We start from the raw sequence: 134,641 nt of genomic DNA on the forward strand, positions 1-134,641 counted from the left end.
TGTAGCCTAAGTTTACAACCTTACTCAATATTTTTTCATTGGATGTGAATTTTGAGAATTCCACCATTGGATTACGTCTTCTTCTTATATCCTCTGTACTTGCAAAATTTCAAAAAAAAAAAAAAAAATTAAAGATCAATAACTATACTATCAATAAATTGTTTTAATTGTTAGTTTTTGTAGTTAAAAATTATCCTTAAAATATAAGCTTATAGATCATATAATAAATAATATCCGATTGGCAGAAAATTTGATATGTGTATTAAGAATGTAAACAATAAAATGAAGAAGTTTCTGCGACTCATTTATAGTGCAATCATTGTAGCATTTGAGAGAGAGAGAGAGATTGGAAACTAGTGAGATATAAAAACAAATGTGTATATTTTTTTTGTTGAGTAATTTTGTGCATGATTAATCACAATTTGAGTAACAAAAATGATATAAAGAATGGGATGGAATGCTCATGGATTATTTATTTGTGTATATATATAGAGTACATGATTTAATTTAGGATAAAGTTTAGTTACAAAATTGGTTGTAGCCTAAGTTTACAACCTTACTCAATATTTTTTCATTGGATGTAAATTTTGAGAATTCCACCATTGGATTACGTCTTCTTCTTATATCCTCTGTGCTTGCAAAATTTCAAAAAAAAAAAAAAATTAAAGATCAATAACTATACTATCAATAAATTGTTTTAATTGTTAGTTTTTGTAGTTAAAAATTATCCTTAAAATATAAGCTTATAGATCATATAATAAATAATATCCGATTGACAGAAAATTTGATATGTGTATTAAGAATGTAAAGAATATACAATTTAACGGTTAGATTTTTAAAATATGTAGTAATGTTTATTTTATTGAGTAAGGTTGTAACTTTAGACTACAACTAATTTTGTAACTAAATTTTGTCTTTTAAGTTTTATATATATATATATATATATAATTGATTTTAAAGGTCATTTAATGGGTGTTTTTAGAATATTTGTTAATACATCATTTTAAGAAAGTTTTAATAACACTATCTTGGAAAATATAAAATGCTTAAATTTTTTTTTTTCTTCTTATAAAAAGTTTCTAAAATAGTTATTTTAAGAAATCCGTTAATTTTTCCCTTATTTTAAAATTGATTCCACCAACGGAGGAACTTCATATTCGAATTTTTCTACTTTTTGAAAAGGTTTTTTTTCTACATTCACCTATCAAAAAGTTATATGTTACATATGTTACTTGTATGATTATTACTTATTTTAAAACTGATTCCACCAACGGAAGAACTATCATATTCGAATTTTTCTACTTTTTGAAAAAGGTTTTTATTCTACATTCACCTATCAAAAAGTTATATGTTACATATATTACTTGTATGATTATTACTTATATTAGAAGAATGAACCTTATTTTAGTTTTTTCAGAGCGGAGTTTATGGTCTTTTTTTCCTGCAAACTTCATTCTTTCTCCATTATTTTTGTGTGTGTGTTTATTTTTTATTTTTTATTTGTTTTAAGAAAAACAAATATAGAAAGAAAAAGAATGTCTCCTACAGCTACAAGGTTCGCATGTTCTGGGGGGAAATTCCCTCCTATTGTAGACCATTATTCACCATCTATCACCATTCTGGGGGGAAATTCCCTCCTATTACACGTACAATACAAATCGCGTTTTTTGCTCCCGCCATACACGCCTCCTTCTTCACTCTCCCACACAATCAAAAACAAAAGAAACAAAGAAGTAGAAAAACATTACACAAAACCCAGACCCAATCAAGACCTCAATAAATAACAGGTTTCCCTTCTCTCTTCTCTTCTCTTCTCTTCCCTTCCCTTTCTTTCTAAACAAACTATGCTTCGGCTCTGCTTCAGAACCCGACGCTCTCTCCGTTTCCCTCTCTCTAATCACCCTCGCCTTCAATTTTCCTCTTCACAAAACCCAATCGAACCCTCAAACAATCTCAAAATTTCCCAAAAAGCCCCTCCGCCGCCACCGCCACCGCCACCGCCGCCGCCGCCTTCTTCCATTCATCACACTCTCACTACTACCACCGCCACCGCCACCGCCACCTCTGCTACAGCCTCTCTCTCTCGCAATTCCCTGCTCGCTCTCTCCGCTACACTCCTCTCCGCTTCAATCGCCTCCTACTACGCTATCCTCTCCACCTCAGACGAACACAACTCCTCCTCCTCCTCCACTTCTACTAATCCCTTGTACACCGGAATCGAACGCACGGTCAAGAAATCCTCCGATTCCGTCAACAGAATCTTCCACCACGCCAAGCAAACCGGCGTCGCCGCCTCCGTTCTCTGGCAGTCTCTCAGCTCCGTCTTGTCCTCCGCCAATCATGAGGTCCGCTCCGGCTTCGAACTTAGGGTCGCGGCGCTCCTCGCCGACATTTCCGCTGCCAATGCCAGTCGCAGGGCCGCGATCGTTGGTGCTGGAGGTGGCGCCGTCGTCGATTGGTTGCTTGAGTCCGTGGCGGTCCCCAGGGACGGGTTTGGGACTCAGGCTGAGTCGGCGAGGGCGCTCGCGTACTTGATCGCCGATCCTAATGTCTCCGCCTCCGTGCTTGGGAGGCCTCATGCTATTCCCAAGCTTCTCAGGTTCATTTTCTCATGTCACCCTCAGCGGTCGAAGAAGGTGAATTTCCATCAATTTTTTTTGATATTAATTAGATATATAAATGTTAGATTTTCATGAATTGAAGTATTGGAAAGTAGCTTTGGATTAGTTTGAACAATTGAAGAATCAATGCCATTAGCTTAATCTATAGGTTTTCTAATTTTTATTATTTATTATATAGAAATGTTAGATTTTGATGTATTCAAGTATTGGAAAGTAGCTTTGGATTAGTTTGAACAGTTGACGAATCAATGCCATTTGTGTGTGATAGTTGATTTAGTTAAATAGCTTGAAATGTTGGATTTTTCAATTATCTAAGTCTCGGAAAGTAGCTTTGTATTGGTTTGATCAATAAAGTTGATTCATTTAAATAGCTTAATCTATAGGAGTTTGGACTTTGGTTTGAAGGTCTTTCCTGTTCTTATTGTTGAGTTTAATCTACAATGATTGCATTCACTTGTAACCACATCCAATGAATTCTGAATTGTGTTCTAGGAATTCGATATATGGTTGATCATGCTTTATTATAGGGTAGTATGGACTGGTAAATATAGCATTCGCTTTATAGATTACTGTTAGAAGTACCAGCATCAAACGTAAAATCAAACAGGACAACGCCAATACTAATAAGCATTATCTTTTTTCTTGAGTAGAATAAGGCTAGTTAGTTGATGGCCCTAGATCCTTGTTTATGACTTGGAACTCATAACTTTTGACAGATTTTGTTTTAATTTTCATTTTGGACTCCATTAAAAAAAAAAAAAAAAAAAAAAAAAAAAAAAAAAAAAACCATTTTGGAGTCCACATCAAATACTAATTTGTTCGGAATTTGCAACCACCCAAAAATTTGAATGCTGAATTTCTTCCATTCGCATAAACAAGTTAAAAGTAAGATGTCGGGTTTGTGTACGTAAAACTAGAAGAGGAAAAAACCTAATTTGGTTGTTAAATTCAGGTGTAAATCTCAAAGGTGGACAGGCAATGTCTTTAAGAAACAGTTAATATAATGTGAATTGGCATATGAAAGGAACCTGAGACTGACCTGTTCGTATTGGACAATATCAATAAATAGCAAATCATCTAATTTTATTTTTGTTTTTTGTTTAATAAGTAATATGGAATATCAATATCAAATAGAACAAAACTTAGGTATAGTACTTTAGGTGCTATTCCTTAGGTTCCCCTTTTTAAGATTCAGCCATGTGAATACTTAATTAAAAAATATACCTCCATCCCATGAGAAAAAATGCACATGTCAAAATCCTAAGAGAAGAACCTAATGAACAGCATTTAAGTACTATATCTAAGTCTTGCCCTAACAAATACAAGAAATAGCTTGATCATTGTTACAGTTCTTTGATTTTTCACTAATTATTAAAACTGTCACAGACCCTCATCTTTTGATGCTTTTAGTTTTTGTTTTGCCATTGATATATTGCATTTTTGTGGGAGCAGCAATCAAGACGTAGTTCATTCGATGTTTCTGATTCTTTGAAAGGTAGGAGCATGCTTGTGGCTGCCATTATGGATATTGTTACTTCCAGCTGTGATAGTTCAGACAAGGTATCATTTCAGCCATCCCTACCAGGGCATGCTGAAACTGGAGATATTGCTGCTGCCATTCAAGTTCTTGAGGAAGGTGGCATTCACTTGGATGAATCAAATGCCAATCAAGATGATGAAGATGGTGGGAACGGAATAAAAGGGATTGGAATGAAAATTTTTGGAGGAACTACAGTATTGGGGCTTTCAAGAACAAGTGAGCTTATGGAATTAGGGATTGGTGAAACCAATCATGTACAATCAGCTAGGCATGCACCTAAAGCTTTCTTCCTACAAAATAAGCACAATGGTTCACTAATGCAAGCTAATAATTTGTCTTCTGCTGTTGTTCCTGGTCTTTGGGATGATTTGCATTGTGAACATGTTTCTGTACCTTTTGCTGCATGGGCATTAGCAAATTGGGCAACGGCATCAGAGGTGAATAGGTCTCATATTCAAGAACTGGATCAAGATGGCCATGCTGTCATGACTGCTTTAGTGGCACCAGAGAGATCTGTGAAATGGCATGGGAGTTTGGTGGCACGGTTGCTACTAGAGGACCGTAATCTGCCCTTAAATGATTCTGTTTCTGATTGGAGTTCTAGTCTTCTTTCTACTATTTCGCAGGCAAGTAAAAATGAGGACATTTCTTTGGCTCTGGTGGCATTGTCTGCCTTTCAGGTTTCTGTTGAGAGAAGCCCTGAGGCCAAAAAGATAGTGATGGAGAAGGGCCTACATCTAATGAGGGACACTGCTAAACGGTTGACAAAGCATAAGCATGTGCAAGATGCACTAGCAAAAGCACTAGAATTAATTTGTACTGGGAACATGCACTTATCCCTTGAAGAGAGTCAAAAGTGGTCTGGTATATTGCTTCCTTGGATTTTTGGGAAAAATTCCTCAGACACCGTACGATCTTCGGCCAAAAAGATACTTTCTCACATTCTTGAAGATTATGGACCATCTTCTGTACCAATTTCTCAAGGATGGTTGGCTATTCTGCTAATTGAAATCCTGGGTTCTGCCAAGACATCAGCTAAAGGAAACACTCAACCTAAAAATGACAAAGTGAAGGTTTGAAGAAATTTTCTATCTCATTGCTATTTAACATTGAAATGTGTTGCAGAAAGAAATTTTATCTGGTTATACTTCAGTTATAATTTCTTGGACTATCATTAAATTGTTTTTTTTTTAATAGATAATTCTTCTTTTCTATCAGTGCTCTTTCTCTGTTAGTATTCATGAAGTTTACTCACTTTTGCAGACTAAAATTGATCAGTCAAACATTCTTTCTGCTTCACAAATTGCTAATCAATTAGCAGTTGCTGTTGTTAATCTGGCAGTGAAGCAGCTGGGAACAGCCACTGGTTCTGTGGATACATTCCCTCTGGCAGATCTTCTTTCTCTGGAACCTTTTGTGGGACCACTTAAAAATCTAAAGAAAGATAGCCTGGCTAAGTTTGATGCTGCAGATTCTGCATCGGCAACCCTGAAGGGGATCAAAGCACTGACTGAAATTTGTGCTGAAGAGCCTCAATTTCAGGAAAAAATAACCGATTTTGGGGTTTTGTGTCTGTTGAGACGTTTTCTGTTATGTGATGATTATGAGAAACTTGCTGCAATTGAAGCGTATGATGCATCCAGAACACTCGAGGCTCAGGATCGAGTTCCAAATGGTCATGGGGAATCACCTATTTCTGATACTAATGATTCATCTAGTGTTCGTGTTCCAGCTACAGCCCACATTCGCAAGCATGCAGCTCGGCTGTTAGCTATCCTTTCACTTCTTCCAAAAGCCCAGAAGGTTATTATGGCGGATGAAACTTGGTGTAAATGGCTTGAGGATTGTGCTAATGGGAAGAGTCCAGGTTGCAGCGACCCTAAGATACAAAGTTATGCTAGGGCAACACTTCTAAATATATTTTGCAATCACCAAATTGATAAAGACCATGTAAATAAGAATCTTCCTGATACTGGTGTTTCAAACAGAGATAACAATTGTCCTCGATATAAAGATATGGTATTTTTAATCAATCCCGAACTTCCCCACTGGAAGTGTCCTGAACAAGTAGATCAGGACAATGTTCGAAGGGATAAATCTTCGACTCTGGCTACTACTGTAGCCAGTGAGGGTACGCCTGTAAACACACCCCGAAATGATGGTAGTTTTTCTAGTTCTGTTGATTATGCTGGCTCACAATCAGAACTGCCTCTTTTGGATGTTGTTTTTGTCCATGGGATCCGTGGTGGGGCTTATAGGTCTTGGCGCATAGCTGAGGACAAGACCTCAACTACGTCTGGCTTGGTAGAAAAGATTGATGAGGAAGCAGGGAAGCTAGGAACATTTTGGCCAGGTGAATGGCTTTCATCTGACATTCCTCAAGTTCGCATGTTTACTCTCAAATACAAGGTTTGTTTTGACTCTGGTACTAAATTTAAAAGGTTCTTGTTTTACTAAAAGATCTTTCTGGTATCTGCTACCTCTTGGAAATTTTGTCCTTAATTCCTTGATGACTAGTTGGTTTATGGAGGTGATCTTGAGGTCCCCATGTTCAGCATCTAATCCAGAGTTGCATGTTTTATACAGACAAATCTCACACAATGGTCTGGAGCTAGCTTGCCCCTTCAGGTTTGTATGTTTTGGTTGACAGTCAAGAAGCAGCTTTATATGTCATTTGAGTTGTTAACACCCATCATGTTATTCATACGCAAGATGTTTGTTGTATACATACAGGTTACTTTGTGATTCTTTTTAGGAAGCATGAGTTATGGGGGAATGGGAACTTTCCTTTCGAAATTTTAGCTCATATTATTTTGCACTTCTATGGTTGGTGAGCATCAATCGTTGACATGGGTATAAGATGCACAGTTCTCACACCTTGTTATTTATGGGAACCCATGGAGGTTAATGTTTGCATAATTTGAATGTATATCTTTAAGGGATTTCATCCTAGTCAGTCTAGGCCAATCCTAGGTGGTACTTCTATTGATGAGTAGAAGATGATCTTCAGATTTCCTTCATATGGAAAAAGCTATAATGTTACTTGACCTAGTTTTGATCTTTTGTGACTTCAAATTGTAGCATTTGCTTCATTCAATTGTCTCTTTATGGAATCTGCTGTTCTCACAGTTCCTTCTTTGCTGGTTGGCTTATATATAATTTGATTTCTACTGATGCTTGTCTTTTCCTGCTTCTGCTGGAAATGTGCAGGAAGTAAGCTCCATGCTATTGGAGAAGCTTGTTGCTGCAGGCATTGGGAATCGACCGGTGGTGTTTGTGACTCACAGGTTTTTATAGTGGTCTTAGGGAGGAGATTGTGTGGTTTCTTAGCAATAACAGAGAATCTTTTTGTATTTGATGCACATTAGGAAAGTGACACACGCACACACAAAGATTTTTTTCCTCTAAAGGTTTCACTGATTTTCCTTTATTTTCAATGCTGTAACTAACATAACATATTTTTGCCAAGTTTGACATCTAAAATTGATATTTGCTTCCAAATAGGCACTCATTAGCTTAACCGTGGTGCTCAAGTATTTCACTGATGATTTATGTCCCTGGAAATAAGAGTCCTTATGTCAGTAGGTTTGGTTTGATTTAGTGAATAGATGATAACTCATCCTAATGGTCAGGGAATTTTGACTACCATATCTTGTTTCTAATATATTGCTTCTATTTGCAATTTCGCATCTAATAAAATTATCAGCCAATTGGTATAAGATGGAAAAAGAAACTAATTCCATTATTGGTAGACATTGTAGGACTCCTAGAGCAACATGATGAGTCTGTTTTTGTTGTTTCACAGCATGTAGCATTTGGTCTCTCTCTGTGCGTGTGTATCATCTTATTTAATGTATTTACTTTTGCTTTTTGCAGCATGGGAGGCTTGGTTGTAAAGCAGATGCTACATAAAGCTAAGGCAGAAAATATAGATAACCTTGTGAACAACACTGCTGGAGTTGTATGCTTCAATCAATAATTAAATATTTTCTTACATTGCTGATCCTTTGATTAACTTTCAATTATCAATTCTTTATGATGCTTGTGTCTTAACCTGGTTTCAGGTGTTCTATAGCTGCCCACATTTTGGCAGCAAACTAGCAGACATGCCTTGGCGAATGGGCCTGGTTTTTCGCCCTGCCCCAACTGTGAGTATATGATCTTTATAAACTAAGCTGGGTTATTATCCCCCCACCCCCAATAACACGTGATTGTTGGTTTCTACATTATCTTGTAGTTAAAATAATCGTTGTACAAGTAGATGTTAATAGCATTTAATTCATGCTGTTCTTAGATAGGGGAGCTAAGGAGTGGGTCGCCGAGACTAGTAGAGCTTAACGACTATATCCGAGACCTTCATAAGAAAGGGGTGCTTGATGTCCTCAGTTTCTGTGAGGTAGTCCACAGTTTGGTTAAAATAGTGTATCTCTTCCCGTGTATCTTTTTCTGAGCTTAAGAGGTAGCTGGTAACTGTTTTGCAGACCAAGGTTACTCCCCTTGTTGAAGGTTACGGAGGATGGGCCTTCCGAATGGAAATAGTATCAATTGAATCAGCATATCCTGGATTTGGCGAACTTGTTGTAAGTATGACTTTGATAAACATATGACACTTAGGCTGAAGAAGACAAAGAGGTCTTTTGCCTAAGTAGTTAGGTTTTAAAAATTTGGTTGAAATGACTTTAGAGTGTCATTGCATATGTAGTGTTGGCTGTTGAACATGAACATACCCTTCATGCCTTGCAAATTAGTTTTTAACTTTTTTCTTTATTAGCAGGAAAAGCTTTAAAGCTTGTTTAGACTTTGCCATGAGCCATCAATTATCTTGGAAGTATTTGTCAGTTACTAGTCCTCCATTTGTTTTCATGACATGCTGATACATCACTGCACATTGGTTTGAGTCTAGTCTGCATCTTGTAGAGGAGATAATCTTTTCTGATTAAATTAGTGACGTGCTATATATGTTATTTATAATTAGTTAACAGGTAAGCATTAGAAAAATGCAAAATCTTTTGATTGGGTATTCTTGTACATTTCAATGATTTCATAGATTGGTTCCTGGAAACTGTGGCATTCAACCTTTTTACATATGTTTTTGTCAAACATGAGTATGTCTTGGGCCTGTTGTTTTATCAAAGTATTGGTCGACAGTGTTTAAGAACATGTGTTATTTTCAGCAGCAGATGGGAGACCTTTAAGATGTTAATTCTTAGATTTGAGCAGTTAGGGAATGATATTGATCTCACATTTGTAGGCTGAAAAGATTGATAGGATGCACATGGTGAGGGATCAACTGAATATATTGTGAGGTGATCAGTTAGAGGATCAATCTGGACAGATGTCGGGCCTTTCATTTTCTCTGAAATGGATTTACTTTGCGGCTTATATAGTTCTAGGAACTTGGCCTCATAGCCTTGCCGTTTTAAATGATGACAACTTCAAATGAATGCATGATCTTCTAGCTCATGCGTATTACTTATCATTCTTCCTATTCATCATCCCTTCACTTACATATTTTACTTTTCTTAACAGGTACTAGAGTCAACAGATCATATTAATTCATGTAAACCAATTAACCGTTCAGATCCTTCGTATACTCGGACATTAGAATTTTTGCAGAAGCTGATAGAGCGTTATAGGTGACGGCATTACTCAGTTTTGCCCACTGAATTTGTGCAATTAATCACTAGAAAGTCTGGAGCTGGGCTCCACTGGTTACCAAGATGACTATAGGAGCTGTGGAAGAAATATTGCAGATGGTTGCGAGCACAATTCATCTGCAAGTCTGGCAGCCTGTATATAAGAATGCTTGCTGATCTGTTGAGATGACATCGGAGGACCATGGACCTAATAATTGGGCCTAAACTGCACAGAGACTTTTTCTCACATTCTTTGTCTTTTAATCCTCGATATCAATTTTCTTCTTCTTCTCCAATCTGTACATCATTCATTGCAACCATTTTTTATTCTTTGTACATTGTGGATAAGCCTCCATTTAGGTTAGGTTTACAAAGGTGTTGTATGTACATGTACTTCAAAGAAAGAAAAAGAAAAATCAATACAAATCTACATTACCATTACCATTCGCTAAACAGATTTTGTAAGTTTTTGTGTATTGTATGAGTAAGGAATAAGTTTTTGCTAAATTTTACAACATGTTTAAATATAAACTTGTAATAGGTACCCAATAATTCCACTGTAATCAAGTTTCAAAAAAAAAAAAAATTCCACTGTAATCACAGCCCGTGAGGCCAAAAAGCCCAATAATAGCTACGAAGCCCATTAACTTGAAGCCCAAATGCTGTAATACAAGAAAATATCAGTAATAAGAAGTTCAGAACCACCATTGCCTCTCTCTCTCTCTCCCCCTCCTGTTGGAGTTCCAAAACGATGTCGTTATGGAAGACGACGGTGCAGCAACCTCTTCTACTACTACAACTACAACAACAACAACACTCAACGCCAATGCATTCTTCTTCCTTCATTTCAACGAACACGATGAATCAGAAGAAGAAGAGTACGAGTAACAGAAGAGCCCTAATTCTATGTTGTTCTGGTTCCAACACGTCGTCGTATTCACCATCTCCGTCGATTTCAACAACAACAACAACAACCAGTGCTCCGCCAATTATAAAGCGGAGGAAGAGGTATAGGAGGCAGTATCCAGGAGAAAGCATAGGAATCACTGAAGAGATGAGGTTCGTTGCTATGAGACTCCGAAACGTTAAAGGCAAAAAATACACTAAAGATTCACTCAGTGAAGACGAAAAAGAAGACGATAATTTAGGTTCAGACAACGATAATGATGGTGATGATGATGGAGGAGTGACGTGGCAGCCCAGCATGGAAGGGTTCCTCAATTATTTGGTTGATAGCAAGCTCGTCTTCAACACTGTAGAGCGCATTGTCGATGAATCCAGTCACGTTGCCTGTGAGTGACCGAGTTTAATTTTATTTTTTGTCCTGACAATCTGTGATGCTAATTTTTTTTTTTTTTTTTTTTTTTTCAAACGGAAAATGTTTTCTTGAAAATGAATCATTTTCAGGGAAAACATTTTCTTGAAAACTAACTCATTTTTCTTGTGTTTGGTTGTGACCTTGAAAATGAGCTGGAAATCATTTGTGGCTGGTAGTTTATTTATGGTGGTTTCTTAAGCATGTGTAGTTTTGGAAAACGTTATTCGCGCGGAAAACATTTTCCACTTTATTGGAACTGTCCAAACACTGGATAATACAGAAATTGCTACAAAACAAACAGAGCATTAAAGAAATCGCTTTTAGTCCCTAAAAAACTTAAATTGACTAATTTTTGTTCTTAACAAATTTTTTAAGTGATCATTTTTAGTCTCTAATGTGTCTAATATAATGATGATGTGTCAGTTTTTAGTTTGTCCACGTTGTTAATGCACTAAAATTGCTTATGAGCTAAACTTTAGGAACCAATCGTGTATTTAAGCCCATTGATGAAAAAAAAATTGTAGGAAAATGTTGATGCAAGAAAATAAGAGTCGGTGTTTTTGTGAGATTCTAATGTGTGGGATTTTATTATTTTATTACAGATGCCTATTTCAGAAAAACTGGATTGGAACGATCAGAAGCTCTTGAAAAAGATTTAGATTGGCTTGGGCAGCAGGGCTTTGTGATTCCTGAACCTAGCGGTCCGGGGATTTCTTATGCCAAGTATTTGGGGGAACTTTCAGAGAAGAGTGCCCCATTGTTCATGTGCCATTTCTACAATATATATTTTTCGCATATAGCAGGAGGTCAAGTGATAGCAAGACAGGTATGCGTGATTTTATATTCTTGTCCATGCTGCTTCAGCAATTTGATGCTGTATCGGTGTTTCATGATTGGAAAATATTTTTTTACAGTAATTTATTGAGTATTTGGAAATGATACAACAACAACAACAATAACAATCAAGCCTTAGCCTCTGGGTGACACCCCAACATGTATTTGTAGATGATTCAAGTTTAAAGTTGAAATGAAGTTGGTTTTTTTATAGACATGGCACGGACACATAGATTCACTTGTGTGTATTTGTGTGATTTCTGTGTTATTTTCATTTTACATTTATCACAAATTTTAAGCAACACTCATTTATTGAGCCCTAAGCACTTTCAATAATTTGGACAATGTATGGTTATTCTTTCACTGCATGTCCCTGGATGGGTTGATGGTCGATGGCTTGTATAAAACTTTTCCCTATTTGGACCCATCAAGAAAAATTAAAGCTCTTCAAATGTTTCTATTTCTTTCAAGCATGTGTATCAAACTATCAATACAGCACTTTCTTGTTGATATGTTGTCTTTAGGTTTCTGAGAAGCTCCTAGAAGGAAGGGAGTTGGAATTCTTCAGATGGGAGGGCAATGATGCAGAGTTGATAAAAGATGTTCGTGAGAAGCTCAACATGCTTGGCGAGGTTAATACATGTGCCTGCCATGTCTAATTGATTTGCATTAGTTTGAAGTTGGGAGATCTCTAATACTTATCTATTGGATGTTTGAAATTCTTTGATGTAGCACTGGTGTCGTGATGAGAAAAACAGATGCCTAAAAGAAGCAACAAAGGCATTTCGTTTCCTGGGGCAGATTGTCCGCTTGATCATCTTATGAAGTCATCTCAAATTACAATTCTGAATGTTTTTCAAGAGGTGAAGCTGCAATTCTTCTTTTTTGTTTGTTCATTATTAAATTGAACAGATATGCTGAAAATCATTTCAATGACTTTCCTCATGCTCTATTACCTTGAAGCATTTTTAGTTAGCTTGATCACCTTATTAAGTTTTTTCTTTTTTGATAACTCTGATCCCTTTACTAAGTTATCCTATCAAAAAGTCCTATTGGACTGGATGATTGATGTGCAGGTGGCTGGATCTCAGTTCTTTTCCCCCAAAGTAAAGCAAAGCTTCCTCTGAATGACTCCTGGTATGCTCTGGGTTTTTGAAGTTGCCCTTTTAGTCTTATAGTGTTTTAGTGCCATGTAGACTACTAAGTTCATTCTTTATGATATTCAAGCATACTACCTGATGTTGACCAGTAGGTAAAGTTACAAGCCTTTTGAAAATTGTTAACAATATTTTATCTGATGGACTATGGAAAGAAATTTCCTATCCTTTGAAGAACAAACCATGTTATGGGTTGATGATCTATTTTTATTCTAAAATTAAAATTGTATTATGTATTACTATGAGACCTACTACCTGATGTTGACCAGTAAGTTCAGTTACAAGCCTTTTGAAAATTGTTAACAATATTTTATCTGATGGACTATGGAAAGAAATTGCCTTTTGTTTTGAACTAAACATGTAATGGGTTGATAATCTTATTCTAAAAATAAAATGATATTATCTATTACTAATTGACCTCAATTTTGAAATCCCCTTGAAACAAGGTTCTGTTTTTGCTGGTAACCACTACGTTTCTGCCACTCCACCATTGCTACCTCACACACTTGTTGTAGGTGTTGCAGATGGGATTTTCACCTTGGGCACAACTTCCTTTTGTTCTCTCTCTCTCTCTCTACTAAGAAACATACACACCCCTTTTTGGAGGTGCAACGTGGTTTGGGTTGGTAGTGGTTTGATTCTGGGAAAATTAACAATCAATACAACCAAATTCAACCCAAAACCAAACGGAATTAGCTATAGAAATGAACCAACCCAAACCAAATATCTTTTTCTGGATTGGCTCAGTTTGGTTATATGGGTCTCTTGTCTCTTAAAAACAAAATGGACTAGTATATTAAAGAGTAGAAGCAGATATAGAGGACAAAAGAAAAGGGATAGTACACACTATTTGATGATGTATCTATAATTTTATATTGCAGCAATGTATAATATTAAGATTTGTACGTAATATATATAGTTCGGGTTGGGTCAGGTAACACAATTCTCTAACTCAGAGAATCGAACCAAACCAACTCAAATCAGTCTTTTTGGTTTGGGTCCTATGGATCGAGTTGTGGCCTTGTCACCAACCACCATTTTCTTATGTGGCTGGAGGTGTCAATTTTCCCAAAGTCCGTTGGCCTTGTTTCTGACATTCTCTTGATATGCACTTTCTTTTGCTCTTTTGTTTTCCTCTCGTTTATCATTGTTTGCAATGAGTTTTATAATTTCTATGTTGTTCATTCTTAAGGCTGATGTCCATGTCTCGAGACATTAGTGGCATAGTCATGTGAGAACACTATTTGTACCTGGATTATAACCCTAGAAGCTACCCTCAATCTTAGCCAAAAGGCCGAGGATGGTATAACCCTAGAAGCTAGAAAGGACCAGCAGAGATGCTACACTGGCTGAACTTGGGCGTGACAAAATTCTTATGAGATTTTTTTTTTTTTTTTTTTTGGGTGTAATTTGCAGTACTGCTATGTTTAGCTCTACATGGGTTGGCTAGTGCTAATATGGTTGTTTATACTTTATGCTGGTGGTGAAATTTGTGTTCAGTAATGTCAATGAAATTTGTATGATTTAATCAAGCAATTAGGTAAACTAAGTGTTGTACTGCTTTTTCTTTGCAGGGTACAATGTTACATTTACATTGTACTGGATTACAATTTTAAACTAAAGGTCAATTTGATTTTGGCCTTTTTTTATTTCATTTAAAATTTTACATTTTCCCCATAAATAAATGTACACAATTGCCTAACTGAACCTTTTCATTCATAGCTTGGCTTATTTACAATCCTAGATAAGCAGCACCGCATGAAAAAGAATGAATTATTGTACAACTGATCATGTGTAGCACTGTTTTACAAAACATTATTTGTTGCTATCATCAGCCCTAGGCAGTGAGTATTTGACCAAGAAATCGGATTTATTATTCTGTTTCACTTCCACTGGAATCATTAAGGAGATTCAGGACTATGTTTTTGTGGAATAACGAATTTGTCAATAATTCTAACTATGTTTAACGGCTCTTGATCCGAATCAGCAGCTTTCCATTGGCTGGGATTCTCTCTAAGGTGGCTCAACTGATTTATTAGTCTCCTCCCATTTAGGATCCAGCTCCCAATCCTCTGCTACCTAAATATCAATGATCCAGATCCCATATTCATTAGGTTCAAGGATTTGATATAAGTTATAACAATATGAAAAATTAAAATTAAAAACTTTTTTCCTCCTATAAAAGATAGATGCTCTATTTTTGTTCATGTATATACTAGAGTCCACCATTCAAATTCAAGCACAAAAATAAACAATTTGGCTTTACTAATTTAAATTAATTGCTTGTCTATAAATTTATTTGAATGTTATTTATTTATATATAATTCCACCTGTAAGGGTTAATTTCTTACCTTATCAACTGCAAGGGTGAAAACTTCAAGATCACCATTATGTTTGATATGAAATCGCGTGAATGCCTTGTAATCAGCAATCCTAAGTGAGGAGAAGGCTTCATCGTAGTGTAAGTTAAACCAATTGATGCAAATGTATAGGTAGCTTCCAAATACAAGGGAAACTGCAGGGGTTGACAAGACCCAGAAATAAAGGAAGATGGAAGCATAATATATGATTGCACCCCATCGAGAGATAGACTCCATCCCATTCTTGCAAATATTGCTTCGTGTCACAGCCATGAGCTGATTGCACATTTCATATGAATATTGTTCAGTAAAGAAGAGGAAGAAGAAGCATGTCTGTGGAGTAACTAAGAGCATTTCTCACGTAATAAATTGTGAATTTGTGATAAAACAAACATTACTTTTACATAAGCTTACAACTGATATCATTTTTATTAACATAAATCACAAGAGTAGTGTTTATTTCACACTTGTGTGGTAGTAACACTAAAATCGCGAGTCTAACTCACGATTTTGAAATTGAAAACGTGAATTAACTCATGATTTCATTGTTCTTTTAGACGTGTGTATACGCAATAGTGTGTAAAAATCACAATATATGTTACTTTAGCCATTGAATTATTATTTTTTTTTTTTTGGGTCCCTGTACCTATTGTTCTCACCTCTGGTAGATCAAATGCAGACATGAGATACTTGATACATGCCGGATAAAGCCCAAAAGTCCATCGTTTTATACTATCTTGAATGGCAATTGGAACTGGGAGGTGCCTATGGAACATAGTTTGGTGACACCGATATAAAGAGTGATAGCCTGAACAAGAAAAAAAAATTTTGGTTGAATTTGTTAGCATGTAAGTGTTAGGTCTTATTTTAGTTGTTTCTTTACTATCTTAGATGTACATAAATCAATCAACATATAACAGAAAACATAACCGTACTCTTTCAAACAATTTGAAGCAAGAAAGAAATTCATGAAATGTCACATAACAGAAAGGAAAAACTGGCCTGAAGTTGCTACAAGTTTATGCCGGACAAAGGTCTCAATACCCAATTCCAGCACCAACATTAGAATTAGAGCTGCGGCCAGATGAGCAGAAACATGAAGAACTCCAATCATAACCCGTGTCTTACATGACGCTTTGGAAGGTACAAATGCAACTGCCAGAATTAGCAATAGCGTAGCACCTCCCAGAGACACATAAGAGAGATCCATCATGTATATAAAAGCATTCCACACTGAGCCAAAGAAACTCCTCGAGAAACCAGAAATTGAATCTTCCTTGAAAATGTGATCAAGCTCACACTGGAGAAGAACATGAAAAAGGAAAAAAATAGTAGTAAAAATCAACTTGATACTGTCTACTAATATAAATTTTCCAATGACTTCCTAATGTTTCCTACGGAGAGATTTAAATCTGAGAGAGAAACCATTATAAATTTGAGTAGTCTACTAGGAGTAGAAAAGAAATTCACCTGTGGGAACATAGAAAAGACCAGCATAAAGTAAATAATGCCACCAATAAAGTCAAACTGCCAATTTTCCTTTCTGAAATTCCAAATATTTCTTAATGCAAGCTGCAAATTAAAAATCAATAAGATGTATTAAGCAAGAAGCAGAAGAAAAATGTTATAAAATGTGAAGTTGGTAATTAAAGGGAACGGAAGAACAAAAAATAAAATTTCACTATTACCCTTCTTGAAATTTTATAAGGAGGATAAGCATGTTTGCACTTATAGGAAACTCCATGAGATTCATTGAAATCGCTAAAGACATGGGTGGGATGTGCAAATGCACCACCACAACCATTTACAAGTAGATGTTGGGGATAAATTGGTCCATTCCTTCTTTTTGACTGAGAATTATCTAACTCATCTGATCTAACAACTGAGTGGCGCATATAGTGATGTATATCCCCAGCAATTCGAAGTTTACACCTTTCTTTTAAAATGTTACATATCAGGTCTGAGACATTATTTCCATTTGATTGGTAGTCTGAAGCATCTTTTCGAGAATCACCATTCTCATACCAATCAAGAAGCCAATCTGGTTGGTGTGTCATGATGATTACTGAGTTTGTCCTTCTCACCTTAATTACACAGTTATATACAAGCAAGGTAAAGTCAATTAACATTAAGATCATCCATATAATAATAATACATATTTATATACTTCATGGTATAAAATGCATGTGCATGCATAGGCAATTAATTACTCTCATCCAGTAATTTAATGCTTTGAGTAAGTAAACATATGTATGTATATACCGTTTTCCTAGCTAATTTAGAGAAGAATTCGAATTGGTAGACATCAATATCACCATGGAGTGCAAGATCAAGACCGAATATCCACCATCCCATAGGGAGTTGCAAGGCGAAATAACTCTTCTTCTGAGGCATGAACCACCCACCCAACCAGCTTTTATGACATATATTTCTCGTAAAGGTGTGAAGTCCATCAAACCAATCTATCAAGCAAAAACAAAATATTACCACAAAACAATGGCAATCTAGATTGATAGGCTAAAAACGAATTGACCCCTTGTGATAAATTAATCAATTAATTTAGCCAAGTGAATTAATTAAGTTAATTAACATGCAAACACGTGGTAGCACAAATAAATCACAAATAAACTAATTATGCAGCGGAAAATAAATAACACGGTGATTTGTTTACGAATGGGGAAAACCTAATGGCAAAAACCCCCACCAGGTGATTTTCAGGTCACCATTCCCGAAATTCCACTATTATCAAAATAAGCGGTTACAAGTAAAGGAATCCTAGTACCTTATACTAACCTACAGTTGAAACCTTACCCCAATACCCAATTGGACTTGTTCTGTAGTGACAATTTCCCCTTTTGATGTACGGCTCCCAAGTACGTGACTAACCAATACGCGGATCCCAGTATGCGACTTCAAACACCAACTAGAGAAGGTTGTTGGCTGCAAAGTTCTTCAGTTCATCCCAACGATGAAGATTAAGAAGATGCTTGGTCACAAAACCCTAGGGTGCACATACACAGCAACTTCTTCACAAGAACGATGAACTAGGGTAAAACTTTGTCTCCGGTTACAAATTGCTTGAACAGACTTTTCTCAACACTTGTGCAACTTGTGTACACTTTGACGGTTCTTAAAATAATCATTTTATATGTCTAGGGTTAGAAAAAAAGAAAGCCCAAACACATAATCACGGATTAGAGTCAAAACAGAACTAGAATTCTGTTTTTCATAAAACTCGACAGATACCTGTCTGTCGAGATGCTGTTGAGCAGCTGTCGAGCCATGGGGCTGGAACAACTTCTTAAGCTCGATGGATAGCTAGCTGTCGAGCTTTAATGAACAGTATTTCTTCAGCTTGAATCTTGGACAGACTTGCATGTCTTTAACACTTGATCTTGAAACACAGTTTCTTAAAGTATTAAACACATCCTAGATCTACTCAAATACAAGTAAAGTTCGTTTTGTCAAAGGATTAGCCAATTACATAAAATAATGACATATGTGATTCACTTGCCTAACAAGTGAATCACATATGTCCTAACATAGATGCAAGTGTTTTTAAAGGAGTATGAAGAATGTTCTTTTCCAAAACCCAAAAATAAAAAAAGTGATACATGAATGGCAATTTTCATCGAAAATATATAGTAAAAAGATTTCCAATGAATTGAAGATGATCCTAATACTTTTTTTCTATAGGATACTATAAGTTTATCATGAATATAGTAAAGTGAAACCACATATATTTATTGAGACATCAATTTATATTTTGTAAGTTATTTTTGTAATAAAATTAAAACTACTTTTTATCATGTTTCCTTCATATATAAAAGATATTCCCTCTTTTTCTGATTCAAAAAAAGTAATTAAGAAGATGATAAAGCTAGTTCTCAAAAAAAAAAAGAAGATGATAAAGCTATATGAAATCTAAGACCAACCATGGTTTCCAAGAATAGCAAAACACCGAGGTCCATTATATGACAATGATTGTCTTCATTTTTCAGTTCCTTTTTTGTCTTGCTTCAACTTAGTCATCCCAGGAGGGATTGCAGACTTGTCGACAACCATACGTTGTTGTTCATAATAGGGAGGCATCTCATCAAGCTTCTTGACACCCATACGTCCTTGTTCATCACAGGGTGGTGGCTGAAGTGCATACTTAAAAGGACGAAAAAGGTGCCTTTCATATGTAAACTCTGAGGGATTGGGATACCTATAATAATAAAAGCAACGATTGTTTCACATAATACCCACACTTTTATAATTGATATCCACATTTTTACTTGATATGAAAGAGTGTTAACATGATGTAAACAAGTATGAATACTCTTGGATGTGAAACAATCAAAATTAAATCCTAAAAGCAAATGTTCAAAATTAAACAACATATGTGACAGCAAGTAATATATAAACATAGTAGTAACACAATTGAAGGTGAATAGTATAGCTCTTAGCAAAAAGAAGTAGAATAGTATAACAAATGAAAATTTAACAACAATCATGTATGTCACCTCAATAATTATTTAAAAAAATAGTAAAATTTTTTGCCTCAAATCAAAAAAATTAAAAGGCTAACTACATAAAGAAAATGTCAAATTATCATGTTATGAATCATAATATGTATTGCCAACTTATGCAAGATCCCCACCAATGAGTAATAAGTCTCCACGTTTTAAGATTTCAGAACTAGTTTTAATATGGGGCTGAGCAAGTAGTCGTGCTAGAGTATAAGTGGAGTTCCCACCATCACCGGTGTCAACCATGAAGTCAAACCATAGTTCTTTTTCTTTACTAAAATGATCATATAAATAAGGGATAATTACAACAAACCGACCTGTACTATGGCCCATTTTCATTTTGCCTACCTGTGGTTTAAAACTTTACACTTTGCCCACCTCAACTTCAATCCGTTACCCACCTCACCCTCAGACGTTAGAAAAACACCCTTTTGTTAAAATCAGAACATAATATGGATTAAAAACACGAACCATGAGTTCTTTTCCTCATGAGCCCTAGAAACATGAAAATCCTTGGAGAAACCCCATTCTGCATCTGATATTGAAATAGCGTTGCAAGTATAAACCTAGACGAGCAATGGGTTGTTTGAGGGACTTAAATCCTGGTAAGAAATCAGTCACTGTTTGGGTTTTTAATTTGGGCTTGTGGTAGTTTTATAGTTTTTTGAGTAATCAATCAATGGTCAATGTTACATGTAATCTAATGAGAATATTGGTTATGTTTGTTGATGTAATGTTACCTGTCGTTTGGATTTGTGTTTGTTTATGGGCATTTTGTCTATCGTGGTCATTGTGTCTCACAGTGGTCCCAAATTTTTGTTGGGTTTAAATTTTAGTGTTTGCATGTGCTTATTAGTAAAACAGAAACAAAAGCAAAGCAGAAAATGTGGTCCCTCTGATGTGTGTTGCATCCCAAAAGCAAAACAGAAACATGCAAGTGTTTACTCTTTTATGTATATTGTTTACAATTCTTTAATTTTTAATTGTGTATGTGTCAAACGGTAATTTGTTATTGCAGATGGCTGTTGAGGAAGTGAAATTGGAGGTACATTATGGGGGTACTTTTCTGTGGAACCCTAGTTTAGAATACTTTGGTGGGAAAGTTGAAATAGTGTATAGGGATCCTGATAGGCTTAGTTATTTTGAAATAAAAGGTATATGTGAGGAATTGGGGATTGATGAACCATGTAAGGTTCATTATTTAGGTCCTGAAGGAAACTTGGAGTAAGACTTGAGGCTCATACAAGATGATAAAGATGTGGTGCCCATGTGCAAGCTTAATGTGGGATGGCCATGAGACACCATCATATTGTATGTGGAGAGTGGTTATGCTCCACTTGCAGTTGAAGTCCTTGATGGTGCAGGGGCTGGTGCAGAGGGTAGAGGGGGTGGTGCAGGAGCTACTACAAGGGGTAGTGCTAGTGTGGGGGTAGAGGAGGAGTTTGATTGGTTGAAAGAAGGTCTGGAAGGAGAAGACTTTGTTGATGACATTTTTGGTGAGTCTTCTCCACCTCACACAGTTCCATTTGACTCTAACACTGTTCCAACCACTGATACATCTCAACCAACCATTGATACACCTCATCCAAACACTAATACACCTCAGCCAAACCCAGATACACATGGCCCAAGCAATGTTCCTCCTCCACACATAGATTTAGATGAAGAGTGGGCTAAACCAACTTTAGAGGATGATATTGCAAGTGTGGATGGTTCTGATGATGAGCAGAGGCCTACCAACTTAGAATTCAATGAGAGGATTGATATGGAAAATGTTAGGTTAGTGGTAGGGATGAAGTTTCTAAACTCTAAGGTGTCTAGGAAGGCTTTGAGGGAGTATGTGATTCAGCATTACATTGATATCAAGTGGAAGTTGAATGAGAAGAAGAAGAATTCTGTACATTGTAAGAACAATTGTGGATGAAGGTGTTATGCCTCAATGGTGACTGAAGAGTGCACATTTGAGATCAAGACACTTAATCCTGAGTGTACCTGCCCTCTGACATTTCAAAATGGACAAGTTACATTAGCCTATGTGGCGAATAGGTATTTGGAGGATTTTGGTAAGAATCCTAATTGGGAGATCTCAGGTGTTAAGCACCATGTGATGCAACAGATTTCAGTTGATTTAAGTGTTAGTCAGGTGTATAGATCAAGGAAGGCAACTAGGGGTTTGATTACTAGGAATGAAGAGGCTCAATATGGCCTACTTAGAGATTATGCAAAAATGATAAGGAGGATAGATATAGGAAGCAAGGTGATTCTGCAAACAAAGATGGAAAATGAGAATGAAGAATCTAAGTTTTAAAGGATGTACATTAAGTACAATGCTCAGAAAGTTGGCTTTCTAGGTGGTTGTAGACCCTTTGTTAGGCTGGATGGATGCCACTTGAAGGGTAGGTTTGGTGGGCAATTATTGTCTGCCATTGCCAAGGATGGAAATAACAATATATTCCCAGTGGCAATGGCTGTGGTTGAGCAAGAGAACAAGGACAGCTGGATCTGGTTCTTGGAGCATAGATGACATTGACAGGTCAAAGGAGCTCAATCTAGTATTCATCAGTGACAGGCAAAATGTATTATCATCTAGCTCATGTTCATGACTTCATTACTTGCTTACTTGAATGCTTACATGCTTACATGATTGCAGGGCCTTCTATCTGCAATGGAGACTCTATTCCCAACTGTGAAGCATAGGTATTGTGTGAAGCACATATACAACAGCTTCAAGGTTAACCACAAGGGCATGGAGTTGAAGAGTACTGTGGAGGTGTGCTGACACAACATCAGTAAGGAAATTTGAGAGGGGGATGGAGCATCTTAAAAGTTTGGATGAAGAAGCTTGAAAGTACCTCGCTGATATAGAGCCTGTACAGTGGACCAAATCCCACTTTTCTCTAAGAACTTTAACAGATTGTTTGGTAAACAATCTGAGTGAGAGTTTCAACTCTATGATTGTGAAGGCTAGAGATAAGCCAATCTTATCAATGCTGGAGTGAATCAAGGTTAGGCTTATGAGTAGGCTGCATGTGAAGAAGATTGGCATAGAAAAGTATGGTGGTAGGTTGTGTCCAAGCATACAGGGCAAGTTGGAAAAGTTAAAATTAGAGTCTAAGAGCTTCTGTGCAATGCCATTTGGGAGGCTTGTGTATAAGGTTGACAATGAGAGGGAAAGGCATGTGGTGGACTTGGTAGGGAGGACATGTAGTTATAGAGCATGAGACTTGAGAGGAATCCCCTACAAGCATGGAGTCACGACAATTTTTGTGAATCGTGAGATGCCAAAAGACTACACCCATCCATGCTACTACAAGGATGCTTTTGTGGAGACATACAAGACACCCATATCTCCCATGCCTGGCCAGTCTAACTGGGTGTCAAGTGGCCAACCCAAGCTTGTTGCATCTATTATCTATAAGCCACCAGGCAGGCCATCCATGAAGAGGAAGAGAGATGTTGATGAGCCAAGGAACCCTTATAAGATGTTTTGAGCAAACAAGCCAGTGAGGTGTGGAAGGTGTCAAAAGGAAGGGCACAATGCAAGGGGATGCAAGGCCAATGTTACTGGTGAGACACCATGGGAGAGGAGGAAGAGATTACAGAAAGAACAATCTGTAAGTTTTTACAAGCTTTCTTTATTAAATGCAAAATGCCAATAACTGACATTATAAACATGCTCATTTTTTGTTGTAGGGAAGTGGAAGGCCTTCTACATGCAGACAAGCCCCATCCTCATCTCAACCCCCACCAACACATCAGCCTTACACTATGGCCTTATCCTCATCCAACTAAGCAACAGGGTCATAGCCACTAGCTCCACAGCCACCAGCTACACAGCCACCAGCTCAGACTCCATGATCATAACAACCAAGTTAGTGGTACTCTTCAAACTTCAGGTACACAATTAGAGGAGCTCCTTGGTTCGCTTCAAGCCAGCCAGCACCACACACCCCTGCAGAAACATGAGACACTAGACCACTTGCTACCAGATGAGCTGCTTTGAAAGGAAGGGGTAATGCAATTAGGACTTAGAAATGTAAAATAAGAGGTGGAAAGGCCAGTTGTGGTGGGAGAGGTAGGGGCAGGGGCAATAAGTGAAGACTATGTCAAGACACTTTTGTTGCTATGTATTAGGGTTATGCAATGTTAGGGTTATATGTAATTTATAAACAATGGCAGGGCAGACAATGGCAAAACACTTTTTATATACGTTGTTCAAACACTTTTTGTATTTTTTTAAGTTTTGTAAACAAGGGTAGGTGCAACTATTTTGGTTGTTGTTGTACCAAATGCCCTATATTTACTAGTGCTTAATGAAAGACTATTCAATGCCACCTTAAATATGTATACAACTTCCCAACTTAATGGTAGGTGTTCAGAATTATTATTTTGATTATTGCAGTTGAACATATATGAGTTTGTTTATGTGTGTATGTATTGAATATAGCAGTCACTTTTGAATAGGAGGTGCATGTGTTGAATAACAGGTTTATGTGTGCATTTGTTGTCTTTTCTTGCAAGTTGACAGATAGTTGTCATGCACTTTACACTTTAAACAATTCACTTTCAACACAATTATCTGCACACAATGCACTTTATACACAAACCAACATAGCTCATATTATTCAACAAAACACCAACAACTCACAGCTCACAAGTATCCAATTCACTTTAAACAAAAATACCAACACCATCTAACATAAATAACACTTTATATTAAAAAGGCTTATATTATTAACTGACTTCAAGCCAACAACATCTACATCTTACATAGTTCTATTACAATACAATTGAGGACCAGCTTATGTTACAACCCACCAGGCAGACTCAATTTCATCATTCCAACATTCTCACTTTAGCTAAAACATGAAAAAAACATAACCAAAATAAAATAAAATAAAAACTGACAACATTAGTGCAATTCTACACTTTCTCTCTTGCTTTAAAGCTCTCACTGCTATCTTTTTGGCTTGAACAGAGGAAGCTCGAAACTTTCTCTCCCTCTCAGTGGCTATTGCTGCCCTGTCTTGAACAATTTCTGCCATTTGGGTAGCTTCTGCTGCTGCTTGGGTAGCTGCTCTTTCCCTTTCATGTGCAAGTTGCAGCTCACTCTGTAGTAAATCCAGCTTTTGTTGCACGAAATGGGCAGCTTCATTCCCACGCACACAAGTGGGATTATCAATCTATTTAAAGAAAGGGCACTTGAGACCAACCTTATATCGACTACAACCCAGAAACCTTCTCCCAAAATTATCCACTATTAGACTTGTTCTTAACACACAAGTCTCATATATACGCATATGCTCACTTGAACCTGAGTAAGCTCTACTCGAAGAAGACATCGCTTATCAACTTCTTGTGAATCAAAGCTACCGTCAAAACTTGAAACCCCAACCCACATAAGGTAGAAATGTTGTACTTGGTGATGATCTATCTTTGAATATTCAATGCCTCAAGACAACCTAAAGTCAGAACCTCACCCTCACATGAAAGCATGATCAGAAAAATCAAAACCCCAACTCAAACAAGGGATTTTCATTTTTCTAGGGCTCGTGAGGAAAAGAACTGATGGTTCGTGTTTTTGATCCATGTTATGTTCTGATTTTAATAAAATGGTGTTTTTCTAATGTGTGAGGATGAGGTGGGTAACAGATGGGTAACAAAATGAAGTTCAGGTGAGCAAAGTGTAAAGTTTTAAACCACAGGTAGGCAAAGTGAAAATGGGTCATAGCACAGGTGGGTTTACTGTAATTATTCCTATAAATAATCTCCTTGTTGAATTCCAGCTTGAGCCTCCTTATTTTTTGGCACAACTTGAATTTGATTCATTGCTACCTAAGATGGAGGAAGAGGGAGATAAAAGAAGTTACTTAATTATGATCTATATCCAGTTTTTATGTTTTTTTCCCTAACAAATTTAAAAGAATAAGGAACTTATTGTCATATGTAAGAATATAAAAGATGAGATTTTAAATGATGTGTGCTACTTATACACCTATACCTGCAATATACGCATGTCAAAGCGACCTAGGAACACAGTTACTGATACCATGAGGTCAAAAACAGTCTTGTATAGATCAGCTGATGTCCTGCAACACATAGCCACCACCATAGCAAAAACAATTGAAGGGGGTGTTTGGAAGAGGAAAAATACTTAAAAATAAATAAATAAAAGATGATAGAAATATACCCTAAATACCAGGGAACCATATCTAAAAAATTAGGCTTCGTTTGCTTATTGTTCTTGTATTTTTCACCTGGTCTGACCATAAGAACATAAGAATTAATTAAGAACAACTCAATACAGCTCATCTCTAGGCTAAGGCATCTCTACATCCTAATTCATGTCAACTATAAGTTTATAGAAATTATTAAAAACCCTTTGCTTAGGAGATCAAGTATATATGGTACTCACTCAAATGACCTCTCTGCTACATTATTGGCACTGTATAGGCCCATAAACGTGATCCAACATGAGTAGATGAGATAGATTTCATCTGAAGAACTCACAGGTGATGACTCACTGCTAGTGCTAGCTGACTGAGAAAAAAAAAAGAGTATGCATATGATAGAGTAAGTACATAAAAGAACTGAAAAATCCAAAATATACATATAGGATAATACAAGACGACATAAAAAAATTGAAAATGCTATTTGTTTTAAGAATTCTTAAAAATTTAGTTTTTACTCTGTTAGGATTTTTAGTTTTGAATATTCGATGTCAAATTTACTAGTAATTTTTTATTTTGTAATTATAATTTGAATTGACTGAAGGTTGAAACTTTTGTTCATTGTGAAAGAGTGAAGACTATAGTCAACTATAGTCAAGCAAGATCAAGGCTCGATCATGCAAGATAGGACGGTAACTCTCAGTAGACACTTGGTCAACCGAGACCTTATTATGGAAAATCTGAGATTCAAATCATAGAGACATGATCAAATCCTTAAGAAACTTAGGAGTAACTGAGAGATCGAATTTGTAGTCAACGGATAAACTTGTAGGCTTGCAGCATCAAGTTGTTGTGAAGGAATGAAGTAGGAGCCTGTAGTTGTTAGCAGAAGTGGGGAGCTCGAGTACTTACTCTGACTATGCATCCAGCAGGAAGTCGTGTGAGTATCATTTGTATAGTAACAACCTTCATAGAAGATTTGATGATTTGGGCTTGGCCTAGGAGTGTTTTTACCTTTTGGGTTTTCACTCTATTTTCATATGTTGAACACTGCATGTGTACATGTATTTGAAATATATTTGCTTTGTATTTTATCTATAATTAAATTTGTATTGAATCTTGAATAAATAAATACTCGATTTAACTAGCAACTTCTAATACGACTTGCAGACTAGGCAATAAATTTATGTGGCAGCTACTAAATTCTCATACACATGTATAAATTTCTTATCTATATATATATATAAAACCGAAGCTTTTAAAACTCCCACAATTTTTCACGTCATCACTATTTTCTTTTTCTTTTTCTTTTTATTTTAGATTCTTTTTATTTTTGGTTTTATATCTTATCAAGTATTACAATAGTTTAGTTTAAATAAAACTCTATTAGATATATGTTTCAAAAGCTTGAAAATTCTATTTCAACTAAAATTCTATAACAAAAATTTTCACAATTATAAACTTCTTTAAATAAAACTCTATTAGATATATGTTTCAAAAGCTTGAAAATTCTATTTCAACTAAAATTCTATAACAAAAATTTTCACAAATATAAACTTCTGCCAAGGTTGAAACCCTTCATACTTACTCAAATTTTCACAAAGAAAACACACATATCAAATTGAAGCCATAGTAGGAAGCAAGTTGATTCTTCAACGAGAAAAAATCCTGAAGTACAAAGGCCACCTAATTGCTTTTAGTTTTGAACTCGATTATCTTATTAACAACAAAGTCTATGAATTGCAGTGATGGACAACCGTCCACAAATAACATCCACGCAAGGGCTTGATGTTCTTCTTAATTATCTCATATAATTCTAGGAATTATTTTATTTAATATTTTTTGGAATTAATATATTTAGATGGTTGGCATAGCAAACAACGTAAAAACAATTTTCTATCATTTATGTTGCCTTCTGAATAACCCTAAATCAACGTTGAAAGGTTGTGTTTTACAACCATCTAATCTTGGTAACCAAACCCTGCACCTATGATTATTTATGATTATTTTTGTTCATTGTTTGTAGTTTAAACCCGTTAAAACCTATTGCTTGATGGTATTTCATGGTTTTTTTCCCCTTTACTTTTTGTTTCAAGGTTGCTAGGAACACAACCTAACATGTGATTTTTTTTCATTGTTTAAAGTTTAGACCCATTAAAATTTAAAACTTATTACTTTATAGGTTCAAACAATGACTTCTTTATCAAATTGTAATACAAATTGAAGTTATACAAGAGAAATTCATGCAATAATGTAGTTTCCTAATCAATTTAAAATTTTATAAAACCATTTTAGTTTATCACATAAATAGGTAGGTTCCCGTGCATAGCATGAGTTAGCGACTAGTTTTGGTGTATTTCCATTCTCCATAGTTCATAGATCAATTCATATTTCTCAGTAGTGTAAAACACTTAAAACACTAAAACTAGCTCACTTAGAATAGGTTGCAGCAGTACCTTGGCATAAAGAACGAATATTATCCCTTGATTGCCCCACATGGGAAAAAGTGGAACGTATATTATCCCATCGTTGCCCCACAAGATATCAGCCGAATGATAATAATAGTAACTCACAGACTCAAATGGAGCAAGCAAAATGAGCAGACTTTGTCTATCAAATAACTTTGTTCAAGTGGTCTCTACAGTGACTTAGAAAAGTACAGCAGGCTATACTCACTACCTTCAAAGCATGGAAAAATTATTCAGAGTTAATTTGCATGGCAAATGAAAAGACTTATAACTTGATAGTATATAATAGAGGTACCAAAAGGGTCTTCATCAGGACTTAACAGCAGAAAATTGGAGAATGGTCCATATGTTTGGCAGCTTTCGAGTCTCATCACATGGAAAAATGTACTGGATGCCCTTAAAAATACAGTGGAAGGCGAGAAGACTGAATATAAAAGAGGCAAAAGTTGTCAAAAATAAAGATAGATTCATTCTCATAGACATTGCCAGTGAGTGAGAACTGGGAAGATGATACACAGCCACTACCAAAAGCCATGATACATGCCTGTTCACAGTGGCAGTCAGGATTTGATGTTAGGGGGGACAAAATTTCTCTCTTAAAATACACATGGAAAAGTATTCATTTCTGTTAGAATTATGGTTAAGTGATTAAATTCACTATTTTCTAATAGTTTAAACTTTTGAGACAATCAGTAATTTAACATGGTATCAGAGTAGGAGATCTTGAGTTCAATCTCTATCTTCACTCTACCTTGATTATGGTATTTATCAGTGTTTAAAGTGTCATGTTTTTCAAAAATTTTAACAATTTCACCGTTGATATACTTTTAGATTTATAATATTTAATTTGAATTCTGAAATTAATCTATTGAATGGAGAAGATCATTTTTCCTTCACACGTGCATAAGGATGAGCATGTACATGCGAAGCTGACTGCCTTTTGCACACGTATATATGTATGTATCAATGTGTTATAAATCTATATGTCTTTTAGAATAAAGTATGAACAAAATTATAAGATTAGGAGTAATATTTACCACTTATAAAGATTGGAATAGCTTGGTTTCCCTATCAATGGCTGAGAAAAGAATCGAATCCAAGAAGAAATAGAAGAATGCAAACAAACAGACATGCACAGTCCACCACATAATGCTGTTGTCATCTTTAAGAGTCTGCACAATGTCGAAGCAGCTAAAAAACACGCAACTCAGTAGTGCAACCAATACGACATGACGTGAAAGCTCAAGTTGGTAAGGGTACGTGTCCTTTAGAAAGCCAAACCTCATCAGGATTTCCCTAACCCTCTCCATCTTCTCGGCTTTGAATTTGAAGGGATTTAGAAAACCAGTACTCTTAACCTTTTCCAATAGATGAGCCATAACCCACCCCATCATTTTTTAGGGCTTCCTCCAAATTGCTTGTTAGAGCCTTCTCGTAATCTTGCACTATGTAGGTCACGTTACCAGGCAAGCTTTTGAATTTTGTGAAAGGACTACTATAAGTATTGTCATTAAAAAAACAAAACCTCAAAATACTAATAGACTTTTAAGCTTAATGAGCTTACTTTTACCTCAAAATATAATGTATAGTATTTTAAAGTACAAAAACCAAAAAAAACAAGTATTTTAAACTGTGTAACCTGTTTTCTGAATTTGATGATGGCTTTTTAAGGTTTAAATTTTAATTGATATATCAAATATTTTCAAAAACTTTTTTAAAAAATAGAAAAAAAAAACTTACTTTTTTGATAGTTTTTTATATTTCATATGAAAGTGACATTAAAATATTTTTAAAATGGTGTTAACAAATACTTTAAAGACACTCGTTAATTGGACCTCTATATATATTATTTAATTTTTTTTAATTGATATGGAATTAGATACATAGTTTGATTTTATTTAATTTAGATTAACAAATGAATCAATTAAGGGTATTTTTTTAATTAAAAATTTTTAAATTTTGTTTTGGACCCAATTAAAAAATAAGTATAGATTTGAAAGGGTCCAACATGGACCACAAGAGGGAAAAGGAATTAAGAAGACAATTTTAAATGCAATTATCGTATCATCTATTTCATGTGAAACCTTGATGACTTGTATTTGTGGACTAGTCACATTCATCAATCTAGAATCTAGACTTTTTTTTTTGTTTTGTTGTTGTTCTTCTTCTGAAGGAATCGATCTAGACCCTCGATTATATTTTACATATGACTTCTAGAAGGAAGTTTTAGGAACCAATGTTAATGGGAATAACACTTATTTGAAGTTATTAATATAGTTGTAGTGGTTATATTTTGGGGTGTCAATGTTCGACCTAACTCGTGAACACAACACAAACCCGACATGGGTTTTTGTGGGTTAGGGTTGTGCCTTAATGGGTTTGAGTCATAAACGGGTCGACCTGAAAGCAACACGATAAGAAACATGTCATAAGTAGGTCAACCTGCATAACCCGCAATAGACACATTTGACATACCAATTTATTTGTGTCAACCAGAAATGACCCATTTAATACAACCTGTTTAACTCGTATAGCAAATAAATATTCATTTTATTTTAGATTTGTCAAATACTTTTTATATCCAACATATATTTTAAATTTAAAAAGAAAAGTGAGTAATTACAAAAATTTACAAGGGATATAATTGGAAATTGAAACTTTACAAATCCTATATCTCTAAACCCTACAGACCCTAAATCTCTAAACCTTCTTATAAATATCTAATTTTTTTTTTTTAATTTTTTTTATTTCAGCCGTAATACTTACTCTACTATCTTATAATCTCATGCCCAATTCTCAAACTCAAAGTCTCAAACTGGTTATTGCTCTCTCTCTCTCTCTCTCTCTCTCTCTATGGATGATAATCGTAGTCATAGTTAGGATTAGTCTACTGTTTGCTCCAATTCTTTCAATATTGATACTTAGCATTTGGCAAGTTCCAAGGATATTATATTTTTGTTGAACTATGTTATTTTTGTTAAACTATGTTGTTTTGAATTTGGGTTGAAGTGTATGCATTTCTTTTAGAGTGTAAAGAAATTCTTTCTAGATGAATATTATATTTTTGTTGAACTATATTATTTTGAATGTGGGTTGAAGACTTGAAGTGTATGCATTACTTTTGGGATGTAAAAAAAAATTATTTCTAGATGGATTTTATATTAAATATTATGTAACTTGAAATGGGTTGTGTTACATTCGTGTCAACCCAACATGAATCATTTATTAAGCATGTCAAATGGGTTGGGTCAGGTCAACCCGCTTTATTAACAAATAGGGTTAGGGTTGAAGGATCATGACACGATTATTAAATGAGTCGGGTTAGGGTTGATCCATTTAGTTGAATATCCCTACCTCAACACGACACGAACCCGACACGCTAATCCGAATTGACACCCTTAGTTATATTCTTATATGACATTAGAAAGGGAAGGTGGATTAATGAATTTTGGCATTTTTTTTATAACATTTCATGAGGCAAAAATATGTCTTCACTACAAAAAAAAAGAGGCTATCCCAGCGTTTTCAAAACCGTTGGGATAGCCCTAGAAAGCGCTGGGATAGGGTCAAAATTCCTATACCGGTGTTTTTTTTTTAATGGCGCTTCAAACCGCTACACTTTGAATGTTGGTATAGGGTTGCCGGACCTGTACTAGCACTTTTCAAAAGTGCCGGGAAAGGCATACGCCTTATACCAGCACTTTTGAAAGTGTTGGAATAGGTACTACCTATGCCAGCGCTTTCAAAAGCGTTAGTATAGGTCTTGAATGAATATATCTTAAAAGACCTATGCCAGCGCTTTTGAAAGCGTTGGGATAGGGTCAAAATTCCTATCTCGGTGTTTTTTTTAATGGCGCTTCAAACCGCCGCACTTTGAATGTTGGTATAGGGTTGCCGAACCTATACCAGCGCTTTTCAAAAGCGCCGGGAAAGGCATATGCCCTATACTAGCACTTTTGAAAGCGTTGGAATAGGTACTGCCTATGCCAGTGCTTTCAAAAGCGCTAGTATAAGTCTTGAATGAATATATCTTAAAAGACCTATACTAGCGCTTTTGAAAGTGCTGGCATAGGCAGCACCTATTCCAGCATTCTCAAAAGTGCTGATATAGGTCTTGAATGAATATAATTTAAAAGACCTATAGCAGCGCTTTCAAAAGCGCTGGTATAGGGCATATGTCCGTAGCCTATGCCAAACTTTCCAGCGGTTTTCAAAGCGTCCGGATAGGTCATTTTTTTAAACTTTTTTTTTTAAAATTTTTTTAAGCACCTGTAATGTACCTACAATACATATTTTCCAATACCTATTTTATAGCAACTGTAATGAATCACAATTCATATTTTCCAATAGCAACTACAATACCACATTAAACCAAGAAACTAAATATATTTAATTACACCATATCAATAATTACATCCCAAATGTCTAGAATGTTATACACAAAATAATACATCCCAAGTGTCTAGAATGTTATGAGGCGCACCTACACTATGATTTCACCATTGCACATTGAGTTTCAAAAATGTAAGTCACAAAACAAACAACACTCCTAATAGAAAATACTCCACCTTTTTTTCTCCATGCAAGCCACCCGCTTGCTCCCAAACAACAACCCACCACAACATACTATATGTATTTACTTAGACAAAATATGAGAAATTGACAACAAATTGAACAACAATATGTCAACATTCACAAAACAAACAACACTCCCAATATAAAATACACCACCTTTTCTCTCCATGCAAGCCACCCGCTTGCTCCAAAACAACAACCCACCACAACAGTAATGTAGACACATTATTTTACAATTTAAGGGAATTAAGAAGCAGATCTTACTCACCCTTTAGCAATCCTAGTGTTTGCCATGGAAAGAAGAAGGTAAACTTTAAACAAGCTGCCACTCCTGCAAAAGTGAACTGACCATTACTCACTACTATGATAACTTAAATGATGTAAGTTAGGTCAATTCCTATCCAAAACCATGTAACAAGTGAACCATGGTATAGGCTTGTTTTAGTTTTGATATACGATTGAAAATTAGCCTTGAAATGGTAGTCGTATTTGATGCCATGATGTCGGGACTCCCTACATAGAAGGAAAATTTTGTTGGGTACTACTATAATCCTTAGCTATAGTTATGGCTTTCTTTAATTGCATAATACTCCCATACAATTTTAAGTTCGTTTGTTTGTTGGAATTAAAGTAAAAAGAAAATCTTTTTGTTTATGGTTATATGTGTGTCTATATAGTATATATAATAATCTATGTCCCTCCTTAAATTTTTTGTATTCCTATGTAAGATGATTCCTAGTCTTCATGACCAAGCTTATTTATAAAGTAATGACATTTTGATTAGTAATAGCTTTACTTAAGTAATCACAACGCGTAACAGAAAATTACAATAGCAGTAAATGATAATAAACCAAAACACAAAACTCAAACAATATGATCCATAAAAACAAAGAACTACAATAATTCTTTACATCCAAATGGTAAAGGTTGAGCACGAGAAAATAAATTCATAGCTATAAATAATTATAGATATAAACCCATTCAAAACTTTGTTTTTAAATAATTAGGTGATAGGAATTTACAAAAGGATTGGTGGAGGGAAAGGTCAGGGGTTCAAAAACCATTAGGCATTAATTAAAGGGACTTATTATAAGATTTGTATATATATATATATATATATATATTGGGGGTGTTAGTGACATTGACCAAAAAATCCTCATTATTTTACACCACAATTTCAGTGGGGGGTTAGAAATATAAGTCAATCATCAATTGGCCGAATCCAAAAGGTGTTTCAACACACAAAAGTGAAATTTAATATCAACAATTATGATTTTATGTCTATCCAACAAAAATTGATAAAGTAGTAAAGGAAAAATTGATAAAAACAATTAACTTACAGTTCATATCTAAAAAAATTAATGCAATTTGGTGCAACCACTTTACATATTCACTTAGTACAACCACAACTCTTAAGTCCTAATTTTATTATATAGCATACGATGATACAATGCTCTAACTTGTAATAATACTAAAATTTCCCTTAATTTTAACTAGACACTAAAATTACACAAATGAACATAGAACTAAAAAATGACCAAAATACTCCCTAAAACATAACAAATGATAAAAATACCCCCTAAACCCCTATATTTGGTAATTTTAGAGGCTTCCGATGTATTTTGTTCATCTTATAGGATTAGTCGTATGTTGGTCATTTTAGATATTTTGAGGGGTATTTTGGTCATTTTATAGGTTTAGAGGTATTTTGGTCGTTTTGGTCATTTTTTTTAGGTTTTGGGGGGTATTTTAGTCATTTTTTGGATTTTATGGGTATTTTGGTAATTTTTAGGTTTCGGAGGTATTTTGGGCATCTTTTAGGTTTCGGGGATATTTTGGTCATTTTTTGGATTTTTGGGGTATTTTGGTCATTTATTGGGTTTCAAGGGTATTTTGGTAATTTTTAGGTTTTGGGGGTATTTTGGTCATTTATTGGATTTCAAGGGTATTTTGGTCATTTTTTGGGTTTTGGGGGTATTTTGGTAATTTTTAAGTTTCGAGGGTATTTTGGTCATTTTTTGGGTTTGGGGGTATTTTGGTCATTTTTAGGTTTTTGGGAGTATTTTGGTCATTTTTAGGTTTTGAGATTATTTTCATCAATTTTTAGGCTTCAGGGTTATTTTGGTCAATTTTTAGGTTCCGGGGGGTATTTTGGTCATTTTTAGGTTTTAAAGTTATTTTGATTAGTAATCCTATTCTAGGGCTTTTGGGCTTCCTATACCAGCATTTTTGAAAAATGCCGCTATAGACCTCCTATTTCAGCAATTTGTAAAGCGTCGGTTTTGAGCCGCCATAATAGGATTTCCTATACTAGCGTTTTCAAAAAACGCTGGTACAGGTTTATCTATTACGATGGTTTGTAAAAACGCCGGGAAGAAAACGCTGGGATAGGACGATTTTTTTGTAGTGCATACTTATGCCAAAATTGGTTTGTGTATAATTGATAAGTGGGATCGAATAAATTGCACTTTCACTTTAACTATTGCTAACCTTCCCCGACTACATCATCGAACACCAATGGGGAAGTCTTTGTAATTTTATGGTTTTGTTAAATGTAATCCATTATTTAATGTTTGTGTACAGTATATTTATTTTTCCTTACTACCAAAAAAAAAAAAAAAAAAAACGCCTATTAAATTATACAACAAAGTGCTATATATGTAGGCATATTGAGCTGTTTTAACAATATGAGAGTATAAACAGTATAGGACGAGATTATTTAACCAGACTAGACTTACCACTACATTAAAAATGGACTACCTATAAGTTAAAGCTTGGCCTTATCTTATCAAAAAAAAAAAAAAAAGCTTGGCCTTATATTCTAGCAGTCCCTACAAATTTAAATGAATTATGAAAAATCAGCTTGAATTTAGATACAAAATCGTGAAAACAACTTGAACTATATGACTTTGTAAAGATGTCCGCAAAGTTGATCAAACAAGGAGTAGAGTGCCCAAATTTAATTATCAGCACAAAGAAAAAAAAAAGTGAATAATTAAAATAATTCAAAATGATTAGTGGGACTTTTTATGAATTACTTACTATTTTTGGTAATTGAATTTTAATTAGACTAGTAATTCACTAATTCTTTTGAATTTTCTAAAATATTTTCGGTAATCAATTTTTAATTAGAGTAGTAATTTAAAATTTTGAAAACCTAGCACAAATAGAGAGTAGTTGACACATGCAGATCTAGTGTCTAGAACACTAGAATCCTTATTAATCCCTAAATTTAGTCAAATAAAAAAAATTCTTCAACAAAGAGGTACACTTGATGAAAACGTTGAACTTAGAAAAAAGTGAAAATTAAAGAGTTCATGTTACCAAACGGTGTACCATGTGCCTAAACGACTTGGAGCATATTTTTATCTAAAGAACGATTTTTTTATGGTTCCTGAGTAATGAAATTCATTTAACAAATAAAGGGCCCAGCCCAAAGAGCAATAAGATTAGGGTAATCGGAATAGACGCCAGAGCTTCACAAAGGGCTGCCCAAGTAGCAAGCTTATGGGCCAAAATATTCACAGATACAGAGGTCAGGAACCCCAAAAAAAAAAAAAAAACACTCAACTAATGTTGTTATAGTAACTTTGTTTAAGTGTTGTAAAAAGACGATATGGATGAAAAAAGTATTGTGATGTTTAAATAACGAAAACTGTTGTTTAAACAACACACCCAAACACCCCCTTATTCTAGCTTTAAACATCTGAAATGATATTTCTAATGTCCTAATCCATCGTGATTCTTGCTGTGAGAATGCTGAAATAGCAAGCTGAGAATCTCCTTCAAATAAAATGTACTTCAGTTCAGGCACGCCTTAGTTACTTCTTCCACTGCCAGGAACTTCACTTTTTCTTCTGTACGTAAATGGTAACCAGTCCATTCGTTTGATTGAAGCATCCAAGTTCACGTCTTCTCAACTGAAGGGTTTGGCTGTCCAAGTTGCTATATGAGAGAAAAATACATATGATTAATTCTTCTTGCCAATCAGACAGAATCAATTGATACCTTCAAAACATCAATTGGTTCCTGGACCACCATAAATTGTCACAACAGATGGCAGAGAAGAGAGTAAACTGTTTTGCTTCATTTTGATCAAGCCCCAAATGCTGGTCGAGATATAAAAAGCATGTTCAACAACTAGCTCATTGACAAAGAATTGAGTTTGAATGAGCTGAAATTAATAGGCTAACCTGAAGTTGATTAGATTGAATTGCATGAGGGCATATGAAAAGAGGCATGTGCTCGCGAGTTTCTGGATTATTTTGACATCACAGGCATAGGAAATCTTCATAAGGTATTTCCCCATTAATTCTTTGAAAATGACTTGAAAGTTGTAACTTGTAACACATCTTTTCTGTGCAAATGACGTGCATAGTTTTTTTTTTTTTTTTTTTTTTTTTTTTTTTTTTTTTGTCGAGGGTTGGGGGGGGGGGGGGGGTTGTAATTGAGTGATGAGATCTAATATTAAAATTTTAGAATTAATTAATTAAATTAAATTTCAAATATGAGTTAAGTATGAATTTATCACCGAAGTAGAAAGCTTTTTTTTAACCCACTCAAACTTCTTAGTAATCAATTTTAACCACAACTGAAAATTTCTTCCCTTCACAAATTTGTGCTTATGATCAGAACTAAACTAGAATTTAGATTATATTATTTGAATTAATTAAAAAGATTAATTTGATTATGAACTTATAAAAATTAGATTCAATAACTTAGTATTGTTAAAAATTGGATACAATTTTTTATTATGAATGAACTATTTATATAATAGTAAATTAAAAATGATAATTTGACATCTTATAAACTTAATTTCAATTCTAGACAATTGAATCTCTCTCTCTCTCTCTCTCTCTCTCTCTCTCTCTCTCTCTCTCTCTCTCTCTCTCTCTCTCTCTCTCTCTCTCTCTCTCTCTCTCTCTCTCTCTCTCTCTCTCTCTCTCTCTATATATATATATATATATGTGTGTGTGTGTGTGTGTGTGTGTCTATATACACATACACGATATACATAAACACATAAATCAATTTCATATTCAAAAACTTATTTATGAATACATTATTATATTTGAGTTTTAACTTGTTTAATAATGGAGTCTAATATTGGACTTTTATTTGACTTGTTTATAAAATAATTAGAGAAAAAGGAATTGCTAAAACACCTTTTGAACTTTGAGTCCAAATCAAATTGATCATTTGTTGTTCTAAACGGGATGGAGAAAGAATAATTTTATCTTTAATAAATAAATAAATCTTCTCCTTTTTCCACCAAGTACCCACAACACTCCAATAAGGCCTCAAGCCTTAACCAACACTCAGGGACGGAGCCAGAACTTGAAATTAGGGGGGGGGGGGGCGGTTTTATTGTTAGCTATATGCAGTGGCTTCGGCTTTTGGCTCTATTGCTTAGCCGGCAAAGGTTTTCTTTTATTATTATTATTATTTTTTATGTGTGTGTAGAGTGTGTCTTTTGTTGGTAAGGACAAAATTATTTTGTTTAAAATTTTTTAAAGGGCTATGTTGTTTTTTTTGGTAAAATTGGTTGATTAATCTCATTATTATTTTTTTTTTTAGCTTTGCTACTGCCTATTGGTAATTTTTGTTATTGGGCTTGTATATATATATTTTTGGATTTTAGATCTATAAAATTTTTTATGGACTTGAAAAGGAGGAAAATACTATAGATGTACAAATTTTTGTTGTGATTAGTGGTTATTAGTAAGTAAAAAAGTGATATAAGTGGTGGACCCAGATGCAAACCAGTAAGAATTTGCTACCTCAATAGTCTGTAAAAATATTGTAAAATAGTTTGTAACTGTAGCATTTTTCCTATAATGATCAATAAGAGGGACAAATTGCTTAGCTAGTAAAGGTTTTCTTTTATTATTATTATTATTTTGTTTTATGTGTGTGTAGAGTATGTCTTTTGTTGGTAAGGACAAAATTATTTTGTTATTTTTTTTTTAAAGGGCTAAGTTGTTTATTTTTGGTAAAATTGGTTGATTAGTCTCAAATTTTTTTTTTTTTGCTACTACCTATTGGTAATTTTTGTTGTTGGGCTAATATTTTGGGCTTGTATATATATTTTTTTGGATTTTAGATCTATAAATTTTTTTTATGGACTTTAAAAGGAGGAAAATACTAGATTTACAAATTTTTGTTGTGATTAGTGGTTATTAGTAAGTAAAAAAGTGATATAAGTGGTGGACCCAGATGCAAACCAGTAAGAATTTGTTACCTCGATAGTTTGTAAAAATGTTGTAAAAAAGTTTGTAACTATAGTATTTTTCCTATAATGATCAATAAGGGGGACAAAATGTAATTTTATTGAAGGAAGTTGCTAAAATTAATACCTAAATATATGGTTATATAATTATATTATTTTTAAAAAAAAAATTAGGGGGGGCCGTTGCCCCCCAGTCCATGAATGGCTCCGTCCATGCCAACGCTACTAAGCTACCAAAAACATATTAGTGTTTATAAGGGTGACCACCATATTAATAATGGTACACGCCTACACACTTGATCTCAATCTCTCTCTTAATGGCTAGTTTGAATGGGAATGGGGCCAACTCTATTCTACTTTCCTTCTCTCCCCTTCCATCCAAACTGATTAAAAAGGAATGAATGCAATGAATGGTAACTTTTCAAGCAAAAGGTCTAGACTCTAGTTGGTGAAGCAATGCAATACTTCAAGAAGAGTTGCTTAGATAACTATGCTGAATGATGCACTCTATAAAAGAAGTGCTAGTCCCTCATTTTCACTCACTAAAATTCCTCTTTTGGAAAACCATAACCAGATTTTTTGCTTGTGATTTTCACTTTTATGGGATTACATTCTCTAGAACTAACTAAACAAACCCCAAACTAGGTACTGTTAGTGGCAAACGACCAACAGTACATGATCGTCAATTCAAAAAATATATTTCTGGTGAAAAATATAATCTAATTTATTTCCTACCGTTTGGTCAATGAGAAATTGAACCAAATTCTAGTGGATCATCTTTCTTTTTTAAATAGATATAAATCTAGAGACACCAAAAATTCACGGGCATTTTCACACACTCCCGTTTTTCTGAGTTGACCCAAAAGAAATGAATGATAGTTTTATGCGAGAATGAAGGGAAATTCTACAGTACCTGTCTGTGACTGTATGGTGTAGACTGTGTAGTTGTGCTTATAATAGATATTGTAAGTTTTTCCATAAATAAATGTAAACAAGTCCTTAGGTTGTCCATAAATAGCTTGACTTATTTATCCAAACGCGTAGCATTGCCTTACAAAACCAGTTGTACAAAAAAGAAAAAAGAAAAAAAGAAAAAGGTCCCCTGTTTTCTTTATTTCATTATTTGCCGCTATCCCTAGTCAGCTAGTATGTGACCAGGAAATCGGATTTATTACTCTGTTGCACTTCCACTGGTATCATCTGGACCATCTTTTCGTGGAATAACAAATTTGTCAATAATCCTGACAGTCTTTAACGGTTCCTGATCCGATGCAACAGCCTTCCATTGGCTGGGATTCTTTCTAAGGTGGCTCAACTCATTCGAATCCTGCTTCCATTCCGGATCCTGCTTCCATTCCTTTGGTACCTAAATGTCAACATGGGTAATTAGCAACTACAAAGATAAGAATTTAATACTAGTTCAAGCCATCAAGTCATGCAACTCAAGTGACATTAATTAATGTTTTTGACAAATACATCCAAGGTTCAAGTCTTCCACAATTATCGAATTAAAAACAAAACATAAAAAGATAAAAAAGAAGAAATAGTTCAAGCCTCCTCAGAAATGCCCATATTATAGTTTTAAGCAATTAAACCATCCTAGAATTACCATCGCAAAATGAACCACTAATATTGATTTCTTACCTTATCAACTGCAAGGGTATAAACTTCAAGATCACCCTTACGGTTGATGTGAAATCGTGTGAATGCCTTGTAATCAGCAATCCTAAGTGAGGAGAAGGCTTCGTCATAGTGTAAGTTGAACCAGTTGACGCAGAAGTACATGTAGTTTCCAAATACAAAGGCAACTGCAGGGGTTGACAATACCCAAAAATAAAGGAAGGTGGAAGCATAATAAATGGCGGCACCCCTGCGAGGGAGAGATTCCATCCCATTCTTGCAAATATTGCTCCGTGTCACCGCCATGAGCTGATAGTAAATTTCATATGAAATTTATGAAAATAGATAAGTAAAGAGGCATGTTTGTGGAGCCAAAGGGAATCAAGTTCTCACCTCTGGTACATCAAATGCAGACATGAGATACTTGATACATGCTGGATAAAGCCCAAAAGTCCACCGTTTTAGTCCATTTTGAATGCCAATCGGAACTGGAAGGTGCTTATGGAACATAGATTGGTGCCACCGATATAAAGAATGATAGTCTGAACAATAGAGGATGGGTCATACCAACGAGTGTCTTTAGAGCAATAGTTAACAATTTATTTTAGGAAAGTTTTGATATTACTAAAAAAAAAAGTTGTCAAAACATTTTTTTTTTCTTTTTCTATATAAACTTTCTTTAAATGGAATGTTAACTATTGTCCTAGCATTCCCTATAAAAGAGTATGCAGTAATTTTTGGGGAAGCTAAAAACATTATATATATATATATATATATATAAATTGAGATCCTCAACAGATACATACTATCTTAGATATCACATAATTAATCCATGAACATACAAACTAGAAAATAATTTAACTTTTTTATTTGAGTGATGATAAGGATGTAACAAATTTTATTACATAAGTCTCATAAATTAATGTATCTCAAATGAGCAAAAAGTAATTCATATATTTATTTAGGAAAAATATTGAGAAAATTCTACAAATTTACTACAAAACATCTACAAATTAATGTGGTAATGAATGTGATTGTTGGATTTTAAACATATAATAAATAAACTTAATTGTCAATTAATTTTTTGGGAAATTTTTTTTGTTGGATAATTCAATAGTTACAAGTACAACAATGTTGGGAGGAATTCGAACATTGATTCTCCGAGTAGAGGAGAGCGGACTTTATAGTCACTGAGCTACAAAACCTTTTTTATTTTTTTATTTTTTATAATTAGTGACAATGTTGGGAGGAATTGTGTTATGTTCACAAAAAATTTACAATAAATATTAGGTGGCAAATTTTTTTTTTTTTTTTTTTTTTGATAGTAAGGTGGCAAATTGTTATTGGTTAATAAAATAGTGATGTCAGTAGTGGATATAGATTATAACAAATAACAACTTGACACTTAAAATAATTTATTGTAAAAATGTTGTAGACGTAATATTACTCGTTTAGTTAGTGACAAGTCGAAGGGCAGGTACGTAGGTGCACTGAACTGTGAATCCATTGACTTTCTGCCATCATACTCTATTGCTTATATATATATATATGCTGTTCATTGTAGAGTTGCTTACATCTCTTTATATGTTATGAAAGTATTTGACTGAAAAACAGAAAGGGAAAACATTCATGGGATGTCACGCATAACCGAAAGGGAAAACTGACCTGAAGTTGCTACTAGATTAAGCCTGACAAACGTCTCAATACCCACTTCCAACACCAACATAAGAATTAGAGCTACGGCCAGATGTGCAAAAACATGAAGAATTCCAATCATTATCCTTTTCTTCAATGACAGTTTGGAAGGTGCAAATGCAACCGCCACAATTAGAAATAGCAAAGTAGCTATTAGAGACACATAAGAGAAGTCCACCACGTACATAAAAGCATTCCAAACAGTGCCAAAGAAAGCCCTCGGGAAACCGGAAATTGAATCTACTTGAAAAATGTGGTCGAGCTCACACTAGAAAGGAACATGAAAGAGAGAAAAAAAATCAAATTGATAGGCCTGTTTAAGAAATTTCAATTCAAGACAGGAAGAAAGAAGAAAGACATCATAATTGTCACAATAACTACTATAAATTGGAAAAATCACTAGAAGAACACAAATTCACCTGTGGGAACAGAGAATAGACCAACATAAAGTATATGATGCCACCAACAATATCAAATCGCCAATTTTCCTTTCGGAAATTCCAGCTATTTCTTCTTCCAAGCTGCAAATTAAAAACAAATAAGATGTATTATTTAAACAGGAAGCAGAAGAAAATGATACAATATGTAAAGTTGGTAAATAATAGGAAATGAAACAACAGTCACAATTAATTACCCTTCTTGACATCTTATGAGAAGGATAAGCGGCTTTGCACTTATAGAAAACTCCACGAGATTCGTAAAAATCACGAAACACATGGGTGGGATGTGTAAATGCTCCACCACAACCATTTACTAGCAGATGTTGGGGATAAACTGAATTTGCCCCTTTTGATCTATCAATTGAGTGGCGCATATAGTGATGTATGTCACCAGCAATTCGAATTTTACACCTTTCTTTTAAAATGTCATAGATAAGGCATGAGACATATTTTCCTTTTGATTGGTAGTCTGAGCCATTATTTTTAGAATCACCATTCTCATACCAATCAACAAGCCAATCCGGTTGGTGTGTCATGATGATCACAGAGTTTTTCTCTCCAACCTTACATAGTTAGACAAGGAAAGTAGAGTCAAATGATGGAAAGTTTTAGGGGAAAAAAACAAGGAACAAGTTTCTGTGTTACAATTTAGGTTGTGATATGGTGATAATTATCAATTATTCTAAAAATTTACATGTTAAGAAATGATAAATGCAATCATTTAATATAATAGTTATAATTACTCAGAAAAAGTAGCATGTAAAAGAAATGAGCCACTAAAACAAGACAAACAACTGTAGTATAATAAATGGCAGTTTTTTCTTCTTTCTAAACTTATCAAAGGGAGAATTTGCCATACAATACATGCTACATATGACTATATGGATAAGGTTTGGCTACAAACTCAATAATAGAAATATGACATGTACAATTACACGAATCACCAATTGTATACAATTACTTAAGTGTGGATTAGTATTCTTCTCAAAAAAAAAAAAAAAAAAAGTGTTGACTAGTAAGTCATGTGCAATGCACATTACAAGGACACATATTATCTTCCGATAAACTACAACTAAGTTTATAAATAAATGAGTGAATCATGTGATCCATTTGTTTTGAAGAGAAATGACTATTTTTAAAAAATATATGTTAGGGTTAAGTTTTGTAAGTGTTGACAAATCCAAGTCAAAACATATTTTTCATTCATGTCTTTCAGTACTCAAAGACATGAAAAACTTATAACTAGTTATTAGTTGCCAGTGTTTAGATAAATATTGAAGAATCACATTGAAGAAAACTTCACCGAGGAATCAGTTATGGCCGCCTTATGCCCCTTGGGTATTACACCAAGAAATATTAATGATTTTTTTTTTTTTTTTTTTTTTTTTGTGGATCTATTTGTGAGCCTTAATATACACCAATTTCAGAATCTATACAACAACAAATAAAATAAAATAATTGGGAAAACGATTGCTTTGAACAAAAAATAAAAAGAAAAAGTCAATGTTTGGTCAATCTGTCTGGTCAACAATCTGTCTATGAAAAGAGAGAGGGGGCAGTGATAAATTGTACCATGAGAGAGCTTTTGTTTTTTTGTTTGTATGGAGTTTAGTTGTGATGATTTATTCAGTTACATTGTAGAAAACGCTGAAAACAACTTGTTTTGCTGTTGGCTATAAAAATATACTTCTTCTTTTAAGTATATCCAACATTGGAAAATGTATATAAAAAAAAAAGTAAAATATTATTTTGGTCCTTAAACTTTACAAAATATTTATTTTTTATCACTAAACTTTAAAAAGTTCATTTTTGATCCCTAAACAATTGATAAGTTCATTTTTTTGCCCCTAAACTATTGAAAATGGTTTACTTTCTAACCTTAAATTTTACCAAACGGTTATTTTTCATTCCTAAACTATTGAATTTTTTTTTTCATCCCTATTTTGTCTCTAAACTATTTATTTATTTATTTTTTTAAAGAAAACTCTTTACAAAGTGTGAAGATGAAAAATGATTTTTTGATCAAGTTTAGGTACCAAAATAGTATTTTACCAAAAAAAAAAAATTCTGCTGAAACAAACATAATTTAATTTAATGCTTTGAAAAACATATTGAAAGTCAAAAAAATGAAAATACAAATATAGGAAAGATACCTTTTCCTTAGCTAGTTTGGAGAAGAATTCAAATTGGTAGACATCAATATCACTATGGAGTGCAAGATCAAGACCGAATATCCACCATCCCATAGGAAGTTGCAAGGTGAAATAACTTGTCTTCTGAGGCATGAACCACCCTCCCAACCAGCTCCTATGACATATATATCTTGTAAAGGTATGAAGTCCATCAAACCAATCTGTCAAGCCAAAACAAAATATTACCACAATGACAATCTAAATGCAAACAAACTTTAAAGGGTTTTTAAAGGAGTATGAAGAATGGTCTTCCAAGAAAACAAGTGATACATTAATTGCTAATATAGGAAATACGAAAAATTATTTTACTACATTATTCTTAAAAACTGATGTATATATTATAAATTACAAAGAAGTGGACTTTTGTTAATGAAGCATAAATTAGGGTACATTTAATATTTTATTAATTGATGTATTTATACAATGTTTAAAAAATAAATTCAAACTGTGTACAAAGATCAAGAAAAACACAAATAACTACAATATGCATGCAAATCAATATTTATATATTAAAAAAGACTTTATAATTATATTTTTTGGATTAAAAAAGATTTTTTTTTTCTTTTTAAAAATGCATTGAAGCTTTTAACCTTATAATTATTATTTCTTCACCTATTCTCTTAGAGAACTCGTTAACATGATAAAATAAAAAATAAACAAAAAAAACTAATACATACATTTATTTATGGAAAGATGTTTAATTTACTTCAAAATATTTATATATTAATGTGACAATAAATGTAATTGGTACTACATTTTAACAATATATTAAATAAATATTTGAATTACATTTTCTTTAATTGATTTCACATCAATTTGAAAAACTTCTATAAAATCTCTAGCATCAATATTTATTTATTGAAAAATACTAAAAGTATTACAAATTTTACTATAAAATGCCTACAAATTGACGCGACAATGAATGTAATTGATGCCACTTCAACAACATAATAACAAATATTGAATTACCTTTTGATGACTAGTAACACATCAATTTGAAAGCATTTAAAAAAAATTAATATTAGGTCTAACTTTTTTCCTTTAGAGCATTCGTATTAGCTTATGCAAAAATTCTCTTCTATTTTAGCATAAGAACCTACTTTTTCTATTTTACATACATACTTTTCAAAGCACCTCACATTAGATTATCTATTTTACATTACATTTCATTAAAATATTAATTTTTCTTGATTTTTTTAAATTGGTTCTCTTTTATCTACTCTCTTCATTCATTCTTGAAATACCACAAAAAAAAAGAAAAAGAATAAATAACTAAATGCAAAATAAATAACGTTAGTATAAATTTACACGGTTACTATAGCAAACTTTTAAATTTACACATTATATATATTCTGATGTGGATCATTAATTAATTTTTAGGTAAAACTTTTTAAATTCTACACATTTTTCTATATACACAGACTGATGTAAATGCTCTTATACACACTTACTGCGCAACATATTACCTCCTCTTTTTAAGTAGGTGGTAACCCATATTTATAACATCTATCTCACATGGAGTTGGTCTCACACTTATGAGGTCCATCCTATGTGAGAGGGTTGTCCCAACTATATACACAAATAAAATTTTCTTTTTATGAGTCAAAACATTCTAATTAAGAAGAGTTTAACACTCCATTTGTTTTAAAGTAAAATATTTTTCATAAAATGTTTTCTCATTTTCAAATATTTGTTTGCATGTAAAATGTAGTCAAACTTGTAAAATATTTTCCAATAATTGTAAAATCCATTATAAAAAGTTGTAAAATGTTTTACTTTTAAAAACTTGGTAAAACATTTTACAAAAACACATAATAACTCCCCCCTCGTTTGGTGGCTAGGTTGCTGGTTCGGTAGCCGAAGACGCCATTCCGGCTGACCAGTCACCGAAGCCACCACTCTAGCTACCAGTTTCGGTGGTCCAATCACTGAACCTTCAGTACCAATGGCTTTGGTGGCTAAGCCATCAGTTTTCATGGTTAAGTTGAAAATTTTACATTTAAAAAACATTATGTTTGAAAATATTTTATTTCAAAACAAACAGAGCATAAATGTAAAAACTAAGACCAACCATGGTTTCCGGGGATAACAAAACATCGAGGCCCATTATATGGCATCGATTGCTTTTGGTACTTCCTTTTGTTTTTCTTCCCTTGTTGCATCTCTGACACCCCAGGAGGCATTGCATGCTTGTTGACAGTCATACTTTCTTTTTCATGACTGGGTGGTGGTTGAAGTGCATACTCGAAAGGACGAAACATGCGCCTTTCATATGTAAACTCAGATGGATTAGGATACCTACAATAAAAGCAAAGGTTTCAAAATTTAAACATATTGTCAAACATAATATATAAGCATTTTTCTCTTGCATTTTTTTGAGAATTTGGATACATTTTTCTCATGCATTCAGGGGTGGAGCCACGTTCATAGTAAAATGAGTTTAAAAAAAAAAAAAAAAATTGTAGTAGGTAAAACCATAAAAGTTAAGACTTAAGACTCCAATGCATTTATTGAAGAGAAAATCCCCTCCAATGCAATTGATTGGCCCCCTACCTATTCATGTTCTTTTCAATTTGCTTAATTACTTGCAACGTTTTTAGTCTTTCTCGATCTAGTCCCCATAAATGTTAGCCACAAGGCTACCATTTAATTTACTTTTATTGCTAGCTTCCTTTTTTTTTTATTAAAAACTGAAAATTTTTATTCATAAACAAAGGCCAAACTTTTTTTGAAAAACTTTTACTGCTAGCTTCCTTTCACCTTTTCAATTTGCATTTTTTATATTCTGCTTACTAGCCACCCAAATCAATGTCCAATCAAGTTTTCTCACGGTCTCACAATAAATTCTATTCAATTTGTCTACTCTCCCGTTCTATGCTCCAAGTCTCTCACATACTATATTCTCATTCAGCTCCTCTTACTTTTCTTTTCTTTTCTTTTCTTTTGAATAGGGAACTTTCTTGTTTGAAACGGAGGGGAAATAGTTTTAAAATCTTGAGAGGTACAAATTTTTTATCATCCTTCTTAAATTCTATTTTCCTTCAAATTTTATTTATTTATCTTATGGTTTATGATTTTTTCCCCTTTAATTTAATAAACCAATTGATAGACTTTATTGATTATTTTTATCTAAAATTTCATATTAGCTTCTAGTCAAAGTTTTCTTAAAAAAAAAAAAAAAAAAAAAAAAAAAAAAAAAAAAAAAAAAAAAAACTACTTCTAGTCAAAGAACTAAAATACAAGTTGGATTGGGTATATATGACAAATGCAACTAGTACAAGATTACAACATAAAGGTTCGTAGTTCAATTTATGGTACCACAAATCTTATTTGAAAAATCTCATACACATGCCAAATCTAACAAATTTGTTTTTGCGTTTGACATTTGGAGACACAAATCTTGAAATTGATGTTTGAAAATTCATTAATATAGTGATGAGTGTGTTAGACATTTATACATAGATATTCTAAATCAATATGATCATTTAGTCTTGGCCTCCCAAACAAAAATTTTTAACTCCGTCTCTACATGCATGTATATATACATAGAGTAGTAATGCTATAAAAGGAGAATTTTATAGCAAATGCTGTACCACTGAACAAAAAATTAGGACAAATAGAAGCCCAAATAAAACCTCAACGAATAATGGCACCATTCGTAGTGCCTTGGGTATGTTGTTTGACAATACCTATCAAAAACACCCTTAACAACCTGTCCCACGTACACAACTGGAAGCAAGGAAAATGTTCTAAGGTTTCAACTAAAATCATGCACAAGCAATGCATGAAAGATCCAAAAACCAAGTTAAAAAAAGCTTTGATAGATCTTTAAGTTTGCACAGGGGTGAAGAGTAGTGGTAGAGGCAGTTGCTCTTACCAATAAGGAGATTTGAGAAGTTAATCAGTGCCCAATTGGTGGAAACTATTTTAGAGCATCAATAGACAAAGGTTTATCACCTAGCTTGACCATCAAGAAAAGGGCAACTCCTGAGAGACAGTGTTGGACTAGTGGACAATAATTTTTATTTTTTTTAGAGATAGTTTTAATTTTTGGCATTCACTCCTGATAAAGAGATAGTTTTAACTTTGATAATTGCCTTTATCATCAAACCAAGATACCAATTGATTTTTTGGTGTAGGCAGGGATCGAACTACAAATTTCTTATTCATCGATAAGAAACTTTACCAGTTGAGCTAACTGAAACCCATGACTTATCGACAATAAGGTGTAGAATTGTTCATAAGAATTTTTATTATGAATAAAATTGTCAATTTTCACTCACTCCCAATGAGTAGTAAGTCTTAAAGTAAGATCGAAACCTTTATTTATTTATATATGTAAATGAAAGTAAGCTCGAAACCAATTAAAATGTGTTAAATTGTCATATTATAATCATAAAAAGGTATTGTCAACTTACGCAAGATCTCCCCCAATGAGGAGTAACTCTCCGCGTTTTAAGGTATCTGAACCTATTTTCCATTTTTCTTTCTGGGATGAATCAATTTTAATTTCTTGTTGAGCAAGTAGCCGTGCCACAGTATAAGTTGAGTTCCCACCATCACCGGTATCTGCCATGAAGTCGAACCATAGTTCTTTTTTTGCACTAAAATCATCATGTAAATAGTCCCTTTGAGTCTCCTTTTTTGGCACAAGTTGATTTTTCTTCATTGCTGTCTGATGGAAGAAAAGGTAAGATATAAAAGAAATCATTAGTAAGATTCATATCCAAATATTTTTTTTTTTTCCATTTTCCATAAAAGATAAAAAAAAGTAGCCTATTTGCACGTGTAAGAATATAAAACTGAAGACTTTAAATGATGAGGTATCACATATATCTTAGATTTGTAAATCAATTTCTTCATGAAATAGCCCCTCCTATACAAATAGCATTTTTGGTTCTTAAACTTGTCCAATTTTTTAGTTTGGTTCTTGGAGTTTCAAAATGGCAATCCAATCCTTAAAATTTATAAAATGATCCAATTTGCTATGCGCACTAGCCGGATATATAATAATATGTCATGTGATGAGGCACATTTATATATATATATATTTTTTTTAAGTCTATGTAACTTATATATTGCATGTTAACAGTACATGTGGATTAAAAATAAGGGGCCATCAAGAACCTTGTAGTTCAATCGATTGGCAACTCCTACTGCTCTTAAGGGAAACATTCGAGATTCAAATCCCTTCTTCCCCAATTATTGAATTATTTAAATAAATAAAAAAATAAAAAAATAAAAACTAACTAACTAACTAAATGGCCACAAGGATATATAGTTCACTACTTTATTGTCACATGCAACTAACGTGAAGTATTCAAAGAAATAACATTGTTTACTTTCTAACCTTGAATGTACTAAATAACTCTACATTCCAGGTCGACTGGTGAAAATATTGAAAAAAAAAAGTTCAAGAATATAAAAAGGAAAAAAATGGGTAATCATTTTCTAAACTTTTGAAACCTTATGAGCTGAAATGGAAAACGTGATAAAACTTACCAAATTTGATAATTTTACAGACTTTAGGGATTTGATTGTTACTCTTGAAAATAAAACGATTTTAAATACTAAGAGTGATGTTTTGATTTCCAAAATACAATTAACACTTCCTTTTTTTTTTTCTTCCTTGTGAAGGCGTCTAGATCTTTTCTTTTTAAGCATGTGTAGTTCCCCCATTCCTCATACACTAGATAATTACAAGAGTAATCCCATATGGATGGACGCAAGATGAGAGCTAGAAATTTTGAACCTGATATCTTATGAATCTCATGCAAAGACCAACAATTATTAACACTCCAATGGTTCTAAGTTCTAACACAATTTTAGATAAGAAATATAATCCCATCTTTTCAATGCTTGGTGCAACAAAAAATTGTTAATCAACTGCAAACATTTTCATGCTCAAAGGAAATTTACATTGAAATTATAGAAAATATTTTATTCATTTTAAAGCCTAAATAAGTCTCCAAATCATGCATGTGCTCCTTGCACTATAACATGTTAGAATTATGTGGTTAAATAATTAAATTTATCATATCTACTTAAACTTTTGGGACAATTAGTAATTTAACATGGTATCAGAGCATGAGATCCTAAATTCGATTATTGTCTCCTCCACTCTACCTCTTATTTAAAATCCCACATGTTGAACCTCACTTATTAAGAGGAATTTGGGCCCAAATATGAGGGGGAGTGTTAGAATTGTGTGATTAAATAATTAAATTTACCATATTTCAATATCTTAAGTTTTTGGAATAATTGTTAATTTAACATGTTCCCCTTCCACCATAGCATCACCACCTCCCCATCCTCTCGGCAGCCAGCAACATCGTTTTCTTCCCATCCTCCCCTCCACATTCATACCATCACCACCACCTCCCTCCCCTCTTCTCTAAGCCACCACTTCCCTTCCCTTCCTACTCCACCACATTGTCACCACTAACTACACCATGCAAGGACGGATCTACTTGAAGACTAGCCCATAACCCGCTTGGCCCCCAATTTTTTTTAGTAGTATATATGATTAGATTTTTTGTAATAGGGTATATGAATAAATTTGAAGTTTATACTTCCAAAACTTGTAACTACCTCCCTCTCAAGAATTAAATTGGTCCAAAGAGGCCCAAAAAAAAAAAAAAACTAACTAGACCATACTTGAGGCCCCTCCTAAAAAAGTACAGACTTTTTAGTTAACAAGTGCCTAAACTTAAGTGGTGTTACTATATTGATGGCATCAATTGCCTGTTCCCTCAGCCCTCCTCCCCCGAGAAGAAATTCTTGTTCTATCCCAACCCATGTCACCAGTAGGCTACAAAAGAATTAAGCCGTTTATAAATGACTTGAGCTTAGCTTATGAATGAACCAGCCCAAGCTCAAATTAGGCTTAACTTTTAAACAAGCCAAACTCGAACAAAATAATGAGCTTGTAAATAACTTGTAAATATGATGAGTCTCAAATTGAATGTATGCAATATTATAGCCTGGTTTGGATACAACTTATCACGTCTGCGTTTTCAAGCCGCGCATTTTCAGCTTTTTTTTTTTTTTTTTTTTTTCCTAGACGCACATTTGGCACTGTTCATTCTCCATGAACAGTGATTTTAGGCTTATGAATAGTAAAAAACAGAGTGAACAGTAATTTTTCACACATTAAAAAATTATTTTGCTACAGTGTTTTCAATTTTCAGTTTTAGCAAAAATAAGTTGTATCCAAACGGACCCTATGTGTGTGTATCAAATCGTTATTTGTAATTTATTGAGAATATAAATAGTTCATTTCATAGTAAAAACTATATATAACTTATAGAAATTATATATAATTTTTAATAATATGAAGTTGATAATCTAATTTTTATGAGTTCATAATAAAAAAAAATCATTATATCTAATTAATTCTAATAACATAATTGAAACAAGTATTTAATTATTAATTATTAGTATAGATTTGTGAACCGGTAAAAAAGTTTAGTTTTGGTGTATACTATATGTAAAGTTGTGATTTCCAACTAGTCTTTGCTGGCTCTAATTCCGTACCAAATTTGATTGTAATTTCTTCATTCATTTCCCTATATTTATGTGGGTTTATTTGTAAGGGATAAGTGTGAGAGATCGGTGAAGAATCAAGCTTCAAAGATGAATCAGTGCAATTTGCGAGAAGCTCGCAAGAAGAGTAACTTGCGAAAAGGCCACATGTGAAGCACATAACTAGAAGCTGAAGAGTCACGCCAGGTTGTCAAGTTTGCGAGTGTTTTGCGAGGAGGGTCATCCTACGAGGTACCCGCGAAACTCTCTATTTGGCAAAAAGATAAAGTGTTTTACCGAATTTTTTACTCAGACTATAAATATCCTAATTACCCACGAATTGTAAGGAGTTCTTTTCAGAGAGAAAGCCTTAACAAATATACTTGAGAGTTAAAGATTGTTATTCCCATAATCATCTACACATTTCCTTGTGGTTTTCCTCAACTTCTACCTCTCCATCTCTAGATCCTTGAGAGGTTATTAGCCCAAACACTTACCACACAAAATTTGAGTGTTAAGTGAGGTTAAGGAGTCATTTAATGGCGGATGCAATTTGGCTGAATTGTGGAATCCAGAATGCTAGAGAAGACAGGACTTCAAGAAGTCCGTTGGTAGCAGGAGCTTGGAGGGCTCAAGTTCATGGGGTAGACTAAGCTTGGAGGGTCTTTTGTTATTCTTGTACTTCCACTTTATTCTCTAGTGGATTGATTTTAACTTAGAGGCTTGCGGAGAGATTTTTCGTCGAGTTCTTTGATTTCCTCTTCGATATCACGTCTTGGTGTTATCTTGTGTTTGCATCTCTCTTCCCTACTCTTTAAACTTTTATTTTATTATTAATTGTGGATGGATATGGCTTGAAGTAGTGTAATCAGTTCATTGTGCATATTTACTCTTGTTCCACACTGTGTTAAGTTTGAGTAAAAGCAATTTAGTTGTAATTTTTAATTTGGGGTTTGAATAATTCCGTACCAAATTTGATTGTAATTTCTTCATTCATTTCCCTATATTTATAACGGTTTATTTGTAAGGGATGAGTGTGAGAGATCAGTAAAGAATCAAGCTTCAAAGATGAATTAGTGCAATTTGCAGGAAGCTCGCGAGAAGAGTAACTTGGGAAAATGCCACGTCTGAAGCACATGACTAGAAGCTGAAGAGTCACACCAGGTTATCAAGTTTGCAAGTGTTTCACGAGAAGGGCCATCCCGCGAGGTACCTGCAAAACTCTCTGTTTGGCAAAAAGATAAAGTGCTTTACCGAATTCTTTACCCAAACTATAAATACTCTCATTACCTATGAATTGTAAGGAGTTCTTTTCAAAGATAAAACCCTAACAAATAGACTTGAGAGTTAGAGATTGTTATATCCATAATCATCTACACATTTTCTTGTGGTTTTCCTCAACTCCTACCTCTCTATCTTTAGATCCTTGAGAGGTTGTTAGCCTAAACACTTTCCACACCAAATTTGAGTGGTAAGTGAGGTTTTGGTGCTATTGGGAAACATTGGAAGGATTCATTTAATGGCAGATGTAATCGAGCTGAATTGCGGGATTCGAAAAGCTAGAGAAGACAAGACTCCAAGAAGTCCGTTGGTAGCAGGAGCTTGGAGGGCTCAAGTTCATGGGGTAGACTAGGCTTGGAGGGTCTTTTATTATTCGTGTACTCCAACATTATTCTCTAATGGAATGATTTTAACTTGGAGGGTCACGGAGAGGTTTTTCGTTGAGTTCTTCAGTTTCCTCTTCGATAGCACGTCTTGGTGTTATCTTGTGTTTGCATCTCTCTTCCCTACTCTTTAAACTTTCATTTTATTGTTAATTGTGGATGGATATTGTTTGTTTTTAGACCCCTTAAAACACACTCAAATTAACCTAGTAAATTAGTCAAGTGATAACTTAGTCAAATTTCAGATCTAGGTTAATACAAATATATCATATCAATGTAAAGTGCGGAAAATAAAGAACACAAAGATATGATGACCCAGGAAACCAAACTGGTAAAAACCTAGGGAGGATTTAACCTAACTATCCTCAAGGTAAACCTGAATTCACTATGAAAGAATTGAAGTTTACACAATAGCGACTTAGACCACTAATATCCTATTGCTATCTCAAGTAGGAAACTTACCACCACGACCACGTAACAGCTCCGAGTCCACGGACTACTTCTTTCTTGGATTCACAGCAAGTACAAGCACTTTCGCTTGTATATCTTTAAGCTTTTTATTGCAGCAACTGAATCGATCACCAAGTTCTTGACATAATCTTGAATCTTGGAAACCCTAAGTATGTGTGAAGGTAAACACCTCTTGATCTCACAAAAGATTCACACACACAGCATAAGGAGCAACATAAAACTTGGCTAGGGTTTTCCCTTTTATACTTAGGACAAAACATAAAACCCTACACGGGCTTGGGTTGAGTTGGAAAAATCTGCACAAGCTTTGATCGATCGAGCCAAGGCAAATTTACATAATAAATCCTGCAGCTACTTGATTTCAACTTTACATACAACCATATACTTTGAGCAAGTCTAAACAAGACTAAAACGTTTTGTTCATGGTTTGCCAACAATACAAATTGAAGTTTTAATACATTTAAACCTAAAGTCTTAAAACCTAACAGATATAGCTTGAAGTAGTGTAATCGGTTCATTGCGCATATTTACTCTTGTTCCATACTGTGTTAAGTTTGAGTAAAAGCAATCTAGCCATAATTTTTAATTTGGCGTGTGAACAAGCTCGTGTGTTTTCACACAAATTTGAGCTTTCACTATATATAAGAATAGAATAAGTTAATCAAGTAACTTATGAACAAGTTTAAACTTATTCGACAATTTTTTTTTTTTTTAACCAAGTTAAAAATTGTTGAGGTCTAAAAAAATCACAACATCCAAGCCCAAAGAAATAACACAAGGGGCCATAGAAAGTGAATTTAAAAAGATTAAGCCTATCACCAAAAAAAAAAAAAAAAATTGGTAAGCCCAAAAAGGCTTGAAGCCCAAAAGCCATATAGGGACAAGCCTTAGAGCCTATGAGAAAAGAGGGAAGAAAGAGAAAAAAAGCCCAATCTGTCAAGATTAGAAGATTGAAGAAAGCCCAGTGTAAAGAGCTAAGTCGGGATCCCCAGAGGCTGCCAAAGGCTCGGGATCCCCGAGATGTGTAGCACAGTTAAGATAGGATTAAGACAGCTCAAACGAAATGCCAAAAGAAACACAAGAAACGAAGGGCAGATATGTCCTTCTTAGGTACCAGAGATGTAGCAAGAAAAGCAGAAAGCCTAGAGTAACCACTCACGATGCAAAAGAATGGTACCTCAGAGAACCAAAATGAGGAGTTATAAAAAAAGTAGCAGGAAAGACCTTGAACCCAACAGAGATGGATTCCGCTCACTTGGGAAAAATGACAAAGAGGAAGGACGGCCAAAAACTGAATAAAAAAGGGGTAAGAGGTTTTGAGGAACGTGAAATTAAGAACAAGCACACTCCGGAATGGAAAGTTAGCCATGGGCTTTCAAAGAAATAGCACCAAAAGGAGGAAATTATGAGAAACAAGGAAAGACTCAACCTTCTGGGTGATGGGCACAAAACAGGCTCTGGTACCTAGGGAGCAAAGGAGGGGAATCAATAGTTCCCTGGGACCCTAAAATGACACTATAAAAAGGGGGGAAGGTAGCCAGCAAAAAAGGGAGGAATTTTTTGGGCGAGTAATAGAAAATTTTGATAAAAAATCATTAAGAAAACTCTGTCAAATTCAAGGGAAAATAGTGAAATATCTCTCGGTATCCCAGAAATAACCACTATAGCACATACTTTGATTCAAAAGGATTCAAATTTTGCAAGTTTTAGAGGCCTGGATAGCCATCAAAGTTTGTAATTTCTGAGCTTATTTAAACCTTGTATCACGTCTTAGTGAGCGCATTGTAACCATAACTAAGGAAAACTAATGAAGTATTTCTTATTAATCCAAGGATCCCTAATTGTTTTGTGTATTCCCTGATTACTTTGCACTCCTTTGCTGTTTTCATTGTTGTTCAATACAAATATTCTCGTTTTGCTAGTATATGTGTATTGTAGGAAGCTTGCCCTGTGCGCCACTTGGTTCTTAAACAACCCCTTTAGCTAAGGTGAACCAAACCTAGTCCACTAAACTACAACTATTTGGCCCAGAATCCTTAGGACAGTGTGCTGAAGAAAAGGCACTCTCACAAAAATGTTCTTGATGTGGGTGTTTCTCTATCGCTAGCGAAAGTTAGAGCCTCCAACTTCTCCTAGGCAGTAGAATAGTATTGGCCCTTCTCGAAGGTGCTTTAGTCCCTTAAAGTAACACTGTTACTTTTAAGGTTGTTGGTTTCTTTTTTTGGGGGGGTTTGGGAAACACAATAGTGATGGAAGATCTCATAAAACATTGGAAAAAACTATCCCTTTCTGATCGTGAGGGACCAAGATTCAAAGTCAAAAAGGAATCAGCTACGCCAGAGTTCATCATCACAACAAAGTTTTTTACAAAACGGGCACTGAACATTGAAGCTATTGCCACCACCTTCAAACCTTTGTGGAGATCAACAAATGGCTTCAGAATAAAAAAAACCTTGTTAAACATATTTTCCTCTTTACTTTTGATAACAGCCAGGAAGTTGACAAAATTATGTCAAGTGAATCTTGGAGCTTTGACAAACATATCGTAATGCTACGATGCTATGATAGGGATGTCGATGTCGAGAACATGCCATTCAATAAGGTGGATTTTTTGGTACAATTATACAAACTTCTAGTGAGGTTTATGAACCAAGAAGTGGCAGAAGGAATTTGTGACACACTGGGCTAGGTGAGACAATTACCAAATAATCAGGATGGCGATGCAGGGGATTTCATGCATGTGAGGGTGACGATTGATATCACTTAGCCTCTATGCCGTGGGCGGATTATCTGTTTAGATGATGACCAAGATCAATGGGTCTCATTCAAATACGAACGACTGCCTAATATATGTTATTGGTGCGAGTCTTTAACCCATGATGATCGAGACTATGAGATATGGATTGAGAGTGAGGGAACTCTGTCCGCTGTTGACCAATAATTTGGTCCTTGGTTACATGCACAATCATACACGAAATCAAAGAAGAATGTCATCTTAGTTCTAGGTTTCTATGCAAAGATAAATGCCAGGCCACCTATACCAACCTCACAAAATGGTACGCAGCCAGAACCAGTGGCGATGATGGAGAAGACACCAATACAGGGTGGTATGACTGATAAGGTAACTGCAGATTTTTAGGGACCTATTTCAAATTCATATATTCCTTATATTTTTGACAATTCAACAATTGCCCATTATAAGTCAAACTCATATTTTGGGGAGATAAATAAGCAACATGATTTATTTGAGAACCAATTAAGGGATATTGATCATGATTTGCGGAGATATGATTCAGTTGACCAAGAAACTCAAAGTACTAAGGGTGAGCACGATTTGTTTAGCTCCAAATAGATAAGGGTTGAGAGTCCACATCAGCCTAATTTGATCCCTACGCATATTCCCCCAAAAGATCAGCAGAGTCACCACAAAACTCAACATCTGGCAGATGTTTCAAATCTACCTCAGCATACAACCTGGAAAAGAGTCCTTAGACCAAGTATGGGGTCATAATTGCACCATGTTCTGGGTACAGAAGAGGACTATGAATATGGAGGTTGATTGCCAAGAATTACCAAAAAAAAAAAGGCGGTTTCTCTTGGTGATAAGGAAAATTCCTTGATATTGGCGGAGGCTGGTTCCCAGCCCTGATAGAAGCAGCGAGTCTCTTATGTTGGAACTGTCACAGGCTTGGGAACCAGTGGATAGAAGATCAGCTTGTAGAACTAATATGGGTAAAAGATCCCTCTGTCGTGTTTATAGCTAAAACATGGACAAACAAAGCAAGCCTAGAACGTGTTTAACGATGCTTAGATTTCAAATATATAAATTGGAGGTCCCTCGTAGAAATAAGGGGGGAGGATTGGTAATTTTTTGGAAAGAGGAGTTTGATCTTGAGAATGAAACTATTTCAAAGAATCACATTGACACCACAATAAATAAGAACAAAGAGAACGAATGGAGATTTACCAGATTTTATGGTGAGTCAGATACTCAAAAGAAACATGAATCTTGGGCTAAGCTACAAAGTCTAAAAACTAGAAATTCTACACCGTGGATTTGTGCAGGGGACTTCAATGAAATTACAATGTAGAATGAGAAGAGGGGAGGAAGAATTTGGACTCATAGTCAGATGCAACCTTTTCGGGATGTTTTGGATGAATGCGGCTTTATGGATATGGGTTTTGTTGGTTCTCAATACACCTGACATAAACACTTTGTAGACTATACTGTTTAGGAACGGTTAGAAAGAGCAGTAGCGACTAATGATTGATTTGCAACGTTTCCAAGTACAAAAGTCCATCACCTTAATTTAACCACTTTAGATCATAAACCCCTGTGGATTGTACCGAAGGGCATGGACTGTACAATGCAAAAACCCTTCTAAGGGCATGGACTGTACAATGCAAAAACCCTTCTGGTTTGAACAAATGTGGATGACAGACAAGGGGTGCAGCAGAACTATTGAAGTTATTTGGATGGAGAGAAGCAATGATCCTTGTGACATTAGAGTGCTTAAGAAAGTAGAGAAGTGTGAGAAAGAATTGACAAACTGGAGTAGAAAATTTTTGTTAGTGTTAGGTGTGAACTAGAAAAGAAAAGAAAACTTTTGGTGCAAGTTGAAAGACTAGCAATTCAAAGCGGAGATACTACACGTATGAAGCAGATTAAGGGAGACATCAACACCTTGCTGAACAAAGAAGCCAAGATGTGGGCACAAAGGTCTCGGGTAATGTGGCTAAAGGATGGTGATAAAAACACAAAGTTTTTTCACAGTAAAGCTTCTCAAAGACGGTGCAAAAATTGCATCACTAGATTATATGATGAGTCAGGTAGATGGACCATACAACAGCCATGGGTAACTGCAACTATAGTGAATTTCTTCCGCCAACCAACAACTATGAAGATGTATTGGAATCTATACCACTAAGGGTGACACCTAAGATAAATGAACAATTTATCGATGAATTCACATCAAAAGAGGTAGAGATAGCTTTAAAGCAAATGGCACCACTCAAAGCACCTGGCCTTGACGGTATGTCTCCCCTATTTCATCAAGGCTATTGGTCCTTACTTGGAAATGATATTATACAAGCTATTCTACTATATTGAAATTCAGGATCATTACCACCATCCCTTGGTCATTCTTTTATCACCTTAATTCCAAAGGTCAAGGACTAGAAATATGTCTCTCAATACAGGCCAATTGGCTTAAGCAATGTTTTATACAGGGTTCTAGCTAAAGTTTTGGCTAATAAATTGAAGAAGCTAATGCTACATCTTATTTCAGAACACCAAAGTGCTTTCATGTCTAACCAGTTGATCTCTGATAATATTTTGGTGGCATTTGAGACATTGCACTATATAAGGAATCATTGTACAGGTAATACAGGTTATATGGCCTTGAAGCTGGATATGAGCAAAACATACGATAGAGTTGAGTAGGGATATATGCAACAGGTGTTGATGAGGATGGGTTTTCATGACTGGTGGATTAAACAGATGATGGAGTGCATCACAACAACCACTTACTCTATATTGATCAATGGTGAACCCCATGGACATATCATCCTAACTAGAGGGCTTTGTCAGGGATACCCCTTATCTCCTTATCTCTTTTTGATGTGCATTGAAGGCTGTTGAGGTCTAAAAAGGATCATAGTGAAGGAAGCCCAAAAGAATAAGTCAAGCCCAAAAGGATAAGTCAATCCCAAAAGGAAAAATCAAGCTAAGCCCAAAGTAACAGATGTAGGAAACCTATGAAGGAATAAAAAAGCCCAGGGGATCCTGAAGCCCAGACAAAGAAGCATCCAAAAAAAAGAGGATCACGGCAAGGGATAAGAAGCAAGGATCCTCAGGAACCTTCAAGAGGCGCAGATCCCTTTAGGCACAAATACAAAGGAAGACTAGGACAGCTCGATAGAAAAAGACAGAAGAAGGAAACAAGAAACAAAAGCAGAAAAAGAACACAAACGCCAATAGAACCCAGTGACCTCTCATGGCACAGACAGAAAAAGCCTCAAGGAACCAAAATGGAGAAGCATAGAAGAAAGAATGATAACAAGTGGCTTTCAAAATGGTAGAGCAGGATTCCGCTCGGATGGGAAGGAAAAGGGAAAAGTGGAAAACGCCAGAAACGGGGATGCCGAGAAGGGCATACCTCAGCACATCCCAAAGAAGATGGCCAACCAGGAACTTTCAAAAGAATCAGAGCTGAAAGAAGGAAAGAATGAGAAAAAACGGAAATGGGACTTACCAAGATGATGGATACAGGACGTGCTCTGTTTGCAAAAGGGTAAAACAGGGGAACCAACGGTTCCCCGGGAGGACCAAAAACTCCATTATAAAAGGAGGGGATTTTCAGTAGAAAGAATATCATAACAGAGTCATTAGAACTCTGTAAAATTCAAGAAAAACAGAGGAATGTCTCCCGGTATCCCAAAAACAGCCACTATAGCACATACTTGGATTCAAAAGGATTCAAACTTTGCAAGTCTTAGAGGCTTAAATAGCCATCAAAGTCTGTAATTTTTGAGCTTATTTGAACCTTGTATCACGTCTTAGTGGGCACATTTGTAATCCATAATCAAGAAAAATAATGAAATATCTCACATTGATTTGAGAATTTCTAACAATTACTTTGCATATTTCTTTATTATATTATCTTCCTTTACTGCTTCTTGCTGCTCAATACATATATTCTTGCTTGTAAAGCTGAGTCTTTTGCCCAAGTAAAGCCACTCAGACTTGAGTTCCAAATCCCACAAGTCTTGTGCAAAAGCACTAAGTCTGTGAGAATTGGGGCCAGGATCCTCGTGGCTGAATCATTCTCATAAAATTCATTTACATATATGTATATGTATTAATATATATATATCCTAATCTAAGAAACTAACAATTATTTGAAGATATGTGCCTTGTATAGTTGTTCTTGTGTAAGACCTATAGAGGTAAAAGGAAATGACAAAACTCCATTGCATAACAAGCATGGAGAAAGATTGTATAGTACAGAGAATCAGAGATTCTGGGTTCTTACAGGCCTAATACGCCCCGGGATCCCACGACAGTACGTCCCGGGATCCCACGACAGTACGTCCGGGGTACCAAGTGAAGGAATTCTTTAAAATATTTATACGATAAAAGATAAGCCTTAAATATTCTATTTCAATCTCTTTCTCATTGTGAATATTATGAACATCTATTTTACTTATTTTGTAAGAGTAAAGGGTCATTTTATGATACTAAAACACTTATAATGGTATTTTATTGCTTAGGAGGAATCGCATTTTTGCCTTGAGGAGATTTATGTGACTTGCGCACAACTTGGTTCGTAATCAGTCCCCATTTAGCTGCGGTGAACCAAGCCCAGTCCACCAAAATACAACTATTTGGCCCAGGATCCTTGGACCTGTGTGCTAAAGAAAAAAAACACTCTCACAAAGGCTTACATGGCCTAATTAGTAAAGCTATAAGAAATGATGATATTAGAGGGGTATCCATTTGTAGATCCGACCCTAGACTAACACATCTACTTTTTGTAAATGATAGCTTAATTTTTTGCTGGGCTAAAGAAGCAAACTGTTACAAGTTGCTGGATTTATTAGCTGTCTATGAAGGGCATCGGGTCAACAAATTAATCGATCAAAGACAGGCCTGTTTTTCAGTAAATCAACATCCCAAGACATGCAAGAGGTGATCAAAGACATTCTTGGAGTCCCTGCCATCCAACAATATGAGACCTACTTAGGTTTACCCCCTCTTGTTGATAGAAACAAAAGGGATAGCTTTGGAAAGATCAAGCAGCAGGTTTGGAAGACATTACAAGGTTGGGAAGGTAAACAATTGTCTTAGGCAGATAGAGAGATATTGATTAAAGCAGTGGCGCAAGCACTCCCGCTTACACTATGTCTTGCTTGAAATTGCCGGTGACTTTATGCCAAGAAATTGAGGCACTTATCAAGAAGTTCTTCTGGGGACAAAGAGGTGAAAGCAGGAAAATTCATTGGATAAAATGGCAGGATATGTGTAGACCAAAAGCACAAGGGGGCATGGGTTTCAAAGACCTATCTACGTTCGATGATGCAATGTTAGCTAAACAGACATGGAGATTGCTGCATGATGAGCAATCTTTATTTTATCGGGTGTTCAAACCAAAGTTCTTTTCGGATTGCTCAGTGATGGAGGCTAAATGTCCAGTTCTGCTTCGTACACTTGGAAGAGTATCATCAAGGGCAGGGAGGTGATAAGGAAGGGGGCGGTCTGGAGAATTGGAGATGGACACTCAATAAAGATCTGGGGTGATAATTGGATACCTGCAAAAAATAATCCAAGAATTATTTCACCCCTAATACACGGCCAATCTGAAGCAAGGGTGAGTAGCTTGATTGATCAACACCAGCGGGTTTGGAAAGAACAGGTACTAGATCACACATTCTATGAGTTTGAAGCTGCCATGATCAAAAAAATTCCACTCTGTCAATCCCACCAACATGATGTCCTAATTTGGCCTTTTACTACTGATGAGGAATGCTCGGTCAAATCGGGTTATAAATTTTAGCAGGATAGAGTGATGCAGCAGACCCCTGGCCCCTCTAACTCAGACACGATGAAACCATTAAGGGCAGCAATTTAGCGTCTCAATGTCCCAGCCAAGATTAGGAATTTTGCATGGCGAGCATGCAGAAATTCCCTCCCAACCAAGTCCAATCTGGGCGAAGAAAAGTCCTTAATGAAAGCCTGTGTGATCACTGTAAAACTCACCAAGAAGATGTGCTACATGCTCTTTATGGTTGCTGAAAACTTGCTGAATTGTGGAATAAAAAACCACAAAGGAACCATGGTACTTTGAGGCAAGTCCACTACTTCACTGACCTGCTGGAAAGTATAATTGCAGACAATAGAGAGCCAGAGCTATTTTGTTGGGTAGTTTGGGATTTATGGAATAGGATGAATAACTTAAGGTTGGGCAAGCAAACATACTCACTCACTCAGGTACTTGACAAGGCAGTGGACAGAAAGATTGAATATGCATCGCCTCACATGGCCAAAAGTGCTGCAGCAGTGTAGTGTGCACATTGGTCGGCCCCTGCTCCCTCATGGTACAAGATAAATTTTGATGGGGCTGTTTTTGAAAGGGAGGACAGTGCTGGACTTGGGGTTATTGTCAGAAACTCGGAGGGCTTGGTTATGTCATCACTATTGTAGCTGGTCCCTCTTCCGTTCTCAGTGATTGAAGTTGAGGCATTAGTAGCTAGAAGGGCTTTGGAGCTGGCTGTGGAGATTGGAAGGAGTTTCATCTGTCTTAATTAATGCCCTGCAATCCGAATCTAGACCTCATGCTCAATTTAGTCACTTAGCTAATGATATTTCTTTCCTCGGCTCACAGTTCACAGGTTTAAAGTTTTCTCATGTTCGTAGACATTGTAACAGAGTTGCTCATTCACTTGCAAGAAGAGCAAATATTCCCCCCTCCCCTAATCAGTTTAGATGGAAGATGTCCCACCAAATGTTGAAACTATACTCATGACTAATCTTATTAGTTTTTGATAATAAAATGATCGGTCTTTTTCTCAAAAAAAAAAAAAAAAAAAAGCTACAAATGTTCGTTGGCTTGGTGAAGTGCTCGAGCTCAACTCGTGTTTGAATAAAGTTAAATAAACCATTTTTGAACTTTCAAATACTTAAATATGCTCAATTTAACTTGTTTAAAAGGCCCTAGCCACCACCATTAACCTCCCCCATCGGCCATCATCGGTACTATTACTACCACCATTGTCTATTTGTCTATTTGAGTTTTGTTAATTTTAGCAAAAAAACTTTTAGTGTGATCAAACACACAAAATTTCTAAAGTCTCAATTAAATAATAGAAAATAAATCATTTATCTTAAAACAAAAGGAGCATAAAGTTAGTTATTCACTTATACCTGAAATATACGCAGGTCAAAGCGACTTAGGAAGATATTTGCTGATACAACGAGGTCAAAAACAGTCTTGTATAGATCAGCTGATGTACTGCACCACATAGCCACAACCAAAGAAAAAAGAACTTAAGGGGGTGTTTGTAAGAGCAAAAAACTTAAAATTAAATAATTAATGATAATAAATAAATAAGGAGATGACAGAAATATACCCTGAATACCAGGGAACCATATCTAGAAAATCAGGCTTCGTTTGCTTATTCTTCTTGTATTTTTCTCCTGACCTGACCATAAGAACGTAAGAAGCACTCAGTCCAGCTCATCTCTTGGCAAGGCATCTTTTACATCCTAATTAATGTCAACTATAAAAATAAATTTTAAATAAAAAAAATGCTTTGCAGGTTCTAAAATAAAGCATGGTACATTGGCACTCACTCTGGTGACCTCTCTGCTACATAATTGGCAATGTACAGGCCTATAAATGTGACCCAACACGAGTAGATGAGAGAGATTTCGTCTGATGAACTCGCAGTTGATGACTCACTGCTAGTGCTAGCTAACTGATAAAAAAAAAAGGAATATGTATAGGAAAAAGAAGATGACATGGCAATGCATGTGAGCTAAATTTTCATACAAATATATTAATCTCTTATTTTCTCATAAAAAACATAAATTTCTTATTTTAGTTTATTGTCATTCTTTATTGTAATAGGTGGAATAAAAAACAGAATACGAAAAAGTAAGACCTAAGGATTTGTATTCGTGAATATTGGCAGGTAACACTTGGGGAGACTCTAAATGAGAAATATAAAATAAATAAATAAATATATAAGGATACCATTTAACCCAAAAACTTAAATCTATAAATTTAGGCCTAACAAATTTAATATTTTCAATTCATTTTTTTAATTATTATTCAATTTAGGATTTCATTCACACATATATACTCAACAATATGGAATAAAAAATCAGATACATACCTAATGGTGATAGATGGAACACAAAATAGAATTTGGTTATTATAACCATACCTTGTGATAATAACAACATTTATCCAGCATTTAAAAAACCAATAATAATTCTCTGAAAACAAATAAACCAAATAATAATAGTAACCGGTGTTATTAATTCCATACCGAACCACTGGTTAAACCAAAATAATCGTGTTCCATGATATTAGACGGAATGATATGCAATTTTGTACCATTTAAGTAGTCTACTGTATCAACCCACGAAAAACCATAAAAACCAAGTTATAATTCTCTAAAAACAAATAAACCAAATAATAATAGTAACCAATGTTATTAATTTCATACCGAACCACTGGCGTGTTCCATGATATTAGATGGAATGATATGCAATTTTGTACCATTAAAGTAGTCTACCGTATCCGGAAAACCATAAAAACCAAGTTATAAATTGTTTAAACTGTGGTTAAAAGACCTCACCTCAACTTGGAATAGAAAATCAATTTGATGACAAAAGCTATCACAATTTTGATACAAATAATGTCACTTTTTGACCTTTTTGGGGTGTTTTTGGTCTATTACTTAAACCTAACATTTAGCTTATCCTTTAACACGTGTTGAAGTGAATTATCACTGCATTTCCTACTAAATAATGATATATTTTTTTAAAAAATCTATTTTGGTATGTTCTTGGATTTAACAATGAAACTAAAGTTTTTATTAGCTAATTTTACTTTATTTTAGTTAATTTTTATAATTATATATACTTAATTAATTATTAATAAACCTATGGGCCAACCATTAAACTATTGGTTGAATTAGTGAACCAATCTTTCAACCGGATCATTCCTTAATACGGTTTTGATAACTATGATTGCAACTCGCTTACTCCACAGGAGTAAGCCAAGATGAGCACACTTGGTAAAAAATAAAGATAGATTCATTTTCATAGATATTGTCACTAACTGAGAACTAGAAGAATGATACACAAGTGCTACAAAAATCCTGGATACAAACTTGCAGAGGTAAATTCCCAAAAATTACCGATTCCAAGTATCTTTCTCTATGTCACTCTTTATATATCCATAGATATCAGATCATGATTCTTTCCATTACACTTGTTGGATGTGATAAAAAGTTATAATTTAATTTATTTTTTTATAAAATAGAAAATTATACAACAACTACAAATTTTACCATATAAAACTTATAAACTAATGTGACAATAAAAGTGATTAGTAGACTTCAACCATCTAATAAGTAAATGTTTGGATCATTTTTACGTGATTAGTGGCATTTCAATTTGTTATAAAATTTGTAGTATCTCTAGCATAACTCTTTTAAAAATGACAATGTGAAGGGAGCCACATGTGATATCCCATACCTAAATCTTCATACTAATGTCATTCTTGCCATATTTGTTTATATTTCTTCTTGTATTGGTAAAGAGAAAACCTACAAAACTCAAATTTTGAATATGCCTCCTAACTAATTTTAGCAACTTTTCAAGCATTCAAAAACAAATTAAGTCTTTAGTCTTATTGCAAGAATTTTTGTGGGTCTTATAGAAAATTTACAAGAACTATTGGGGTGCATGTGTTTTGTTGAAAAGCATGGAAGCATGACTCACCTACTTGGCATGAAGCACAACACACCTACTTAAATATGAAAGCATGAGCTTTTACAGCAGGCATTCCCCACCCCTCTGAATCCACCCTCACGTGATACTCTCCCCAAAAATTTTGAAATTCCACGCAAGTGGAAAAAAATTGCATGTGACCTCGTCTCAGAGGATTCCCCTATGCAACAAACTGTCCTAACAAAGAGAAACAGGAATAAAAAAAGTGCAAACCAACCAGAGTTACCTATGAAGAAGATTTAGGTTTCGAAGGTTTAAAATCAAAATCATTTAATGGTGGAGGTTGTACAGCAGCCCCGCCAATTACAATGAGTTTCATAGTTTGGAATTGTCGTGGGCTTGGGAACCTACATACAGGGAAAGAGCTGGAAGTAGTGGTTTGACCAAAAGATCCATCCGCTGTGTTTATTGCCAAAACATGGGCAGATGAAGCAAGGCTAAAAAAAATACAACGGAAGATCGAATTTGAAAATTTAATTTTCATGGGAAGAAATAACAGAGGAAGAGGTTTGGCTTTATATTGGCGAAACTCTTTGGACCTAAAGATCAATACTTTCTCCAAGAATCATATAGATGCCATTATAAACAAGGGTAAAGAAGACTCCTGGAGATTTACTGGATTCTATGGGGACCAGTTGCTCACAAAAGATTTGAATCCTAGAACATGCTTTGTCAATTGAATAGTAGATTCACCCTTCCATGGCTTTGTGCAGGCGATTTCAATGAAATCATTCAAAGTTTTGAGAAGTTAGGAGGAAGTAATAGAGGCCAAGCTCAAATGCAATTATTCCAAGACGTCACTGATGAGTGTGGCTTTATTGATCTTGGATTTGTGGGTTCACCATACACATGGCAGAAGCACTTTACAGATAGGCACTCAATTTGGGAAAGACTAGATCATGGTCTAGCAACTAACGATTGGTTAATGAAGTTCTCAGGAGTGAGAATCCACCAACTATCCTCTAATTCATCAGATCATTGCCCTCTGTGGATAGTACTTGATGGCTTGGAAGTCACAACAGCAACAAAGCTCTTTTGATTTGAAGAAATGTGGCTCTTAAATCCAGGTTGTTTAAATGTGGTTAAAGCAGTGTGGTCAGCCAGAGCCAATGATGATCTATCGATTAAGGTTGTGAGAAAAACAGAAAGGTGTGGTAAAGAATTGTGGAGGTGGAACGGAGACCATTTTGGGAATGTAAGAAGAGAGATATCAAAAAAGAGAAAACTTTTGGTTGAAGTCAAGAAGGAAGCATGGAGATCTGGATTAAATCACCGAATCAGGGAGTTGAAGAGGGAAATCTCTGAGCTTATGGGCAAAGAGAACAGGATGTGGTTTCAAAGATCCAAGGTCTTACGGGTAGCAAATGGTGATAAGAACACAAAATTCTTTCATAGTTGAGCCACTCAACGGAAGAGGAGAAATTCACTTTTGAAGATTTGAGGTGCAGTTGGAGTCTAGAATTCGAATCCTGAAGATATAGCAAAGTACCTAATTGAATTTTATCAAGACTTATTCTCCTTGGCCAACCTTCAGTAGAATGATGCAACCACTAATTCCATCAACAAGATAATCAGTGATGAGATGAATGCTCAGCTGTCTTCTGAGTTCAAGGGATGGGAAATACACCAAGCTATTAAATAGATGGCACCTCTCAAAGTCCCAGGTCCTGGCGGTATGCCCCCTTTATTTTATCAACATTACTAGAGTCTAGTGGGTGATGATATATGTCAATCTGTCCTTAATTTCCTAAATACTGCTTCCCTACCTATGCATCTTAACCACACTTTTATAACCATCATCCCAAAGAAGACGAACCAAGAATATGTCTTTGAATTCAGACCTATTAGTTTCTGTAATGTTTTGTACAAAATTTTTTCTAAAATTTTGGCAAATATATTGAAAAGAATTTTACCAAAAATTATAATAGAACACTAAAGTGCTTTCACAAAAAGTAGGGCTTATCTCTAATAATATTTTGGTAGCTTTTGAATCTCTTCACAGCATGCAAAAACATACAGGGTAGGATGACTTTATGGCCATAAAATTTGATATGGGCAAAGCTTATAATAGGGTGGAGTGGCCATATTTAGAAGCAATGATGAGGAAAATGGGTTTTACCGAGCAATGGATCAAGCTTGTTATGCTCTATGTTTCAACCGTCTCATACTCTATCCTTGTTAATGGAGAACCCAAAGGCATGATTCATCCTTCAAGAGGCTTTCGTCAGGGAGACCCACTGTCCCCCTTCCTATTCCTCCTATGTACAGAAGGCTTGCATGGTCTTATTAGCAAGGCAGCTAGTCTAGGTGATATACAAGGCTATTCTCTATCTAGAAATAGCCCTCGTCTAACTCACCTCTTTTTTGCAGATGGATTTTGTTTTGCAGGGCAACTACTCAAGAATGCCAAAAAATCCTAGAAATATTAGATGCGTATGGACAATGTTTAGGATAGCAAATTAACCAAAGCAAAACCACTATCTTCTTTAGCAAATCAACCTCTGCAGAGATGAGAGAACATATTAAGGAAGCTTTGGGAGTCCCAGAAATAAGGCAATATGAGAAGTACTTAGGATTACCTTCTCTTGAGGGGAGAAATAAAAAGGCAAGCTTTAATTATATTAAAGAGAGGGTCTGGGAAAAAAATTCAAGGGTGGAAAGAAAACTATCTCAAGTGGGAAGGGAGATATTAATCAAGTTGGTGGTCCAAGCAATCCCAGCAAACACGATGACTTGTTTCAAACTCCCAATGGGCTTATGTTTAGAGATTGAAAGCCTTATCAAAAAGTTTTGGTGGGGACAAAAGGGTGATAGAAGAAAAGTACACAGGATCAAACGGGAAACTCTATGTCAAGCTAAATCGGAAGGTGGAATGGGTTTTAAGGATTTAGCCGCAAAGCAAGCCTGTAGACTATTGCATCATAAAGAATCTCTATTTTAATGGGTCTTCAAAGCCAATTTTTTTCCCAACTGTTCAATCCTGGAAGCTGCTGAATCTAGTTCCGGGTCTTATGCATGGCATAGTATCCTTGAAGGGCAGGATGTCCTTTTAAGAGGTGCTAGGTGGAAAGTGGGCAATGGTGAGTCAATTGGGGTGTGGCTTGATTCATGGCTACCACCTTGCGATCACCCAAAAACTATGTCTCCATTGATTGATGGCTTTGAGGTGGCAAAGGTGGTAGACCTCATTGACCCAGTCTCTAGGCAGTGGGATTTAAGCCTTATACAAGGGCTGTTTAATCCCCAAGAAGCTGAATTAATAAAGAGCATTCCGTTGTGCAGCACCTCCTATGTGGATAAGCTTATATGGCCTTACACTTCCTCAGGTCAATAATCGGTTCAGTCGGGAAACAGATTTCTAGCAAAGGAGAATATTATAAACCTAGCCACTGCAAACCCGAACCCTCATGGTGGTGTCTGGAAATTAGTTTGGGGTTTATCTGTACCAAACAAAGTAAAGAATTTCCTATGGAGGTCATGCCAAAATGCTATACCAGTGAAAGAAAACTTAAAGAAGAGAAAAATCCTGTTGACTGACACGTGAACAATGCAACGGATCTGCTGAAAGCGTGGCATTCGCTGTAGGACTGTCCAGAACTAGCGCCAATATGGAGAGCCACTCCGGAGAACAGTCTTTATCTCCCTTAAGGTTTATCATCTATTTCAGAGTTCATGCTACAGGCCCAGACCGAAGGAAAAAATCTGGAAAAGCTGGCGATGTTGTTGTGGACTATTTGGTCTCGCTGAAATTAGATCAGAGCAAACAACGCGGATTACCCAACGACACAAGTTGTAGTGAACGCCCAGCAAGCCTTACAGGAGTTCAGCAGAGCTAACGCTACAACCTCACCGCCAGGTTTATCAAGTGTTTCCTTACAAAGCAGATGGTCACCCCCTCCCTCACACTCTTGGAAGGTAAACTTCGACGGAGCGACATTCAAGGATATTGGCAGAGCTAGAATAGATGTGGTGATCCGAGATATCCAAGGTCAGGCCATAGCTTCCTTGGTAGAGTAGGTTTATCTCCCATTCTCCTCCGATATGATCGGAGCACTAGTAGCAGCTCGGGCTATCCAATTTGCTCAGGAGATTGGATGTTCACCCTTTATTCTTGAAGGTGACTCAGAATTGGTAATCAAGTCCCTGTGCAATGAAGAGAGGTCCCTTTCTTCGTTTGGGCATATTCTTGAGTCAGCAAAGAATATGACAGAAGCCAACTGTATTTCATTTTCTCATGTTCGTTGTATTGGTAATTCTGTTGTTCATACCCTAACTAAACATGCTAGACATGTTAGTGGGTACACGGTGTGGATGGAAGATGTTCCTCTGCACTTTCATTCTATACTGGAAGCCAAAGTTGACTAAAGTTTTCTAATAAAAATTCCCAAGTTCTTTCTCAAAAAAAAAAATATATATATATATATATATATATGAAAGCATGACACGCCTACTTATATATGAAGCATGACACATCAACTTAGGAAGGAAGTTTCATCCCAAAAAAAATAAAAATAAAAAACTTAGGAAGTATGAGACATCTACTTCAAAACATGATTCATCTTCTCTTTGCTGCTAGTTGCATGACATCTCCACATTACTCCCACACCACCTACTCCTATGTTCAGCAATTCCTACAGAAATATTCAGTATTCTAAACCTCCTCTTAGGCTTTCTCCCACACTTGCACTCTTTCTCAAGAACCAAGCATACCAACCATTCTAATTCAAGAGGTAAGACACAAATCTGAAAGTTTGCATGATCTTCTTGTATCTAAGCATAGTGTATTAAGTTTGCATGTTTTTATTTTTGTTTCTTTGGTTAAGTAAATTTTTAAAAGTTTCTCTTAGTTGAGAACTTGTATGCCACATTGGTTGAGTAGAAAAGTATGTGCATGTTGAAGGAAAACTACATTTTGCTCTATTTCGGATTCTAAACACAATTGGGCATACTATTTGGTTGTCTAATATACTAAAATTTGTGGATCTTATACTTGGTATTACTCAATGATGTGTGTAGTGTGTGTACCAATTTCCATGTTGAAAGAACTCCATTTGAGCATGTACAGCTTGTGATTAAAAATTTATATTAATTTCTATAGACTGAATTTTGAGACCTAGCTTGATTTGTATGAAATATTACATCCATTTGTTTCAAATGAGTCAAATATCAAAGAAATTGGACTAGTATTGAATGTTTTATATGTTTTTCATTCTGACTCTTAATCTATCTTTGATGGAATTGAGTTTAATGGCTTGTACAAATTTTAATTAATCACTAAGAAATGAGACTAAATTGAAATTTATAGAGTATGAACTAATCATACGTATGGTTGTTCATATTAAGTTTTATGCCAATTGGAGACTTTTAAGTAAGTTAAATTAAGTTCACAAGCAGACTAATTTACATTAACTTGAATCTGTAAGAGTAATGAAATACTAAGAAATTAGAGACTTAAAGCTTGGTTTTGGTATATTAGATTAGATTTTCATTTTGTTAGGGACATATTTTATGTAATTAGCTAATCATTTGACAAAATGCACTTTATTTGTAATTGGGTAGATCTAGGATGGGTTTAAGACTTCAAGAAACATGTTGTTCAAGTCAAGTGTTAAAACCATGAAGATTGACCAAGAAACAAGTGAAGAAGAGCTATTCATTAAAACTTGACAGCAATCTCGATAGAAATACTTCTATCGAGATTTAATGTCGAAACTCGATACAAGCTGTTTCTACCGAGACTTACGAAATCAGAAATTCCAGATCTAATTTTCGGCCCATGCTGAAATATTTGTATAGGGTTTCTTTTCTTATATAACCCTAGATATATATAAGGCTTATTTTAAAGACCGTCGTGCATGCAGAAAGTGACCTAGTGCCTTGTTCTCTCTGAAAGAAGCTACAACATCTTTACGTCAAGGGTTTTGTAACCAAGGAGCTTTCTGATCTTCATCGTTGATGTACTGAACAACTTTGCAGCCAACATCTTAATCAAGTTGCTGGTGTCAGTCACGTACTTGGATCCGTGCATCATTGGTTAGTCACGTATTAGGATTTGTGCATTGAACTGGAAGATTGCCACTACAATACAAGTACAATTGAGTATTGGGGTAAGGATTTAACTGTAGGTTTGTATTTTGGGATAGGCCAAAGGATTTTGTAAGATTTCTTATACTTGTAACCGCTTGTAATTGATAATAGTGGATTCTTGAGAGTGGTGACCTGAAAATCACCCGGTGGGGTTTTTGCTTCGGAGGTTTTCCCCCTTCGTAAAGAAATCACCCATGTCAAATTTATTTTCCGCTGCATTTAGATAATTTGGTAATTTGTTTGTGTTGCCACGCTATTGCATAAAATTTGATCTAATTAATTAACTTGGGTAATTAATCAATTAATTGCAAGGGGTCAATTTATTTTAACCCAACACATTTGATGTCACTATCCATTGATATGTGTTATAATACTTGAGCAAATTTATTATTGCTTGATTCAATGGTTTAATACCTAAAAGAAACACATGTACTTCAATACCCCGTGTTAAGCAATGCTTGCATCGTAAAGATTTTTGGTACCTTCTTATAATGATCCTTTTTGGTTATGCTCATTAAATTGTTTGATATATTTGGGAATGTCTTTGAGATGGGATTACAGTTTTCTTTATTTTTAGAGTTAGGTTGTCATTCATGTGTAAGTTTTTGGTAAGGTAGAATTGTAAGTAATAAGCTTTGACCATTCATTTAGGTGGTGAGAACGTGGACACTCGAGCTTCTCTAATCCTAATCTTTTGCATCTTCTACTTTCAGGTAAGGGATATGTGATATGGGCATTTGTTAAGCTTGAGGTTTGTTTAAAAATATTATTATGCATTAAAATATTTTGACTAAAGATGTTGTATACAGTCGTGTTTCAAACAAAGATATATGCTTGAGCTTTTGAAATCTTATGTATATGATTTAAGCATATTGATGTTATTACTCATTTCATGAACATGCTATTTAAGAATGAAGTGGATATGCTATTATCATGAAACATTATGGAAAAGCAAGATTTGAAAAAGCTTTGGTTTTATGTTTATGTCTATGGTATGATTCTGAACTTGGCCAACAGGAGTTAATTAAATTATAAATATGTGAAGGTGAGGGATAGAATCTAAGATCCCCAAGTTTTAATAAGACCATAAACACGCTAACCGCTAAGCTAAACTCCTTTAATGTCTCAATCTTTGATGACACTCGTTATTTTATTTATTTTGAGTTTATATTATAGTTTTTCAATTTATCATATTACCCCCTCTCAATCTATTATTATTTGATAATTTTATTAGTGGTTCAGAAATTATACTTTTTACATGTGGATATACAATTTATTAATTTATGTTAAGAATGATTTTATTTTAAACTTTTTTTTTTTTATTTGAAAGATTACTAACACAAAATTTTTACACTTATTTATGCTTTATTATTTTCTATTAACCTTATAAAAATAGTGAAAGTTCATTTGCAAGTTGTTTAAATTTTTTTAGACACATTTTTAGTAAAATTTTGTTAATGTTTACCATTTAAATACCTTTATTTGTATTTTATTATTAAATTTAGCTTAAGATTTATGGACCACTTGAAATAGAGAGGAAATAGAGCAAGCGGAAAGGACATGTAAATGCAAAGGCATCTGGCTCTTGCCAACGCATGCATGCATATGTATGTATTATACATGTCTTTACGAATGAAGTATGAACAGAACTATCATAAAGATTGAAAGTAATTTTTACCACTTACCCGCATGCAAAAAAGTGTATAATAGTATCCCTCAAACTTAACCGGAGCAAGCCAAGAAGAACACACTTTGTCTTTCAAATTTCTTGGTTCAAGCGGCCTCTCTCTACAATGACTCAGAAATACACAGCAGGCTATACTGACAACCTTCAAAGCATGAACAAGTATTCAGAGTTTACATTGAAAAGGGAGAAGCCAACTGAGTCGGCAAATCTAGAATTACCAAAAGTCATTTTAGAACTTACAGCAGAAAATTTGAGAATGGTCCATATGTCTGGCCACTTTCGATTGTGACATGAAAAAATGTACTCGACCAGAATAAAGATATAGTGGAAGACGAGAAGGCAAACAATAGAAAAGATGAATATTGTCAAAAATAAAGACAAATTCATTCTCACGGATATTGCCACTGACTGAGAACTTGGAAGATGATACCCAAGTGCAACGAAGAGCCAGGATACATACCTGCAGAAGTAAATTCCCAAAATTTACTAAATACCCATTATTTATCTTTATGTCCCTATACAGTCTACACATACACATGAGAACATGATACTTTCCATTTCACCTGAAAGGGATAAAGTCCATTTTTTTTTTTTTTCATGGTTAAATTTTTTAATTTTTTTTTTTAATGGAAAATGCTATAGTTATTACAAATTTTATAATATAAAATTTATAAACTAATATGTCAATTAATTGGATTAATGAATTTTAACTATCTAATAAATAAATATATGAGTTGTTTTCATGTAATTGGTAATATATTAGTTTTTTTTATTTGTTTTACTGAATAGTAACATATTAGTTTGTAACTTTATACAATAAAAATTGTATATATATCATTATTTTAGAAATGACACGGTACAAAATGTCATATTATAAAAAAAATTTAAATAATATATAACACTGAACATATCTTTAAATTTATAATATTTAATAACCATAAAATGAATCAGTTTATTTATTTTTTATTTTTTTGAAAATGAATCAATTTCAAATTGAGAGGAAATGCACGTGTGGAAGGGCATGTAAATGCAAAGGCAGCTGGCTCTTGCCAGTGTATGTACATGTACGATTTATACATGGCTTTCAAAATGAAGTGTGAACAGAACTATAATAAAATTTAAAATAATTTTTACCACTTTGAGAGATTGGAATAGCTCGGTTTCCCTATCTGGGAAAAAAATCGGATCGAAGGCTGTAAAAAGAAATAGAAGAATCCAAGCAAACCGATATGCACAGACCACCAAACAAGGCTGTTGTCATCCTCAAGGGTATGCATAATGTCGAAGAAGAAAAAGAAAACGCAACTCAGTAGTGCAACCACTACAGCATGTCGTGAGAGCTCAGGTTGGTAAGGGAATGAGTCATTTGGAATTCCAAACCTCCTCAGGATTTTCCTAACCCTATTCATCTTCTCGGTTTTGGAGGCATTTAGAAAACCAGTTTTAACCCTCCCCTTCTTTTTGAAGGATGCCATCAAATTGCTTGTTAGAACCTGTTGCACTATGTAGTTCACGTTACTTGATTCACCGTACCAGGCAAGCTTCCGATTTCTGTAGGAGTACGTACTATTAAGTATAGGCATTAATAAAACAAGTACTTCAAAATACTGGACTTCAAAAATAATAAGTCAAAAATTGTAATGTTCACATTCATGGGTAAATTTTCTAAACAAAGATCTACCACAGTAGAAGTTGCACTATACAATCGATTCAATAAAAAAAAAAAATTGCACTATAAAGAAAGTGAAGCCATGGAAAAGAACCTAGAATCAATAAAATGAGTGTTGGTATGAGCGACTACTAACTAGGTAAGAACTGTGGTGTGTACAAGGGTGCGGTCGTGATTATGCGTCTACTCTTATGTATCACCGTAAGTAAGAGAAACTTGTACTGTGCAAGTCTTTACCAGTAATAAAAGATTAAAAGTGTTTCTCTTTCTCAAAGTACAACAGTTGAGAAATGATTAATTAAACAAAAATAGAGAACAAGAATTAATTGATTCGTAGCAGTTTTTTATTTTATTCTATTTTTAGAGACTAGGGATTTTCCAGGGAAATTGAAATTAAAGGGACATGCAAATTTGTTCCATATTTAAAAGGCTCACATAAATGAATCGCGTGGGATTGAGAATTATAAAATCTTACCTATTTTCATATTAAAAGCAAAAAATAAATTGGTAGTAACTTTGTGTGTTGAATAATCACAAATTATGAATTCATCCATAAAAAAAAACAAAGATTTGCATCAATATAATGTAATTTCTATATCATACATCTTTACATCTATACTAACAATACAAATATGCTTAAGTTTGAATACAATGTATCCAAAAAATTCAATAAGTGTTTAATTAGCAACTAAGTACCAAAATATTTATCAACACATATGGATGACGACTTCGACGGCAATGGCTAATGGTCTCCTTTTTTATTTTTTTGAACAAAGAAAAAGGGGACTCACGTGTGTAGCTATTGTCACATGTCCCAAGGTACAGTTAAGTAAACTCAAAAGTACCACCAGCCTGAAAGTGGAGCTCAAAGGCCCCGACCCCCACGCAAACCCCATTGGTTCTAATCCACACACTAAAAGTGTGTAACCCACGCAGTGGGGGCAAGGGGAGTCAAATGGCTCATGGTCTATGCAACGGTAATGGGTTTTTGAGACGGTCACAGGCTACAAGCTTGATTCACTGTTAAGTTTCAAATGTGGTTTTCTTTTTTTAGATTTTCAGTTGATATGGGCAAATTTGGGACTTTAATACTTGTGGGCCTCTAGTAATATGTTGGGCTTGTGGCTTTAGTTGAGCTTAAAGAAGCCCAAACCAAAATTTATGCTTTTGTAGGATCAGTAAAATCCATATGAACCTACAAAATTTGCAATCCTATACGGACGATCCTACAAAATTTGCAATTATAATCGTTTTGGTAATATGGGATTATAAGATCGTATGATCCTACAATTTAGATTGCAATTTTAACAATTACAATCACGATATAATATAACTAAAAATGAAATTAATGCACACAACAACACAAAAGCTAGCATTACTTAAATAAGAAAAAAATCTTTAAAAAAAAAACCATAATTTTCTCTCGTTATTTGTTCTCTCTCTCTCTCTCTTTTTATTTTTTTTTTCTTTTTCAATCTGATATCTTTCTCCCGCTCTGCAGAGCCTACCGCTGTCAGATAGAAAAAGGAGAAAAAGCACCTAGATTTTCTTTCTAACATAATAATGACTAGCATATGTAGCGTAACAATCTGAACTATTTCTCATGGTCTCTATACGCATATGGATCTATACATTAGACGGTGATACTTAATAAAATATCTTTTGCTTTCTACTTGGAACGATTCAAAATTATAATTTATTTTTTATTTTTTATTTTTTTATTTCAAAGAAAGCTGTTGCTTTTTTTTTTCCCTTCTTCTCCGATAGGGCCATCATAATTTGCAGAAAAATGATCGAAACGAACTAAAATTCTTCAGAATCGAAGCAAACTCACATCAGAATTTGTACTAAATAAGGCACAAACAAACTTATCTAAATAATAATAAAATTAAAATTAAAAAATAAATAAATAAATAATCTCACCACTTAGGCGTTGATATTCTTGTTGCCAGTGGTGGGTAGATGTAGAAAGAAGTGGGGTAAAGAAGAGAGAGAAATACACAAATTGAGAGAGAGCTGAATTTGAGAGGGAATAAGTCTGTTAGGACCTTGGCCAGTGTGGTTGGGTTAAGGCCACAGGGTTTTTCTGGGTTTTTTCGCGAAGAAGATGAGGTTTTTCCATATAGTTTTCCTGGCTACCAATCACAGAATGGAGAAGATTTACGTGGCTTTTTCATTTGATTTTTTCGGCTATCAAACACAGTCATTAATAATTTTTTTTAATTTATTTCTAAAAAAATCAAAGGAAATCGTTTTGGTGTTGTTGATGATAATAAAAAGGTAGAAAATACTGGAAGATAAGAAGCGAGAGAAAGAGATAGGTAGGAAAAAGAAAGAAAATACTAAGAGAAAGAGAGAGAGACAAGCGTAAGATTAGATTAGATGCAAAAGAAAAATTAAGGTACATCAGAGAGAGAGAGAAAGAGAGAGAGAGACTAAGCCCAGAAAAAGATATAGGATCCATTTGAATACCGCTGAAAACTGAAAACACTATAGTAAAATAATTTCTAAATATGTGAATAATGCAGTGTGACCAATTTTTAATGAAAAAGTTGCTGAATGAAGAGGTTTGTGGATCCCATGAACAATGCACGAGACCCACTGGAAAAGCATAAAACGCTCTTCTCAAAATAAATAAATAAATAAAATGTGAAACGCTGGACGTCTGCCACAGACGTTGTATCCAAACGGATACATAATTGGAGTATATTTTCCTCTCTCTCACATGGGCAGGCTCCATAGTGAGTGGAATCCAGAGAGTAAGAATATATACTTTTAAAATACCCAATAATAATCCAAAATTCCTTAAACAAAACAAAATTGAGAGTCATGTGAAATTAGGATTGAGAGTCCCGATGCAATTGTCTAAGAGTACTAGCATCAGCTCTTCTAAAAATTTTAGCATTTAACACATTAAAAATTTATTTTATCTATTTTAACATATCAATTTGCAACACACTCTACATTGTATCTTCTATTTTAACATCACATTAAAATAATTTAAAATAAACCTTATTTATATTAAGAAATTTAAAAAAAAAAAATATATATATATATATATATATATTATATTGTGGCCCCATCTAAGATGAGAAAGATAAAGAGAAAGTAAGGGAGAGAGGACTTGGAATGTGACATGGGAGAGAAAAATTAGAATAAAAAAACACCAAAATATGTTTAGCACATATGAGATTTTATGCCTATACAATTCCAAATATGAAATTGTACAGTTCATCGATTCTAAATTTTTTAACATTTAGAACATCTGATGGCATTTGATGACATTTAGCACACCTAATACTAGTACTCTTATTCACTTTCACAAAACTTTTCACCAAATTAACTTTTTAATTATAATTTTTTCACTTTTTTTAATATTTTTATTCAATAGTTAAGATTAAAAGTTATTTTTTTCAATTATCAAATTCATCCATTGATTACAATTACATTATCCATGAAAAAGGGTGTAAACAAGGAATTGGCTGTAGTCTTTATGGACGACTAAAAATCTAGTTTGAAATAAGTTAAACAAGTAAAATAGTTTCACAAATGCGAATTTGTATTGATGAATATGTGGTATAATTCTCTATGATTACAAAAGAGTGATCCTCTAATTCGATCTTCTTGAAAGATTTGTTGATTGGAATTGTGGTAATATAATTTTGACTTGAACACCAAATATTCTTCAATTTGGTTGAAAGATGGATCAAAGACCCTTGAAACAGAATTACAATGAATCTTTGGCTATAAGCTTGTTAGAAATTCTTTGTTCTTCGTCGAGGAATATGATTTGGATGATTCCTCTTCGAATGTTCTTCGTTCTTCGAAGGTTTGTAGTGGAGGCTTAAATCCGTTGAGCTTCACCAATTTGTGGTTTCTTGGAGTTTCTGGAGGCTTTTGAACTTATTTCCATTGACCTTTAAGATCTAGGAAGATGATTTGGATGATTTCACTTCGAATGTTCTTCGTATTCGAAGTTGAAGTTCTTGAAGTTCCTAGAGGCATCGGGGCTTGATTTCAGCAAAGCTTCTGTACTTCTGAATCTTGGTGTCTTCCAAAATGTGTTGTGTTAGGACATATGTAAATCATGTTAAAAACATATGTCATTTTGAATTGGTTAATCCTTTGACAAAACGCACTTTATTTTTAATTGGGTAGATCTAGGATGGTTTAAGTCTTCAAAAAACATGATGTTCAAGTCAAGAGTTAAAACCATGCAAATCTGTTCTAGAATCAAGTGATGAAGTGCTGTATTTTAAAGCTCGACAAATTGTATCTATCGAGGTCTAAAAGACAATTCTGGCCCGATGCTCGACAGCTGCTTGACAGATAACCTATTTATTGAGAATTACAAAAATTAGTTTTTCAGATCTAATTTCACACATATCCATGTGTATGTGTTTAGGTTTTCTTTTCTCACAACATTAGATATATATAAGGATTATTTTAAGGGCCGTCATAGATGATGCAAGTGGATGAAACTTGATGCAAAGGTTTTGTTCAAGCAAATTGTGACTGGAGACAAAGTTGCCCTAATTCATCTTTCTCTTGAAGAAGCTGCTGCGTTTGTACGCTGTTGGGTTTTGTGACCAAGGAGTTTCGTGATCTTCATCGTGTTGATGAACTGGAAAACTTTGTAGTCAACATCCTTCTCAAGTTGGTGTGTTAGTCACGTACTTGGATCCGTGCATCGATTGGTTAGTCACATACTAGGAGTCGTGCATTGAAAAAGAGAGATTGTCACTACAGAACAAGTCTAATTGTGTATTGGGGTTAGGGTTTAACTATAGGTTAGTATAAGGTACTAGGATTCCTTTACTTGTAACCGCTTGTTGTGATAGTAGTGGATTCTCAAGAGTGGTGACCTTAAATTCACCCGGTGGGGTTTTTGCCTTGAAGGTTTTCCCCATTCATAAACAAATCACCATGCCAACTTTATTTTCCATTGCATTTAACTTAGTTGGTGATTTTTTTGTATTACCACGCATATTGCATGTAAATTGAATTAATTAACTAACTTGGCTAATTAATTGGTTAATTTATCACAAGGAGTCAATACATTCTTGGTCTATCAAGTGGTATCAGAGCAAGCACACTCTCCATTGACCCCTACTGTCATGGATACAGGACAATCGTTAATTATACCTCATTTATTTGATGGCACTAACTATGTATATTGGAAAGTACGCATGAGAGCTTTCTTGCAGTCATTAGATGAAAAAGTGTGGCAACCTATAGAGATAGGCTAGACCAAGCCAAAGGAAGCGTCAGCTGATTAGGATGATGCCAAGATCAAAGCGGCTAACTTCAACAACAGAGCATTGAATGCTTTATTTAGTGCAGTCATGAATGAGGAGTTCAAGAAGATATCCTCCACTGAAACTACGAAGGAAGCATGAACTATACTCCAGACAACCTATGAAGGAACTAAGGTTGTCAAGGATTTAAAGTTTCAGAAGCTTACTACAAGCTTTGAAGAGATCAAGATGGAGGAGGATGAGTTATTCGATGAGTTCTACACCAAGCTCAAGGACATGGTGAACTCAACTTTTAATCTTGGGGAAACCATTCCCAAACCCAAGATTGTTAGAAAGGTGCTCAGATCTCTTCCAGAGAGATTTCATGCCAAGATCACCACTATTGAGGAATCAAAGGACATTGACAAGATTCCTTTAACAGAGTTAGTTGGCAATTTGCAAACCTATGAATTGGGTTTGTCTAGGATCAAGAAATCGAGTAAGGGTAAGAGCATGGCACTGAAGGCCAAAAGCAGTGACACAGATGAGTCTTCAGACGATGAAAATTCTAAAATGAAATCCTATATCACGAGGCAGTTCAAAAAGTTTATGAAGAATGCCAATGTTAAAGGATTTGACAAAGACTGCAAGCAGTCCAATTCGTCTCAGTTTAAGAACCAAGACAAAGGAAGGAAGGATGCTAAGAAAGATGGTCAGTACACTATTCCCTCCAGACTAAAGTGTTTTGGATGTCAAGAATTCCCAACTTATCTTAAGAGTATTGGAAAAAACAAGGCACTTGCTGCTACTTTTAGCGACACTGAACCTAAGGATGATTCGGATAATAAGGATGATGAAATCCTGAATGCCTTCATTGCCACTGTAAATCCTACTAAGGAGATTGTTGAAGAAGTGAATGAAGAAGAGGACTTGGTGGAGTCTAAGTTTGAGAAGATGGATGAACAAGATAACATCCACACGACCTATGCAAAATTGTACAACGTCTTGGAAAAGCATGAGAAATTGTATAGGCTAGCCACCAAGAAGCTCAGTGATTTGGAGCTTGAACGAGAAGAAATCTCCACAAAGTTTGACAAGGCTAATCAGATCATTGGAGCATTGCGGTTTGAGAACAATTTCCTGGCTGAAAGAACCAAGAAGCTTGAAGCGGAACTGTTCCAAGTCAGAGCTCAGTTGGAGAGGACTTCAAGTGCAAAACTTAATGAGATGCTTAGATTTCAGAAATCTGCTTCTGATCGAACCGGTTGTGGGTATGATTTCTCTTCTCCTAGTGTTGCTTCTTCCTATACTATTGTAATTGTTTCTCCTACTAATAATGTTGAATCTGAGAACAATAATGTTAAAACTACTTTAGCTGGTGAGAACATAGACAAGGCTAAATCTATCTTAGAAGCACCCCCTAAGCTTGATAAAAAAGAGAATAAAAACCCTAGGGCTAAGAAGGGCAATACTCAAAAGTCTAAATAAAAGAAGCAACATCTCTGTCATTACTGTAAAGCGACTGGACATACTCGACCTAATTGCTATAAATGGCTAGCCACTCAACAGAACAACAGTATGATCTCATTTGGAAACCAGAATCAATTTTCATCCTCTCTTACTCCTCTTGGAGATCTACTCAAAGCCCTCATGGTCCTTTCAAACTTGAATTATTTCAATTCTTCCCCCTCATCATCAGATCAAGGGTTTGCCAAACGAAAGGGTTCTTCCAAGGTGTGGAAGGAAAAAGGATCTAAGTAAAGTAGTTGAAGGTGATGAAGATTTCAGTAGGATGAAGTAATTTCAGATGAGTAGACCCACCCATATGAAAGGTTCTAATGAGATGGCAAATTGGTCAGCAAGTAGTTGAATATACCTGCGTGACTGAGCATTCTCAACAGAGGTTAAGTTGAAGTAATTTCAAAAGAGTGTTCCATGATAGTTGAAATAGGTCAGTGGGACAAAAGTTATTTGCAAGTAGCTGAATGTACTTGTGTGATTGAATCATATCGACAGAGATTAAGCTGAGGTAATTTCAGAAGAGTATTTTGGATTGTTGGTAGTGATCACAGGGTGTAGAAGATGGTGATGAGGCGATGATATTGGTTGTGTATAGCATGCAAAGTTATAGGGCTAGCCTTGCGTTTTTAAGAACTCTTGGTGAAGTTATCTTAGGAGGATATACTTCGGATTATGGAGAGGACATGTGGGAAAGTGGTTGAGTGTGCTTGCATTATTGTATTTCCCAAGTTAAGTTGAGGTAATTTCAAAAGCATATGGATTTTGTGCCTGCTAGTGGTGGTTGTGAAGAAGATGGAGATGAAGCAAAGATGAATGGGTGAAACATATGACACCATGGAGCTGGCCCTATACGTCGGGGACTTTTTGGTGTAGATGTTTCTGGGGAGTATACTTTGGAATACGGGACTGACTGCATGCTGAATGAAGTCTGGTGGCAAGTCATCGAACGTGCTTGTGTGACGAGACCATGCTGATGGAGGTTAAGTTGAAGTAATTTCAGAAGTATACTTTCTAAAATACTTCAAGCAGAATTTAAGTTGGAGTAATTCCAAAAAGGGGAAATTACAGTAAACCCACCTGTGATTAGGCCCATTTTCACTTTGCCTACCCGTGGTTTAAAACTTAACACTTTACTCTCCTGAGGTTAGTTCCATTAGCCTTCTGTAACCCACCTCTTCATTTACCGTTAGAAAAACACATTTTTAAGCAAAACCAAATATAACAAGAATCAAAAAGCTATGGTTTTAAATTAAGAATTGGGAAACCAAATTTAAACAATTTCAAGCTGAGCTTGGTCCCTTCCCCGTCACAGTTGCAGTAGTCCACCAATAAATTCGCTCTCTCGTTCTTTTCTTCTCATCTCTATCAATTCTTCCTTTCTTATTTCATTAAATATAAATATAAAAAATGTAATTAATGTATAAAAGACAAAAGAAACACACTACAATACCAACTTTTAGATGCAACATCTTTTTAAAGTGCCAAACCTCATTTGAACCACTGGCCCTTCTATACAGATGGGTGAATATGTGTAAAAGAGAAGAAGTATAGTTCATCAAGTTTGCTTTGTGTGATTTTCGTTGGAGAGAAGGACATTGAGGGATGATAAAGGTTGGGGAAGAAATCTAGGAGGACATAGCTTACTCGAGGCAGATATATGCTTTGGGATTTTTTTTTTTTTTTTTTTTTTTTTTTAAGACTCTGGTGATAGGTTTAAGTTGGAAGGTTCCTTTCTTTCTTTCCTTGGTGGCGTTTTGTTGTGCAAAAAAGACCATAAATTAGGAGAGGGACAAGTTGAGATCAAGGTCAATCCACAACAGTAAGTGTTAGGACATATATGAATCATGTTATTAACATATGTAAATGTAGAATTGGCTAATCCTTTGACAAAATGCACTTTACTTGTAATTGGGTAGATTTAGGATGTGTTTAATACTTCAAGGAACAAGGTTTCAAGTTTAAGTGTTAAAACCATGCAAGTTTGTCCAAGAATCAAGTGAAAAAGTGTTGGATTTTAAAGCTCGACAGCTAGTATCTATCAAGGTTTAAAAAGCTGTTTAAGCACGATGCTCGATAGTTGCTCGATAGATAAGGTATCTGTCAAGGTTTATGAAAATCAGTTTTTCAGATCTGATTTCACTCCAATCCGTGAATAGATGTTTGGGTTTTCTTTTCTCACAACCCTAAACATATATAAGGATTGTTTTAAGGGTCGTCACAGCTGATGCAACTCAATGCAAAAGTTTTTCACAAGCATATTGTGAACCAGAGACATATGCTCTAGTTCATCTTTCTCTTCAAGAAGTTGTTGTGTTTGTACACCGTAGGGTTTTGTAACCAAGAAACTTCGTGATCTTCATCGTGTGATGAACTGAATAACTTTGCAGCCAACATTCTTCTCAAGTTGATGAGTAAGCCATGTACTGGGAACTGCGCATCGAATTGGGTTAGTCACGTACTGGGAGCCATGCATTGAAATGAGAGATTGTCACTACAGAACAAGTCCAATTGGGTACTAGGGTAAGGGTTCAACTGTAGGTTAGTATAAGGTACTGGAATTCTTTTACTTGTAACCACTGTTGTGATAATAGTGAATTCTCGGGAGTGGTGACCTTAAAATCACCCAATGAGGTTTTTTGCTGTGTAGGTTTTCCCCATTCGTAAACAAATCACCGTATCAATTTATTTTCCGCTGCATATTTACTTAGTTGGTGATTTGTTTATACTACCACGCATATTTCATGCTAATTGAATTAATTAATTAACTTGGCTAATTAATCGGTTAATTCATCATAAGGGGTCAATACATTCTTGGCCTATCAAGTGATATCAGAGCAGGTACACTCTGATTAGGGTTAGTCTTTGCTGTGTGATCCATTAACCCCTGTTTGTCATGAATAGAGGACATTCTCGTATTATACCTCCTTTATTTGATGGCACTAACTAAGCTTACTTGAAAGTACGCATGAGAGCTTTCTTGCAGTCTTTAGATGAGAAAGTGTAGCAAGTTGTGGAGATAAGCTAGATCAAGCCAAAGGAAGCGCCAGCTAATTGGGATGATGCTAAGATCAAGGCGAAAAATTTCAACAGCAGGGCATTGAATGTGTTATTCAGTGCAGTCACGAATGAGGAGTTCAAGAAGCCATCCTTTATTGAAACTGCTAAGGAAGTATGAACCATCCTTTAGATAACCTATGAAGAAACTAAGGCTATCAAGGATTCAAAACTTCAAAGGCTTTCCACTAGCTTTGAAGAGATCAAGATAGAGGAAGATGAGTCATTCGATGAGTTCTATGCCAAGCTTAAAGACATAGTAAACTCAGCCTTTAATCTTGGGGAAACCATTCCCGAACCCTAGATTGTTAGAAATGTGCTCAGATCTCTACCCGAGAGATTTCATGCCAAGATCACCGCGATTGACGAATCAAAGGATATTAACAAAATTCCTTTGACAAAGCTAGTTGGCAATCTGTGGACCTATGAGTTGGGTTTGACAAGGATTGGGAAATGTAGTAAGGTAAGAGCATGGCATTGAAGGCCAAGAGTAGTAACACTGATGAGTCTTCAGACGATGAAGATTCCAAGATGAAATCCTATATCACATGGCAATTCAAAAAGTTTGTAAAGAATGCCAATGCTAAAGGATTTGACAAAGACCGCAAGCAATCTAGTTTGTCTCAGTTCAAGAACCAAGACAAAGGAAAGAAGGATGATAGGGATGGCGGTTAGTACACTGTTCCCTCAGGACCAAAGTGCTTTGGGTGTTAAGGCTTCGGTCACATAAAACAAGAGTGCCCTACGTATCTCAAGACCATTGGGAAGAGCAAGGCACTTGTTGCTACTTTGAGCGACATCGAGCCTGAAGATGATTCTGATAATGAGGATGATGGGATTCTGAATGCTTTCACTACCACTGTAAATCCTACTGAGGGGATTGTTGAAGATAGGTATGATGAAGAGGACTTGGTGGATTCTAAATTCGAGAAAATGGACAACCAAGATGATATCCATACAGTCTATGAAAAGTTGTATAAGATTTCTGAGAAGCATGAGAAACTATATAGGCTGGCCACCAAGAAGCTGAGTGATGTGGAACTTGATCGAGAATAGCTTTCCACAAAGTTTGATGAAGTCAATCGGACCATTGGAGTACTGCGATTTGAGAACAACTTCTTGGCTGAAAAGACCAAGAAACTTGAGGCAGAGTTGTTCCAAGTCAAAGCTTAGTTGGAAAGGACTTCAAGTGCAAAGTTTGATGAGATGCTTAGTCTTCAAAAATCTGCTTCTGATCGAACCTGTTTAGGGTATGATTTCTCTTCTCCTAGTTTTGCTTCCACTAGTACTACTGTTTTTGTTTCTCCTACTAATAATGTTGAATCTGAAAATAATGATGTGAAAAATGTGTTAGCTTGTGAGAACATAGACAAGGGTAAATCTATCTTAGGAGCACCCTCTAAGCAAGACAAGAAAGAGATTAAAAACCCTAGGGCTAAGAAGGGAAATGCTCAAAAGCCTAAACAGAAGAAGCAGCATCTTTGTCATGACTGTGGAGTAGTTGGACATACTCGACCTAATTGCTATAAGTGGTTAGCCACTTAATAAAGTAACAGTATGATCTCATCGGGAAACCAGAATCAATTTCCATCCTCTTTTGCTCCTCTTGAAGATCTACTCAAAGCCCTCATGTTCCTTTCGAACTTGAGCGGTTTAAATTCTTCCCCCTCACCACCGGATCAAGGGTTTGCACGACGGAAAAGTTCTTCCAAGGTGTGGAAGGAAAAAGACTCTAAGTGATTTAGTCACTTTTTCTCTCTCTCCTTCTTTTTTTTTTGTTTGTTTGTTTGTTTGTTTTTGTTTTTAGTTTTGCTTTATTTTTTTTTTTTCATAAAAATAAAAAAAAAATCAGAAAAATACAAAAACAGTGTGTGTTTGTGTACATTGGTACTTGATACCTTAGATAGCCATTGAAACAAAGCTTTCTAAACTTTGTATCTTTTGTAGCTTAGATGAGCATCTCTATGCACAACTAAGCAAGTGAACTTTGTGGCTCATGTTTGTGATGAGTAAGATTAATTAATCTCTTGTACTTAACACTCGTATCACTCTTTTTTTTGGGAAAGACTAGAAAATCCTAAGAAAAAGGCATAAATAACCATCTCACCACTATTGTCCACCAATCATGAAATGACATTTGTATGCTTTGACGCAGCAAAAGTGCAATGTCAAAAAGCTTAACATCATTGGGTAATTCTTTTCTCTCTCTTATATACCCATGCATGGTTTGCTTAAAAGAAAAAATATGCAAAGAAAAACTATAAAAGAAAAAAGAATCAAAATGCTTTATAAATGATTGCAAACATGTCTTCTAGGAGATGTAAGAGTTATAGGATATATCTCGAAGGTGATAATCCCTATCAAATAGTTATGATTGTATGTGAGTTAAAGTGATATTCTCATATCTCAAATTGTCATAACATGTAGAGACTTATGCAATCTAGCGATGTTTTTCACACACAACACGCAATATTCTTTGCTACTCTTGATACATATGCAAGTACAATGTGATTTGGCCATCACAAGGAATACATGTGTTAATGTATGCTTACTAAACTGTCTTAACTTGTTTTTGAAATATAAAATTGGTCAGACTTGTTTAGTGCATGTGTGTGTTTTGGATCTATATGCTTGTCATTTATTTCTTGTTGAGAGATGATTTGAGAGCTTAAAATGTTGTTTGGATCCATGGCTGTGTAGCATGTTTGATTGCATTCATGTTTGTGTTTTTCTCTTCTTTGAAACACTATTTTTAAGCAATCTCGACAGCTACTGGACACCTCTCGACAGCTACGCTATCTATCGAGCCCTTTGAGCTTTTTTTTATCACATTCTCGATAGCTTCTCGATCTATTGAGGAAGTTTCTGTACGCTCGATAGATGCTCTATAGCTCCTCGATCCATCAACGTTTATGTGCTGTGTACACTTCTTGATAGCTACTCGATAGTTCCTCGATAGCTATTTCTCGCGTTTTAATTCTCAACATCTTTCAATCCATCAAGAAACTGGAATTCCTATAAATAGGATCTGCGCGACATTTCCTTGATCTCTCTTGATCCTTTCAAACTTCTCACCTTCCCAAACACCTCACTCTCACTCCAAATCACTTCCCCACTCAATCTTCGGTCTCGAGGTTAATTTCTTCCTCTAGTATGATTCTATTTCTATCTTTTTATCAGGCATTTCATGTTTTTTTGACCTAACCTTTGGGATTTTTCAAAATTTTGGAGTTTTTGTGCAATTTTTGGGACGGGTTCTTGTTTAAATGATTTTAAATCATCATGCATTGCATAACATGTTCATTTCAACTATATTTTCATGCATTATAGATGTGTGCTATATATGTTGAATTGTTATATGCTGTTAGGTTTAGGTTGGGCTGAGTGCATGATGCTTTTTATGTTGCATATCATATGCTCATGCATTTTCATGCATACGTACCTTCAATTCTTTATATTATTATATATTGATTTGTTTGGTGCTTTTCTACGTGTCTCTCTCTCTCCCTCTCTCCTTCTTGCGTTAGTCTGCTCTATGGCACCTAAACGCAAATCCACTCTATCCCGGAACCCTCTTCGTTTTGGGGCATCTTCTTCTTCTTCACCTTCTGACCCCACTCCTTCTCACGTTAGGTTCAATGATGATAAAGCCCGTAAGGACTTTTCAGAGAACTTCTCACGACTAGATGTTCATTCGGAATGCCAAGTCATTCTATCAAATTTTTTCAATACTGACCTTCCCACTGTCATCTACAGTTGAGGTTGGGACTCACTGTGTGGCATCTCAGTCACTTGTCCCTCCATGATCATACAGGAGTTTTACTCTAATATACACGGTTTTGACTATTCTGTACCTCATTTTATCACTCGTGTTCGAGGTATGCGCATCGTAGTTACTCTGGATATTGTATCTGAGGTACTACACATTCCTAGGGTAGCACATCCTGACTACCCTAGCTGTGATTGTCTGAGGACTATGTCCAAAGACGAACTCTTGTCTCTATTTTGTGAGACACCTTCATCTTGGGGTGACCGTCAAAACACCCATAGCTTAGGTTTTGCAAAAGGTCAGAGGTTCCTTAACATGGTGATGACATTCGTTCTCCATCCATTATCTCACTATAACTCCATCACAAAGCCTCGTGCTTGATTTTAGTTATCCCTTCTTGAGGGACTTTCTATTGATTTTCCTTCTCACTTCATCCTATCCCTCATAGATGTCTGTAGGGATACGACGACCCGTGATAGGCTCATTTTTCCTTCGGCTATCACACGGCTTCTTTGACTTTTTTTTGTCTCTTATCCCGAGTCTCCTCATTTTTCGATCATGTGTGCCATATATGTGGCTACCGTTAGACAGAGTGAGTCCTAACTTTGACCGAAGTGGCCACAAGCAGAGATAGTAGCTCCTCCTGCTTCTTCCATTCCTTCCACATTCGCACCTTCTTCATTTGCGGGTGGTGTGACCCTTGAGGTGGTCATGGCGCAGCTGTGGTTAATAGATGCTCGCCTTGACACACTTATTGATGAGTTATGTCAAGTGAACACCTGTGACGACCATATTGCTAGGAGGCAGGCTCACCTTGGTGGCTTTGTAGAGTCTCCCTCTCCTTCTCTAGAGGCATCTGAGAGCGACGATGGTGACTCCGACGACGATGATGATGATGAGGATAAGGGTGCTAGCTTGCCCAGTGATGACAAGATGACTGCTTGAATTACTTTCCCTTTGTCATTCGTGACAAAAAGGGGAGTAGTTTTGGATATGAGAGTAGTCATATACATAGGGGGAGAGTTAGCATAGGAGATTTTTGTGATAGGGGAAGTGTTTATACTTTGAGGGATGTAGTGAGGTTATTATGTATTTTCTTTTCTTTCTTTTTCATTTACCTCATGTATATCGATCTTGTGACCATTTGACAACATACATTGTACTTATCTTTGTGTGTGTGTATATATATATATATATGTTGATGTATGTTATTCACCTATCTTTACATGTGTTGTTTCTTTTCTCTCTTTATGCACATGATTTTTATTTACTGTATGCAATTTTTTATTTCTATTTCACACTAAGATGCCTTAATGAGTTTTGTTTAAAGTGTTTTAGAAATACAGGTTGTCAAATTCTTCTTGCCATGAACTCTTTTCTTGCAAAATTTTTCAAGAGTTTGTGTTAGGATAGATTTTATTGTATTCAGCAAGTGAGTATGAGTTGAGTGATTTATGACTTCTCTCATATGTTCATTTGTTTGTTGTGGTTTTGTCACGGATTGCCAAAGGGGAAGATTGTTAGAACATATGTGAATCATGTTATGAACATATGTGAATGTAGAATTGGCTAATCATTTGACAAAATGCACTTTACTTGTAATTGGGTAGATCTAGGATGTGTTTGATACTTCAAGGAACAAGGTTTCAAGTTCAAGTATTAAAACCATGCAAGTCTGTCCAAAATCAAGTGAAGAAGTGATGGATTTTAAAGCTCGACAGCTAGTATCTATCAAGGTTTAAAAAGCTGTTTAAGCCCGATGCTTCATAGCTGCTTGATAGATAGGGTATCTGTCGAGGTTTATGAAAATCAGTTTTTTAGATCTGATTTCACTCCAATCCATGAATAAATGTTTGGGCTTTCTTTTCACATAACCTTAAACATATATAAGGATTGTTTTACGGGTTGTCACAGCTGATACAATTCAATGCAAAAGTTTTTCACAAGCATATTGTGAATCGGAGACATATGCCCTAATTCATTTTTCTCTTCAAGAAGCTACTGTGTTTGTACACCGTATGGTTTTGTAACCAAGGAGCTTTGTGATCTTCATCATGTGATGAACTGAAGAACTTTGCAGCCAACATCCTTCTCAAGTTGGTGAGTAAGCCATATACTGGGATCCGCGCATCGAATTGGTTAGTCATGTACTAGGAGCTGTGCATTAAAAGGAGAGATTGTCACTACAGAACAAGTCCAATTGGGTATTGGGGTAAGGGTTCAATTGTAGGTTGGTATAAGGTATTGGGATTCCTTTACTTGTAACCACTTGTGATAATAGTGAATTCTTAGGAATGATGACCTTAAAATCACCCGGTAGGGTTTTTTGCCATGAAAGTTTTTCCCATTTGTAAACAAATCACCATGTCAATTTATTTTCCGCTACATATTTACTTAGTTGGTGATTTGTTTATGCTACCATGCGTATTGCATGCTAATTGAATTAATTAATTAACTTGGCTAATTAATCGGTTAATTCATCACAAAGGGTCAATTCTTGGCATATCAGTAAGAAACCAAACACACTCTCAAAAGGTGTTGCTGGATTTCTCTCCCTATCTAACACTCCAATTTGGCACCTAGAAGGCACCACCATGACACTAAACCCATGGCTGATCTACCATGACCCAAACCCACAGCTAGATTTTTCTATACCTCACACTTCAGTTGTTGGCTTATCTTTATCTCACTCTTTCTTTGTTGATAACGTTGCTGGTTGTTTTGAGATGTTGGTCTTCTTGTAAAATTTGGTTCAAAATTTTGAGTTGTTGTGAAATTGTTGATATCGTTACAGATTAAAAATAATTTCATTGAGCCATTTGATTGGTGTGCTATTCCTCCACTTTGTTCTCATTGAAGTTCATGAGCAATGAAAAACCCCAGCTTTTTGATTCTTGTTATATTTGCTTTTGCCTAAAAATGTGTTTTTCTAACAGCAAACAGAAAGATGGGTTAAGAAAGGCTAACGGAGCTAACCTCAGGTGGATAAAGTGTTAAGTTTTAAACCACGGGTAGGCAAAGTGAAAATGGGCCTAACCACAGGTGGGTTTATTGTAATTTCCCCTTCCAGAAAAATGTGTTCTGAAGTACTAGTAATGATGACCTTCGTGTCCTGAGCTGATGGCAACATGGACTGAGGCTTTGGTGGAAACACATCCTTGATTAACTGTCACCAGAGGCTGATTTTCGATGAGCTAGGACCTTGGAGATTGCTATGAGTATTGGATGGGAGAAAATTTGTAGGATACTCCAACACTTTTACAACCCCTATATAGTAGCACTTGTTGAAAGATATGAACAAAGTCAGGTGGTCGGTTGAGAGATATGGAGTTGTGGTCTTGCAATATGTTAAAAAAGCCCAAAAAATGAAAGATAGAGCTAGCTTGTGATCTTGGTTTTAGAAACCAACCAAGTTGCTGTTTGTTCTGAACCTCTGCTTCTACTGGAAGACCAAACAACTTAAAAAGGACTATGGAGTTCTCAAAGCAGTTAGGAGGTCCCCTAAGCTTAGAAATAGCTGTCTGCTAGACTTAGATCACCTAGCTAGGTAGATCTGGGACTACAAGGAACAATAATGTGGGCTATGTTATGTGAAATTTTATGAACAAATGTGGTCGTTAAGTGGAGAAACAAAGTTTGTTTGGATCTCAAAACTACAATGATGTTGTGAGAAAGGTTTTTACTAAACCATGAGAAGGTTAAGTTCAAGTTGAATAGGCAGCAATATTGGTTGCTAGGTATTGAGAATGATGAAGCTATAGTGAGAAATGGCTGTGAGAAGGAGGATTTGAAAGTTTGAAAGAAGCAAATCTTCATTTCATAATTCAGTGTGTTTTTCTTAGTGAGCTTCAATGAATTCGAACCTTCTATTTATAGTGGAGAGACAAAGAATGGTAGATGGGTATGTTTGATGAGAATGATGGATGAGAATTTTTGGTAAGAATGGTAGGTACTGAACAGGAATGGTAGGTGGGAGATTGGTAGGCACCGAACTGAAGTGGTAGGTGGGAGACTGGTGACCCAATGTAATTTCAAGTTCAAGACACTCTTGTGAGAGTTCATCTATTCTTTAAAAGGGAAGCCTCGATAAAGTCTAAAGGATAACTCTAAGAGAATCTAGACTAAATGGATGAATCTCAAATTTTGATCTTGGGAGCTTAAGTTTTGGACACCACCAGTACTTTAGAGAAGTGGGTCAGATCAGTGATTTCCAAGTCACGAAAAACTGAGCAAGACAAGTCTGGCTCGAAAATTTTGACTTTTGGTTGACTTTAACACAAAAGTCAACTATCTTGGAATTGAGCCATTTGTGCAATTTCCAAGTCTCAAATGAAGGAATGAACTCCAAAATTGGAATGTACACGAAAAATTGAGTCAACTTTCTAGAAATCGAACGTTTGCATAACTTCCGACTTTTGAATGAAGAAACGAATCCCAAAATTAAAATGTACACGAAAAATCAAGTGGGGTAGGCCCATTTTGAAAATTTTGACTTTTTGGTCAAAGTCAAAGTTTAACTTTAGTCAAACTTTTTCTTTTTTCTCTCTCTTTTTTTTGTTTTTAGCTAGCGATTTGGATCCAGGTCATGAATGCGGGTCAGTCTAGGTAGAAACACGGGGCGGTCTAAAATGATGTCATAGTGATGTCATTAGTGACATTAGATGGCTATAAGCGCATGTTAGAATATGGCGTATGGTAGTGCAAGGCACTTGAGCGCGTGGATGTGAGTCTTTTCTGCTGGCGGCACATGGGAGCATGTGCAACTGAGGCTATCAACATTGGATCTTCTAGTGGCACGTGACAGATTGTTTGGGCCTGAAATTTATAGGTTTTGTAGATCGGAGCCCACTGGATCAAGTGGTAGTTTCTGTTTTCTGAATTGTTGGCCTGATTTGCACGGAAGTGAAGGCAGAGGCCACGATCTTTGAAGCTTGTGGCGGCGCGTGGCAAAGCTTTTGGTCTTGAAATCTTCAGGTTTGGTGGATTGAAGGCCGTTACAGATCCTTGTGGGGTCAGTTTTGTGAAATAAGGTCTGGATTTTCATAAATTCAAATGAGAAATCTACACTTATGGCCTTCTGGTCTACTTTGGCAGTGGCCATTCTGACAAGGCAGCACCTGAGTTTGGACTTATAGGTCATGAGGTGGGTGATGAGCCACCATTTTTTGACTTTCTTCATTGAATGTCCTCTTTTATCTTCAGAATTCGGTGCAGACTTCCTTAATTTTGAGTGCATTTGAGTTTGCAAAATTTTACTTTGAACTTCAGTTGTCTTCACACCATTTTTATTTTGAAATGTGAACAACCGTTTTTTTCACTGGTGGTTGGTGCAACCATTTGACTTTCTTTATATTTTTTGCTTGCTTGTTTAGCAGAAGTTCTCTATATAAGACATGAGATTGGCTTTGATCATTACGTAGGCATTCTTTCTTAGCCTTTAGCCTTCTTCTCCGTCTTTTTTTTTTTTTTTTTTAGTTTCTCATTTCTTTGTACCTGTTGGCTTCCCTTCTTGTAGATGATTTTTTTTTAGACATGCCATCTTTTCCTGACATTGTTTTTGGTTGTTGCTTGTTTTTGTTTTGCAGCATGCTTTCCCTATTCTTTGGGCTTTAATGTTGAGCTTTACATCAACGTTCTTACAGTGATGTTTGTCTCCATATTATCACATTCTTGTCTTGCAACAACAATCTATAAGTGACATCCATCCTTGACATTCTCATAGTGATAGTCATTTAGGCAACAATGTTATCACTGGTGTTCATGATACAATGATGTTATTACCAATACTTGACTTTAAAGTTGTACTGGCTTTTGTCTTGGCAATTAAGCCGCACCAACACTTGTCTTCACAACGCGGCCACATCAAGAGTCTTTGCAACTTAGCCACATCAAGAGTCTTTACCATGAAGTCGCGCCAGCATTTGTCCTTGTAATGAAATTGCACCAGCACTCTTCTTTTGTCATAAAGTTGCCTCGACACTTTATTTGCATTGAAATCATGCCAATATTCATCTTTGCCATGGAGCCACGTCAACACTTCATTCGCACCGAAGCTGTGCCAATATTCATCTTTGCCATGAAGCCACGTCAACACTTCATTTGCATCGAAACCATGCCAACATTGGCCTTTATAATGAAGCTGTATTAGCACCAATTTTTAGAGGTGACAAAGTTCAAACATTACAAGTACATAGTACTATCACCAAACATCAAGATTTTAGAGATGCCAACAAAACTTTGAAGATGTAAGGAGCTGTCATTAAGACTTTGAAGATGCAAGGAGATGCCAACAAAACCTTGAAGTCTCAAGAAGCTCCCATAAAGACTTTGAGGATGCAAAGAGATGCCGACAAAACCTTGAAGATACAAGGAGTCCCTATCAAGACTTTGAAGATGTAAGGAAATGCCAACAAAACCTTGAAGATGTGGGAAAAAATGATGCCACTACTTTGAAGATGCTGGTGTATGTTGCCAAGACTTATAACATGCCACCAAGAATTTGACATTGCACGAGGTGAGATGATGTAGCACAAACTTCAGATGTTGGAGGAAGGTGACTTTGTCCAGATTTTAGAGACATGATGTGAAATGGCACCACTCAGAAGGAGATAATGTGGTTCAAATTTCAGAGTTGTGAAGTGGCACAACCTAGAAGAGAGATAATGTAGCCTAGACTTGAAAGGTACAAGAAGATGCCCCCAGGAGATAAGTGATGCAAAGCATATTTCATAGACGTTGGAGGATGTCCACAAAAGATGAGCAATGCCATGCAGACTTCATTCCTTGCAAAAGAGGTTGAAGATTTTATTTCACTCCACAACTAAGAACCAACTTATGTTTATCATTAGTTCAAGGAAAGCTGAGTAACACCAATTCTTTGCAACTGTCATTTTCCACCACAATGATTTTTGAGCGTCATGTAGTGAGCAATTGATTGATCTTAAGCAACGCCTGCCAATCAAAGGGATCTTAAAAGCATATTGACGACCTTTGGAAAAAATCTTCAAGCTAAACTGGCAATTCTTCTTCTTTTCATGTGAATGAACTTAGTGAAAAGTACTAAGCTACCTACGTACCTCAGAGAGGGATCAAGTCATTACATAGTTCAACAAATTTTTTTTTTTTTTGTGATTTTTTTAATGATTTTTTTGTTTTGTTTATTTATTTTATTTTTTGGCACAAAAAGATGGGTTCACGAGTGTAATCCTCACCTCCCGCCCCACTGCATTTCATGGATACCAATTGTGCAATAATGGGTATCACCACTAATCGAACCCAAGACCTTGGCCTCAAGGACAATAAAGGCATCCAACCATTATGCCACACTCACAAATGGTGCCATAGAGGGGGATTAATTTTTCTTTATTTGTATGCTTTCAAAAGTAATAGGAAGACATCATATACCTTTGTAGCAATGCAGTGGGCAATTTAAGCTCTTACTAAGGAGCAATCCTTGATTTTCAAGTGTAGAATTGTTTAACGAACTTCCCATTGATGGGGCCAATCCTTACGCCATCATTGTGAATCAATTTATGAGCTCCAATGGTGTTTGCCCCCTGCCTAAGAGTTGGAAGTACATCACAAGCAATGGTCATGTGGTTTGACCCAACAACTTCATCAAAGTCTAGATCAATTTTGTTTTCTTTGGCAAGCTTCATGATTTGTTCTTTGAAGACGAAGCATTTTTAGATTGGGTGGCCAATAATGCCATGATATTTGCAGTAGTTAGGGTCATCAACATTCCCCATGTCTTCTGGTTACTTGCATTCTGGCAATTCAATCAACTTCAATTGCAATAGTTGTTCTAAAATGTTTGGCACATCTTCATCTAGGAACGGATATACTTTTTGCTCACGTTCCTTAAAAGTCAGACAACGCACCTCGTTCTTTTGCCATCCTTTAAGCCATTTTTTATTTGTCTTTGCTCCTTTTCTTGAAACCTTGACTATAGCAGTGTTAATAGCCACTGGGTCTTTGAGATTGCTTTTTGCATTCCTGTCATTCCTCCCTACTTCCTTTCTGCTTTCCTCAGGTATGGGAGGTTTTGTATTTCTGTGGCTAGCAATGCTTAGCTCCATGTCATGCGCACGAGTTGCTAACTTTTCAAATATTCGAGGCTTTATCCCTTGAAGGATGTAAAGAAGTCCCCAATGCATGCCTTGGATGCACATCTCTACAGCAGATATTTCAAAAAGTCTATCCTTGCAATCCAAACTTAAAGAATGTCATCAATTGATATAATCGACCACCAATTCATTTTCTCATTGCTTGGTATTAGTAAGCTCCATTATGCTTACTATGCGACGCATGCTATAGAATCGGTCAATAAACTCTCTTTTAAGTTGATCCCAACTGTCAATTGACTCAGGTTCTAAGTCTGTATACCAATCAAAGGCATTCCCCTTAAGTAAACGAACAAATTGCTTTACAAGGAGGCCTCCTTGAGTCCCTACGTTCTCACAAGTTTCTACAAAGTGAGCAATGTGTTACTTAGGATTTCCTTTGCCATCAAACTGCAAGAACTTGGGGGGTTGATACTCGTTTGGCATTCTCATGTTGTCGATGTGCTTTGTATAGAGTTTTGAATATGTGAGAGAACTTGTAGAAGAACCTCCATATTGTGCTCGGATGGTATTTGTTATCATGTCTTGTAATTGTTGAACTGATAACGAAGCAACCGAAGTAGATTGCTCTTGTTGAGGAGTGCTTGATTTTCTTTCCCTTTGTCATCCTTTGTAGAAGTGAAGCCAAATAGGAACTTAGGACCATGGCTTGATTCATCAAGATCTTGTATTTCAAGTTTATTCATTAGAGTTGCAATTTGGAGGTCCTTATCTTCAAGTGCTTTTTTGAGAAGGACGACCCTTTGCACCATTTTAGCCATCTTTTCTTCCATGGTAGAGTTGTTAGTCATCAAGATTGACACAACTTCCCAAGATGATGGAGAAAGAAGTGAATTGAAGTGAGCATGTGAAATCTCATCTTTTGGATTTTCTTTGATGGGAGAGAAATCGTGTGACCAACTTCTTGTGAAGGAAGAAGGGGATTTGCCCCCACACTTAAGGTATTCGAAGGTAGAGATGTCCTTGTTCATGACCTTGTTTCTTGTAAGAGGGTCTAAGGAGATGATTTTCTGGACCTTGGCTTTCTTGGTTGATTAAGATTAAAGTTGATTATGAGCTTTAGGTTGGCTACAATTGATTACACCAATGCAGTTGTTGGTGGTAGCTGTACCAAGTCTAACTAAAGTAGCTATTGTTAAAGCTTGAATGTTCTTGCTAGAGGCCATTGAAGTTGGTAGCAAGATGATGGAGATTTCTTTCTTTGAAGGAGAATGAGATGAGAGGCAGAGATGTTCCATTGGGGGTGCCAAAATTTGTGGAAGAATTTATAGTTTGAAATAAGTCAAACAAGTAAAATAGTTTCACAAATGTGAATTTACATTAATGAATATGTGGTACAATTCTCTGTGATTACAAAAGAGTGATCCTCTAATTCGATCTCCATGAAAAATTTGTTGATTGGAATTGTGGTAATGTGATTTTGACTTGAAAACCAAATATCCTTCAATTTGGCTGAAGGATGGATCGAAGATCTTTGAAATAGAATTTCAATGAATCTTTGGCTATAAGCTTGTTAGAAATTCTTTGTTCTTCGTCTTTGAAGGTTTGTGGTGGAAGTTCTTCGAGGCTTTAGAGGCTTGAATCTGTAGAGCTTCACTGATTTGTGGTTTGTTGAGGTTTTTGGAGGCTTTTAAGCTTGATTCTAGTGAACTTTGAGATCTAGGAATATGATTTGGATGATTCCTCTTCAAATGTTCTTCGTATTCGAAGGTTTGTGGTGGAAGTTTTTCGAGGTTTTGGAGGCTTTAAATTTGTTAAGCTTCACCAATTTGTGGTTTCTTGGAGTTTTTGGAGGCTTTTGAGCTTGATCCCAGTGACCTTTAAGATCTAGGAAGATGATTTGGATGATTTCTCTTCGAATATTCTTTGTATTCGAAATTGAAGTTCTTGAAGTTTTTGGAGACTTCAGGGCTTAATTCCAGCAGAGCTTCTATACTTTTGAATCTTGGTGTCTTCCAAGATGTGTTGGTTTCTTGGTATGTGTGTGTGTGTTGAAATGCCTTAGGAAGGCTTCCATTCATAGGAGTTTGAGGGTGGGTGAGCGACATGTTGCGAAGTTTGATTAGTGAAATGTGTCATGGTCTAATTGGAGGAGCTTTAAGACTTTTTCTCTAAGACACGTGGCATCTTTTGATTGGCCGAAATGTTTTGATTTTCAAGGTGACACATGTCAGCACCCGATTGGACTGCCTACATCATTGCTTACACACGCCAGGTTGCTTATGTCATTGCTTACGGGTGTCGATGTGTGAGTGGTTTTTTTTTTTTTTGCATGCATTTTATGTCCCTATTTCAACGACACTTGGCAAATTTGTTTTGGTTTCTAAATAGTGATAGCAAAATCTAGTAGCAGTACGTGGCGCTTTGTAATTGGCCGTACTTTGCGAACTTGGTAGTATGATGTGTCAGCTTGTGATAGGTCGATAATTTTCCTTCTCTACAGTCTTATTTTCAGTAAGTTCAGAACCATGCACTTGTCTTAGTTGTCTACCCATTTTGACACAAATTAGAGGGAAAAAAAAAAGGATGAAAAAAAAAGGATGAAAAAAAAAAAAAAAAAAAAAAACCTAACTGAATGTGATGCCCAAAAGGACAAAATCCAAAGGAAATTAAAAGGTCCAAAAAAAAAAAACACAAAAACAAATGCTTCCGTGGGATTGGATTGAAATTTGGGTTTTGATATATAACAGTTCAACGTATTTACCGTGGGATTGGTTTGAAATTTTTTGGAAGAGGTAAAAGAAGAAAACACAAATACATTGAACTATGCGCAGGTGGTCACATGGGTTTTTGGTCCTACTTTTTCTTGATGGTGTTGCCAGATAGAAAACACTTGGTCCAACCGGCTTTGGTCCAAAACTTCCCACCACCGTGCTCTGGAAACCACCTGACCCGAGCACGGTGAAAACAAATTTCGACAGAGCTGTTTTTGAAGAATTAGGAGCAGCCGGCATAGGTGTAGTGATCTGAAACTCTTTGGGTGAAGTGCTGGCAACGATGTCTGAGATCATTCCCCTGCCATCCTCCATTGTTGCTCTAGAAACACTGGCTGCCTGAAGAGCAGTAAGCTTCCTCCAAGAAAACGGCTTGCATAGTTCGATCTTTGAAGGTGACTCGGAGGAATCAATTCTAGCAATCAAAAACTAGTCCTTTCACCACCCTTCTGTGGGTCATTTGATTAAAGACATTATGTCTTCAGCTTACTCTTTACAATCTTTTTCTTTCTCTCATACATGTCGGCAAGGCAATGCTCTAGCACATTTCCTAGCCCGGAGAGCAAAAAGATCTTTTCCCATTTTAGTCTGGAAGGGTCATATCCCTCCCGACATTTTTAAGTTGTATGTTTCTGATGTTTCAGCAATTAAATAGTTGGCCCTACTTTGGCCAGTTTTTCAAAAAAAAAAAAAGAAAAGCCACCATGGAAATTACACGTGAGCTTAAAGTTTGGGGCTTGTTTGTTATTGTGTTGTTTAAAGTTTTAAACAATAATTTTTTATTGACATGTATTTTCACAATATTTTTTTATTTACACGTATTTTCATAACACTTAAATGACGTTAATAGAACAATATTATCAAACGAGCCCTTAATACTCAAGTCATAACTTTGTGCATAACTTTATACTACAACTTGCCACGTAATGAGTTGTGAGTAATAAAAGTATGATAGTGGGTCATGTAGAGACACACTTCTAGCACTCACAACTTGTCAAACTCAAAATTGTGTCTTGAGCATTACTCTAAACTTAAAAGGAAAATAAAGTAATCGGGTATTGGTGGGGTATTGGTGGGTCACAGGGGATGATTGATGACACTTGAAAATTAAGAGCCTGAGAAGGAGCACTATTTTAAGGATAATATTTAAGTTCGATACTTAAATGCTATTCTTTATATTCTTTTTTTAAAATTTAGTTATATGAATTTTTTGTCATGAATAAAAGTATATTTTTAGTTAAGTAGTACTTTATAATTGAATTTTAAGAAAAAAACTTAAGAAACAACATATAACTACTGTATCTGAGTTTTATGGTCAACTTTAATAGCAATTTTTCATCCAAAAACTAATCAACGAGTAGCCAATAAGGCACAATGATAACAAACACAGACGACCAAATAGATCTCAACAAATAAAGACAAATAGATAAATTAAAATTGCAAAGAAACGCCCAGTGAATCATTAACCAAGCTGATTGACATTTTGAACGAGAATGAAAGATTTTTGTAGATCTAGAGTTGTATATTTACAGTTAAACCCATTATTTATAACCAAATCGAAATACTTTTTATGTAATATTTACAACCAAATCACGATCGGGCAGAGATTGGGGTTCGGTACCACTGGACTAAGTGGTGGTAGTGGCGTAAAATAGATTGAAAAAAATTATGTGAAGTCCAAAAGAGAGATTTGTGAAAGTGGAAACGAAGCTGAGAGGGTGAAAGAACTTAAAAGGAGGTGAAGAAGACGAAAAATTGTGAGCTGACAGAGCCCTGTTTGGACTCCGAGAAAGTGTGATAAAAATCTGTAATTTCAAAGCTTTTTTAAAAATATTACCGTGATGGTTTTGCATAATAACGGAGGTATCAAAATATTAGGTAGTACAAGATATTCTCTTCCTTCTTAGGAATTTAAAAAAAAGAAAAAAAAAAAAAAAAAGAAAAGAAAAAAGTAGTACATGATATTTACCAAATGAAATCAGAATTTAATAATGAGTCGGATGAATAATGAGCATTCAATGGTAAATATTTAAAACTGGTAATGTTAATTATTACCATAGTCTAAAGTAAAAACATGAGAGAACACAGGTACCTGCTGGCTCTTTATCTCTCTACCATCTTCCGAGTCGAAACCTTGTAGAAAGCGACCACCATGGAATTTATAAGTGTTTAACAATGGCGTCTTCCTGGTAGAAAGACAAAAAAAAAACCCACGGGCTCTCAGATGAAGAAGATAATAGAGAAAAACATAGTTGGTGATCTGGGAGGGGACAGGAGTGAAGCTCGTTTAACAGTAAAACAGTTGCATGTTGGAATGGAATTTCATTAATTATACTCTACTAAGTCACAATTATAGCAAAAAATTATGAGAAACTTTTTATTGAGATATAAGAAGGCAAATAATTGTGCTGAAGACGAGAAAGCAAAAACAAGTGAATAATATTATGAATTATCTCGACTGGCGTGTTAGTGCGAATGGAAGAGAAAGGATAGATAAATAATTATACTCGGCCAAAAATTTAAGTAAAAAACAAAGGAAAAATGTAACTTTTTTGCTTTTTTGCTCTTTTTTTTTTTTTTTTTTTTTTTTTGAGGAAATGTAACTTTTTTGCTGAGAAAGGAAAAATGTAACTTTTTATGATCTTTTATTTATATATTTCATTCTTTCTTAATTTACACCTTAGTGGACTCGTGCCGTGCGATACCTTTTACGTGCCGTTTCTTTGTTATTAAGCAAATTGCCAAGTTCAAAACTTTTCTTACAAAGGATAGAAAAATAATTTACTCGGCCAAAAATTTAAGTAAAAACCAAAGGAAAAATGTAACTTTTTTGCTTTTTTTTTTTTTTTGGAGGAAATGTAACTTTTTTTCTGAGAAGGAAAAATGTAACTTTTTATGATCTTTTATTTATATATTTCATTCTTTCTTAATCTACTGCCACGCGATACCTTTTACGTGCCATTCCTTTGTTATTAAGCAAATTGCCAAGTTCAAAACTTTTCTTACAAAGGATAGATAAATAATTATACTCGGCCAAAACTTTAAGTAAAAAACAAAGGAAAAATGTAACTTTTTTGCTTTTTTGCTTTTTTTTTTCTTTTTTTTTGTGGAGGAAATGTAACTTTTTTGCTGAGAAAGGAAAAATGTAACTTTTTATGATCTTTTATTTATATATTTCATTCTTTCTTAATCTACACCTTAGACGACTCGTGCCACCCGATACATTTTACGTGCTGTTCCTTTGTTATTAAGCAAATTGCCAAGTTCAAAACTTTTCTTTCCGATTTCTAAGTAAATAAATAAAAAGCATATTCAAAACTCACTGTTTTGTTTGGTGAGTATTTTTGGTTGAAAGTTGAAACAAGTGCGATTAGGCTTGGTTCAGGGTGGCACTACTTGTAAGTTAGGGTGGTCATAGGACCACCCTAACTAGCTATATATATACACTTGCCAAATTAACCTATTTGGACCACCCTAATAAAATTATTAACCACCCTGACTTGAAAATTATTTGAATTTCTATTCAATAAAAATAAAAGTGGTGCTACATTCACAACATTTTTACAATAATTTCACTACAAATCTTATGTAATAAGCGGAAAACAATTACTAATTCTAATTTTGGCTCAATATTGATATTAGTTTTTAACTCACCAATAACAAATTATTGCATAAAATTTGTTTTAAAAAACATTATAGATGTAACATTATTGCAAAAATAATTATGTCCCCACAAACATAATTCTTGACTCCTTAAACCCAAAAAAAAAAAAAAAAAAAAAAAAAAAAAAAAAAAAAAAACCTAAAATTAAAATATTAAAAAAAAAAGAGCCCATATAACAACAAAAATAGAAAGACTAGACCAAACAAAAACGAGTTAACAAATTATTCAACAAAAGTCCTATTCAAAAAGAAAAATAAAAATAATCATTCAAAATTTTAACTCTTTCAACCTATTACATAAAAATAATCTCTAATTTCATTTTTACTTGAAAAAGAACTCAAGAAAAATATTATAGTTCATGAGTTTTTCTTGGCAGTGCCAACAGTTATACTCTATTTGGCTTTGCAGTTGCAATAATTTTGCTCTCTTTAGCGACTCAGCTTGTAGTTGCAACAAATATCATCAATTTTTGCCTTTTCTTTTCTATTATCATTTTAATTCTCTTACTTTATTACTCTTGTAAGAGCCCAAAAATGCCAGCCCACTTAAAATAGCATAACAAGATTTTACAGGCCCAATGTAACTAATTTGTTAGAGTATGAAAAATATAACAATAATAATTTAGAGTGTAAAATGCATATTTAAAAAGTTTAAAGTATAATTAGTGGAATTCAAATTATCTGGACCCTTACTCATCATTGCAGGCCGTCACTATCTTCATCATTAAACAGCTTTTGACAAGTCCATAATTTGGCCCCTTTTTTAGACCCAGTCAAGTCTTTTATTTGTTTTGTATTTGGGTCTGAGGTGAAATTTTCCAAATTTTAGGGTGTGTTTGTTTGGAAGTGAAATAGGGTGGATGAAAAACTCTAGAGAGAAAATGAGAAGGAAAACTTTTTTGGTAAGTGGTTGGTTGGAGGAAGGGTAGGGAAAAAAATTGGTGGGGCCCCAGTGTTTTCTCCTTGAGCCCACCAAAATGTTTTCTCTCCAAAATGGAGAGAAAACTGAGTGTAAGGAATTTAATAGTTAAATGACAAAAATGCCCATGTGCAAGTGCACATGGGCTTGTCCAATCCGTTGCTCTTTTTTTTCTTTTTCTTTTTTGGTCTGGTCTGGTCTGTACGTCGCCTCTTGCCCTCTTCCTTCTGCCCTTTTTCTTCTAATTTGGACATTGCCTCCTACTTTTTTTTTTTCTTTTTTCTTTTGATTTCCTAAGCAGCTTTGTCCAGTTGCTCTTTTTTTTTTTTTTCTTTTTTTTTTTCTTTTGTGATTTTTTGTTTTTGTTTTTTTTAGATGTGATTTTTTTTTTCTAGAAATGATTTTTTTTTCCTAATAAAGTTGGGTGGTTGCTTTTTTTTTGTCACTTTTTTTTTTTTTTTTGTTTTAATAGGGCATCATTTTATAACAAGGGTATATCAGTAACTTCCTACAAACACATTTTTTCCATCCCTCCACTTTTCTAATCCCAACCAAACAAAGAGGGAAATTAAAATATTTTCTATCTTCTCACTTTTCCACCCTCCCACCATTTTCTATCTTCCTACTTTTCCACTTCTCCAACCAAACAGACTCTTAAAGTTGACAAGGATAGCAATCCGGCATGGAGTGTTGTTTTCTGTTAACTTTTTTTTTTTTTTTTTGATCTTTTATAGTACCTAACATTTATTTATTTCTTTTTTGTCATCACATTCGTAAGCAGCATGACTTGAAATTCCCAAAATGTTTAAAGAAGACGTAAATGCACTTTTAGTCCCTAAATTTTGGACCTTTTTCTATTTTGGTCCCTACATTTTAATTTCACCACTTTTAGTCCCTAAACCAATTAATGTGTGACATTTAATTCCTTGCCATCATCCAACAAATCGAAAAAGCATACGTGGCTGACGGAGAAATAAAATAAGTTTATTATTTCACACGTGACATGCCCCACTTCAACACATGGTTTGCCCGCCCCTAACCCAATCACATGTATGTCACGTGAGGCACTCACCAACCAAATCTAGTGCATGAAGACTGAAAAATCCACAAATCAGACATGAATCCCTAGAATCACCCTCTCTCTCTCTCTCTCTCTCTCTCACACACACACACACACATACACACACAAACCATCAGCCTCTCTCAAACCATTAGCCTCTCTCTCAAACCACCATCATCAACCATCTCTATCACTTGAAGCCACCATCATCATCAACCATCTCTCAAAACCCATCTTTGCCATGTTATCATGGGTTTGAATTGATGAATGTAACTAGCTAGTCCAGCTAATAAATAAATAAATATATATATATATATATAAATATATATATATATATATATAAGGACAAAAGAGGAAGTTTTGTGTAAAATTAATGATAGCATAAATGTAAACTTGTGATTTCCTTTTTCCTTGTTAAGATCGTTTTAATTTAACTGGCATCTCCTTCTATTATAATGGACATGAATTGGGTCTAGTGCCATTTATACTCTAGACCTGATATAACAAGGTCATGTTTTCACATTATATCGAGTCCAGGATATAGGGCGAACTTGCCCCAAACCTCTTTCCATTATAAGTATCAAATATATAAATATCTCTAAAAGTTTTTTATGAGAAGAAGAAAAAATAATAATAATAATAATTGACAACTTTTTATATTTCTTATAAATATAGTATTAAAACTTCCCTAAAATAACAAATATTCTAAGAACATATATTAAACCCTAAAACATAAATTACAAAAAGATGGAGTAGTTTTCTTTTCCTATTTTTAGAAATTTCTTATGGTACCATTTGGTAGGGTGTTTTAGAACTGTTGTTTGTTGTTTAAATGCCCAAACACGTGGACCCCACACTAAATTCTGTGTTTGGTAAGGTGTATTGTTCAAGTGGTGTTTGAGTTATGTTGTCCTGAATATGTTACCGTTTGGTTGAAATACATTAGGCCCACCTGAAGTGACTACACCTCAACGTCTCTTCTCCTCCACGCCATCTGTCCTTTCTGAGTCTCTAACCTCTCCATCCTTCCCGAAGCTCTCTTTTCCTCTCCCTCTTGTACAACGGCAGTCCCATCACCATAGAGTAGCTAACCCTTCATTAATCCCACCCACCCTCCCGAATCCCTCATTACTCATCCCCAACGGCAAAGCTATCATAATTCAAAATCAAAGTTACCAAAACCTAAATTCACCCAATTCATCCCAAATCTGTACGACCTAATGCATCTCCTCAACCACCGTATTTACTTAGCTAGTCCAGCCACGCCTTAATCACTGTTTTGGGCAAGATTTTTTTCAAACAAGTATCAGACTTTATCTCAAATCAAATTAAGTTCCCTTGCACAGCTCATCTACCATTACCATGGTATACTATGGAGTACGCAAACACAGCATCTTCCTCCTCAGCTTTTCCACCCTATTCATCCTCCTCCAATGCAGTTCCTTCACCTACGGTAAGTGTTTAATTTTCCTATTCAATTAAATGTTGAATTTTACTGTTGCATTTGTTCTTAGTTGCTATTGAACAATCCTTCACCCATAGTGTTCATATTTTTTTTCACAATTGTTGTTGATTTTTGTTGTTGATTTTGGACACGATTTTCTTCCATGCCCATCTAACTAAGGCTAAGTATGGTTTGGAAAATGGGCTTTTTGAAGCATAATAGGGTTTAGAAATATGGGCTTTTCGGAAATCATTTATATAGGCCTAAAGTGTATATTTGATTTCATATAAATCATTTATAATTGTGAATTTTGTTTTGTTTCCCCATGCTATATGTAACTTGTCTTCGCTGCAATCTGTTATATATACCTGTAATAACTTGTTTGAGTTAATTGCTAAATGTGTTGCTCTAGCTGTATCTAAACTTAATACATAATGCTACAACATGTTTGGTTGAGTTTTTCTATGCAAAAGACCATTTTCATATTTTGCAGCTACTGGTATTGGTGAGGATTAGGTTCAAGTATGAGAAATCATAAAAGTAATTTAGTAAATCAGAAACCTTGAATTTACTATGAGATTATGTACACTCTTTGTGAGAGACCGGAAAAACTCCTAAGGGTGCTCTCAGAAAAGGGGTGAGGCATTGGCACCTTCCCTTTTCAAGATTATGTGTGCAATCGCCACTTATTTTTTTTATAAATAAATAAATGCAATTCACATGTCCAAAGTTCCTCAATTTCATTAATGGATTATACAAATACAAGTTAGTAGAATATCTTTACAAGGCTTTGGTGCTTGATACAATCTATGTAAAAATACAAAACTTTGGTCCTAGATACAATCTACCAAAAAATAAAATAAAGCACTAGTTTTACTAACCTAAAATTCTAAGGTTCGAGGGCTAGGTTACAGGATGGGAAGGTGTTCGGCACCCACCCTGCCCAGACAAAATCTGGTCTTCTAGACTCTTAGTGACCATTAAACACCCATATTCAAAGTATGAAATGTTATGTAATAGATGCTATGTCAAATACTAGATCTAGAGTTAAACTTTTATTCAAGAACCTTAGATCTACCATTTTATTTTGTGTGAAAAAATTTGATGAGAATAGTTAATGAAAAATTTAATTTTGAGTTTCCATAAAAGAAAAAAAAAAAAAAGAATGGATTTTAAATAAAAATTTAGATCTGATTGGGATTTTTTAATGTGGGAAAAAACAGATTTTTATTTTGAACACACAAATTTTTTATTGAAAGATGCAGATATGATTTTGATTAAAAAAAAAGTTAGATTTTTATTTTAAAAAAATGCAGATCAGATTTTTTTTATTTATTTAAAATAGACCAGATTTTTATTTGGAAAAATGCAGATCAGATTTTTTATTAAAAACATGGCAGATTTTTATTTGGAAAAAATGCAGATCAGATTTTTTATTAAAAATAGGCCAGATTTTTATTTGGAAAAAATGCAGATCAGATTTTTTATTAAAAACAGGGCAGATTTTTATAAGCAAAAATGCAGATCAGATTTTATTAAAAAAAACATGGCAGATTTTTTTTGGAAAAATGTAGATCTGGTCTTTATTTATATATATATATATATATATATATATTAAAAACAGGGCAGAATTTTATAAGCAAAAAAGCAGATCAGATTTTATTAATAAAATTTAGATCAAACTTTACAAATAAAATTCAAATCTGGTTTCACTTTGAAAAAGAAACTGTGGGGGCCATTTAATTTGGGCCTAATCCCATTTCAGTCCTTACAAAAACAAAGAGAAAAAAAATCCAGATTTGAATCTTAATAAAAAAAAATGAAGAAAACTTGCAAATTTGATTTTAGTTGGAAAAAAATTTAAAAAATAAAAAATTGCAGATCTAAAATTCTAAGGCAAGATTCAACCATAGATTTAGACATGTTCATCAATTAATCATGTGAAAACTTTTGTAAGCAAAAGAGAACATGTGATAACATATGAGAAACATGATTATTTAAACACAAAAGAAAACATCATGTCCATGGAAACTAAAACATATATGAAAGCATGTTATGGAAACAAAGTTATACCTGCATGAACTTAATCCTCTAGGAAAGAATTATTCAAAGAGAAACAATTTTTTTTAAGGATTTAAATGAAGCTTCTTAACAAAAAAGAAGTTCCTAAAGCAAGGCTTCCAGAACTTCTTTAATGTAAGGGGAGAGAGAAGTTAGAAAAAGAAGGGTCAGAAAAGGAGGTCCTGAATTTTGGGAGGCCTCCCCTATTTATGAGGTGTTAGTTGCTTAGAAAATAAGCTATGTTTGCTTAAAAATTAAGTCCAATCAGCTTAAAAAATAAGCAAAAACACCTATGGGAAAATCCTAAAAAAAAGGAGTTATGGATAAGAGTAAGCTGATTTTTTAGATTAGAACAAGTTTCAATATTTTGATCCTATCTTTTTACTCAAAATTTGGATTAAGCAAAAAATTTTATAGCTGAAGGGAAATTCAATTCTCTACAACTTTTCCAAAAATAGCCTAGTTCAAATTATGAGTTCTACTATGCCAAAAGTGCCTTGGAACTTAAATCTGAAATCTAATACTTGATTAACACGTTTTTGAAGAGTTTTCCAACTCTAAAACTGTATTTGGATGAATTTTAGAGTTATTTTCATGATAAACCTCATTCCAAAGTGATAATTAGGAATTTTTTAAAATAATTAATTTGAATATAATTATTCCAAAATCCTAATTATCTACAGTCTTTAAATTTTATTAGCTTAATTGTTTTAATCTCATGCAACAAATCACTTTAAGAAAAATACTCAACCAATCACATAAATTCATTTAATTAATTTTAAATACTAACCAATCAAAATTAATTTCAATTAATTACACGTGATCGACTCTACCATCATACAATGTATGCAGACCGTGAAAACTTGATCTTGTGATATCTTTCAATCCGACAATTCGATTTGGGAATTGGGCATACCGTTGTGACCGTTAGAATCTCAAGATCATTTTATAATATGCAATGAATGAATTAATGCATGTAATGCAACTATGATTTTTGGGTATTTGAAATGGTCATATTAATCATCTTCCAAAATTAAATTATGGGTGCAAAATTGAGTGTCTACACTCTGTGTTGCCTACTATCCATGTTAGTGGATATTTTTTGGTTAAGTGTGTATCTTTTATTAGATGGCTGCATCAACCGACTCTGAGGATTGGAAGTTATGGCCTCCTCCCATTGAGAAGCACTTCATAGATGTTTTGGTTGAAGAAGAAGCCAAAGGGAACATGCCTAGTGGGCAATTTAAAAAAGGGTTTTGGAGAGTTGTCTAAAACGAGTTTAATGGACGAGTCAGAAAAACCTATCACAAAGATCAATTATGTCAGAAATATCAAAGGTTAAAGCAAAGACTTCGAGTTTTTTCCCAATTAATCAGTCAAACTAGAATGGGATGGGATTCTGTCACTAACATGGTCATAGCGAATGCGCTAAAAGTCTAAAACTACAGTAAAAAGCTATAGTGATTTTTTGTTCAACATTTTGAATTGTTTCACTGCTTTTTTTTTTCCCTTTGGGTAATTCTTTTTTATTTATTTTTTATATATTATATAGAGCTGTTAGTTAAGAAAATAAACTATCACTGTTAGAAATGAATTTTGATTGGAATGTGTAAAGCTTGGGCAATGAAAGGGTTATTTGGGATGTGTTTGATATGTGTAAAGTCTATAAAGGTGATGTATATCCATAATTGTATTCATTATTGCAACATTATCTTATGAACTCTACAAGCATTCTAAGGTTATATATGCAATCCGAGTGAGTATATGTTTTAGTGACGGTGCCAACTTTGCTAGTTTTTGTATTAGTATTGTATACCGTCAATGTTTATATAGGATTCATGGCCTTACTTCATTCGGATTAGTTTATATCCTTGGATTGATAACATATATATATATATATATATATATGGGATTGCTTTACTATTATTGTACACATCTAAAAGATATATATATAATAAAAAATAAAAAAAATAAAAAAAAAAGATTGTGGATGACCACTTGAATACAAGAGTTTATCAATATATATTTCTTGTTTTCTTCTTACTTAATTTTATATATTTCTTTTATTTCACAACACGTTATCAGCACGAGTCTCTACCCAATTTCAAAAGGAAGTTGTAATCCTATTGTTTTTTAAACATCAGAGGTTATTTGTGTTGTCCTCTCAAGTTACCATAAGTTTTTCTTCCTAAGAATTAGTGTTTATTCTATCTTTTTGTTATTACGTTTTATGCTTATAATTTAATGCTTATTTTGATTGATTAAAAAAATTATGGGTTTCACGTTCCCCCTCTCTCTCTCTCTCTCTCTCTCTCTCTCTCTCTCTCTCTCTCTCTCTCTCTCTCTCTCTCTCTCTCTCTATATATATATATATATATATTGTTAAAATGATTAGTGATAAAACAACTCAATTATAGCTATAGTTATATGTAACATGCATTATTAAACTTTGAATATGTATGTATTGTTTCATTACAATCAACTTTTTTTATATGTATGTGTAGTATTGTTTCATTAAAATTGTGTATGAAAAAAAAAATTAGTTATTTAATTTCCTATATAATTATATATTTGATATAGATGTCAAACCTTACTAAGCTTAAATTTGTTGCCCTTGACATCTTAGGCAAGAATTTCTTATCATGGATCCTTGATACTATGATTCATATGGAAGCAATGAATCTTGATGAGATCTATGTTGATGTAATAAATCTTGAAGATATTATTATGGATGGCAACAGAGTATCCAAGAAGGATTGTGCAAAAGAAATAATTTTTATTTGTCATTATTTACATAAAAATAGAGTACTTTACTATAAAAGACCCCTTAGGAGAATTACAAGATCTAGAAGAACTTGATCATCCTAAAAGCTCAATATGAAGTTGTAATAAACTAAAGGTGCAAGTGAGTTAATCTGGCACTTTAAAATTAGTTCACAATGAAAATTATATGATAGAAGACACATATATCATGTTTTGAATGTGCTCCTATAGTAGCAATATCGAATGCATATGTTCATAAAGTGTTATGAACTAATGTTTTATCTTCTAGTGGCTGAATAAAATAATGAGTTGTTGCTGAAAACCATCAAAGGGCCATAAAAATAAGTGTTATACGTCTGGTATGGAAGGTCATTATTCATATACCTATTGTATGCTTAAACATTTGGTAAATCTACACCAAGCCTTCATAAAAGAAAAGGAAAAGAAATTGAAACAAAATTTGCTATTTATAATGATCCTGAAGATCCTATGAATTATCTTGATTTTTTCAAATGGATTAGATATGACTCATTTTGATGTATCGTTGATGGAAAATTTGATAATTTGATTAGTGATGGAAATCTCCATACAAATTAATTGTTTTATTTTATTATATTATTGCATTGTAATAAGTATTTTTACTTTGCTATGTTTTATTTACATTTAAAATAACAAAATTTAATTTATGTTTTGCATATATGAAGTGGCATGGGTTTTACAGGTAAAAATTAATTTCAAGATGACTAATGAAGATTTTTGTCTAGCAAACAGTGCAACAACTCATACGATCCTTAAAAATAAGAAACATTTTCAAAGTTTAATATTATGCAAAGCTAATGTCAATACCATATTAGGTTCATTGAACTTAATTGCAGGCTCTGGAAGAGCGATTATCATGTTGCCAAAGGGCACACAATTTTATATTGATGATGCTTTGTATTCTTCTAAGTCTGGTAGAAATTTACTCAGCTTTAAGGATATATATTATAATGGTTATCATATTGAAACCAATAATGAAGGTAATGAAGAATTTCTTTATATTACTTCAATAATATCAGGTCAGAAGCTCATATTAGAAAAACTATCTATTTTCTCTTCTAGGTTATATTATACTACAATGAGAATAGTTGAAACAAATGTTATGATACACCAAAAGTGTTCGGACCCAGAGGTTTTTATGCTTTGACATGATTGTCTTGGACATCTAGGATCAAAAATGATGCGTCAAATTATTGAAAACTCTCACAGACATCCCTTAAAGAACTAGAAGATTCTTTACCAAGTGATTATCCATGTAGTGCATGTTCTCAAGGTAAATTAATTACCAAACCATCACCTTCAAAAATTGTTGTTGAATTTCCATCTTTCTTAGAAAGAATTCAAGGTGATATATGTGGACCTATACACCCACATTGTGATCCATACAAGTATTTTATGGTTTTAATTGATGCATCAACCAGATGGTCACATTTGTGTCTACTTTCTACTAGGAATGTTGCATTTGCTAGGCTTCTTACTCAAATAATTAGGTTATGAGCACAATTTCCTAATTATCCAATTAAGAAAATTTGTTTAGATAATGTTGATGGATTCACATCTCAAGCTTTTGATGACTATTGTATGTAAATTGGTATTGATGTTGAACATCTTATTACCCATACACATACTCAAAATGGTTTACCTGAAAAGACTTCAAATTATTGCTAGACCTTTGTTTATGAAATCAAAATTACCCGTTTCTGCTTGGGGTCATGCTATATTACATGTTGCATCATTAGTTCGTATTAAGCCAACTGCTTATCATAAATTCTCACAATTCCAATTGGTGATTGGCCGACAACCAAATATTTTTCATTCGTGCACATTTGGTCTTGCTATATATGTACCTATTGCACCCCCACAACGCATTAAGATGGGTCCTCAACGTAGACATGGAATTTATATGGGTTTTGATTCTCATCTATCATTAGATATTTTTGAGTCTCTAATTGGTGATGTTTTTAAGGCACGTTTTTAGAATTGTCATTTTAATGAAACAATCTTTCTACCATTAGGGGGAGAAAAGTCGTTGCCTGAAGCATGACATGAGATTGCTTGGAGTGTTTCAACGTTATCTTATGTTGATCCTTATACAAATCAATGTGAACTAGAAGTTCAAACAATTATTCATTTGCAAGGAATTGCAAATCAATTACCTGATGTATTCATCGACAATAAGAAAATAGTGAAATCTCACATTCCAGCTGCTAATACTCTAGCATGGATTGAAGTCCCTATAGGACAATCAGTTAATATAGCAACAAATGAATCAAAGCCACACCTAAAGCGTGGAAGACCTATCGGTGTTAAAGATAAAATTTCCCAGAAGGAAAAAATACAAGAAAAACAAGTTGCAGCCTATAAAGAGGCTATACCCATGAAACAGGTCACATAAATAATTGATCTATCCAAAACTTATGAACAAAAATCTCCTTAAAATGAATCTCCTAAAGAGTTATCCCCTGAAGAGGATCAGGTACTTGAAAATAACAAGATCTCGATACATTATGTCCATACAGTAGAAATAAGGGATAGAAATAAAATTGTTGTTGACAACATATTTTCAAGTGAAGTTGCACTTGATATTGCCAGAAGTAATGATAATGAATATGAATCACAAACCGTCGATGAATGTCGATGTAGAAATGATTGGTCACTGTGGAAAGAGACGATTCAAGCATAATTAAATTCATTAGTTAATGTGAAGTTTTTGGACTTGTAGTCCGAACACTTGAAGGTGTAATGCTTGTTAGATACAAATGGGTATTTGTATGTAAATGAAATGAGAAAAATGAAATTATAAGGTACAAAATACAACTTGTTGCACAAGGTTTCTCGTAGAGACTTGGAATTGATTATGAAATAACATCTACTCCTGTAATGGATGCAATTACATTTAGATTTTTTTATTAGCTTGATAGCAAAAGAAAATTTTGATATGCGATTAATGGATGTTGTTACAGCATATCTGTATGGATCATTAGATAATGATATTTATATGAAAATCCCTAAAGGATATAAAATGCCTTAAACATATAATTCTACATCTTGAATTATGTATTCTATCAAGCTACAAAGATCCTTATATGGGTTAAAGCAATTCAGACACATGTGGTATAATTGTCCCAGTGAATATCTTTTGAAAGAAGGATTTGAGAATAATCCAATTTGTGTATGTGTTTTTTTCAAAAAATAAAATTTTGATTTTTCTATTATTACAGTATATGTTGATGATTTAAATCTTGTGGGGACTCCAGAATAGTTAACAAAAAAAGCAAATTGTTTAAAGAATGAATTTGAGATGGAAGATCTTGGTAAGACAAAATTTTGTCTTGGCTTGCAAATTGAACATCTTCCAAATGGAATTCTTGTTCATCAATCAACGTACATAGAAAAAGTCATGAAGCACTTTTACATGGATAAAGCTCATCCTTTTAGCACTCCAATGGTGGGTTGGTCACTTGATGTCAAGAAATATCCTTTTTGACTACAAGAAGATGATGAAGAAACTCTTGGTCTTGAAGTACCATATCTTAGTGCAATTAGCGCTTTGATGTATCTTGCAAATTACACACAACCTAATATAGCATTTGCAGTTAACTTACTAGCAAGGTATAGTTCTGCACCAACTCGAAGTCATTGGAATGGAATTAAGCATATTTTATGTTATCTTCGTGGGACAACTGATTTGGGATTATTTTATCCAAATGGATCAAATCAATAGTTAGTTGGATATGCTAATGCGGGTTACCTTTCTGATCCACACAAAGGCCAATCACAAACATGATATTTATTTACTTATGGAAATACTACTATTTCATGGAGACCTATTAAGCAAAAAAATTTTGCTATTTCCTCAAATCATGCAACAATTATTGCAATTCATGAAGTGAATCATGAATGTGTTTGGTTGAGATTGGTAATTCAACATATTCGTGAAAACTATGGATCATTATCAATCAAAAATAGTCCAAAGATATTATACGAAGATAAGGCTGCTTGTATCACTCAAATTAGAGGAGGCTATATCAAAGGTGATAGAACCAAGCATATTGCACCAAAATTCTTTTATACACATGAGCTACAGAAGAGCGGTGATATTGATGCCAAGCAAATACAATCATGTAATAATTTGCTTGATATATTCACTAAGCCATTACTGACTGTGACTTTTATTTAAGAAGATGGTGCAAAACATTGGCATGCGTGGACTTGAGGATCTTTTTACCATGAACAATGCAAGTCCTATGTACTCATGAGGACGAGTAAATTTTTTAAAGGATGTGTGCTGATTGTACTCTTTTTCCTTCGTTAAGGTTTTTTACCACTGGGTTTTCCTTTACAAGGTTTTAATGAGGCACTCCTAAGGCAATAGAAGTTATACAAGAATATTGTACTCTTTTTCCTTAGCCAATTTTTTTTTTTTCCCACAGGATTTTTCTTTTGCAAGGTTTTAACGAGGCATATTCTTAGAAAGTAGTCATCCAAGGGGGAGTGTTAGAAATAAATTCTGATTGGAATGTGTAAAGCTTGGGCAATGAAGGGTTATTTGGGATGTGTCTGAAATGTGTAAAGTCTATAAGGGCAATGTATATCCATAATTGTACTCATTATTGCAACCTTATCCTATGAACTCTACAAGCATTCTAAGGTTCTCTGTGTGTGTGTGGGGGGGGGGGGGGGGGATTGCTTTACCATTTTTCACGAATAGGACAAATTAAAGGTATTGTGAAAAATAAGTGCTACATCTATAACATTTTTCACAACACTTTCATAACAAAAGTGTGAATGCGTAAAGCTATATTAGTAGCTACATTTTTTTTTTTTTTTGGTTTGTTCAATTTGCATTGTTCATTGGCCTTCTTTTTTTCTTTTGGGTAATATTGCCCAGTTAACTCTTTTATATATATATATATATATATATATATATAGAGCTATTAGTTAACATAACAAATTGTTTCAATATTTTCACAATTATTGAGATATTAATTTCTTATAGATCAAAATAAAATATCATACTAGAACTAACCACGACTAAAAATAAAGGTATTGTGAAAAAAAGAAGTACTACGTTCACAACATTGTTCACAACACGTTTATAACAAATCATAGGTAGTAATTTGTTATTAGTTCTAATTTAAACTTACCAATAAAACTACTTTTTTACCCACTAATAACAACTCGTAACAACCTACTACTTATGATTTGTTATGTGTGAGAGACCGCGCCCCCGGCCCGTTTTTATAGGATGTTGGGCCAAACCCATGTGAATGGGTGGAGTCATGTTATTGCCTCTTAAAATGGAGGTTTGACTAGTTATATTTTTCCCTTTAGATTAAGGGTTTTACAATGGAGTCACCACTTATTTAATTATTGGAAAAATAAGAAAACCATTAATGAAAAATTCCTCATTTTATTAATTTGAAATTGAATTTATATTGATCATAAGAAAATTACATGGCTTTGGTCCTAGATACAATCTAAGATAAAGTACATGGCTTTGTTTCCTAGTTACAATCTAAAAATCAAAAATTACATGGATAAGCATTTGATCTACTAACCCTTGATCTAAGCTCGGAGGCTATGTTACAAGGTGGGAAGGTGTTAAGCACCCGCCTTGCCTAGTGAAACCGATCTTCTAGACTATGGTGACCAACATTCATATCACATCATCCAATATGTTATCAATCAATTTGCATGTTGAATTTAATATGTGTGCATGTGATAAACCCTAATTCAATTTATTAAGCATTGCATTTGGATTGAAAAATAAATTCTAGTGAATGTGTGTGGATGGTGATAACCTAGATTCAAGGATTTGAAAGAATTATTAAACAAACATGTTTTTCATATTTTTTATGTGGATTTAAGATTAAATCTAGTGATATGCATAAACATGTGAAGAACATATAAGAACAATTAAGAACATTCAAACATATTCAAGGGAATTATCATGCTTTAATCTTAAATTCTCATCATGGCAACATAAACAAACAGTTAGGGAAGGGGATTATACCTTCATGCAAGATCCATATGGTGGAGGAGGGGACTCTTGATGGAGGTTCTAAGAGTGGAGGAAAAGAAGAGTTAGGAGAGGGAGAGTGAGTCTCACTCAATACCTTGAGTCTCAAGAAGACCAAGATATGACAAGACTACTCAACTTCACTAGAACTCAAGAGAAGAGAAAAGAGGGGGGTTTTTTTTGTGTTTTGGAATGAAGAAGAGGGGGAGTTTATATAATAGTGGTGGAGGAAATATGAATGGAAGGCTATTTAATGAGGGTTGACAAAGAATTATGAATCTAGACCTCATTTTAGCCTTTGGGGAAATCTAGTACATTAAATGTGGAGATTGATGAGAGTGAAAAGCAAGCAAAGTTCGGTTTTCTCGTAACTGCTGAAACAGCCTGTAGAGCCAATTTTGAAAAATCATATCTGCCTCAATTTTGATCGGAATTATCTCATTCTTGTGCTCAAATTGAAGCCCCAGATGTTTAGTTTCTGGGAAAATTAACCTCATTCACAGATTCAAAATATTCTGAGAGATATCAATAAAATGGTGAGCAGAGGTCATTTGTTAGAAAATGGTTTCAGCACAATTAACATTAATAGGTCCCAATTTAGCTCCCAATTAACATTAAATGGCTCCAATCACTCCCATTTCAAACTTAATTGGTTCCAAATTTACTCTAATTAAAAGATAATTGCACAAATTACTCATTGAATAATTAATGTTTAACTATCTAGTTAATTAGGTGTGTGCAACCCTACGATAAAATGTAGTCCTAACCAATCAAATTATGATACATCATCGATCTCAAATTGATTATACTTATAACCAATTGAATTCAATTGTTCATAATCACATATAGTCAGACTCAATTTGTGATAGTGCATTTCAGCCATTAAAACTTGATTTGATGATAACTTTCAATCTGATGGTCTGATTAGGCCTCATGACCAGTTGATTTGATCGTTACAATATCAAGATCATTTTAGTAAAATGAGATTAAGAATCTAATGACCAGAATCAAGATGCATATTTCCAATGTGAAATTACCCTTTTACCCTCCATGTGAGGTTAAATACGGGTTGCAAAATAGGGTGTCAACATTATGAAAATGTTGTAGACATAATATTTTTCTTGTCAAAATATTAAGACATCTTCTTGTCGTCATAATATATTCACAACTACTGAAGTATCAATTCTTTGCAAGTCAAAATAAAATATAACAAAATTAAAAATGCATTTTTTTTTTAAATATTGTACCATTCTATTGAGCCAAAATTCACTGTTTCATATACAGTTTTCTTAGATTGATTTTTTGTAATTTTTATTATATTTTATCTTTATTCCTCATTTTAAGTAAAAACACATAGTTTTACACACAAAAAATAAAAAACTTAGGATAAAAACACTTTTCATCGATCCTTTATGTTTAGGATAGTTCACAATTCCTCCACAAATTTTAAAATCAAGCAATTTTTCTCTTAATATTTTGGAAAATAGCAAATAAGTCATATTGTTATTCTCTTAGTTAAACCCAATGTTATGATTACCATTTCAAAACCCATTTTAGTTTGTCTAGTGGAACGGAATATTTCGATATAGACTTATTTTGGCATACCATTTTAGGATGTTTCACGGTTCCTAATATATATATATATATATATATTTACATTCTTATACAACATAAAATTATCAATTTAAGCAGATAACTAAATATCAAACAATAGAAACTATTTTAGTCTTACATCTTAACAGCAAAAAATGTATTACTTTTTTTAGTTAAATAATAATACAAGTTAATGAAATAAATATTAAAAACGTTTAATTAACTAAGTTTAGTTTTATTTATTTATTTTTTTTAATATCAAGATAAAGTTAAACAACTAAATACTAACTTGCTTCAACCCAAAAAATTTTATTCTTCTCTCTTCTTTCTTATTTATTTATTTTTCCCCTTAATTACCCACTACATTAATTATTGAGTTTGTGTGAAACATTAGCTGTCTACCACGTGTGCAATACACATCCCAATAATATAATTAAACAAATAGATAAAATCTCTTGATCTATCAGATGGTAGAATAAAAATATAATAAATTTGTTTAAATATCTCCCCCATTTATTACCCTATTTACCCCATAACCCATTCTACACACTTCTGCTTCTCTCTCTTAACTCTTTCAAGTTTAAAATCCTGTCTCTCAAATCTTTGAAGAAGAAGAACAACTCATTCTGCTCATTGCTGCTTTCTTGATTCTGAAAGCAGATAAGTATGAATTAAACTTGTTTTCCCTTTTGTTTTCTCTCTGTCTCACACACAAGCACTCTCTCACATCACCCCTGTTAGGTACGAAAAGTTTAGAACAATTGGTAAATCGTGAACACAAACTTGTCTAGATATAGATCATAGAGTCTATAGGTATTATTAGACAATGCTCAAGGTGATTCAAGTCAAGATTCAAGAACAAGTATGCTGCAAAAAGAAGATTTTAGAAATTGCCTAGTTCAACCGATCAAGAAATAGGCTCGATCGATCAAGAATCATATCTGTAGAATTTGAATTAAGCCCAAACAAAATTTCAAGCCCATTAAGGATTAGGGATTTAGATCTACTTCTCCTAGTATATAAAGGAAACCCTAAGCACGTTTTTATAAGGCTTTTCAGAGAGAGAAGAGTGTGCATCTTTTGTAGATCTAGGGTTTTGTACCCAAAAGCTCTCTAAGGTCTTTGTTGATTGTGTGTTGAATCTTTGTTAAGATCTGAGAGGTGTTTACCTTCATACACACACATAGAGCTATCAAGATCAAGATTTGCATCAAGAACTTGATGGTGGTTTCAGTTGCTACATAAACAACTTTTAAGAAGATCCAAAATCTTTGAGCGGAGTCTCAAAGTCACAAGTAGGAGAACTTGTGGTTGTGGTAGATCAAAAAAAGAAGTAGTCCGTGGACTCGGAGCTATCATGGGGTCGTGATAGTAAGTTTTTTACTCGAGGTAGAAATAGTATATTAGTAGTCTAAGTTCTATTGTACAAACTTCAATTCTTTCATAGTGGATTTGTTTATTACCTTGAGGATAGTTAGGTTAAATCCTCCCCAGGTTTTTTACCAATTTGGTTTTCCTAGGTGATCATATCATTGTGTTCTTTATTTTCCACAGCTTTACATGATATGACTTTAATGTTTTAACCTAGATCTGAATAATAAACCTAAGTATTCACTTGGTTAATTAATTAGGTTAAACAATCTAGTTTACTGGGGTCTAAAAACGTACAACCCCTTACCTCAAAACCTCTCTCTTTCTCTCTCTATTCTATTCGGACCCATAACTCATACCGGCCGAATCTTGTATTTTGGCCGAAATTGACCAATACGTCTTAGAACACACGGAACACACCAGAATAGACCGAAATTTGTTCTAAGGTGGAACAAGGGGGATTACCATTCTGGTTCGTATGCCAGTATGAGATTTTCCAGCCATAACAGAATGGATTTAATAACATTACTTAAACCCTAATGAAAGCTTATGATTCTTAAAATAGTCTATTGTGTAATGTCTAAAATACCTCTAATAAATTTTTAACATCCCAAAAGTTGTTACAGATGGAATGAATGAAACCTTAACACAACCATACAATAAAGATGAAGTCCGTAGAGCATTGTTTCAGATGCACCCTTCAAAGGCCCCAGGGCCAGATGGTATGTCACCTTTTTCTTTTCCAAAAATATTGGCATATTGTTGGACCTGATGTTACTGTTGCTGTTTATCAATCTACACTTAGGGAGGTGCCTTCAAAAGATGAACTCTACTCATATCGTGCTGATTCCAAAAAAGAACAATCCACAACACATTACGGAATATCGCCTTATCAGCTTAAGCAATGTAGTCTCCAGAATTGTTTCTTAGGTGCTTGCCAACCATCTTAAAATGGTCCTCCCAAATGTCATCTCTGACTTCCAGAGTGCTTTTGTCCCAAATAGGCTCATCACAAATAACACCACTGTGGCTTTTAAGGTGTTGCATCGTATGCAAAATAGACGGCGTGGAAATATTGGACATATGATAGTAAAGCTTGACATTAGCAAAGCATACGATAGAGTGGAATGGGCGTTCAATAGAAAGATCATGCTTAGATTGGGCCTAATAGAGCAATGGGTAGACTTGGCAATGGAGACAGTATGCATGGCATCTTACTCCATTCTCATCAATGGAGAACCCAAAGTTTTCATCACTCCATCTCGTGGTATCTGTCAAGGGGACCCTCTTTCCTTATATCTCCTTCTTTTATGTTCTGGGGGTCTTTCATCTATGCTGCAAAAAGCCACAAAATCTCGGCAGCTACAAGGTCTTCTCTCATGTTGAGGAGGTGTCTGCATATCACATCTCTTGTTTGTAGATGATACCCTACTATTTTGTGAAGCTCATACTAGGGAATGCCAAAACCTCCTATCCATCTTGGCTTAATACAAAGTGGCTTCTTGCCAAGCTATCAATCGGCAGAAAACAACCCTATTTTTTAGTCAAAATACCAGCCCAGTAGTGAAGGAAGAAATCCGGTCCTTATTGGATGCACAAGTCATGACTAATTGTGAAAAATACCTGGGACTACCAATGGTGGGAGAAAAGTCTAAGGTGGGTATGTTTTCAAAAGCGTATAGCCAATAGAGTAATGGGATGGAAGAAGAAGTGTATCTTAAAAGTGAGGAAGGAGGCATTGATTAAAACAGTGGCCCAAGCAATTCTGACCTACTCAATAAGCCTTTTCAAGATCTTCGAGGTAGTGTTTGATGGGATAAACTCGGTCTTGGCGAAATACTAGTGGGGACAAACTCGAAACGAGAAAAAAAATTCATTGGATTAGCTGGAGTAAAATTTGCTCCCAAAGAATAAAGGAGGTTTGGGGTTTTGGGATATCCATGCATTCAACTTGGCTATGTTAGCTAAACAAGCTTGGAGATTGATCCATAGAACACACTCTATGTTCTATCGCATTTAAAAGGCTCACTATTTCCCCACTTGCTCTTTTATGGACGCTGAATTGGGTAGCAACCCATCTTTTGTATGGCATAGCCTCCTTCAGGCTGGAGAGCTTCTTCAGGAGGGATTAGCATGGAAAATTGGTGATGGCGAAACTGTTGGCATAGACAACCACAAATGGTTACCCAACCTACCTAGTTTTAAACCTGGCATAGATCGAACCCTGAAAGTCAGTGCTCTCTTCAATCCTGATACTAGGCAATGGGATCATTCGCTCATCCATGCTCTCTTCCATAGCTCCACTAGGGATGATATTCTGCAAGTTCAACCAGTCAAGGTCTCAGGACAAGCTTATGTGGATGGAGACCAAGAGTAGGACCTTCTCTGTAAAAACGGCCGATGAGGTTGCTCTCCGACTTCACCGACCTCTGACTGGCTAGCACTCTCTTGCTAGTCAAGACAAGCGGTTATGGAACAAATTATGGGCTTTGAACACTCCCCTGAAGGTCTAGAACTTCATATGGAGAGCATGCTCGAACGTCTTCCATACCAGGGTCAACCTCCTCTGCTAGAAAGTGCATATCGATCCACTGTGTACCCTCTGTGGACAACACGATGAAACCACTTGCCACATTCTTTAGGAATGCCCCTTTGCCTGCAATGCATTATACATGGTCCTTAGTCCTGGGCAAAATCCAGAAAAGTAACTTTGAAGCTCTGTGTTTCTACCTCCTAGCTCGCCAAATGTTGGGCAAACTCCCAAAGAAAGAACTAGAGACTTGGGCCATGACTGCCTGGTCCCTATGGAATGCTCGGAAAAATTCCACTTTGAGCAAGTCCAAACTCACCCCACGTTGATCTTCAGAAGGGCGACTTCTCTCCTTGAAGAATATCAAAGGCTCATGGCCTCACTTCCTCCTTGATGAGCACCTCTAGTGTGCTTATCCCGGCTTTATATAATATACTTCTTTTTGTATTTTTTTTTTATTCTTTATCCCCCAATAGGTAGCTAGCCACTGCATTGGCTGTTTTCTTTTGCTTACTTTTTCTGTGGTGTTGTCGTGTGCTTTTTTTTTTTTTTTCTCGTTTTAATATACTTCTATCGTCTTCTGTCAAAAAAGTTTGGTTAGAAAAACAAAATTAAAAAAAATTAAAAAATAAAAAAACTATATATATAAATTGAGGAAACAATCAATGGAGTTGAGGAAAAAAAGGAAAAGAGGCGAACAATAAATTTGAAAAAGGGAATTTCACATCATGCTAAAAGTCTATAACAAATATTTAGGCGTTCTACAGTCACTAGGATTAAGGTTAAGGGTATTATTGTATTCTTAAAGACCAATGTACTTATGTCGTCCTAACCTTACACGTGTAGCCACCATACAAGAGAATAATCCCACAAAACACCAAGGCAACAAGGAACATGCCCAAGGTCTGAAGGCACATAACCACCTTAACCCACACCTACCAAAAAAAAAAAAAAAAACCCAAGGCAACAATCAAAAAACCATCAAACTAACCACCACAACTACCACAATAACAACTAGACAATTGAGAGAGATCCGAAGGTGAGAGGCCAGCGGCATGGAATGGTGGACAGCATTGTGTGGTGAACGGCATGGCAAGGTCGGTGGCACGGCAAGGTCAACAGTGTGGGTTTATGGGCAACGTGGTGAGATTGGCGCGAGGGGGGGGGGGTGGCTATGAGAGAGAGTGAGAGAGAGAGAGAGAGAGATGTGATGAGGGAAGAGAGAGAAGAGAAAAAAGCTAGATAAAATAATAATATAATTTTAACATTTCTTATCTAGACTGTTCCAAAAATGGAACAGTACTTAAGAAAATGCCAAAATCATTGGCATTTGGAACATCTAATATTGATGGTTTTTTGGTGTGCAAAATGGTAAAAATTTAGTATTTAGAATACCTAATGCTTGTGCTTTAACACCTATTGCCATAACAATAGTAGGACATATAGTCTATCTCATAAGTTTAAAATTTGAAAAATTTTCATTTCAAATTAGGGGTGTTTATGAACCAAGCCTTATCGACCTATTGATCCACTACCATACAGAGAATGAAAAATACTCATTCTAAGGTGGGTTCGACTTGATCAACCCGACGGTTTCTCTGGCTGCTAGGGTTTTCTCTGGCCGCCTGTAGAATATTTGTCCCTTTCCTAGGTTTAGGTTCTTGTACCCTCCAGAATAATTTATTCTGGTAGGACGGATCGTTGCTCGTGGCTGTTCTCGTTGGTGTGGTTTCTTTCAACGTTGGGGCGATAGGTTTGTTGGTAGTAAAAGTTTTTCTACCATGGCTGACTTAGAGAATATGTGGTCTCGTTTCACTCTGGATGATGAGGAGGAGTATGGGGCGGAAGTGCCAAAACCGGTGGAGGCGACGTTGCACCGGTTGGTTGGTCGGTTTTTCACGAAGCGGACTTTGAATGTAGAATCTGTTGCACGCACCTTTAAACCTCTATGGAAACCAAATGGTGAACTAAAACTCCGAGATCTTGGTGAAAACATCATCTTATTCGAATTCTCAGGCTCGCTGGATCTTGCTCGGGTTCTTGAGTTTGAGCCGTGGACTTTTGATAAAAATATAGTTGTGTTCAGAGAAGTGACTGAAGTGGAGGAAGTTCCTTCATTGGAATTCTCTATGGTCAATTTTTGGGTCCAGCTGCATAATCTCCCGCACACAAGTCTTAACCAAGCTACAGGGGAGGCTATTGGTAAATCTATTGGGCAAGTTATCGATGTCGCTGACCCAGAGGATGATGGGGAGGGCGGTGAGTTTCTCCGGGTCCGTATCTCCATTGACATTACTAAGCCATTGCCGAGATGTCGTAGGCTTTGGTCTGAAGGGAAGCAGCTTGGTTGGGTGGGGCTCAAATATGAACGCCTTCCCAATTTTTGTTATTGGTGTGGGCGTCTATCACATGGCGAAAGAGACTGTGAACTGTGGCTTAGGGGTAAGGGCCGTTTGAAGAAGGATGAACAACAATTTGGTGATTGGATGAGGGCGGAGATGCTTCGAGCTTCGAAGAAATCAGTTGCAGTTATTCCAGGGCGTGCTCGGAGTCAGGCACAGTGGTGGAGGAATCCAGGCAGTAAGGAGAAAGCTTCATCCACAAACTCTGGTCATAGAGCAGAATCAAGTTCGGAGCATGAGGCTGTGGTTGGGGAAGTGGGTTGTTCTTTTCAGGAAGTAGTCATGGAAGATGCTATCTCATTCAAGCCGGTACAAGAAGGTGATGTTGTTGCAAAAAGTAGTGGGGTCGTGACTAGTAATTCAAATGGGGTAAGCACTGATGGTTTGGCTAGAAGTATTAATGGGTTATGTGTGGCTAATCACGTTGCTAGGGAATTTCCCCAGGGACATTTGACCCCACCCACTTTTAGTGGGTTGGTGGACTTTAATAATAGCCATGCAAAAGGGGCTCACGTAAAGGCTCCCTTGGGAGATTGCACAAACCAGCAAAGTCCTTTATCTCAATCTGCTTCTCTCAAAACTTTTAAGAAGCTTGCCCGTAATATTGTGCCTAGTAATGAGGGGATGCCTAATGAAAGTGTACTGGTAAAACGCTCTGTATTGAATCCTGCAAAAGTTCAGGGGGGTAAAAGACAGCGGGTGTTGGCTGAAGGTAAGCATTCCAAGGAAAATATTCAGGTGGAGACTGGTTCCCAGTCCCACCCAGCCCAATGAGTTGCCTTAGTTGGAACTGTCGTGGGATTGGGAACCCACAGACAGAAGATGAACTGGTTGCCCTGGTTGGCAACAAAGATCCCAAAATGGTTTTCTTGATGGAGACAAAATGTGAGAAGTCTACTATTGAGAGAATTGGCAGAAAAACACAGTTTTCAAATAATTTTGTAGTTCCACGGGTTAACAATGGAGGAGGTTTAGCTCTACTGTGGAATACCGACTTTCAGGTGGATGTTCAGTCTCATTCTGAGCATCATATTGATGTCAATATTGACCATGGAGTTGATGACGCCTGGCGATTTACGGGTTTCTATGGAAACCCTGAGACCGTCAACCGGGAAAACTCCTGGTCCCTACTCCGAGAGCTGAGTAATCGGTTCTCTCTCCCTTGGATTTGTTTAGGTGATTTTAATGAAATTTTGTTGGCTGAAGAGAAGCAAGGCTGGCTTGTTAGACCGGAAAGACAAATGCAACTTTTCAGAGATGCCTTGGATTTTTGTCGGTTAAAAGATTTGGGGTTCAATGGGTTTCCCTTTACTTGGTGCAATAGGAGGCCGGGAGATCATAACGTGTGGGTTCGGCTGGATAGGGGTGTAGCTACTGTGGATTGGATACTGCGCTTTCCATCTACCCGTGTCCATCATTTGGATGCCTTTCACTCTGATCACAAACCTTTACTGTTATGCACAGATTCAGAATTTAAACGTTTCTACCGCAAAGGTCGTCCATTTAGATTCGAAGCAATGTGGATAAAAGAGGAGTCTTGTGAAAGTGTGGTTCGGGATTCTTGGGGTGTTAGCAATGAGGCTGTCTTGGCCTCGGTTTTCAACCAGAAAATTTTTATGTGCCAAGAAAAATTGAAGGAGTGGAATCGGTCCACCTTTGGTCATGTCCGAAGCACCCTATCAAAAAAACTGAAGGAGTTGCAATTTGTAGAGGAAGCAGGTGGGTACACTACAAACCCAAACCGGGTGTATCAGCTGAGGAGTGACATTGACAAGTTGAAAAGGAGGGAGGAATGCATGTGGAAGCAACGGTCTAGAACAACTTGGCTGAAGGAGGGTGACCAAAACACTCGGTATTTTCATTGCAGAGCTAGCCAGAGGAATAAGAGGAATTACATTACAGGGTTAGAAAATGAGGATGGTTTGTGGATGGAAGATGAGGCTGAGATGGGTCGGATTGTTGAGAAATATTTTCAGGAGATGTTTACTACTTCTCAACCTGATAGTTTTGATGCAATTCTAGATGGGATTGAACCAGCAGTGACAGTTGAGATGTGTGCTGCACTTGATCGTGACTTTCAGGCTGAGGAAGTGGACCAAGCTCTTAAACAAATGGCACCTCTTACTGCCCCGGGTCCTGATGGTATGTCTCCTATTTTTTATAAGACTTATTGGCATATAGTTGGTAAGGATGTAACTACTATGGTGTTAAATGCTTTAAATTCTGGTGTGGTTCATGAGTCCCTAAATCCTACTTTCATATCTCTCATTCCAAAAATAAAGAACCCAAAAAAAGTCTCTGATTTTCGACCTATCAGTCTCTGCAATGTGGCTTATAAGTTGATTTCAAAGGTGCTGGTTAATCGGTTGAAAAAAATCTTGTCAAATTTGGTTTTTGAATCCCAAAGTGCCTTCCTATCTGGTAGATTAATTTCAGACAATGTGTTGGTGGCATTTGAAACATTGCACTATCTTAAGAGAAAAACTCAAGGTAAACTAGGCTTTATGGCACTAAAACTTGATATGAGTAAGGCATATGACCGAGTAGAATGGGTCTTTCTGGAGAAAATAATGAGGAAATTGGGTTTTACTGATAAATTGGTGACTCTCATTATGTCTTGTTTGACTTCAGTTTCTTATGCTGTCTTGCTCAATGGCCAACCGGTGGGGAACATTAAGCCAACTAGAGGGCTCAAACAGGGTGATCCATTATCACCCTACTTATTTTTGCTATGTGCTATGGGATTACAGGGTTTGTTAAAAAAGGCAGAAGCAAATGGGGATATCAGAGGTGTTTCTCTATGCAGGAATGGTCCTCGAGTTTCTCATTTATTCTTTGCTGATGACAGTGTCTTGTTTTGTCGAGCAAAGGTGGAGGAGTGCCAAAATATTCTTGATTTACTCTCGGTCTATGAAAGAGGTTCAGGGCAAAAAATAAATAGGGATAAAACCACCATTTTTTTCAGCACCAATACTCAGTCAGATATGCAAACCCAGATTCAACACATCCTAGGTGTGCCTGCTATTCGCCAATATGAGAAATATTTGGGATTACCTGCATTGGTAGGCAGAGCCAAGAAACAAAGCTTTGCCTATATCAAAGAAAGGGTGTGGAGAAAGTTACAAGGGTGGAAGGAGAAGCTCCTCTCTCAAGCTGGTAGGGAAATTTTGATTAAATCTGTCATTCAGGCCATTCCTACATATACAATGAGTTGTTTCAAACTCCCTAGGGGGTTGATTAAGGAATTGGAAACACTCATTAGGAAATTTTGGTGGGGATATGATGGTAATAGTAAAAAGGTGCATTGGGTGAAATGGGAAAAGCTATGCGAGGATAAGGGGAACGGAGGTATGGGGTTTAAGGACATTGAGAAATTCAATGATTCTTTATTGGCGAAACAAGTTTGGCGTATGATAAATCACCTGGATTCCTTGTGCCATAGAGTCTTTAAAGCTAGATTTTTTCCAAATTGCTCGATACTTGAAGCTAAGGATTCTAATACTGGATCCTATGCATGGAAGAGCATTTTAGGTGCTCGGGATGTGATTCGAAACGGAATGGTTTGGAGGATAGGGAATGGGAGCTCTGTTAGAATCAAAGAAGACAAATGGTTGCCGGACAAAACTCACAGAGGTGTTGTATCACCTATGCCCACTATTGAACCGGGTGCAAGAGTGAATACACTCATCAAGACCGAGACAGGGGAGTGGAATACTCCTGAAATCCAGCGCTTATTCTTGCCTCATGAAGCAGCCATTATTTGTGGTATTCCATTGAGCACTAGACTTCCACCTGTCTGGATCATATGGGGCCTCACTCCTTCTGGTACTTTCACAACTAAGAGTGCTTATAAACTTTTAGTTTCCCATGCTTCAACTAACCTTGCAGGTACATCCTCGTTGGTGCAACAAAATAAATTTTGGAAAGACCTCTGGCAACTAAGAGTCCCTAACAAAATCAAGCATTTTGCTTGGCGGGCGTGTAACAGCTCCCTCCCAACCATGGTCAACCTTCAACGCAGGCACATCTCTGTTTTGAGTACATGTGAAGTTTGCGAGACTCAGCCGGAAGATGAACTCCATGCACTTTGGTCCTGTTCGAAGCTTGCTGAGGTGTGGAGCTCTCTCAACTGGACTCAACAGGCTACCGAGTTACAGGTCTCCAGCTTTAAGGACTTGATGGAGCATTTTATGAAAACTGACGAAGACTACAGGAAGGAGATTTTCATCACTGTGGCATGGCTGCTGTGGAATCGTCGTAACGCTTCAAGAGTGGGGCGGACCACCCAGCCCCTGCATAAGATCACCCAATTGGCGGGAAGCTTACTCCAGGAGTTTCTTCATGCTTAAGAACCCACCAAAGCTAATCTTGAGCCTCCTCCGATCCAGCAATTTCAGCAATGGTGCCCACCTGACGCGTTCATTTACAAGGCCAATTTCGATGCGACAGTGTTTAAGTCGGAAAACAGAGCTGGCTTAGGTGTGGTAATTAGGGATTGGTGTGGGGAGGCTATTGGTGCATTAACCACATCAGTCCCACTAGCACAGACAGTGGTTCAATTGGAAGCGCTGGCGTGTCGTCGAGCAGTACAGTTTGCCAGAGAGATAGGCCTTTCTCAGGTCATTTTTGAAGGTGATTCATCCACTGTCATTCAAGCAGTACAGGAGGGGTATTCAGATGTCTTACCGTTCGGGCATGTCATCGAGGATATTCGCGTGCTTGCTTTGGATTTTCAGTTTACTAGTTTTACTTTTGTTTCTCGTGTTTGTAATGTTGTGGCTGATGTTTTAGCCAAAAAAGCTAAAACTTGTAGAGGCACCCAGGTTTGGCTTGAAGAATTACTTGAGGACATAGCCTCCTTAGCTAGCTTTGATGTTCATTGACGTTTTTGTTTCTTTCTTTATGAATAAATTTCCAGGCACTGTTAGTCTGGTTTCTCAAAAAAAAAAAAGACTAGGTCAACGCTAGTGGTTAGAGCTGAGCGGTCATTTCCAATGTTGGCCAACAAGAACATCGTTTGTGGTTGATGGATTTCGACATCCATCAAACTAGCTGGAATATATATCATTAGATATCTATCTCTTTCTAGTCTACCTCTCATTTTCATTTTCCATCAAAAGATTCAGAACTCTCAGGTCTCTCTCAATGGCAAGTAACAAATCCACACTAAACCCTAAACCATCCAAAATTTCAATTGATCCCTCTCTCTCTCTCTCTCTCTCTCTCTCTCTCTCTCTCTCTCTCTCTCTCTCTCTCTCTCTCTCTCTCTCTCTCTCTCTCTCTCTCTCTCTCAGGTGATGACTCACTGCTAGTGTTAGCTAACTGAGAAAAAAGAAAAAGAGAATATGTATATATGATAGAGTAAGTACATAAAAGAACTGAAAAATCCAAATTATACATGTCGGATAATACAAGATGACATAAAACAATTGAAAATGCTATTTGTATTAAGAATTCTTAAAAATTTTGTTTTTACTCTGTTAGGATTTTTAGTTTTGACTATTCCATGTCAAATTTACTAGTAATTTTTTATTTTGTAATTATAATTTGAATTGTGGTAAAGAGGACTAAAGGTTGAAACTTGTTCGTTGTGAAAGAGGGAAGACTATAGTCAATTATAGTCGAGGAAGATCAAGGCTCGATCATGCAAGATAGGACGGTAACTCTCAATAGACACTTGGTCAATCGAGACCTTATTATGGAAAATCTGAGATTCAAATCACAGAGACATGATAGAATCCTTAAGAAACTTAGGAGTAACTGGGAGATCGAATTAGCAGTCAACGGATAAAAATCAAGTGGTTGTGAAGGAATGCGGTAGGAGTCTGCAGTTGTTAGCATAAGTGGGGAGCTCGAGTACATAGTCTGACTATCCATCCAGCAGGAAGTCGTGTGAGTCTCATTTGTATCGCAACAAATTTCATAGAAGATTTGATGATTTGGGCTTGGTTGGGAGTGTTTTTACCTATTGGGTTTTCACTCTATTTTCATATGTTGAACACTGCATGTGTACTTGTATTTGAAATATATTTGCTTTATAGTTTATCCATGATTAAATTTGTATTGAATCTTGACTAAATAAATACTCAGTTTAACTAGCAACTTCTAATATGACTTGCAGACTAGGCAATAAATTTACGTGGCAGCTGCTAAATTCTCATACACATGTATAAATCTCTTATTTTGGTGTATTTCCATTCTTAATAGTTTATTTATCAATTCGTATTTCTTAGTAGTGTCAAACAATAAAACTGCCTCACTTAGAATAGGTTGTAGCAGTACCTTGGCATAAGGAACGAATATTATCCCTTGATTGCCCCACAGGGGAAAAGGTGGAACGTATATTATCCCATCGTTGCCCCACAAGAGATCAGCCGGATGATAATAATAGTAACTCACAGACTCAAACGGAGCAAGCCAACATGAGCAAACTTTGTCTATCAAATAACTTTGTTCAAGCGGTCTCTCTATACAGTGACCCAAAAAAACACAACAGCCTATACTCTTTTTTTTTTTTTTTTGATAATCAAAAAGGAGAGGTGGGAGCGACCATGTGTAACTCACCCCTTTAGGCATGACCATAGGGGCACCCCCCGTTAGGGAATGTTGGATTAAACCATAGCTACTGTAACTAAGGTGCTACAGACCTCACCCTAGCACACCAAGAGAGCTAGCAATACAAGGCACGACGCATGAATGCTCCTACCCGGTACTCGCCAGGGTTCAAAGGAGGGATCATTGTGCATGCGCACGGGAACCTTACCGCTAGGCCACCCCTCTTGGGGCACAGCAGGCTATACTTGAAGGTTGTGAGTACAATAGGCTATACTCACAACCTCCAAAGCATGGAAAAATTATTCAGAGTTAATTGGCATGGAAACTGGAAAGACCTATGATTAACTTGATATGTAATAGAGGTACCAAAAGGGCTTCATCTTACAGTAGAAAATTGGAGAATGGTCCATATGTTTGGCAACTTTCGAGTCTCAAAAATGTGATGGATGCCTTTAAAAATACAGTGGAAGGCAAGAAGACAGAATATAGAAAAGGCAAAAGTTGTCAAAAATAGAGACAAATTCATTCTCATAGACATTGCCTCTAAGTGGGAACTGGGAAGATGATACACAGCTCCTACCAAAAGCCAAGATACATGCCTATTTACAGTGGCAGCTAGGATTCAATGTTAGGGGGACAAAATTTCTCTCTCAAAATTGTTGTATATATAGGTATACACAAGGATAGGTTGTAATAATGATGGTTGAGTTTCGAGAATATGGTTTCATAAAGTGAAAATTCAAGTTCTAGAATTTTCTAAGTGAAAATTTGAAATCTGAATTTTCTGGAATTTTAAGAAATTTTCTA

General features: G+C 35.3%; 3 protein-coding genes and 1 pseudogene across 9 annotated transcripts; 2 read left to right on the forward strand and 2 right to left on the reverse strand.

Annotated features, from left to right (window-relative positions):
* The first annotated feature begins 1,550 nt into the window (after positions 1–1,550).
* Positions 1,551–10,250, forward strand: LOC126711712 (uncharacterized). Of its 2 annotated transcripts, none has more exons than XM_050411280.1 (10): positions 1,551–2,636; positions 4,074–5,234; positions 5,425–6,570; positions 6,748–6,789; positions 7,372–7,448; positions 8,038–8,122; positions 8,226–8,309; positions 8,456–8,557; positions 8,643–8,741; positions 9,691–10,250. In XM_050411280.1, the coding sequence occupies exons 1-10, from the start codon at positions 1,845–1,847 to the stop codon at positions 9,799–9,801; spliced, it is 3,699 nt and encodes a 1,232-aa protein (XP_050267237.1). In that variant the 5' UTR covers positions 1,551–1,844; the 3' UTR covers positions 9,802–10,250. The 2 variants fall into 2 exon arrangements, with proteins under 2 accessions (XP_050267237.1, XP_050267238.1); XM_050411281.1 differs by having other exon boundaries at positions 2,473–2,636; positions 4,117–5,234.
* Positions 10,251–10,489: 239 nt separating this feature from the next.
* Positions 10,490–14,827, forward strand: LOC126711754 (probable inactive heme oxygenase 2, chloroplastic). Of its 6 annotated transcripts, none has more exons than XR_007650741.1 (6): positions 10,490–11,089; positions 11,718–11,941; positions 12,474–12,581; positions 12,682–12,812; positions 12,997–13,086; positions 14,681–14,827. XR_007650741.1 is itself a non-coding variant. In XM_050411283.1 (5 exons), exons 1-4 carry the CDS (start codon positions 10,549–10,551, stop codon positions 12,772–12,774), a joined length of 966 nt encoding a protein of 321 aa, XP_050267240.1. In that variant the 5' UTR covers positions 10,490–10,548; the 3' UTR covers positions 12,775–12,812; positions 12,997–13,348. The 6 variants fall into 6 exon arrangements, 2 of the variants coding, with proteins under 2 accessions (XP_050267240.1, XP_050267241.1); XR_007650753.1 differs by having other exon boundaries at positions 13,026–13,086; XR_007650735.1 differs by lacking the exon at positions 14,681–14,827 and adding an exon at positions 14,299–14,665.
* On the reverse strand, positions 14,784–19,702 carry LOC126693959 (uncharacterized; annotated as a pseudogene).
* A 20,697-nt stretch (positions 19,703–40,399) lies between these two features.
* LOC126711738 (uncharacterized) lies at positions 40,400–75,778 on the reverse strand. The gene is made up of 14 exons (XM_050411282.1): positions 75,566–75,778; positions 75,324–75,467; positions 65,380–65,504; positions 65,157–65,228; positions 64,951–65,038; positions 49,788–50,044; positions 47,441–47,667; positions 45,331–45,530; positions 43,372–43,740; positions 43,157–43,258; positions 42,708–43,005; positions 41,436–41,584; positions 41,067–41,351; positions 40,400–40,788 (listed from the first exon to the last, which is right to left on the reverse strand). The coding sequence occupies exons 1-14, from the start codon at positions 75,710–75,712 to the stop codon at positions 40,594–40,596; spliced, it is 2,658 nt and encodes an 885-aa protein (XP_050267239.1). The 5' UTR covers positions 75,713–75,778; the 3' UTR covers positions 40,400–40,593.
* Positions 75,779–134,641: the final 58,863 nt, after the last annotated feature.

Source organism: Quercus robur, chromosome 2 (assembly GCF_932294415.1).
Source record: "Quercus robur chromosome 2, dhQueRobu3.1, whole genome shotgun sequence".
NCBI lineage: Eukaryota > Viridiplantae > Streptophyta > Magnoliopsida > Fagales > Fagaceae > Quercus > Quercus robur.

Bases quoted from the DNA above. Each gene is read 5' to 3' on its own strand.
- LOC126711754 (XM_050411283.1), top strand. From the start codon at position 10,549: ATGTCGTTATGGAAGACGACGGTGCAGCAACCTCTTCTACTACTACAA. The intron at 11,090-11,717 runs GTGAGTGACCGA...ATTTTATTACAG, and splicing joins TGAATCCAGTCACGTTGCCT to ATGCCTATTTCAGAAAAACT. The intron at 12,582-12,681 runs GTTAATACATGT...TCTTTGATGTAG, and splicing joins AGCTCAACATGCTTGGCGAG to CACTGGTGTCGTGATGAGAA.
- LOC126711738 (XM_050411282.1), bottom strand. From the start codon at position 75,712: ATGAATTTGTCTTTATTTTTGACAATATTCATCTTTTCTATTGTTTGC. The intron at 65,229-65,379 runs GTGAGTGCCAAT...TCTTATGGTCAG, and splicing joins GTAGCAGAGAGGTCACCAGA to GTCAGGAGAAAAATACAAGA. The intron at 65,039-65,156 runs GTATATTTCTGT...TATGTGGTGCAG, and splicing joins ATGGTTCCCTGGTATTCAGG to TACATCAGCTGATCTATACA.
- LOC126711712 (XM_050411280.1), top strand. From the start codon at position 1,845: ATGCTTCGGCTCTGCTTCAGAACCCGACGCTCTCTCCGTTTCCCTCTC. The intron at 5,235-5,424 runs GTTTGAAGAAAT...TCACTTTTGCAG, and splicing joins CTAAAAATGACAAAGTGAAG to ACTAAAATTGATCAGTCAAA. The intron at 7,449-8,037 runs GTTTTTATAGTG...TGCTTTTTGCAG, and splicing joins GTGGTGTTTGTGACTCACAG to CATGGGAGGCTTGGTTGTAA.